This window comes from Phacochoerus africanus, chromosome 3 (genome assembly GCF_016906955.1).
Source record: "Phacochoerus africanus isolate WHEZ1 chromosome 3, ROS_Pafr_v1, whole genome shotgun sequence".
NCBI classification, from domain to species: Eukaryota; Metazoa; Chordata; class Mammalia; order Artiodactyla; family Suidae; genus Phacochoerus; species Phacochoerus africanus.
This window is the reverse complement of record NC_062546.1, coordinates 70,640,855-70,785,033: the sequence shown is the minus strand read 5'-3', so window position 1 is coordinate 70,785,033 and position 144,179 is coordinate 70,640,855.

The window sequence follows — 144,179 nt, the reverse complement described above, 5'->3', positions numbered from 1 at the left end:
CTCATTTACAATCTGAACAAAAGAAACCCAAGCCAAGAAAGCAGCTGGCACCATAAAAACAGTAAAAACTCTAGCTGGCATCACTGGTTGCCACTGACTAGCCAAATATCCATGGGGAATGGTGCCAATATAGATTTCTGGGACAAAACAACAAAATACATTTTTGTCAATAAACATTGATTTGACAAGTAGTCACACAAATCCATCCATACCGAGGGACACGGACATCCACTGAGTTCCAAACCAGTGAGTGCATTATGGACCAATTGAAATCATGCCTAAGCTGGATTCAGACATGGCACAAGCTCTCCAAGGTCTTCATCTGCCAAATATGGTTATATGTTAGGTGTCAATGTCTCTCTCTGATTCTGCTACCAGCTGACAACATAAACCATGAACAGGGACAAAGCAAACAACATACCATCACTCTGGGGCAGTGTTTTTCAAATTATTTTTACTGTGATGCAATGGAAGAAATACATTTTGCAGTACAGCTTAGCACATGCACAGACAAACAACAAATAAAATCTCAGGGAATAATGCTTATCCATACTGTGAATGATGTGCTCAGCATTATTCTTGCCTTTCAATTTTATTGTTACATTTTATTGTATATTTTCAACACTTTAAAAACTACTATTATGACCAGTGAAGCTAATTATAATCTATTACTAAGTCATGACAGTGGTTTTAAATATACTCTTTAGGATGTTATAAACTTTCTCGCCCTTTAGAATGTGCTCTCATTTCTTAATATGATTTTTGGGAAAAATATCTTTCCTTTTAACTTCTTTTCTAGTTACATAAAGACACATAGCTACTGCTTTAACAATCCCCAACTGATACCTGGCTCAAAAAATAATTCCATCAAATTTAACATGTATTGATTATCTACTATGTAAATGACCCTAGAATGAGCGTTCTAAGGGTTGCTAAAGACCAGCTCAGAAATTGCAGCTAATAGCACCCACTGCATCTAAATTATTTAAACTTATATTTAAGGAATTGCAATCAATTGTGCAGCTTTTTAAGGGTTCATTATTCATCTAGAGTAGACCTCCTCAGGGACTGTAAGAAAGATATTGGTGAGCAAGGTAGAAACATGCCAATGTCAAGTCAAATATATTTTTCTTCTTTTTAGGATGGAAATACCACTAAAGTGTCCCCTGAACTTAGAGATGCTGATGTAGTAAGGACTAGAGAGTCATCAGTTTCTCCATTAACAAAGGGATAAGCAGATTGCTGAGAAATACCAGTGTCCTTCTCTCAGTTTATGCATTCATATGAGATACTTTCACTACCAGGCCCCAGAAATAGGCATTTGAATCTGGCTCAGCCAATCAGGATACACCAAGGACCTGGCCATCATAATGAGCTCAAGATTAAGCACATAACCCAATCCAGCCAGCTGGAGTCACTACTGGGAATCCAGCCTAAACTAGCTGCCAAAAGCGAAACTTTTTCAACTTTCTTATAGGTTTTGTTACCTGTGAGACAACAGAAGCCTTGAACAAAATGTGACCCTGGTAAAACCTACCTAAAAGTAAACCCAGATGTTTGAAGGATAGTAATTAAGCCCTGGATCTGGTTGCTCTTCGACAATGAAATCATCTTGAGGACCATTCAGTTAGAAGAACCAACTCATTTCTTTAAAAAATAAATAAATAAACCAATTTTAATTTTGCTGCCAATAAAGTTAACAACCAAAAGGTCTAACACTCACCTGCTTTCAGACTTCTTTGAAGGTTCTAGTCACTTCACTCTGTTGAGTATTCCTTTAACAGTAATGGTTCTCTCATAAACACAATGGTTCTCCCATTGTATAATTTTGAGTAAGTCACCATAGCCCTCTACTTTCAGTACATTATGCATAATATAAAGGTGTTAAAATGCTTCTTTAAAAATTTTTAATCACAGCTGATTTACAGTCTTCCGTCAATTTCTGCTGTACAGCAAAGTGACCTAGTTATACATATATGTACATTCTTTTTCTCATATTATCTTCCACCATGTTCCATCACAAGTGATTAGATATAGTTCCCTGTGCTATACAGCAGGATCTCATTGCTTATCCACTCCAAATGCAATAGTTTGCATCTACTGATGCCAAACTGCCAGTCCATTTCACTCCCCTTCCCCTTGGCAACCACAAGTCTGTTCTCCATATCCATGAGTTTGTTTCTTTTCTATAAATAGATTCACTTGTGCCATATATTAGATTCCAGATATAAGTGATGTCATATGGTATTTGTATTTCTTTTTTTTCTTTTTTTTTTGTCTTTTTGTTGTTGTTGTTATTGTTGTTGTTGTTGCTATTTCTTGGGCCGCTCCCACAGCATATGGAGGTTCCCAGGCTAGGGGTTGAATCGGAGCTGTAGCCACCGGCCTACGCCAGAGCCACAGCAACGCAGGATCTGAGCCACGTCTGCAACCTACACCACAGCTCACGGCAACGCTGGATCGTTAACCCACTGAGCAAGGGCAGGGACCGAACCTGCAACCTCATGGTTCCTAGTCGGATTCGTTAACCACTGCGCCACGACGGGAACTCCAAGTATTTGTATTTCTTTTCCTGACTTCATTTATTATGAGAGACTCTAGTTCCATCTATGTTGCTGCAATGGAAATATTCTGTTTTTTTTATGGCTTAGTAGTATTTCATTGTGTATATGTACCACATCTTCTTAATCAATTAATTTGTCAGTGGACATTTATGTTGTTTCCATGTCTTGGCTATTGTGAATATTGCTGCAATGAACATAGGGGTTCATGTATCTATATGAATTATATAGTCTGGATATATGTCAAGGAGTGGGATTTCTGGATCATATGGTAGGTCTATATTTATTATACTTTTTTTTTTGTCTTTTTTCTCTTTAGGGCTGCACCATGGCATATGGAGGTTCCCAGACTAGGTGTCAAATCAGAGGTGCAGCTGCTGGCTTACACTACAGCCACAGCAGCATGGGATCTGAGCTGTGTCTGTGACCTACACCACACATGGCAATGCTGGATCCTTAACCCACTTAGGCCAGGGATTGAACCCACATCCTCATGGATGCTGGTCAGGTTCATTAACCACTGAGTCATGATGGGAACTCCAGGTAGTTCTGTATTTACTTTTCTGAGATACTGCCAAGACCAGCTCAGTAGGATGGGGCTGAAGCACGGGTGCTATAGAACTTAAGGAAAAAAAGTTAACATAAAGCAAGACACAGAGACATTTATCTTAAGTAAAGGTGGGAACCGGGGGACTCAAGGTCTCAGGGACCAAGAGCCCTGCCTCAAGAAACCACACTGCTTTTATTGTGCTCTTGAGGATTACATCAAGTGAGGAGGTGGTTGTAGGTGCAGGATATAGGGTTTTTTTTAATTATTTTATAAGTTCTTTTATTATTTTAAAAGTCACTTAGCTGGTAGATGGTTAAACTTTTACTCAAAACTTTAGGCATTTAAGAATCATTACTAAGGACTCAACCCCAAAACTCCTTGAACTGATTAATAAATTCAGCAAAGTAGCAGGATAGAAGATTAACATTCAGAAGTCAGTTGCATTTCTGTATACCAGCAATGAAATATTAGAAAAGGAATACAAAAATATAATACCTTTTAAAATTGCACCTCACAAAATCAAATACCTCGGAATACACCTGACCAAGGAGGTAAAGGACCTATATGCCGAGAACTATAAAACTTTAATCAAAGAAATCAAAGAAGATGTAAAGAAATGGAAAGATATTCCATGTTCCTGGATTGGGAAAATCAATATTGTAAACATGGCCATACTACCCAAAGCAATCTACAGAGTCGATGCAATCCCTATCAAATGACCCAGGACATTTTTCACAGAACTACAACAAACAAGCCAAACATTTATATGGAACCACAAAAGACCCAGAATCGCCAAAGCAATCCTGAGAAACAAAAACCAAGCAGGAGGCATAACTCTCCCAGACTTCAAGAAATACTACAAAGCCACAGTCATCAAAACAGTGTGGTACTGGTATCAAAAAAGACAGACAGACGAATGGAACAGAATAGTGAATCCGGAAACAAACCCTGACACCTATGGTCAATTAATCTTTGACAAGGCAGGCAAGAACATCAAATGGGAAAAGGAAAGTCTATTCAGCAAGCATTGCTGGGAAACCTGGACAGCTGCATGCAAAGCAATGAAACTAGAACACACCCTCACACCATGCGCAAAAATAAACTCAAAATGGCTGAAAGACTTAAATATAACAGGACACCATCAAACTCCTAGAAGAAAACATAGGCAAAACACTCTCTGACATCCACATCATGAATATTTTCTCAGGTCAGTCTCCCAAAGCAATCGAAATCAGAGCAAAAATAAACCCATGGGACCTCATCAAACTGAAAAGCTTTTGCACAGCAAAGGAAACCCAAAAGAAAACAAAAAGACAACTTTCAGAATGGGAGAAAATAGTTTCAAATGATGCAACCGACAAGGGCTTAATCTCTAGAATATATAAACAACTTATACAACCCAACAGCAAAAAAGCCAATCAATCAATGGAAAAATGGGCAAAAGACCTGAATAGACATTTCTCCAAAGAAGATGTACAGATGGCCAACAAACACATGAAAAAATGCTCCACATCGCTGATTATAAGAGAAATGCAAATCAAAACTAACATGAGATACCACCTCCCACCAGTCAGAATGGCCATCATTAATAAATCCACAAATAACAAGTGCTGGAGGGGCTGTGGAGAAAAGGGAACCCTCCTGCACTGCTGGTGGGAATGTAAACTGGTACAGCCACTATGGAGAACAGTTTGGAGATACCTTAGAAATCTCTACATAGAACTTCCATATGACCCCTCAATCCCACTCTTGGGCACATAACCGGACAAAACTCTACTTAAAAGAGACACATGCACCCGCATGTTCATTGCAGCACTATTCACAATAGCCAAGACATGGAAAAAACCCAAATGTCCATCGACAGAGGATTGGATTTGGAAGATGTGGTTTATATACACAATGGAATACTAATCAGCCATAAAAAAGAATGACATAATGCCATTTGCAGCAACATGAATGGAGCTAGAGTGAAATGAGCCAGAAAGACAAAGACAAATACCATATGATATCACTTATAACTGGAATCTAATATCCAGCACAAATGAACATCTCCTCAGAAAAGAAAATCATGGAGTTGGAGAAGAGACTTGTGGCTGCCTGATGGGAGGGGGAGGGAGTGGGAGGGATCAGGAGCTTGGGCTTATCAGACACAACTTAGAATAGATTTACAAGAAGATCCTGCTGAATAGCATTGAGAACTTTGTCTAGATACTCATGTTGCAACAGAAGAAAGGCTGGGGGAAAAATGTAATTGTAATGTATACATGTAAGGATAACCTGACCCCCTTGCTGTACAGTGGGAAAATAAAAAAAATAAAAAAAATAAAAGTTAGATTCCAATCACCAAAAAAAAAAAAAAAAGAATCATTAGCATTTAAGTTAGCTATCTATGCATAGCATTTCAGAAAATCCTCACTTGTGGCAATCCTGTTTGCCTAGGTTTGCACCTCGGTTCTCTTTTCTAATGCATATTCTGTTAACGACCACTCATAAACCACTTGGCCATGAGGTTCCTCTTTCTCTTATTCTTTAGAGGACATATCATGCTTGTGCAAATGGCATGCCAATCTGCACAGGTCCGTGGCCCAGACCATTGTATTATGTCCTCATTCAGCTAAACCCGTGAATAACCCATGCCTTTAGGTCTTTGTTCTTAAGCTTAAGTCATTTACCATCACCTTGACTGTTTCTCAAGCAGGAAGATGGGACAAAGCAAGGAAGGACAAGATGGAGTTTTCCACAAAGAGGCCAAGAAAATATTATAAAAACATGTCTCGCAACAAGATACCTCCATACTGTTTTCCATAGTGGTTGTACCAACTTACAATCCCACCAACAGTGTAGGAGGGCTCCCTTTTCTCCATACCCTCTCCAACATTTATTATTTATAGACTTATTAATTATATTAAGGATGCTTTTATTATATTGCCAATTTACTCATTTGACTAGAGCTTTCAGTTGATAAGTACAAACTCTAGACTTAAACAAAGTGCAACCTTATAAACTTCCCTCTCCTCCAGTCGCTACCTGCACTCCTATTTCTGATTCTTCTTTTCATACAAGATGAAAATTCACCCTAACAAGCCTGAAGATATCTGCCTTGGTGATTCAGTATAATCTCTTCCTATTACCCCAAAACAACCTCAATAAATGAGTATTTCTTATAATTCAATATTTTACTCTGGTCTCCCAAGTTATTTCTCATTTGGTTATTTAAGACCGTCTCTCATCTTTTTGATAATAGACATCCTAACAGGCATGAGATAATATTTCTTTGTGGTTTCTATTTGCATTTCCCTGATGGTTAGTGATGTTGGGCACCTTTACATGTGCCTGTTAGTAATTTGGATATTTTCTTTGGAAAAATATATATTCAGATCCTTTTTCTCAATTTTTATTTTTACTTTTCGGGTTTTAATTTGTTTTATGCTGTTGAGTTGCGTGAGTTCCTTGTGCATTTGGGTATTAACCCTTTATCAAACATATGGCTTGCAAATATTTTTTTCCCATTCCATAGGTTGCCTTTTCATTTTTCTTTTTGGAGTTTTGTTTGTTTGTTTGCTTTTTCAGCTGTGGCCATGGCATACAGAAGTTTCTGGGCCAGGGATTGAACTAGAGTCTCAGCAGTGACAATACCAAGTCCTTAACCATTAGGCCACCAGGGAATTCCTAAATTACTGATGGTTTCTTTTTCCTTTTTCTTTTTCTTTTTTTCTTTTTTTATTTTGTTGATGGTTTCTTTAGCGGTGTACAAGCTTTTGAGTTTAATATAGTACCATTTGTTTAGTTTTGGTTTTGATGCTTTTGCTCTTTTTTTAAAAAAAATCTAATAGCTTATTGCTAAGACTAATGTCAAAGAGGTCACTGTCTATGTTTTCATCTAGTAGTGTTATGATTTCAGATTTGATGTTCTATTTTTCATCCAGTTTGAGTTCATTTTTGTGTATGTTGTAAGATAGTTTCATTCTTTTGCATGTGGCTGTCCAATTTTCCCAACCTCATTTATTGAGGAGACTATCATTCCCCATTGCATATTCTTTGCTCTGTTGTTGTAAGTTAACTGAATACATATTTATATGTTTATTTCTCTGGTCTGTTTCATTAATTTGTGGTTCTCCTTTTATGGCAAAACCATACTGGTTTAATTACTATGCTTTGTAACATAGTTTGAAATCAGGAAGTGTGTTTTCTCCAGCTTCATTCTTTTTCAGGATTGCTTTGTGATTCCATACAAATTTTATGATCATTTGTTCTATTTATGTAAAAAAAAAAAATCCATTGGAATTTTGATAGAGATTGCACTGACATACAGATTGCTTTGAGTACTATGGTCATTTTAATAATATTAATTCTTTCAATCCATTAATGAAGGATAATTTGCAATTTATTTGTGTTCCTGTCAATTTCTTTCCTCAATTTCTTACAGATTTCAGCATATAGATTTTGTATCTCCATTGTTAAATTTACTCCTAAGTATTTATTATTTTTGATGCAATTATAGTGAGATCATTTTCTTTATTTCTCTTTCTGCTATTTCATTGGTATGTAGAAATGCAACTCTCAGAGTATCTATCAGTAAAAAGACAAGATATAACAAATGTTGGCAAGAATGTGGAGAAAAGTGAATACAAACTGGTATAGCTATGAAATAAAACAGTATTGAGGCTTCTCAAGAAATTAAAAATAGAACTACTCTATAATCCAGCAGTCCCACTTCTGGGTATATATCCAAAGGAAAGAAAGTTATTATGTCAAAGAAATAGCTTGAAATCCATGTTTATAGCACCATTATTCATGATAGCCAAGATATGGATACAGCCTAAGTGTCTGTGGACATATGAATGGAACAAGAAAAAAACTGTATGTGTATGTACACACACACACACACACACACACACACACACACACACACACACACGTGCACACACACACACACACACACACACAAACACACACGAACATATTCAGCCTTAAAAAAGGAGGAAGTCCTGTCTTTTTTGACAACAGGATGAACCTGAAGGGCATTCTGCAAGGTGATATAAGCCAGATGGAGAAAGAAAAACTGCATGGTATCATTTGCATGTAGAATCTTTAAAAAAAGAGTCAAACTCATACAAACAGAAAGCAGAAATGTGGTTACTGGGAACTAGAGGGTACAGAAAATAAGAACAGATTTATGAAAGAGTACACACTTTCAGATAAAGATAAAAAGATCTGATGGTCTAGTGTGTAACTTGATGGTTATAGTTAATAATACTGTATTGTTTAATTGAAATTTGCTAAAATACAACTTAAATGCTCTCACACACAAAGGTAAATACATGAGGTGATAGATGTGTTACTTATCTCAATGGGGGAATCCTTTCATAATGTGGTATGTATAGTAAATCATCACATTGTACACTTGAATATCTTACAATTTATTTGTCAAAAAACCTCAAATAAAAGCGGGGGTGGGGGGAGGCTTTCAAAGTCACCAAGGAAGATTTTTCTACTATATTCATTTTACACAGGAGGAAACGAAATAAAAATATTCAATTATTTGCCTAGACTCAAATATCAATGGTGCATAGTCCATATTGAGAGCAAAAAAATGTGTGGCAATGGGGAGAGATGCAGAAATGAGTAGGAGATGGCTGTAGCCAGTCACAAAGAGCATAAAGATCAGAACAACCTTAAGGGCTTGGGATATCATTATAACCCTTGGGCCAGGTTTATTACCAGGTACATGATTTATATGAGAACAAATAGACCACAGCTTAGTCAAATATTCTCCAAAGAAGGTTTATGGATAATATAATTATGTAAATGTGCATTTATTTGCATATAATATTATTTATTATATCAACAGCAGCCTCTGGCCTAGGTCTTACTTTCTTGGGCCATTTTGCCTACGATTTTTCTTGCTCAATCTAGGCATTGGCTCTTTTTCAGCTTTGTCCTTCAGCAGTCAGAGGAGTGAGGACCTCCCACGTTTATGATGGACAGACCTTTAGTTCATCTGTCATAGCAACCTGCTTGTTCACTGAATGTCTAGTCACTGAAGAAAAATGCCCTTCTGTTATTTCCCATCTATTTTCCTCTCAAAATTAGGAAGAAAGCTTTTCCTTTTCCACCCCAAAACAAACTTATGAGCAATAGAGTAGATTTTCAAAACTGAAGAGGAGAAAGCACAAAACGGTGAATTAGTCTGACATGCATTTTAGGGTAACATATACATAATTTTAGAAAGCTGAAATATATCTTGACCCTTTTATTTATTTTGTTACATTTTGTCATTTACCAGTGGAAATTATATTCCCTTTCTCTTTCCATTTTTAGTATGAACCCTCAATAAGAAAGGTGAGGCTCACATTCATTTCATAATTTAGACCACAAAAACTTATTACATATTGAAAATAAATTGTATGCAATAATAACTATACAAATTCTTTTGCCCAATATTTTTAGCCATCAAAAATGTATGTTATATAGCTCAATATTTAAGATAACAATTACTATTTTGGAAAAATAATTTTATTTCTCCAAGTTCATAAATTTTGCTTATTCACTGATTCAGCACAGATATTTCTAGAGCTCATAGAATATGGAAAATTTTGTAAAATATTAATTATTTTTAGTGGTCAAATAACTACTGTACTAAAACACTGTCATAAAGGGAAAATACACTGTCAGTGTAAATGTATTTTAAAAGCTGACAGGAAATAAATCACTTTTCATCACCATGTGCTTTTTTTTTCTGCTTTAACTAAGTATTAGACCTAGATTTGTCTTTAATTATTTGGCTTCTTAAGAGAAGTCATTTAATTTTGTAAGCCTATGTTTCCACATTTTTAAATAAATAAAACTGAATTAAATATATATAAAATTATGCTCATAAAATTATGTTATCCAAACTTCTCTTTTGTGAAATTTGCATTCCCATTCAGAGAGTTAAGATTCCTTAAAGACTGGGAGTGTCTTTGATTCTGCTGTATCCTCAAAACAATCAGACCAAGAAGCCCTCTACAAATACTTGTTGAGATTGACTTGAATTATTTTAAATCATTCTCAATTCTGAAAAGAGAATTGGAGTTTAAAGGAGTGAGTTGACTGTAATATTTTCTCTCTTCTTATGGCAGTTTATTCAGACTGATTTCAGCTAGACTGTGAGGATTCAGTGGGTCCAAGGCTGCAAGAACAGTTGAGTCAAGGAAAATTGTAAAACGCCATAAGTACCGTGCCACACCTATTGTGAAGAATCCACATGCTAATTTCCCCTCTCTCCCATGGGAAAGTTTTTTTAGGACATACTTAATATATCTTGTGTAGAATAAAATGTTTTTAGGTCATTAGTCTCTCTCAGTTGTGTTTGTATTTTAAGCCTCGCCTCTAATAGCTGAAAGTGTTACCTTTTTAATCAGCTCTAGGTGTGAGGGCGTGGTCTAGGGGAAGTCTGGAGGAGAAAGAATATTTGGGAAGGCTGTCTGCTTCCCTGAAGTCATATCAAGTTCAAGGCCAATTTTGTAGGCAGCCCAGAAATCCAAATTCAAGAGATTTGAGCAAGAAAAAGACTTCCTGACATTTATTCAACTTCTTGCAGACTTTGATGCCAGTTCTGCAGGTGCAAATCTTACTGGGAGAAAAAAAAAATCTACTTTATTCCATTTGTGCCAGTGTGGCAGAGGTTTCAATATATTCTAAATCAGACCCTGGTAATCTTGATGTCCTAGAAGAAGTTTATTTTATGTGGCTATCCTGGAATCAATTAGCTCCAACCACAATTTTCAAGAATGTGTATGGCACATTGTATAAATCATGGTGAGATTACAAAGTAGCAGACATTGTCCTTGCTCTCAGAAAGCTGACAATTTAATTATGTCTCAGTCCTGGTTATGACCTGGGGAAAGGTCAGACTTCCCAGGACTTGAGGTGCCTCAGTGAGTACATTTTTTAAACTATATTCACACTCTGTTTTAAAGAGAGGAGGTTTTTTCTTTGAGGAAGACACGGCTGTAGGAGAACCTATACAAAGTGTACTTAATTTACAGTAGAAAGGGCTTTAAAATGATGGAAGGAGAAAGTGGGATTTATACCTTTTAGAAGATGAGAGAGTCGTGGAGTTCCCGTCGTGGCTCAGTGGTTAATGAATCCGACTAGGAACCATGAGGTTGCGGGGTTGATCCCTGGCCTTGCTCAGTGGGTTAAGGATCTGGCTTTGCTGTGAGCTGTGGTGTAGGTTGCAGATGAGGCTTGGATACTGCGTTGCTGTGGCTCTGGCATAGGCCGGCGGCTACAGCTCCGATTCAACCCCTAGCCTGGGAACCTCCATATGCCACTGGAGCAGCCCAAGAAATGGCAAAAAGACACAAAAAAAGAAAAAAAAAATATGAGAGACTCCTCAAGGGCTCCTGACACTGTGGACCAGTTTAATGATAAATAACATCTTCAAAATGAATAATTTTGACTTATTTATTTTGCTCATGTCTCAATTATAGCTATTTAGAAATGCATAGTATTAACATTTTCTCATATCTTCCAGATTCCTTGGTACAATAGATATCTGCCTTTCTGTTGCTTGATTCTGTTAACAGTCTCAAAGATGGAGGGGCTTTATTCATTTCTGACATTTGGAAGAGCAAACGTTGTTTCTACGTAGGCAAGTCTGTGAATCTTTTGATAAATCAGCTATGGAATCACTAAAGGCAAACTGGGGCCATGGTCTTTGGCTTTATTGGTTTATATGTATTTCTCATTGTGTCAGTAAATCTCTCTGCTCCTTTTCTCAGCTTTCCCCATGTACCCCACTGGGGCCCTATCAAGGAATACTAATTATTATAAGATCTTCCATACTTTTGTGCAAAATAATCTTTCAGAAAGATATTAGACCTCCTACAATTATTTCACATTACATTGAAGTTGATCATTCTTTTTTACTTATAGATGTATGAGCTCAAGATATTTCAGAGTTAAGAGCAAGTGAAAGAAAACACTTATTAAAATTTCTGAATGTTGTATCCTGTGTAAATTATCTGTTGGAATCTCTTCATCTGTGTATCTATCTATCTTCTTATCAGTGTGATTGATAGTTACATTAGAGAAAATAATTTAGAAAGGTTCACAGAGCAAGCTGTAATCCCACAGCACCAGTATACTGGGCTCCAGTCATAATGGAAGTTGTGGGATTACACTAACAATTGTTTTTTCCTTGTCATATTTGTTCCACTAGTTGTGTTACAAAGGTGACTAATAAACAGAATGAGGAAAACACGAAGAGGATTTAAAGCAAAACAAAAGTGAAGAAATCTACACAAGAACAATTTACAAAAATAAAGAAAGGTTTAGGATCATATTTTCAGTTTTTCGTAGGTTGAGGAAGAGCACATTCAAGGATTTAAACAAACAAACAAAAAAGGTCATCTTAAAGTTCCTCATATACGACTCTTCTCTTGCTTTAGCTTAAGTTTTCTGTGTGAAGGATGGAACCCCCAATACATGTACATGGTCCTTAATTTTGAATAATCAGAAACATAAATGGTTTTCACTCCATTTCGTTCAATGCTGTTTTGTTCCCCACATGTTAACAAAGAAATTTTCCTACCAAAACATGCAAATCTGCAGTTTTAAAGATACTGCTTTATCTATTTTTTCATTTTTTAAACTAAAAAATTAGAAAAGAAACAGGTAATAGTCTAATTTGTTATTAAGAGTAATTATTTTCTCTTTTTTGTGCGTTACTTCTATAGAAGTTTTAAATAGAAAACCATTTAACATATGTTTATCTTTGTAAGCAGTTCTAAATAATCAGCAAATACCTTCTCAGCATTTAAAAGGAGCCATTTAAAACATTCTTGTTCTGATAAAAGAAAATTATAACCTATGAAACCATCAAAACTAAAGTAGTATTTAAGCTGTGATAGACACTATAAGGAGGAAAGACATATTTAGTCAGCACATTGTCTTTGTTCTCTTTTGATTATTAATAGATGCAGATTCTATTTTTGTGTGTTTTTGTGAACCTGTGTCCCAGTCAACTAATAAAAGAGAAAGGTAATCTGTAGGCTTCATGAAGCATTTGAATTAAAAATCATTTTGATTTCCTTTTATTTGAATTATTTATGGGCAAAAATAAAATCCTCGTAACTTAGAAGAATGTTCTGTTGTTTTTGTTAATAAAATATTATAATGTTATCTATATATTTTATTTTGGTTGATTCATCCATTCTTACTAAGCGAAGAGTATTTACTAAGTTTCTACTATATGCTAAGCACTATTCTAGTGCTTGGGGATATAGCAATGAGAGAAACAGACATAGTCACTGTTATTGTGAAATTTACATTTAAATAGATTGGCATTGTAAAAAACAGCCACCACATGTATATGCTTGATTGATTGGTTGGGTTTTAATAAATGCAGTGAAGAAAAATAAACCAGAATAAGAATAGGGAGTGCCAGGTTCAGGATGGGTGGTCATTGATTATTTTATAGGAATTATTAGTGAGGGCCTGAGAAGATGGCATTTGGACAAAGAACTATAAAAAAACAGTGAAGAAGGGAGCCAGGTAGATATTTATATATTCCAGAAGAAGGACCAACAGGTAAAAGGGCCTTGAAGTGAAGATTCCTGGACTTCTAAGGAAAGGCCTATATCCTTGGAATAGGATGCAAGTCATCATTGGCAGGTGAAGTTAGAGTATAACATAATTAAGTCATGTAGGACATTAATATGGCTTTGGCTTATTCTGTGAATAAGAAGCAAGTTATTGAAGTGTTTAAAACAGTGAGTAATGTCATCTCATTCATTCTCACCAGGATTACTGTGACTACCATGTTGAGACAAGGCTATTACAGGCAAAGTTTGCATGAGAGAGACCAATTGGAAAACCTTTTGCAAATATGCTGGCAAATTGACAGTGATGGCTTGGACCAAGATGGTAGTAGGCATAACAAACAATGGTTGAATTCTGAGTGTTTAAAGTTAAAGCCAATATGATTTGCTGGCAGATGAGGGGGAAAAAAGGATTAAGAAAGAGTATATGCATTTAGGTTTGAACAACTGGAAAAAAAATTGAATTGTCATTTACTGAGATGAAAACCACTACGGAAAAGGCAGGTTTGAGATAGGTGAACAGGGATAGGAATCAGGTTTTATGTATATTAGATTTGGTATGTCTCATCAACACCCAAAGAGACCTGTTAGAGAGCAAGTTGGATATATAAGACTGGAGTTGAGAGTAAATATAACTTGTTGAATTGTTACCATGTAAAGAATAGTTAAAACCATAAAATTATAAGGAATTTAATCACCTGAAAGATGATGAAGTCACTTAAAAAAAAAGAGTAAATGAAGCAAAAGCAAAAAAAAAATCAAACCTCTTAGTCTTGAAGCTTTCAGGCCTCAGATATCTATTTTGGGGGTTTGGGGGTAGATGAGAAAGAATTAGCAAAGGAAACTAAGAAGATGTAAACAGCGAGGCAAGGTGACTTTAAGGGGAAGTAGTGTTCTGGAATCTACATGCAGAGGGTGTTTTAAGATAAAGGTAGTGATCAAACATGTGTCAGGATATTTCTTACACTTCAAATAAGATGAAGACAGAATCATCATCTTACATAATATGGAAGGTCACAGTGACCTACACAAAAGTCTGTTTGCATGAACATTATCAAAAGTACAGGTTTACTTTATATACTTTATTCATAAATATCCTCATGCAGTCAAGCACATAGAACAATATATGTCACATAATAGATGCTCAATAAAAGTTTGTTGGGAAATTTTTTTAGTAAATGAGATTTTGGAGAGTTGCTCAAAGAAAATGGAGATAGGGAGAGGAGTATAATGTACCCCACCTGTGTTCTTTGGCCTAACAACATATTGGCTTTAACTAAATGGATGTCTTTTAAAGTATATCCTACTCTTCCTTTTAATTTTAATAAAAAGAAGTGATATTAAACAAAAAAAGAAAAATATATTACATAAGATGGCTTAGAATCCCAGAAATTAATATCACTACTCAAAATTCTTAAGTGCTTTTTTTTAGGCGTATGACAATGTTATTGTGTTTTATTAGTGATAAAAATGGACCCTGTCAATGAAAAGTTTAAACTTAATTTACTTAATAGTCTTCAGTCTTCAAATGTTAAGAAAAGGCTAAAAAGAGTAAAATGCTTTTTACCTTACTCAAGTTTTATAAAAAGGAAAAAAAAAAGCCAGAAACTACTACCTCAGTACTATGAACTCTTGGAAGAAATCAGGCGTATGCTTTATTTTTTTTTCCATTTTTTTATTACTCAAATGAATTTATCACATCTGTAGTTGTATAATGATCATAATAATCTGATTTCACAGGATTGTTATGATCATTATACAACTACAGATGTGATAAATTCATTAAGAGAATCCTCTTGTAAAAAGGAAGTAGATGTGTGATGGATTCTTGACAATGAGATGTAAGTAGAAGTCTCCTAGGTGTTCTAGAAAAATTTCCTGCCAGTCTCAGCTCCTTCCTTTGCTTCTTTTCCCCACTTCTTGCCAAGTCTGAATGGATGTGACATGTAGAGGTGAAGAAAACATCTTGTGACCATCAGGTGATCAGGATGAGGATGGAGGCCTGCAAGCTGGGGGATTAGTAAGTACACTTCTGGTTGGTGACATTGATCTGCACTACTTACTGTGGACTACCTATCCCCAGAATTCTGGCTTCATGTGAAAAATAAACCCTTGATCTGTGTTAGCCACCATTTATTGAATTTATGGCTTAACATACCTTATCCTCAATACTGTCACAGTGTAATAGAGGAAGAATGCAGGGGAATACACAATTATACTTCAAGGTTATAAGATTAACCAAAGAAGTCATCACAAACATGGGACAGCACAGGAGAAGAGATTAACTCTACCTGGTGGGCATTAAAAAAAAAAATTAACTGTAATTTAAGCCAAGTTTTGAAGCATGAGTAGTCATTAACCTGACAAAGGTAGGAAAGGACACTGCAGGCAGAGAAAACATCCTAACACAAAAGGATAGCCCTGTAAATAGCATGGCATATTATACAAATTATTCTGGTGGGGTTGGAGTAGAAGAAGATTAGTATTAAGTGTATCAAGCAGAAGCAAGGAGATGAAGAGTCCTGCGGCCTATGTTGTGGATGTTGTGTTTAAGTTTGAAGGCGGTGGGGATTTTAAGAAGGAACTGACATTATCAATTTGTGTTTTAGATAGAGCTGGCAGCAATGTGGAGTATTAAACATAAGTGCCATCTCCCTTCCTCCATATCAGCTGAAAAGATATTGAATAAAATCCAAACATGCGGAAACTAAGGGATAAATACTGTCGTCAAGTATATGAAACATTTATGAGAAGGATGCTCAGCAGTTGTTCTGTCTGTGACAGACCAAACACAAAGGCTTACACTAGCAGAAAAGCAATAGAGTTGACTTGGACCTTTAGCAAAAATCTCAATTGAGGGCTGCCCTGAATTCACCAGAATAGGCTGAAATGGGCAACTAGAAATTTCCTCTATTTAAATAGCTGGGAGAAATGAACAGAGCTATCAGTTCTAAATGATTTTTAAATATTCACTCCTTGATAGCAACAGGTATGATAAAGTATACTTGGAATGAACTTCAACTTCTTTGTTGTGTGATTTCTAAGGTCTAGAGGTGAATTATCCCATCTATCCCACATCACCAAAATAAAAGATAAACACAGTACTAATCATTTGCGTACAGAAATACTTACTAATATCTCTAGATTAAATGGTTATTTGCACTAATAGAAATCAACATTGAGATAAGTCACACAGAAACTTGGGATACATATTCTTCCTACATGACATCTTCTTATTTTACTTGGAAAAAAAAAGTTTTATGCTCTAAAAGATTTGTCAACTAGTGTTACAAAAGATTACGTAAATGTATTTTCTACAAAATATGTCAAAGGCTTGAAGAGGGCAATGTTTCTTTTAATAAGTTTAACCAAGTTATTTATTTATTTATTTATTTAGTCTTTTTGCCATTTCTTGGGCCGCTCCTGCAGCATATGGAGGTTCCCAGGCTAGGGGTTGAATCAGAGATGCAGCTGCTGGCCTCTGCCAGAGCCACACCAATGCGGTATCCAAGCTGTGTCTGCAACCTACAACACAGCTCATGGCAACTCCAAATCCTTAACCCACTGAGTAAGGCCAGGGATTGAACCCGCAACCTTATGGTTCCTAGTCGGATTCGTTAACCACTGAGCCACGATGGGAACTCCTATCCAAGTTTTTATCTGAGTGTTTCATTAAGCTCTGACTGCTTTAACAAAATACCATAGACTTTACTGAATGGATCAAAGGACAGACATTTATATCCCAGAGTTCTGATGGCTTGGGAGTCCAAGATCAAGGTGACAACAAAATCCTGGTTTGTAGGTAGCCACCTTCTCACTGCTCACATGGCCTTTCCTCTTTGCATGTCTCTCCTCTCTGACTGTAAGAGCACTAATTCGCTCATATGAAGCCATACTCATGACCCTATTTAAACCTAATTACCCACCAGAGGCCCAACCTCCAAATACCATTGCCTTGTGGAGTTAGAGCTTCAACATGGGAATTTGGGAGGAATACCATGTTCAGCTTATAACAAAGGGTTTGGTAGAATATGTTTTTATCCAAATTTATTTGATCATGAAATTCCATTTTTCAAATACAACTATAAGTAATTTAGAAATATAGGGTGTGTATTAAATGATTAAATTTCTGAATTTGGAAGAAATATTTGGTAATAGAAATTTTTATTATTTCAGTTATGAAAAGAAGACAGAAGACTACCATATGTTGGATACAGCTAGGTTCTAAACATTTTATATTTAATTTCTGATGTTGTAGAATAATATCATTAATGAGGAAGCTGAGGCTTGAGAGGTTATTTTCTCATTGTCCTCTAATAAGCAGTGATGGCAATATCTTTGCTATAAGAGTTTTTATATAATTTATCTTCCAACCTGAAGTACATTTCTGAGAAAAATGGCACAAAAGCTATAAAATAATATGCATGTTAGAGTATTAATTTATAGATGAATAAATTGGTTTTAATATTTGGTAGACTTATAAAGTGGTTCTATTTATAGCTATTTAGGGAATACTGCTTTCAAATACCAAACTAGATAGGATGCTGGTACAAAAAGCATCTCATGAGCAAGATGAAAAGTCTGGTCACCTTTATTCAAGACTTTTGACGACTGAGTCCATTCTTCCTCCTGCTTTACCTTCTATTGCTCTTCATATCCATTAAGCTGGATTCATTATGACCCCTACTAAGACCTCTGGCCTCCTCACTTTCATTAATGCCATTCTCTCTGCCTGAATTATTTCTTCTTTTAATCAAACAAAATCCCTCCAGTTCCTTAATGCAAAATGTTACCTTCTTGACATCTTTCCTTTCCCCACAGTTCCTGCAAACAATGATCTCTTCTGAAATTCCTTTATACTTACTTTTACCAACTAGGATGACATATCATATTGCCCTTTGTTGTAGCTATTTATGCAATTATCTTAACTTCTAAATTAAATCAAGGACAGCTGGAGCAAAGGAACTTTTTATGCATTTGGTATATCAAGACATTCTTATTACCCATATGGTATCTTGTATTCTAGGTGCTAAATATTTGATTTTTTAATGTATTGTAGATGAATAAATTGTTGAAGTCAAGACTTAAAATGAATATTAGAACCGAATTATGCCACATTATTGATTTCTGCTATTTTCAATCTTTAAGTGATAGCATAGGGCCAGAGGAAAGAATAGGCCAAATTAATAAAAAGTTTTTTAAGGAGGATAAACTGAATAATGGACATATGGAGTAGATCACTGCCATATTTGTATAGTACTAAATGGTCATGACTAAATTAATAATACAATCCACTGTCTGCATTTTGACATAATTTGAAGTGTTTGTCAAAAGATCTATTTATTTTCAATTTTTGTTTGTTTGCTTTTGAATTGTTGCTATTAAAGGAACAAAATCTAGAATTTAAAACCCAGTAGCATTCAGAAGAGCTACAGTTAGGGGATGTAGCCTGGTGGTTTCGCATTTATTCTTTTAACATGTATTTTCCAGTACTCTATGCCCACATGCAACTTTCAGACTAGCGGTGAAGATAGACATTAATCAGATTATCACAGGAATAAATGTAAGAAAGCTGTTGTGTTTAGAATAAGAATTTGTGTGGAAAAGTGAGAACATTTTATAAGATATTTGACCTGCAGAGGAAAATAAGTAAAGTTATCCTTAGAAATTTATGAGTATTTAGGATCTGAAGAAATAGAAAGAGTTATCTAGCAGAGATTAGAAAAAAGAATATTCTTTCTGAAGGACAAGCATGTTCTCTATGATTAGAGAATTTGGACTTTAAGAAACTGACAAGATCGAAATGAGGTGAAAAAGGTAGGTAAGGACCTTAGAAAGGTCTTTAGGACCACATTAGTTCTTTGGTCATAGGAGAAGTCAACCATTCATGTGTATAAAGGGGGTAAGCATAGGTTGCTGTTTCTAAAAGATCACATCTTTTGAAGGGTGAGGTTATGTGTCATCTCTCAGTCCAGTATGGTACCTTGAATATAAGAACTATTTTTGCAAATGTAAGAATGAAAAAATAAAATTGCAACTTTTTGCAGAAAATTAAGAATTGATTTTGGTCTTTTATCTCTGTGGAATGTCTGGTGGCTTTCAGGAATAGGAAAGAAATATTTGTAAAGTTTCTTGAATCTGGAAATCTTGTTTATCAGGAAATATATAATCAGCATCTTAGGTTTCGATTTCCATTGAACAAAAAATGTTTTCCTGATGAACTCTCAATAATTCATTCTCATTCACTCATTTCCACTCACTTTATTCACTCATGAAAACCTCAATAAGGTGATATCAAATATCCATCCAATTTAGTTTTCTGACAGAAGCTCTCAGATTGAGTTTAGAGAACTGTTTTAATTTGTTGTCTCTGCCATAGGCCAAGTAGTGTGCTAGGAGCCAGAGATATAGAAGGAAATATGACAGTTTCTCTGCTTTCATAGATCTTCCTTTGAAGATAGAAGAGATAGACCTTGAACAATAAAGCATCAGAAGATGCTTTCTTACTGTGGCTGTGGTGTAGGCCAGCAGCTGCAGCTCTGATTCAACCCCTAGACCAAGAATTTCCATATGTCGCAGGTGTGCCCTAAAAAGAAGGGAAAAACAAAAGGTTCTTTCTGAGTGAAAAATGATAGTAAGAGTTAAAAATATGATTAAAATGGAGACTACTGCATGGTAGATGTTAATTATAATGGTCAGGGTCAATAAACATGTGCAGTTTGAAAATAGCTTCTTCAAATGCTTCTGTTGAAAGATCACAGCCATAAACATGCATTTCAATGGTTCAGTGCAGATTTTTTATTCTTTTTATTTGATTTGAGTTTTCATGGTATCTAGACAGAATACATGAGAAGTATTAAATCCTCCAACATATAACTAAATACATTTCCTTACTAGAAATTTGATATGTTTTCCAGATGAGAAGCACATATTTTTAAAATGTTAACTTTAAGTTAGGTTATCAAGTTAGCTAATCAGCCCCACAGTACAGCTTTCAGGGTCACTTGGTCCTCTCATTATCCTGCAGTCTTTTTAAGGAGTTTTACTACTGCCATATGAACTTCACAGGATGGTTTAACCAGATCAGAGCCAGTAAGATTCATTCTGAATGCTAGCTACAATTGAAACACTTATCAGAAAGAGAGAAAGAGGAAAATAGAGGGAGAAAGGGAGAGAAAGGAGGGAGAGAAAAAAGTATGAGAGAAGAAATGAAAAAAGATCAATGAGAGTGTGTGTATATATATATATATATAGAGAGAGAGAGAGAGAGAGAGAGAATGTGTGTGTGTGTGTGTATATATATATATATATATATATATAGAGAGAGAGAGAGAGAGAGGGAGAAGGTGCAAATGAGAGCCACTGGTTCGTACAGAGCCTAGAAGGTAGACAGACACCTGCTGGGCTGGGCTACTGCCCATAGCAGGCAGGTGTTTCCTCTCCGCATGATTGCCCAAAGGTTTCAGGACCTTATTCTCTCTATTTCTATTGCCATTCTCCATGAAAAGTGGGAAAAAAAAAACTTTTTTGTTTGTTTAAAATTCAGACTAGTTTAACACTAAAACCATGTTTGAGGACAGGTTAAAGTCACAGTGTTCTTTATGGGATGTGCATTCAGTTCCCATTCTTTTAAATTACTGACTAAACTGAAGGCAAGGCCCATAAACAGCAACTATATTTACCTCCACATCTACTGCATTCCTAAAGAGAGAATATCAGTTGAAGGACAAGAGTTGGGAATTATTAGGATTTTACCTAAAATCTTATTTTGATTCTTTTTCTCTCCCCCTTTCAAAATTACCCCCGCCAAAACGTGCTTTATGATATGGTTGGACAAACAGCAAATTACTTCCCCTCTCTTTGAGAACATTATTTTTCTTCCTCTTTATGGAATCAATTTTACCTTAAGTTAGTTAGTTAAGATTAACTAACTTAACTCACTGGATCTTAATTTCTTCTACCACAAATGAGGATAATAAGAAAACCTACCTCTCATAGGATTGTTAGGAATATTAAATGAGATTATTTGTATAAAAAGATTATAGTACAGGAGTATTCAATGAATATTTGTCCCTAGAGTAAGTAGCAGTTGGGAGTGTAGAAAAACCTCACCAGGGTGATACTGAACCACTAGCTAGGTTAAGTAGGATTCCTCAAATAGAAAATTAAAATTTGTATTTTTTTGCATACCAAGTTTGGGAAATGTAACATGCTGTATATAGGAACCAAAAAGAGAATCAGGAAAGTGAAAATATTTAAAAGCTAGAGGAAGCAACAGTATTAATGGAGGCTGAGATGGGGCTGAAAGGTGAATTAATAATATCCAATGTTATTGTATAAGAACTAAAAGATGCCTCTTTGTTTTATCAACAAGAAGATCTTGATAATGTTGAAAGAAGTTATTGCAGTGGAGTGGGGAGGTGAATTGCTTTGGTTTTAGAAATGAATAGGAGAGAATGAATTGAAGATTGTAAATCAGCAAATATTTCAGAAGTTTGGCTATAAGGGGAATGAGAAAGGGAATATTGAGGAGAAATTTAAAACAATTGTGCAACTCCAGTGAAATGTGTTTTCTAAACCAGTGGTAGGTAGTATAACAGCCCTCCAAGGAGGCACACATCCTAGTTCCCAGCACCTGTAAATATGTTGCCTTCCATGACAAAAGCAATTTAGCAAACATGGTTAAGATAATAAACCTTGAAATTGGAGATCATCCTGGATTATCCATTTGGGCCCAATCTAATTCCATGAGTCCTTAATAGCTAGTAACCTTTCCTGGCTATTATCAGTGAGAGAAAGATCAGAGAGGTGCAGAGTTTCTCATTTTGAAGACGGAGAAATGGGGCCACAAGCCAAGAGATATATAACCTCTAGGAATTAGAAAAAGCAAGTTACTAGATTCTTACCCAGAGCCTCCAGAAATGAATGCAGCTCTGCTGACAGCTTGATTTTAGATTAATGAGACCCCGAGCTGAATCTGATGTATGGTGTAGTAAAATAGTAAGTTTATGATGTTTTAAGCAACTGCGTGGTCATTTTTTGTGGGAGTCATACAAAACTAGAACAAACCTATCTTTTCCTTTGGCTCACATCCTCCTCTGAGATTAGGTGGTTCCATGGGACTAAAATCCAGCTAATAGGATGTGTATGAAAATGATGTCAGTAGCTCATGAGATCCTTCCAGGTCTTTCTCTTTTTTGCTGTCCAGTCATAGAGGATCCAGTGGAGTTTTTCCTGTCCTTACATAGTGGAATAACCATAGGATGGAAAGATCCTTATGTAGAACTTTACTGGACTGAGTTTTGTCATGATTAGAAATAAACCTTTATAGTGTTAAGCACTCATATGATGAGATTTGGAGAGTTGTTTTTGTAATAGGTATCCCACTTTTTCCTCTAAATTAACAATTATTAACTAACAGTTGTTAATACTTTGGATTTTTTTAATGATTGTTTAGATTAAAGGTATTTGTATCCTCATGAAAAGAAGCAAGTTGACATGGTAATATTCAAGATAGGGATGGAAAGGTAGAAAGAGAAAGAGAAGAAAATAAAGCAGTAGAGCCAGAATGTAGAACACAAGTAATTGAACTAGACTTGGTGTGGGAGGGAAGGAAGCAGAGAAAAAAAATAAGGGTAAGTTTTGAAGTTATGGTGGAGAGTTCCCTTTGGGCACAGTGGAAGCAAATCCGACTAGTATCCATGAGGTTTCAGGTTTGATCTTGGCCTCTCTCAGTGGGTTAAGGATCCAGTGTTGCCTTGAGCTGTGGTATAGGTCACAAACTTGGCTTGGATCCCACGTTATCGTGTCTGTGGCATAGGCCAGCAGCTGTAGCTCTGATTCTCCCCCTAGCCTGGGAACTTCCATATGCCATGGGTGCAGCCCTAAAAAAACAACAAAAAAATTAAAGATATGGTGATAGAAAATAACTGATAACTTCTGTTTTCTCTATGAAAATGGTGGTAAAGTCATTTGTTGGAGAGATGGTGAATAGTTTGGTCAGAGATTGGATGAGGATGAGGAAGAATGACAGTTGTCACTGAGGAGAATAGGAAAGTATGTTGACTAGAGTTTCAGATAGCACTGAGTATCCAAATGTGATGGAAGATCATGATTTTATAAAGACATCAGCATTTCCACTTCTTAGTCTGTTTATGTAGTGATAACCAACACATACCTAGTATTGGATACTTAATCAATTGGATTAAAATGGTCTGGCAGTCTTTCTACATAGGTATGAATTATAAAATATAAAACTTGGCATCAGAATTACTGAGCTGATGGGCCATATGTCATTTAACTACCTGGGAGCTCTTTTCAGTCTTCTTGGCAATGCTTTCAGCCACAGGAGCCTGACTTTTATGGGCTGCATCGTACAGGCTCTGTAACTTTGACTTTAGTTTGCCAGAGGGAGGCACTACCAGGAGGTTTGAAGAGAGAGAGGATAGAGTACTTCCTCCTCTTGCTTTGCCTTGATTCTATCAGTGACTGAATTCTCCATAAGCCTTTTTGTCAAATGGTCCTTGGCACATGGCCTCAAACTCTCTCTGGACTCTAGCAACAATGTTTTATCCTATTTTCTCCTCAAATCTAAGATTGGTAGTGGCTTATCATTATTGTTATTCTCTGGATGTTTACTTCCATTACTAGTTTCCTTAACCCTACTTATGTCCCTGTGAATGTCCCCATTATTATACACTCTTCAGTTAAAGCACCTGTGTATACCATCAGCTTCTTCTAGGACCTTAACTAACATTGATTTGGAAGCTATTGTAAGGCCCTTGGTTTTGCCCTGATTGAGATGGGAAGTTCTTGGAATATTTTGAGCTCTCCAACTATTTAGAAGAAGTCACATAGCCTTTTTCCACTTTAATATAATCTATAAAATAATTACTGTATTGAATAATTTCAAGGATCCTTTGTGTTTTATAAAGTATTAATGTGTTAGTCATCTTTAGACTAATTACTCTGATTATTTATTTACTCAGTGAGTTAAGAATGTGGATCCGGGGGAGCTACCTTTCAATTTATTCCCCTTTTCTATCTCTTTTTAAATGTACTTCCATATATACCTATATATCTCACTATAGGTAAATATTTTTTTCATTGCTTTCAGTTTTTATATTTGAGAATTTCTGGATATTTACTATAAATTGTTTAGGTTTTTTTGTTTGTTTGTTTTGTGTGTGTGTGTGTGTGTATGTTTTGGTGGTTTTGTCTTTTTAGGGCTGCACCCATGGCATGTGGAGGTTCCCAGGCTAGGGGTCCAATTGGAGCTGTAGCTGCTGGCCTATTCCAGAGCCACAGCAACATGGGGATCTGAGCCACATCTGTGACCTACAACACAGCTCATGGCAATGCTGGATCCTTAACCCATTGAGCAAGGACAGGGATAGAACCCATGTCCTAATGGATGTTAGTCAGATTCACTAACCGCTGAGCCACGAGGGGAACTCCTAGTTTTGAAAGAAATTATTGAATTTGTGAAGATAGTGATACTAAAATTATTCCCTAAGTGCAGATTTTATATAGAATGAGCAGTAAACACAAAATTTAAAGAATTGTGATTGCATATTCATTGTAATGTGTATTTAAAGTGATGAATACAAGATGAAAAGACCAAAAAAAAAATTCTGATATACTCAAGCAAACCTATTCTGTATATTAAACATGCATAAAGTATTTATTATCCATGACATAGTCATTTTCAGCAATTGGAAATATATGGTTAATTTTAAATGTCCTTTTTCCATAATTTTGATCCATCAGAAATCACTAATTGAGTGCTCTCATTTATTGCTCAATACTTTTGCTCTTTATTTGGCTTATGAAATTGATTTCACAGGGTTACTTTCCAAAGAAAATGTATCATTCCTCTGAAAATTCTCTTAGCATTCTCATAACTGTGTTACAACTTATATTTTATTTTTCAGTCTTTAATATTTCCATGATTAACCTAGAAAGTACAGGTTTTTTTTTAATCATACTTGGTCCACTGTCATTCCCTACCTTCTCAACATTTTAATGAATTTATTTGAACTTCAGTAGTAGCATTAATAAGGGAAGAAAATCACAACAGATCACGTTCTGTTAATGAAATGACAGAAAATGTTAATGAATGAGGAATGGAACAGAAGCAGCTACTGTTTTCCTGTGATGCTAGGCGGGTTTTATGGGCTGATTTTAGAGGTTTTTAATGTGAATCATGTCATTTTTACCATCAATATGTAGAGTCTCCTATTACCTTATTGCTGAATCATGAACTATTTATTTGCCCTAGAATTTACATTCCCAGATGAAAAGATTCGTGGAAGTTATATTGATACTCCACATCATGTATGTGTGTATATGTATATATATACAGGTCTTAGACAGGTCTGTGCTAAGATATTCCTTTTATCATCACATAAACTAATCTAAGTAGTTGCCGTTTCATTTGTCTTATGCTCTACAAGATTGCATTTTGGAAGTAAGGATAAATTTATATTCACTGCTATATACTTTTTAAAAATCTCATCTACTATGATTATTAAAAGATATATCCAATAATTATGGATATATCTCTTCCTTCAAAGTATGAGAAAATGAGTGCCAAGAAATCCAATAATCTTTCAAAGTCTTGTAACTAGTTAGTAGTAAAGCAGGGCATAGAATCTAGGTGTCTTTAATTTCAGACTGATTTATCTATTTCCTGACACCACTTTCTTGGAACTTCTCTATGAACTTCCCTCATCCTACGTCTTGTCTCGAACTCACTTCAGTGAACAAACTCACTTTCTTTCTTTCTTTCTTTCTTTCTTTCTTTCTTTCTTTCTTTCTTTCTTTCTTTCTTTCTTTTCTTTTCTTTTCTTTTCTTTTCTTTCTTTTCTTTTCTTTCTTTCTTTCACTCTCTCTTTCTTCCTCCTTTCCTTCCTTCCTTCCTTCTTTTCCTGAACTTCAGTGGCAATTTTGGATCTCAAGAAAGTTTTTCTGGTTTTGTTGTCAGCAGAATGCATTCATGTTATGCCTTTTTATATTCTTGTTCAATCATTGTCTGAAGGATGAAATATTGGACTTGCAATGCTGCACATATGTTATGTAAATTATAGCAGGATATTGTATTGCTTTGACCTTTACAATACTCTATAATTTGATTGGCTGACTAGTCAAGTTTATAGTGTTTACAGCCTTGCCCTTACTTGGATGGATGCTCTAATCCAGCCAATCAAAATATAGAATATCAAAAAGGTCAAAGTAGTATAATGTTTTCTTAAACTATATAGTCTTCTTCCCTATTCTGGTCAAATAATGCATTCTTATAGAAAAGAAAGATATCCTGTGAAATAAAACATATCTGACATAAACTACTATATACAAAATAGATAAACAACAAGGTCCTTCTATATAGTACCGGGAAATATATTAAATATCCTGTAATAGGCCATAGTGGAAAAATATTTTAAAATATATATATACACACATATATATGTGCACAAATAAATCATCTTTCTGTACACCAGAAACTAACACAACATTGTAAATCAACTATATTTCAATAAAACAAGAAGAACAAAAAAACAAACAAAAACATATCCGAGAATACTACTTGTGAGGAGTATTTTTACCTGATTAGGTCGATGTCAACCTTCTTGTTTTCAAAATTGATTTTCTTAAGTGAACTGCTTGGTTTTTTTGTTAAAGCTATGTTGTCACTAACACTATGTATTTCACTATTTAAATCTCCAGCACATATACTAATGTTATATTATAGTAAAGTGCTATATATTTTATTTATATTTTATATATTATATATATATGTATGTATATATATAAATAAAATAGATGAATAAAATTTGCAAACTATAACAAAACTGCCTCATTCTTCTTGTTCCTAGGTATCACATTCCCTTGGTCTTCTTTGCAGGCTTCTTTTGTTCTTTTCGGGGTCTTTCAATGCTCTTTTCACTGTATTCTTTCTTCCTGGGAAATAGCATTCAGTAAAACATATTTCAATCATTATCCCTGTAATCTGAATATCTTTCATATGTGTATCTCTAGAACTCTCTTTTGAGTTATAGATCCTTGTATCTAATTGCCTACTTGAATTTCCCAATTGAATTTCAGGGGGAACTCAGTTTTACCATATCAAAAACCAAACCATGACCCTCCACAACAAACTTGTTTTTCTCCCAGTGCCCTTATCACAGTGAGTCGAATGGAATATTGGAGGTGGAAGGAAACTTATAGACAATAGACTCACCTCTTTTGTTTTAGAGAGGGTAACTGATGGCTCAGCAAACTGCCTTGTAGTTAATTAGCACAGAAATTGCCCTTGAACTCAGACTTCCTGTCATACCATCTGCTCAATTTCCCATGAACCTTGCATTACTTTGCCTCTGCTAGTTACTGCATTACTATTCAATAGAATCTCATATTTCTATGTACTTTAATAATAACACAGTATCAAGACATAGTATCATATTATCAGTATTAACCTCATGATAAATTCCAAGAGATTGGAACTCAGATAATATTCTGAACACCTTTTGATCCTATCTAGTAAGATGCTGGACAGGATAGAGACGGGATGGTACGTGATCAAAGGTACAAAAGTTAGGGGTTTGGGAGAATAAATAAAAATAGTAATGTTTCTATACCCCTGTAAATTTTAAATACTAAATTTATATCCTAGATGGAAAATCATGATAACTTTCTGTATTTGTACCATCTATTTTAAGTACCCTGGTAAGTACTGTTATTGAAGAAGAAAAAAAATGCTTTCTGATTAATCCAGTGTTAATTTTTTTTGTCTTTCTTTGGGGGGTTGTATTTTTTTATTAAAGCATAGTTGATTTACAATATTGTGCCAATTTCTGGTATATAGCAAAGTGACCCCGTAATACAGACATATACATTCTTTTTCTCATATCATCCCCATCATGTTCTATCCCAGGAGATTGGACACAATCCTCTGTGCTATACAGCTTATCCAGTTTTTTTTTTATCATTTATATATATATATATTTTGACTGTACAACATGGTGACCCAGTTACACATACATGTATACATTATTTTTTCTCACATTACATGTTCCATCATAAGTGACTAGACAGAGTTCCCAGTGCTACAGTGGGATTAGCAGGATACCATTGCTAATCCATCCTGAAGGCTACATTCTGCATCTGTTTACCCCAAGCTCCCAGTCCCTCCCACTCCCTCCCCCTCCCCCTTGACAATGACACGTCTATTCTCCAAGTCCATGATTTTCTTATCTTTGGAAAGGTTCCTTTGTGCCATATATTAGATTCCAAATATAAGTGGTATTTGTCTTTCTCTTTCTGACTTACTTCACTCAGGATGAGTCTCTAGTTCCATCTATATTGCTGCAAATGGCATTATCCCGTTTTAAATGCCTGTTTGCTTGAGGATGTATTAAGCAAACCATTATCACAATTAAATTTAAACAAAGATTTTGACCATTTACAAATATTTGATTTTTCTTTTCACAAAAAAATAATGAACGATATGTTTATATCATCCAAAATGAGGTGATCAACCACATAAAAAGAGATGGAGGGTGGTTTTACTGTAAGATGGATCAGAACCTAGGAAATTTCTTCATTGATAATTTTTCTAAATTCTATATGGGACTAAATATTATATATTCAGTAATTTAGTAAGAGGAGGGTTTCTCCCTCCCATTTACATTTACAAACATAGGTTCCTTGCTTTATAACCCTTGGAAACCTGCCCAAAGACTAGAGATGGAAAAGATTAAAATCTGGCCTATAGCTTCTAACAACGTATGGAGGGTCTTTTTAGGAATTGGTCAAAACAAGAGGTTTTTGATAATGGAGTGGCATTTCTATCAAGGGGATCTAAACAATTGTTTCCTCAGATTTAAAAACCACTCCCCCAACACGTGGTTATTCTCTAATTCCTTGGCTGAGTAAGTAACCATTTTAATTAGACTCTGAGGCAAGCAATATTGTGTCCATGGTAACAGGTATAAAAAGAACTTTAAAAAAAAAAAAACAAGAAAAAAAAATGTGATAACTGAAAATGTGTTTAAATCATGATAAAAGGATTTAAACAGATGTTATTTTTTTCAAAGTGTTATTTTAAAAAGGAATTTTAAAGGGCTCTTGATATGAGAAAAAATCATTTTTGGATGTGTCTGTAGGGAAGGTTTCTCACTCCTAAATGCTGTAGTTCATGATTGTCATGGGTGAATTGAGTGCCTGGGAAGGGTGCGAGAGAGGAGAAATCTGAAAGGAAAACCAAGGGGCCTTCAGTCAGACCCTTAACTCCAAGTGAGTTAAAGTGTCTTCAGTATTGTTTAATAGATTGTAAGTGTAATTGTCCTTCTTATTGAAGTTTGTGTTCAGAAAAGAGAAAGTGCTGGACATGAGTTTTGGAGATAGGACTGAGTGTGGATAAATCTAGACTTATTGCTTAGAGTGTGGAATGAAAGGCAAGAATGTAGAGCAGTAAGTTAGACATACTTATACACTTTAGGCAGTAACTACCATGTATCAAGTGATTTTTTCACACTCAGTATTTTCAGACTATAACACCTTCACTTATTGTATGTATTCCTACTTTAAAATCTACACACACACACATGCACACACACACACACTTATTTTTATATGAAAAGGGAGATGGGCAAGCAATTGTCCCTTCCCTAGCAATCCAAGTTTTTAGAATCATTCAGAAGCCATTAAGAACCAGAAGAAGTCTTATTTCTCTTGTGTTCAGTTTTTTTATTTTTATTTTTTATTTTTATTTTTGCTTTTCTGCCAACAATTGCCTTCTCTAGGTACAGTGATTCTGCCACTTTGTTTAAAATGAGTAGTAACTCCCTAAAGTTAAATGTCCCTCAGAGGGCCCAGGCACATTCCATGGAACTAAGTGAAAGGTAAAGTTATAAGAGGAAACCCAGAGAGAGTAGGAGGAAAGGAAACTTTGGACCTGGCAGAAGGATGGCTTATTTTGGCTGAACTCCTCCTGTAGTTTAAATACCTACTGACTGAAAGCAAATTGGACGTTAAAGACTAGAGTGCCCATGTAAAGGAAAATAAACAGGCAGTGACCCTAAGTTGGACTTAGAGGAAATCACATCTTGTGTTGCTTTGCCTCAAGTGTTGAAAGAGCCTAAATGTTGCTTTGTGTGCAACATGATTTTTAGTTCTTTGGTTTTTGATAAATAAACTGGTTATTTGAGAAAATGCCAACCAGTGGAGGTGAACTCTGAGGAGCAGGAAAGAGTATGGGAAGATAGAATAGAATTTAAGAATAGAATTTTTAAAACTTTATTTTAAATTTGTACTCAGATCTGATGTTTAAATTAGTAGGCTTTCTTGGAATTCCTGTCATGGCTTAGTGGTTAACAAACCTGACTATTATCCATGAGGACGTGGGTTTGATCCCTGGCCTTGCTCAGTGGGTTGAGGATCTGGCATTGCCATGAGTTGTGGTGTAGGTCACAGACATGGCTCGGATCTAGTGTGCTGTGGCTGTATAGGCCAGTGGCTACAGCTCTGGTTGGACCCCTAGCCTGGGAATCTCCATGTGCCACAAGTGTGGCCCTAAAAAGACAAAAGACAAAATAAATAAATAAATAAATTTGCAGGCTTTCTAAGATTTAGTAAGTCTATATTTCATATGGGATAAAGTGAACATAGTATAGCAATAATTATAATACATGTTATATTACACAAGGAATTTAATTTTGCCCATCATTTACAGGTAAATGCAGTAGTTACATAAAGACATTCCTAAATCTGTGTACATAAATACAAACTCACATACACATGTAAACACATACTCATACAAACACACACACATACTCATACCTGAATGCAAACAGGGAAAAAAAAGTGCTCAGTAGCTATACATGCAGTTTATATTATGAAAGGATTTCATTCTGCCCCTCCATCACAATGTGGGTATAAATGATATGTATATAATTAAATTCAAAAGCCTGAAGTTTCATTTTGCACATATCAGTTTGCCTACAAACAAAATTATATGTCTTGTTAAAATTTTAGTAATAGGCATTCCCTGGTGGCCTAGTGGTTAAAGGATCTGGAGTTGTCACTGCTATGGCACAAGTTCACTCCTTGGGCCAAGAACTTCCTCATGCCATAGGCATGGGAAAAAAATATTTAGTAATAATATAAAGATCTTTTCTAAAAGAGTTTTTTTTTTTTTTGGCTGTTACTTCCAGGATATTAATAGGTGTTCCATGAAGATAAGGGCTCCATATCCACATATGTTTATGGGAATGATGTGTTAAAGTCAGTTTTTTTTTTTTCATGAAGAACTTCTCAAGATTTTGAATCTGTTGATCATGATCTCTAAATGAAAATTCATTCTTCAGTATTGGCCAAACAGATTTGTTCATAGAGCCTTATTTTCATAGCCATTTTAAGAATAATATAACGTGGGATGGGGAATGCTAACAGAGGGAAAGATGCTTTGGTTCAAAAGGTTGCTGCTCCAACACTGCATCCTTTTAAAACAAATGTTAGTTACAGTTTTTGTTCACCGACTAGACCAAGCACTGTACAACAGCTTGTTTTATTCTTGGGACAACCTTGTGAAATACATATGAGTATCTTCGTTTAGTGGCTAAACAAGCTAAAATCCAGAGAGACTAAATATTTTCCCCAAGTCCATGCCGCTAACAGGAGATGAAGCTCACATTTGAAACGACTTTGTTTTTTGCAGGCTGTGTTCTACCAGGGATGATAAGCAGCCCACTGACTTATTTTTGATCTAAGATTTAATCAGGGTCCAGGCACGTAACAGGAAAGCAAGAATACATTTTTTAGAAAGCATAGTAAGTAATTCATATCATAATTTCAGAGAAGCCAGAAAATTCCCCCTCCTCAAAATACTTTCTTAAGACATCTACAGAATGCAAACCTTCTGAATAGAAATGCTCTGCTTAAAACATTTATTTTCCTCTTTGAAAAATGTAAATGGTCTTGCATATACTTCAAATGTGTCTCAATACTTTAAAAATAATCCCAAATCTGACTGAGCAGCGGCATTACTTAGAGAAAACTTAAAAAAGAAAATCAAAAACAAACAAATCCAGACACCTTAGAAACCACTAGACCTTTTAAAACATAGTATCTAAAACTGAAGTTCAGGAATTTTTATTAATCTTCTTAATGTTCCCCAAGTAATTTTAGGAATCACTACTTTAATGTTTATCAATATTTCCTTTCTCAGCATATATAGAGTAATTAGAGAGGCATTATGATGGCATAGAAAAAACAATAAATACCCTCACTGCTTAAATCCCCAAGACCTTTTTCTTCTTTTTTTAAGCTGTAAGACCTTGAAGTCAGTTATCTTATGTGGTTTAAATGTCCTCATTTGGTATTGGAGATACTAACATTCCTCAAAATATTAATTTTATTAATAAAAGATATCCTAGATGCAAAGAGGTATTTTGCAAGTGACTCATTTCTTCTTTCTGTGGGGTAGGTACAGGAATGTTCATTCATGGTGGCACATAGAGATAGTTAGACACTTTGTTCCCTTTGAGGGAAGACGGGAAGATACAAAGGGGGAAAAGGCAAAGAAGTACCTCTTGGACTTTCTTCTTTGTCCTTTTCATATTCATAATTCTTTCTTGGGTCTTTTTCATCAGGATAGGACTGGAAGAACCTTTTAGCTCCAGGTGTTTTTTTATCTCTTCTTAACTGATTCTGGATCAGGCTCAGGTTGTTTGAGCATTTCCTATTTACAACTAGTGCCTCTTAAAACAAGGTCCAATTTACCTAGCAGACCAGACCAGGCTCAAAGGTACATTTTCATTTTTGATTATATCTGGTATTTGGGTAGTCTACCTCCAGATCATGACTCTAATAAGGAAAGGGACTCATATGAACTATTTTGAGTTTAGGGAGTGATTATACAAAAGACTAAAAGTAATTTTTTTAATTCTAAAAATTCCTTGAAAGTGAATAATTCAAAATAACATTTGAATATAAAAATAGATATTTTTCATTTTTAGTTGAGTGGCCAGTTTATTCCTTGAATGGCTATAATGTAAACTAGGAAGTTAGATTCTTGTGGGGTTTTTGTTTGATTGTTTTGGTTGATTTCCTAGCCCCTTTTACTTGACTCAACCTATAAAATCCAATTATTTATAATTATTTATATAACATTAAGTGGCTACTTATGAAGATTCACATTCAGTGGATGTTTTTGAAGATACTTCTCTACTTGCACATGAAACATTTTCCAGTTTACAAGTGAAGTATCACTGTTTTTCATGTAATAGTGTAAGAAATTATCAAATGGTTATTAAAGGAAAGTGATGTGTTATCGCATAAAGTGGAAAGATCTAAATCACTGTAATTTTTTTTTGTTTGTTTGCTTTTTAGGGCTGCACCCATGGAAGTTCCCAGGCTAGGGGTTGAATCAGAGCTACAGCTGCTGGCCTACACCACAGCTCACAGCAACGCCAGATCCTTAATCTACTGAGCGAGGCCAGGGATCCAGCCCGCAACCTCATGGTTCATAGTCGGATTTGTTTCCGCTGTGCCACAATGAGAACTCCAAATCACTGTAATATTTTAAAATAATTCCTTTATGCTTGTACAATGGCAGAAACAGTTTTAAATTGTATCTAGACAAATTTATTGTTATCACAACTGTGATATTATAAGAATGACTGAAGATAATTATTTTCATATTTTTTGAATTTATCCTTTTTATTAGTTTATACTGTAGATCATACTGTATATACATATTAAAAGAAAATTTAAAAATAAGGTTTAATTGAACAAGGTTGACAATTAGTTTTGAGAAATCCTGGATAACGATATTTTTAGAAGGTACTATAACAACTCAAAAAGAAAATTATCATCAATATTCCATTTTACTCATTATCCAGTCCTTCCCTTTTAACAGAAAACACCACTCAGAAGTAAGTCGATCTATATGAAATTGCCAATATTGAACCATTTTTTATCTGCAAAAAAACCGGCAATTTCTTATGGTTCCATTAAATATTAAGTTAATTATGTAACAGCAGATAGTCAAGTTAATATTATCAAGTCTAATAAAAAGCACATCTTCTCAAAAAAAAAAAAAATCCCAAGGCACAGGCACATTCAAGTAGATAAGTAAATAATCTCTAGTTCAAATAATTTTCTTTTAATTCGATGAAACTATAGACCATCTTTTGTTTTAGAAGAGGTTAATGAGAATTAGCTTTACTAAATAATTTCCACCAATTTCCAATTTACTGCAATAGCTTCTTCCAAGTACCCCATTAAAATAGTGTGGGCACCATTTTTGTTGGTAAGGAGTCTTTTGAACACAGAGTACTGTACATAATTCTAATACTTACACTATAACTTTTATAGGACCATAGAATTTGTCTATTCTTTGAAAAATATATAAGAAAAAGAGGACTCGAATAAACTTCATATAAGCTGCTATAAAATAATAGACATGCTTTGATGGTCAGTAACATCAATATGATTCTTTGATTATATCAATAATTTTCAAATTTCTGAGATATGAGAAATTGAGACAATTCTAGGAGAATTTCTTCAAGACCTGAAATTCCAAAACTGAAACAAATATTTATCATTTGTGAAAACTGGCAGTCTCCCAGTGGAAGTGAAGTACAGTATTAAAAAAAGACCACACAGTAAGTTCAATATGTTGTTAAAGATATACTACCATTAGGTATATTGTTTGCTGAAGCAACTCACTCTGTTTGTTAATAATTCAAAAATGGGATGGGGGAAGGGGTACTCACTGAGATTTGAAAGACATGACCAGACTTCTTCATTCCCTTTTAAGCCTTCTTCTAACGAGTCAAACTGCTTCCCTCTGTGAATCATTGTTAAGCAGACTATATATCATATAATACTTCTGAGTAAAGATAGATTTTAATCCCCAGATTAAGTCCTGCAGAATGTCAAAATAAATATGTGAATAGGAACTTTTTAAAAAAAATCACAAGCCCTTGGTATTGTCTCACTTTCCACTTTCTTTTTCCTTTTGTTTTCTTTCATCCTTTATATAAAGTTGATGCTCCCTATGACATACCCTACTTGGCCTTAGTTCCTACTGGGATTTTATTGTTGGGGGGAGAGGGATAAGAGAGATCTTCAGTAAGCTGTATATTTTTCAAGTTATCAATCAATAGGAAACATTATTTTAGTAAATAAATTTCACTGGCAGCAAGCCTAAATTTAAAATAGTAACTTGGCCACATAGCTCTAAAAAATAGTAGTGTTCTCACCCTGAAGCTGCATAAAGGTATATAATTACACCAAAAAGGACAACAAAACAATCCTTGATCTCAGTGTATAAGACCAAGCACCTGTGTTGGGACTTTAATATATAGCTCTGCCCAGAAACTCTTCATTTCCATAGCCTGCCTGACTTGGAGGAAACACTTTGCAGAAAATCCACTAAATTACTTGAGAGATGCTGCCTTTTGTTTTGCTCTGTGTTCATCTTTGTGCCTCATGCTCTAACCAGGGATGCTGATCATATGAAACCTTAGACAACATTTTTTTGGAAAGATGTCTTTAATTACTAAACATACTTTCCCATGTGTTAGTAAGTTACCTGATAATTGGTTGTGCCAGAGATACTTGAGAGGCCTCTATGCCCTTATTAAGCCTAAATGATGTTTGGGTTTGGTTTTATTTTTATTTTATTTTATTTTACTTTTTTGTCTACTTGGGGCTGCATCTGTGGTATATAGAAGTTCCCATGCTAGGGGTCCAATAGGAGCTGTAGCCTCCAGCCTATGCCACAGCCACAACAATGTGGGATCCGAGCTGCATATGGGGCCTACACCACAGCTCATGGCAACATGGGATCCTTAACCCACTGAGCAAGGCCAGGGATCGAACCCGCCTCCTCGTGGATACTAGTGGGTTTCATTAACCACTGAGCCACAATGAGAACTTCTGTGTTTGTTTGTTTTTAATTGCAACATTTAGCGGGTTATATTTCTGTTCTGTTCTAAGAAAGAAATTTCCACTGCCACCTTTTATTGCTGGACATTTTGATTCTAAATAAAGTATAATATGAGTCCAGACCTTTGCAAAATCAAGAAAAACATCATGCTGCTTAAGATCTTAAAAATGCTGTTCTTCCTAGTTATAATACTCTGTGATAATGATTTTAAAATGTGAAGTTTCCATTTAATGTAACTCTGTGTTGCTCCTCTAAATGTAGGAAATTTTTACCCTTATTATTTTTTGGTTTATCTTCACACCAATGACAGGGAAGTTGAGATTTCCAGTCAAAGTTGCTCTTTCACAGTGATTCCAGTTAAAGTCTTGTTATATTCCTTGCTCATGTCAAACATCTTGTATCTAAACTTAAATGGAAGTCACATATGCAGCCTTGTGAGATCCAGAGTACCCTTTAAATGTTCCATGGGCCTCAGCCAAATGAATAATTGTCCATCAGCTTATGGTTCATTAGGGACCATAAATCAGTTGAGTGGGAGGTATTTCATAGGAAACTATTCAAACCTAAGTTTTGCTAGATTCCTGATGAATAGAACAGCCTAGGATAAAGAACTTTCATCTAAGAGCTCCAAGGTAGTTAAGCTGGTGATAGCTAAGGCCTATAAAGCTAATTGGGCAGATAAGAAAAAGGGGTAGCAATCTGGTCTGGGCATAGAAAGGAGACATTCGTCGGTGTTTATTGGTGAGTAGAAAACTTCACTGGAAGGGTGATCTATAAATGAAATTCACTAAAGAATTAAACTTCAACAAGCGTTCTCCATAGTGGAAAATATAGCAATAAACCTTGCAATTTTGATTTTTGTTTCTTTATAAGGGGAAGACTGTTTTTTGGTGTATGTAATTTTAAAATGTATTTTTATTAGCATTAGCTTACATTATAATTGATTATTTTTATAATTTTTTAAAATTCATTTTGACGAGAGTTATTTTTATATTATGTTCAATTAGACTACTGTTTTAAGGAGAAGAAAACTGTAGGCTAGCTCTAAATATATACAAATAGATTCCTCTTGTCTGCCTTTCCACCATTTTTGCCCTATACACATATGCTTAGAATCAGTTTATGAAGAGTTTTCTCTTTAGTCCCAGTGGAAAATAAATACATATTTCAGGTTTCAGAAATTCATGAAAGAAATAAGGTACCTCTGTTAAGGTCATATGATATTAAGAAAAGCTTTAAAGGGACTGAATCTTACTAAAACCAACACAAACAAAGCAAGACTTCTTGTAGCATTCCACAGAAGATTAGGGAGATGCAGAAATAGTCCACGAAGTTTTTCAGTTCCTAGTGACTTTGATACTTGAAAAGTGAAAGGGAACCCGTGAACTAATTCAAATGGTTAGCTGATCTTTTAGAATCTTACAGACATTCTGTATTGTTAATTAAAGTATACTTTGAATAGATTAATCAGGTAACTGTGAAACAAATCACCCAGTCTTGCTTTCTATGAGAATCGAGAAGGTCATTAACCCAGAGAAAAATAATGTCCTGCATTTCCTTTGGAAGAATTTTAAAAGGTACGTGTTACCTAGGAAGAAAAGGGTAGCTCGGAGACATCTGTTAAAACACAAGCTACTTAATGAAATGAGCTAAGAATAATTCTGGAGTCAAATAGGAAAGTGTCCCTAATGTCATGCAAAATGGGACAGAAAATTTCATGTGTGAAGGGGAGGGGTATGGAGCCATCAGCATTCCTTCTCAGTGGCTAATCTGGGCATGCATCAGAGGGAGTAGCAGCAAAGATGATGCAAATATTTCACAATTTTTCTTAGCAAAAGTCAGTCAGAAGAAACATGAAAGTCACAGTATCACATTGACTAGAAGGAAATGTAGCATTCCTTTATTTCCTTTTTCTTGAACAATTAGGGGAGCTTATTTACTGGCAAGAATTCAATTCTAAGTGAAATATACATTACACATTTACGTAACTAGGAGTTTTTATTATTATATGATTTTGGAATTGTTAAATATCTGTGTTGAGTAAATTAAATCAATTCTACATCTGAATCTAATTTTGTATACATAAAATTGACATATGAATTTTAGGCCTCTTATGTCATAAAAGCTTAAATGATTTTTAACCCAACTACTCTCCATCTCTCTTATTTCACATATCAGTATACTCATATGTAAAATTATTACAGTACATTAATACAAAATTTTTGTTGTAGATGAAAGCTCAGTGCATTATTAGAACTGCTTTCCCTTCTTACAAGTGCAGCCATTCAACTTTGAAAAACAGTATTTCATTGAGTTACATAGCAGAATTTTAAGTTATTGTTGAGAGTAATTGTTCACCTTGCCATCTTTGGCATAAAAATGTGTAGATCTCAGAATTTCTCCAAGAATTCACACATCTAGGAAGAAAAAAGCAAACTACACAGAACAGTTCTTCCACTGTGAAAAATAGCAAAATTCCACACCTATAACAAATTGAAAATTTTCACATATTTGCTCCAGGCAAACATTTGCAATTTTCACAGCAAATAAGGCTTTTGGCTCCAATATGCAATTTTTTTTGTATTCTCCCCCCTTAGAAAAAAATCACTTTCCCTATTTTCAGAAAACCAGAAAAACACGAGGCAAAATTACTGATAATATCATGCTTATTCTTAGTATTTTTATTTTGATATTTACCATTTAGACAAAAAATATTAGTTCAACATGACTGTATATGATTCAAGAATCAGTGAGTTTGGAATTCCCATTGTGGCTCAGTGTTGTCTCTGTGAGGATGTGGATTCTATCCTAGGCCTCGCTCAGTGGGTTAAGGATCTGATGTTTCCACAAGCTATGGCGTAGGTCGCAAATGTGCCTCAGATCCAGTGTTTTTCTTGTGTGGTGTAGACCAGCAGCTGCAGATCTGATCCGCCCTGGCTGTAGGGGAAAAAAAAAGAATCAGTGAGTTTGTACAGAGACTCTGCAAATGAAACTTAACTGTTACTGTGACCAGGGATACCACATTCCATTCTTATCAGAGGGATCACACTTAAATTAATGTTGCTTAGTGCTTTCAGGAAATAGGATTTTTTTTTTTCAGTGATCAAATAAAAAAGAGAAGTTGGGTTTCCCCTAAAATAATTACTTTTTAATTTTAGTACTATAAGGCAATAGTTCTCAGGCAAGGGACAACCAGCTATGAAGTGCAAAGAATATTTTTTCTGCTAATACTCACACAGACATTTTTTACATTAAAAATAAAGAACATAAACATCTAAAGACAATGCAAGTCTGTCATGATACTAATATGCTCCGATTTACTTGCTTTCTAATGTATTTTATGGAAGGAGAATGACAATTGTAGCTTTATTACAATAAGCACATTGGAAACTGTGCATAACCCCCTCATGGGAGAATCTTTTCCAGACAACATCACCCACAACTTTTTGTTCTGCTTTTTTAAAAAAAAAAAAAAAAAAAAAGGTGAGAAGTTGAGCATTGCCTTTATGTTATGGAGATAAAGTATGTCATTTAACCAATATTGGTATGGGTTTTCAAACTTAGAAATTCTGTTCTATGCCATTCATTTGGTTTACTTCAGAACCACATTATTTTTTCTAGTAATGTAGGGGTGTATGTGTGTATTGCATAAAACTTTCTGGGTTGCATAGCTATCCACTTTACTTTTAGCTTCTGTACAGAATTTGTAAGTTATTCTAAGAAAGTCATCTTCAAGGACAGAACAGAGCAGCTCCTGCTTCTCTTCAAACATGGCCTTTGACACAGAAAAAGGTCCAATCTCTTTAGTCTGTTTTTTAATTTAAAAAAAAAAAAAAGCAAGCACAATTGGATCTCAGTCTACATTACCTGGTTTTTCTTCCATATCTTTCTTCCGTCTGTCTCTTCTGTGCTACCAATATTTGAACATTCTGCCATATTTAATATTGCTTGGCTGTCTTTTCTTCTGCTAGTTTGATGTGTTCTTTCTCCATGCTGTTCCCTTGCTGGATTCCTCATCGGTTAAGTTTCAGGTAACATTCCATTTCTTTAGAAAAACTTTTCACCGTTTCCCTGTTTAGAACTCTTTCCTGTTTTCTGTACTCCTGTCTCTATGATATCATTAATTCAAATCATTAAGTCAAATCTTTATTAAGTTCCAAATATTGCCAGCATCTGACAAAGACAAATGCATAAGATATTAAGCATAGATTTTGCCTTTTAGAAGTTCACCATGAGGGACATTTTCCCACTCCAACTTTATAGGCAACCAGAAGGACAGGCTATCTCTTTATACTCACTGGTACTTTAAAATGGCAAGCACTTAATTTTATTGGATGAATTACTGTGCTTCACCATTTGAAGAATACACATAGTCATTTGTTCAATATTTGATTTATTAGAAAAGTAAGAGTGAAAAAAAAACAGAAAGTGGGGACTATTTATATAAATGTAGTTTTTAAAAGTGCAATTATCTGCTCTACAACTGAAAGTACAGTTAATTTACAGAAGGAAATACCCTGCTGGCATGTTTGCGAGCTTCTTCCTTATATCAGCTGTGCTTTGACAGTAGTTACTATGGCAGCTTCCTATTGTGAGTTACTTTGTCTTTCAGAACTAATAAGAAAGGATTTAACCCAGTAAAGATTAGATTTTTATATAATCCTGTTAATTTAGTGTACATCTTAGGTGTATCATATAAAATGTACATTTTCTTTTTTAACCTCTATTTTCTCTACCCTTTAAATTGTAGGCTAATTGCAATAAACATAGTTGTGCAAAAGCTTTCATATGCTGACACAACTATCTGGTGGAAAACACAATTATCTAAGTTGATTTTTTTTTCTTGCCTAGCTATGAGATAATTGTGTATCTATGTGTGTATATGTCACAGCAGCTACTCAGGGATCTGGCTGCCACTCTAGTCCCAGTAGATTATGTTTTTATTTGCAGAGGACAGAAGGTGAACTCAAAAGCTTAACCAGGTTGCCCTCTTCCTCTCCAAACTTATTCTTGACTAGACTCTGTTTCTCATTTATTATCACATTTTAAAGAATTGCTTCTCAATTCATTTCCACTGCATACATAGCCACACTTCTATGCCTGTGTTCTTACTGTATCTGCTGCTTGGAAAACCCTTCCTACCCACCATGGAAATAAAATAAATTTGCCATAACTTTAATTATTAGTTGGAAATTCAACATAATTGTTGTTTTTAAGAAGCTTCTCAAATCATAAGTAAAATGTCACCCTCCCCTGCCCTACTTGTCTGTCACTATGTGTAATTATTTTAGCATTTCTTTAATTTGTGTTAACTTTTTGTGTGTCCTTCTTTGACTAGATTGCATGCACTGGGAATAAAATGCTGCTTATTTTTCATCTCCAATGTCTACCACATTGCTTAGCATTTAAAATGCATTCAATAGCTGAATGCTCTTGTACCGAGATGAACTTTTGGATAAAGGAGGAGAAAGAGACTCATTCTGTTTAACTTATATACTTTGTCATATCAAACATAAAATGAGAGGTTGTTAAAATTCTGGTAGTTCTGAAACTAACTGGTAAGGCTACAGATACTTTCATCAACACTTGGGCAACTCTGTCTGGTTTGCCTCTTCTGTATATGATTTCATTTGATCCTCACAGTGAAAGTGTGGTGGGTATTATTATTATCTCCAGATTAGAGAAGAGAAAATTCAGATTTAGAGAACTTGAATAGCTTCCTTAAGATTACACTGCTAGACAGTAGCCAGAAAATTGAGATTAGGCCATCAGACTCTAAAACTCTTTCTGTAATACTTAACATTAAGGTTGTTACAAATGATTAAAAAAAAAAGCAGTTGATTTATTGAACCCTCCTAATGCATCAATGACACTCAACTGGTAAATGAGGTTTTTTTGGGGGAAGAGACGGTTATAGTATGTTTGGACCCTGTGCAATAGATGATAACCTTAATTTTGTCACTGATATATCAATAAAATTATTTCATAAAAGAAATACATGTTCAATAAAAGGTAATTATTATTTGCTAATTTTATTTCTATCATTTAATCTATAGAGTATATATATATATGTATATAAGTATATAAAGTATGGAAAATTTCACAGACATCTTCAACATAATTATCATGCTCTCCTTATAACTTTGTGTGAAGTGGGCTTTTAACTATAGTGTCCAGAAACTATAATATGATGTAAGTATTAACTTGTTCAATAAATAAATTCTGGTTTATTTCCTGCAGACATTTATTGAGTGTTTATTATGTTGGACCTAGCACAGATCTAGAATTGTGTTATTGATATAGTGGGGTAAACAAAGATGAAGAAACCGTATCCCTTTATATTTGTGTTCTGATGGTTTTGTAACTGAATAGAACTGGAGGTCATATTTGAAGGGTCTGTAAATTTTGGAAAACCAATTCAGATATTATTTGATAGACAGAATAAAGCAGAAAGGTGAAATTGTTACTCGTATCTCATTAAAACATCTTTGATACTAGCGTGTTAGAGAAAACCTAATGGTGCAAAGTCCCCAGAAGGTTGTTAAATATAAATATAAATATAAATATAAATATAAATATAAATATAAATATAAATATAAATATAAATATAAAGTTTGTGCATATGTATGTATGTGCAGTTTGGTCCCTGTTCAATGGATGTGGTAAGGATAACTCAGAGATTTAAAGACTACTAAGTAGAGAGATTGTAACACCAAAATTTTAGAGAAAAGGCAAGGAATAAAGATATTTTTAAGAGGGATTATTATTCAGTTTAAGACAGAATTTGAATGTGCCTTATGACTGACCAAAATTATTTAAAATTTGTCTACTGAAAATATGTTATCTCACTGATATACACACACCTTTGCTTATACACTCATATGTCCAAACCCCTCTGCCTCACCCGACGGCTAATATATCCGTACAATGAATATTTCTTATTTCATGATAAATAACTCCACTGTATTGGAATAAAAAAAAAACCTGATTTCTGCTCATGAGAATTAGTGTTAAAAATACATGGACTGCTGAAAATATGTGACTTGGATGGGTATACATGACTTTGTAGGACAAAGGGGGTGAAAACACTGTCTATGGGTAAAATGTTAGAATAAATTAAAATATTTTAAATGCAGATTTTAAAATAAATACTAAAAATTCACAAATACCCAAATTTTGTTATGTCTATGAATAAAAATAATCCATTTCACTTGTTTACTATTTTTATTTCCAAAACTTTTCAAATCTGAAGGATATTATTTTAATAAATGTCTGAAAAAGGTGCTTAAGTTTTTCTTAAGCAAAAACCCATGTGTCGTGGGGGGTTCAAATGCCAACATACAATTTTGGTGACATTCTTACTTGCATCTCCCAAGTTGGTAACTGAAAAGTCAATGCAACATTCTGTTTAATTATCTTTCTCCAGATACTGATTATAATACTGATATATTACTTCATCACTTCTGGGGAAATGTTTACTGAGCATTTCCTATGAGCAAAGAACTCAGGTAAGTATTGATGGCCATGTAAACAAGTGTTCTGGCTCAGATACTCCAGAATGACTTTTTTCTCAACTGAGTCCCTCCATACTTGCCCTCTACATTTCATCTAATTGCAATTTCCAATGTTTTATCTCTTGTGTATGCCTGACTTTGCTAATAGTTAATTTTTCTTAATTATTTCAAAAGCCTTGATGAAGCTACTGTATGTTAGTGTGCAGGGTAACATGTTTTTTATGGTCTGCTAGTTTGCAAATTTTATAGTGATTCAGTTTTCCTTAGGGGGGGTTGATGTCATAATAGTTACATGGTGATCAATAGGCAAGTGCTCACAATTCTGTGATAATGATACTAGTATTACCTAATGACAGTTAAGATTGTGGAATAACGCTTCAGAGCCAAGTGTTTGAAGCCATTGACATGAAGAACTAAGAAGCCTTAAGGTTTTATATAGTCACTCTTTAAGTTGTATTCATTAACTATTATTTTCTTATCAAGGTTTTTGAAAGGACTTGGCTATCAAACAATTTTGATGGCATGCCTTTTAGAATGTCTAGAATTTGAGTTTCCCTCTTTGTTAAAAAGGGCACATATCTATGATTCAGAAATCAGATAAGCTGGTGATTGAGTCGGGATTCTTTTGGCCATTCTGGGAAAAATGATTTTCATAAACTCCTCTACATTTACTATTCTGAGAGATCCATGGAAATGGCTAGCAGAATATCAAATGGAGGGGAATTTTCATCAGTGACCAATATTGGAAGTATGATAGTTTCATGCCCTCAACTTCAAAGGATTTTAATTAATAATCAGGAGGAAATGGTGAAGTGAGTAGGAATGTGGCTTCTGTCTAGACTCTTGACTCAATAGCTCCATGATCACAGGAGAAAATATAAAAAAATCTTACCCCTTAGTTTTTTCATATACAAAATGGAAAGTGGTCATATTTTGTAACTACCTTGTAGAGTTTCTGTGAATTTAAATAACAGGTTAAGTACTCACGCTGGTGCCTCATCCATGGGAAGCACTCAAAAGGTGCTATTTAGCAGTTCATTTCTTCCCCATCTTCCTCACCTTTGTTTTTCAAGAGAATTAGGATCAGATTTCTGACCCTCTCCCACCACCAAAATTTCCCCAAGGAACTGTGTGGCCAGGGTCTGAGTGGATAAAATGCTGAGAGAACACTGTTCACAGCCTCTGAGAGGGAAAAGGATAGGATGTGGTCTCAATGAATGTTTTAGAAACAGTGCGGCAGGGTTTCATCCCTCATTGGCAATCAGAACAAACAGAAAGTTTCTAACTGAGTATCAGACAAAAAAAACCCTATAAGTTCTATAAAAAGATGAATTATGTCAAAAAAAGGGGACATTCCTCAGGAATGAGGAGACTTAGAGGAATAATTTCATTGAAATACATATACTGTAAAAACAAAAGGGAGCCATATAAAAACCACACAACAGAATAAAAAAGAATGTAACACAATATTTGAAGCTTTCTGATTTATGATCTCCTTAAAATTCGAGAGAATGTTTTATCTGTTTACATAGAGGAAAGAAATATGAAATAGGAACAACCAGAAATCGGAAAACATTGCATGAGAAAAAAAAAATGTGATTGCTTAATTGAAACTGTGATGGGTTTCAAAAATAACAAATAAGATACAATAGAAAATTGATTTGTAGAAGTCAAGTTTAAGGAATTCAACCAGGACTCAGATGAAAACTGTGAAAAAGAAAATGAAAAAAATAAGAAAGGTAAAGTACAGATAGAGGAAATAAAATATAGAGCAAAATCCCAAACAAGAGCACAAATTAGTAGCAATAATCAAATAAATTATTTAAAAAAAAAACTTTATTGGGATAGCAGAAAATCCAGATTTACATGTTGATACTTCTCAACAAACATCGAGAGCAAGAAAACTGAAGAGTTCATTGCTTGAGTATATTTTGATGAAAATATTCAGTCTTAATAATTTAAAAATATCTTACTAGCAGTCAGGATGACAAGTAACCATAAGGCAATGATTAAGTTAGAGTGAATGAAGTAAATATTGTGAATAATAATTTAACAATTATCACCTAGATCAAAACCAGATTTTATCATAAGATCTTAGAATGATTTTAGCCAAGAGTAAGGAGATAAAAATGATGGTGAATTTCAAGACAATTTCAGTATTCTATCATTCAAAAATCATATGTTAAATGTAAGTGGCAGGCATTCTGTACTGAAATAGATTTATTGGAAATTTGCTTCCTCAAAATTTTACATTATTCCCCAAACCATCACATTGAAAATGTTATGAAAAGAAAATAAACTGAAAAAATTTCTAAAAAAGTAAAAATGAAGAGAAGCAAGGCAATTTAAAAACTTCATCTTCCTCTTTTTCTCCTTCTTCTTCTTTCCACCCAGAAGGAGGGACAGCTCCTCTTTTCATGGAGCTGGATCATAATCATTTCCAAAAGCAAGGCTTTCTTATTTTCACCCAGCCATCTCCCAAGGGCATGGGATCTAAGATTAGGTCTGGCAAAAGTGATGCCTTTCAAAACTTCCTCACATACCACCACCATTCTGAAGAAGATGGGAATTCTTCAGTTCTTATTTATCTCACACAAGGCTGCTGTAGTTGTTGGCACTATATCCCTGGCCAAGCTATTTCCCTTTCCTGGCTTCAATCCCTCCCACCCTGCCCCCCAAATAACAGTTGGAACTGGTCAAGGTGTGTTAGTGTTCTTTGTGTTTATAATTTTAAGATGGTTTATGAATTATGGAAGTGATATAAATCTTGAATAACATCGGAATAATGTGGCAAGATTTTGTTTTGTTTTGTTTTTAAAAAATACTGGTATCTGTTTCTCATCCTGAGATTCTAATTTAAATTATCTGGGGGTAAGGCCTGGCAATCAGAATTTTAAAAGCTGATAAGGTAGAGAACCATGGAACTAAATTAATTTATTGCACCCCAAGAAAGTGTATTCATGTAAAAACATTGAATAATGGTGAGAAGTTGGATTACAGTAGCCAAAACCTATTTGCCTTTTGTTGTTGTTGTTATTGTTGTTGGCAGGGAGGGGGGCGCATCTGCCAAGAAAAAAAGCAAATACCTCAAAAATTACAATATTTTACAAAATAATCTGGTTCCTTCAAAGAGGTCTTTTTGCCAAGGAAGGCAACTGTCCTGAGAGGATTCCCTCTGGCCATACCAATTACAGGGTCAAGAATCTTTTATTTAATGTGAAGTCCGAGCAATGATTTGGTAGAATAGAACAGGAAGAATAGGTGGGACGTGTAAACTAGCAAGCACTGGAAAACTTTGAAAAATTCTGTTTCAGCAGTACAAGACACTTGGCCTAGAATTCTCTTGCACCATATTGTCCACATGTCTCTCTCACTATATTTGGTCACTTCTAAGAGAGTGGGACATTCTCTGATCATTCTGCCTAAAACAGCATACTTTACCCTTTCTGTATTTTTCTGTATACTTTTTGCTATTTTATTTTTCTTTCTTCATAAGACTACCTGACTATTATATACTTAGCTGTTTATGTGTGTGTAGTAATATGGTTCCATGATTGAAGAGCTTCTGGTTTATAATTTGCAGTCAGTTAATACTCATTGACAATGTCAGCAAGATTGGAGTTCTCATAAAGAATCAATTTTAAAACTACCATAAGAATTGACCCACTTTTCCATCAAAAGTGTACTTTATAATCTTTATAGAAGATCTTGGTGGCATTTAACGTAAATATTATTCAAGAAAGTGTTAATAAGTGATTAGACCATGTCCTCAAAGGACATTTCTTATTAACATTCTGTCTGCTAAAAGACTCTCACCCAAACCTCTGGCTTATTTAGCTATATTTTTTAAAGGATATTAAAAATGAACAAACTGGATTGAATAATTTTGTATAAATCAAATAATGGTTGAAAATTACCTGTTAATCATACAGAAGACACTGTGAAGGAGCAAAGATATTATTGCTGTGGTTGATAATAAACTATGCTACTTTATATTGGCTGTAAGGATCATTATCTCAGAACTACTCACTTCAAGTTCTTGATATCCAAATGATATTATTAGTTATCATTATACATTATCTTTGTTTTACGTGGTATGCTACGTGTCCGTTTTACCCAAGCATCATAGAATAATAGTCAATAGTAAAATCCAACCTTGCTTGCATCTTGTGTCAAATATCGAAAACGAGAGACCCAAATCTGAAACTTGTTAAGAAGAATTATAGAGTCACACTGTACACTTTACTTTAGCAAAAAGGCCAAGAATTGTCACAACATTTGAGAGAGTAAGAAATCTAAAAATAACTTTGTAAACTATACTTTGAGCATACAGAAGGAAATGGTTTAAGTAAATATGGCAAAGAATAGTGCTCACTGTTAGAAAAAAATTAAATAATCTTTCAGTGTGTAATCTTTACCCATACTTTATATAAGTGAAAAAATATAGTGAGTTTTGATCAAATAAAATATTGCCAAAAAATAGAAGTATGTGGATATTCAGAATTAGGAAAACATTCCTGACTATGGAGCTGTTTTCAAAAATTTGCCTTGATGTACTCATCCCTCTATCGCACTCCTCTAAAATAATAATAATAAAAAATAATAATAATAATATACACTTAGTATTAGAATCAGAATTTGTGATCATTTGAAAACATGTTCACAATTATTTGACCCTCCTCCCTTTGAAAGGTAAGTTCATGCCTCCTACACTTTAATCAGGACCAATCTTAGTGATTTACTTGTGACAAGTAAAACATAACAGACGTGATCCCATGTAACTTCCAACTCTAGGTTTTAAGAGACCATGAAGCTTCCTCCATCTTAAGATGTTTGATCTGGGGAAGGCCAGCCCCTATATGAGAAATCTGATTACACTAACACTGCCATACTAAAAAGGCCATGTGTAAGTGTTTCAGGTACCAGCTCAGCTGAGCTCCCAGCCAACAGCCAGCATCAATTGCCAGCCATGTGAGTCAGCCATCTTGGATGTTCAACCCAGATGAGCCTTCACATGACTTCACTCTCAGCAGACACCTGACTACAATTACACAACTGATGCAAGCAAGTATTTATTGCCCAATGAGTATCTCCCAAATTTCTGACCCTTAAATACAAAAAAGATAACTAAAAATAAATCATTTTTTTAAACAACTACATTTGGGGAACATTCATTTCACTCATATATTAACTAGTACAAATTAAAGACCCATACTTCCACAACCTCTCTGCAAAATGGAAAAAAACAAAAACAAAAACTATGCCATACACAATTAATTTTTCAAATTGTTTGTGTATTCCAAACAGAAAGCATCTCAGAGGAGTATTTTAAGCTGACATTATTTCAGGTTTCAAGTTGCTTGTAGCTGACGTAAACTCTCATTTTATGATAACCCCTTTGGTATTCCACTTTATATGTCAGACATCTGTCAGCTGTGCCTTTTTTTGCCCCCCCTTTTTTTCTGACAATCTTTGTTGTACCCTAGGGAAGGTGTCCCTCAGATTTTATTCAAATAAAATTGGTTACATTTTATCTAATAAAATTTTCCAATGGATTTGTCTCTTAAACCATCATTTGTGTTAAATAATGACATTACTAAATTTGGCCAGCCAGTTTTCTTCTTGACTTCAGACAAATACCCCTTAGAGGAGTGAAAAATGCTTTGTCTGTAGGTAACTATATAGTTATTATTATAATCACAAATATGTATTTACCCAGGTGCAGGTAAAGTTTTGGCAATAACATCACCAGTCCTTTCCATTAGATATTCAGAAAAATTATGCTTGCTGTATAAACATATGAGGAACACAATGTTGTCAAATTGAGTCCAGACACAAAACATACATATAAATATAGACAAAAACATGTATATATATATATGTGTATATATATATATATATAGCATGAAACATGTATCATTAAACAAACTAAATATATCTAATTAGGATATGAATTAAGTAGGCATGGCACATTCCCATAAGAAGTGTAATAGAGTTTTAAGAATTAGTTTCTGGAGTCATGCTGTCCAATTTTTTCTTTCCTGTCTGCTTTTAAATTCAGCCTCAGTTCCTATGGTAGAGACAGCAGATCATTCACCAAAAATGTCTGTTTCCTTTTCCCCTGAGCATATTTCTCACCATCTCTTGATGTTAGGATGACCACATGCCTAAGGTTTTGAAATTAGACATGAGTAAAAGAGATGTGCCATATCTAGGTCTTTCCCACAGAGCCTCTCCTTCCCTTGTCTGTATGTCATCTTTTCAGATGATCTTGAAAAAACTGTTTTTTATTTGGCAGAACTTCTATCAGCCAAGTTCCATGAGTGATAGCATGGAAAAGAGCTTCCCCATCTTCAACTCAAACTCACCTTTGAGTAGGACTGCAATTGAATATTAAATGTGTATATATATATATATATCTATATATATATATGTATATATATATATCTTGGATTTAATGTTACTGTAGACACAGAATGCTAGAATAACAACTATTAGCTGTGTGACCTTGAGAAAAATTAAACTTTCAGTGTCTCAACATCCTTATGTATAAAATGGCCATGATAATACCTCCTTTTGGGGTTGTTGAAAGGATTACATTTAATAATATGTGTTGAGTACTCAGAATAAAACATGATTCATGGTAAATACTGGGAAGTCTTAGCCATTATCATCATCATTGTGAGGATTCAATATAGATAAGGTCTAATTGATAATTATCGTCTCACATTTCTAAAATAAACACTAAGGATTACTTTTAATGTTTGACCTATTAAGTTTTAAACGTGCTAATTCATATTTATTCTTACTCTGATGTATTAAATACCTACTTTTTATGAAGCATAACTAATGTTAAACATGACAGATACCTTTCTAGACCTCACAGAACAAGTCCTTTGATGGAAAAAAGAAGTTATTACTTCACAGTTGCAACACAGGAAGTCTCATATACAAAGTAGAGAAGAATGAAATTGAAGCAAATAATCAGAAATATCTATTTCTAGACAAATCAGTGCCTCTAAAATAAGACTTTAGTGTTAAGTGGGAATTACCTGGGGTTTATCTAGTTGAAGAAGTGGATTTGAAAGCTGGACATGGAGGAAAAGAGAGTTCCTGCAGAAAGAAAAGCATGTGCCAAGGTTAGGTGGTAAGAGAAAGCATGGTAGAATCTTAACATTAGCTAAAGCAATGTGAATATGTGAAGGAACAGAAGGTTATGGAGAAGGACAAGAGGGAAGAGCAGGGCCAGATCTTGAAGAAACTTAAAGAATGTGCTAAAGCCTTTGGGTGTATCTTAAAGGCTATAGGTTTCATGTAGAGGGATTACAAGAAAAGTTTAGGGTTTTAGAAATGTCACTCTGTCTGCAGTGTGAGAACAGATTGACAGAAACAAGTCCATTCACCCGAAGTATTCAGTGAACTATTGGGAGGCTCTTGGAGGTTGCAGATAATGGTAACCTGGGCTAGGATAACAGAAATGATTTAGAGCAATGCATAAATTAAGGACCTGTAGAGGCTGTGAATATATAGGACCGAGAGATTGTTATTTGTGAACAAAGAGAGGAAAAGTCGCAAATAATATTCTAGTTTATAATCAGGCTACAGAATGGCTGGCAGCATTTGAAGGGACTCCTGAAGAAAATTTTGTTGATTTTGAGTCTGCAGAATGTAGTGGATTCCGAAACAGAGATAATGAGTAGGCATTTGGGTTTTAATGTTCAGAAGTCACATCTGCATGTATTGTCAATGTATTTGCCTGAAAGAGTGGTGAGCAGGCAAAAAGGAGTCTTCTCTTGGTCTACTCAATAGTCCTGAGTTGACCTGAAACAAAGTTAAGGTCAAGAAACGTGACTAATGTAATGTTTGTATGTTTATCCAGCTGACAAGTCCATGTGGAGTAATGGGGATTTGAATGAATATTTATTGGGATGATTTAATAAAGGAGAAGATTCCTGAATTCTAAAATGTGTTTTAGAGATAATTCCATATTGGAAATTCTCTCCTTTACTCTCATCATCACTGCATAGAAATGGGAAGCTCTGAAAGGAATCCTTAATAAAACCATTCTTTAAAAGAAAGAAAATCAATGTAATTGATCTGAAGATAGAAAAGAGATCCTGTTCTCCTTGAAAGGACTTTATATTGCAACTTTATTAGATAGGTTCTTCAGATTTTTCTTCTTTATAAAATATTCATGATCAATTAATTTTTCTGATTATACAAGCAAAACTTTTTATGAAATTTGTAAACATTAAAAAGTTAATAGAAAATAAATATTTAAGTGAAGACACTGTTAATATTTTTGTATATTGCTTTCCACACTTTTAATATGAATATAAATTTTTTCTGCAAAATTAGCAATACAATTTTGTATCTTGTTCTTGTTTATTTGTTCTTTTAAAGTATACACTCGTCATTAAATATTCTTTGAAAATTTAAAGTACTTGAGCTTCTAGTACTTTAAATGTTTATCTGTTCCCCTGTTGTTGGATATAACATGGATTCTAATTTTTCTTCATTGAAGCTAACTCCAGTGATATTCTTTATACATGATGCAAGAATCATGTATTCCTAGAAGTAGAATTACTTGACTTAAAATTATGCCTAGAGGGGAGTTCCCTTTGTGGCTCAGTGGTAATGAATCTGCCTAGTATCCATGAGGATGCCATTTCGGTCCCTGGCCCTGCTCAGTGGGTTAAGGATATCGCATTTCCATGAGCTGTGGTATAGGTCACAGACGCAGCTCAGATCCCACGTTGCTGTGGCTGTGGTGTAGGCCGGCACTACAGCTCCGATATGAGCCCTAGCCTGGGAACTTCCATATGCCATGAGTGCCGTCCTGGAAAAAAAAAAAAAAGTATGCCTAAGGGGTTTTTAAGTCATTTCGTTATTGTTCGGTGTTGCCACTTGGAAATCATACCCCAGAACCTAAGCTAAGTGGGACGTTTCTACTACCTTCCTCTTCTATAGTGTTGGTTTTCTGTTTATAAGGCGTTGACTAATAACCAGTGATAGTTTAAGGAATATCATGGAGATGTTATCTGGTCAAATGATATATTTTCGCTAAAGTTTCCTCTGAGTACTGCTCTAAGGCATGTTTACCATTCTCTACAATGGTCCTATTTCTTTCCACACAATGCTCAGATGTACAAGGAAACTTTGAAGCCATAGCGTTCTCCATAGCTTTAATGTGTTTTATTCTGCATGACATTGAAAGGCAGTGTCAATTATGATGAATCGTGAAGCTCACAACTGATGATGCATTTAAACCCAATTCATTTATCTCTTTGATTATGTAAATGCATTGGCATACACCAAGCTTGCTGTGATAGGACATTCTAGCTACTTTGGAGTCATTTCATTGTTACTTATATATCAGTGCAGCTGCCACTAATGTTTACAGGTCCATGTGCTGCACATCTTCAAGATGTTTTGCAGAGGGTAGTGCTCATGCACAGTAGATATATTTATTATGCAGGCAGAAACAGACCCACAGGAGCCATTACAGCTCTTAAGAGATTAGTATCTATGATCACTCCCATTTTATCCTATTTCCTTCTTACTCTCTTTAGCTGGTGAGTTCTTTTTGTTTTTTAATTCTCCACCCATATTAAAACCATTTTGTTACACTAAAATAATAAAGTGTCTTATACTTGTAGATTGTAGATTTTAACCATTTATTGGCCTATAAACCAAACAGATTTATGGAACTGCTAGTATTGCTCTTTGTCTTTGAAGTTATATCCCTATTCTTGTTAATGCAACCTTGATAGGTCTCTAGATAATAGTCTATTATTATATAGGAAATATTTCACATCTTGCAAAGGTTTTGGCAGTTCTGCAATAGTAGGTGATATCAAGGCATAAGACGTTACTCCCTAGATCCAACACCTTGCAGCTTAACTTACAGAGGCTTTCTCTTCAAGAAAAATTCTCACTTGCAACTCATGTTTAGTCTGTTTTTCCTATCTTATCCCTAACAGCTGGGTTATATCTGCTTCCAGGGGAATGTGTTATGTATGTTTAATACCAATAGCTAAAAAGAACTTTGAAAACTGAAAATAGCCTTACATTTAAGTTTGAAGCAATCTGCCATATAATTTTTAAATTGATCACCAAATTGGCAATTATGACATTAATCATTAACAAAGGTTATAAGGACTTGAGGTTCAGCTGACAGAAATACAGAAAAGATAACCAAAGATAATTGCTTTGTTTCAATCATAATTTAATATCTACCATTTCTTTCTTTGTATCAGGAAGCTTTTGATCTAGGACCAATTTTCTTTAAGTAGAGATTGTATTTAATCCACAGTGTCTGAGGTTAGTGTGTGAAGATATGAGTTCCATTCCTCCCATGGCCTCGTTGAGTTTCACTCTGCTGAAAGGGCTTTGGTCTTGCCAGATCACGTGCTTGGAATTTACATGCTCAGCCAGGAAGGTTGTTGTGATATTAAATCAGCCTAATTCCCCCCAAACCACACCATTTTTGCTCAAATTGGAAAGACCGTTGGCCAATGGGGGCATTACTCACAGAATATTTGTCAGGCCAGATGTATTGGTGTTCATCATCTACCCATGAGGCAATGTCTCTGGATTTTGAGTCACAGGGGAGGGGTGAAAAACTTAAGGAAATATAAACCTGCAGATATTAACAAGGAAGGTTCCTTCATTCAGTCTATTCTTTTTTTTAAATTTTACATGAGAATTGTTTTTTTCTGACAAACGTTCTACCACTTAAAATGCATCTCATAGCTTCTACTAGACTAATTTTACACATTCAGACTCATCATAGAGCATTTTGTTATGAGGCTTTGTACCAATAAGGATAAAGTTATGGGTGAGTCCTGAGTTGTGTAAGTGTATTGAAAGATGGTGTATATAACTATTGCTCAACCCAGTGACCTCAATACTGAGTGGGAGTGTTAATGTGAAAATGGTTTTATCACCTTGATTTAGTGTTATCTATCAGTGGTGGGTAAACAAGGCTTCCTAACTCACCCTATCTGAAGAACCATGAGAGTCCCAATGGATTGTTTGGTTTCTCAGGCCACAGGAAATATTCGATCATAGCACTATCTAGGAAAACCCCAGAACTCACTTTATGTTACTTATTTATACAAAAGATATTTAAAAGGCCATTGGATTTATTAAATGTTCATTTGAGCTCTTTCTGTTAAGATATCTAGAGTAAATTCAATCAAAACTATAAATGGATTTGTAGCCAGAAAAATCTCTGAATATACTCTATATTAGTGTTTTTAAAGAAAATATCCTTATTTCTTTCATACTTTTATACTAAAATATGATAGAGCAATACCTGTGATATATTCAAACTCCACTGTTATTTAAAACCAACTTAAAAAACAAAATACCTATAAACTAGATTATATTTTGCAAAAATAATGCATCTATAATATTGAGACAATTTTGTCCATAAAAAGAATAGTTTCTTTCTAAAGACTAATCAGTTCTTTCTCTTAGCTCAAAGGAATATTATATAGGTAGCCGTGCCCTTAAAAATAAATGGCTTTTTCATATGCAGAGGATTTGGTACTATATGCTTTCTGTCTCATGAGGGAATCTTTTCATAAAGCATGATACTAAAAAAAGCACTGATTTTAGTGCTGAGTAGAGAAAACCTACTAGATACTATAGGAAGATTTTTAAAAATAGAATGATAATAAACCTAAGTTCATTGAGTGACAAAGGTAGATTTTCCTCTGGGGAAGCATTAGGAAGGTCCTCTGATATTACTAATCTAATTCCTGATGAGACGAGTAAATTAGTCATTTAAAAATGTAGTATCATTATTATACTTTGAGACATGATGGAAGGCTGAATTTTTGATGCTTGATGCCAGAAATTTATTTTCACATAATGTCTATGATGTAAGTGACCAAGACATATTTACTACCAAATAGAAAAAAATTCCATGTGAAAAAAAATTTCTTGGGCAATATGAAAAAGATTAGAGGCAATCAAATTATATTTGTTGTATGAGAATGAGCTACTTGATCTCATTTAAAAAAATATACAACTTTCAAACAGTTTCCAAATTGGGATCCTGCATCATTAAGCATTTGACATTTGTCCAGTTAAAACTATTGACTCATGCTTTCATTGCTTCCCCCTCAAATTACTACAGTGCCACAGCTGATCTGACTATATTTTCCATTTCTTATAAATAGCCACAAGAAAAGTATTAATTATCCTTGTACGATTTAATGCACCAACTGCCTTAACCTTTCAGGTTTTCTTAAACGCCAGCATAACAAGGCATATCCATGGCAGCAAATGTGATTTATGACAGGAATCTTTAATTTCTGTTTTTAAATATGTTACCCACCGATCTGCATACATTTAAATTCGCCTGCAACACTTTTCTCTGTCTTGAGGCTGTTGTTTAATATTCAAGGATGATTTTTGTCCACATACATTTTGGTCTATGTCACCTCAGATTAAATTATTACTGTTTGCAGCCTTTTCGGAGCAGGCCTCAGGCCCTTATTTACAAGAATCAATGAAACAGTAATGAAAATCCATTTTTCATACTATCAGCTCTGGCCTGCTTTTATTTAGTTAGCTGTTTCTAAGCAAGCAATTCATTTTGTGCAAATGTCATGTAGAGAAAAAAGGATGAGCCGTGAAAGGGTTAATCATGAAATAAGACTGGAGCATTCCCCCATATAAAAAGCATCCGTAATGTTAAAATTAAAAAAAAAAACCTCTTAATATATGCAAAGTAATGTATATTGACACATAAGCAAGGCTTTTCATGATGAATATTGAAATATATATGCAAAGCACAGGAAATGTGTAACATGTTATAGATCTTTCAGTGTACATTTAGAGGAAATGAACCATTTATATTCTACAATTTAGTGAATACCTACTGTTTATTGGTACAGAGCACATAGGAGTATATTTGTCTTAGTAATTTATTTAGGTAAATATATTTATTCTTCTAGGGGTTCTTGTGCTTTTCTTGGTTCTATAGTACTAGACATAAATATTTAACAATGCATTGTCTCAAATGTTATTCATGTAATTTATCAGAGAAAACAGTGGAGTTGTAATAACTTTTAAGCCTGCACCTTCCCTTAAACCTGAGATTGATTTAGAATACAGGCAACTGAGCTGGATTTTCTTCACATTACTGAGAATTATTTTACTGGATCTAACCAAGATAAGCTAAACTGGTCCAGCTACCAAAAGAACAAGGTTCATTTAGCCCTTTTTGAATCAGCTTTCTTAAGCAAATACTTTGACTATACAAGAAAGGGGGTTAGTGAAAAAAGAGAGCATTTAATTATTATGAATATATTTTCCTATGCTTGCTGACCTACCCACTTTCCTTAATACATATATGTATACACAGAAATATACATATATATTACCCTTTATGAGTATTACTCTTGGGAATTTCTTCTAAATTTTAATGCACTTGGCTATAAGGATGTCAGTTCAAATTATAGCGAGGGGCTTGTAAAAATGACTGTCCACTTTTTCACATCACAAAAGAAATGAATGGAGAGTGAAAGGATTTGGAGTTGTCTTCATCTTTGTTATAGACTTTCTTGGAAATGAATTTTATAGACACAAAACCTGGATTTTTCTATCTGTACATTTTTTCTTTTATATTTGGTTTTAAACAATCTGTTTCCTGTATTTGGTGATAGAATTTCTAATACAGCATAATGTGAAAATCTAAAAGCTAGCTGATTTGACAGTTTTAATTATATTTTAAAAGCTGAGCATAATTTTTTATAGAGCCAAAGCAGGAAATTCCTGCATCGTAGTCCAAAAGCTGCATCTAAACAGTGGATTTAATACTGCCTTTGCTCATATAGATCAAGGCAAGGCCTGGTAATTGAACAGGTCACTGTAAACCAGTCACACATGAAGCAAAAACATTTAGTCAACTTCACTTACCAAAGTGAGTTTACCTCCCAAGATCTATATCTATTACAATGCACACAGTGAATAGTTTCTATTTCAGTATTAAAGCCTTACATTTTGAGATTTTGAAGTATAGGAAGAGGACAACCTTGTGCATTATCAGAGTCTGAATTATTCTGGATAGTTTATCACTAAAACCTTTATTGTTGGGAGTTCCTTTCGTGGCGCAGTGGAAACAAATCCGACTAGGAACCATGAGGTGGTGGGTTCAATCCCTGGCCTCGCTCAGTGAATTAAGGATCTGGTGTTGCCGTGAACTGGGGTGTAGGTCACAGACATGGCTCGGATCCTGAGTTGCTGTGGCCGTGGCACAGGCTAGCAGCTATAGCTCCAATTAGACCCCTAGCCTGGGAACCTCCGCATGCTGACGGTGCAGCCCCAAAAGGCCAAAAATAAACAAACAAACAAACAAACAAATAAATAAATAAATAAATAAAATCTTGTACTGTTGAATGAACATCGCTAGCTCAATCTGATAAGAAAGACAATTGGCTGGTTAGTGATTGGAAGAAAATGTTACTCTTTTTCATGTCTTTTCCTCTAGAACCAAGCACACCATTAGCCTGACTTCATACTGACATTTATATAAGGTGACAAGGACTAAAAGGTTTCCTGACAGACATATAAATATGAAAAATAAAGTACTCTGTGTTCAAAAACTACTCTTAATTTCTCAAAATGTTCACACGAGAGAAAAAAAAGCAAAAATTTGCCTTTAAAGTTTGAAAGCAATCCATTTGGCTTTCATTTATTCCAGCAATCCACCCTGCTTGTCACTAAGTCAATCAAGTCCTGGCCTATACAGTTGAATAGATTTTGTTTATCTTGAGATGTAAACATTCTCACTTACATGTTTTTCAAATACATATAATTGCATTACAAATTCAACCTTACAGGACAAAGAGGTAAAAGTTGTTTGCAAGCCAGTCTTTGAATTGAAAACTCCTGTTTACAAATGGCTGGTAGATCTGTGACATGTCTGTTCCATTCTTTTCACTCAGAGAACATTTATTTTGTCTTTTACATTACATCTGTAAAAATCTGGTAACAACTTGGGGAGAACACTAATGTTATAAACTAAGTTTAAAGAGATAGATACCCAGTTGAGAGACTGCAATTAGTATCTATTTACAAACTATAATAAGAGATGAGGTGTTAAATAAAAGAATAGAAAAATTTAACATGATTTAAGATGACTTCTTTTTAAAATCTTTCTGTGCTTTTTATATTCAAAAATTATGAAATGAGTAGACACTTGATAACATTTCCATAACAGTAAGGATTTTTTTTTTAAAAAAGAAATGAAGAAGAAAGGCAACCTCTGTTAGATGGAGGAGGTTTTCAAAGGGGCTCAGAACCAAGAGCGCCTCTCTCACCCAAATGGGGTGTTATCTTTTCCTTCACTTTTCTTTTCAATGAAAATTATCCCCATAAGGTATTTATCTGAATTCAGAAAATTATCCCCATAAGGTATTTATCTGAAATTCAGATTTTACCTTTTAAAATCCCTCTGAGAAGATTTAGAAGAAACTAATATTTAGATAAAAAAAGTAATACTTGTTTTGTAAGACCTAGGTTAGATCAGCTATGTGAATAAATGAGTAGTTTGATAGTGGGTTTAACAAGAGGGGAGAGGGCTAGCATTGTGGAGGTAGACCTTGGTGTGCGGCCGCACTGGGATGGGATTTGGGATGGAATAAATATGCTTGGGACCCAACCCTGTCACTTTCTCATTGTGCAAAAAAAAAAAAAAAAAAAAAATCTCTGAATCTCCTTCTTTTATTTACACATCTGTAAAATTCTGATAATTTTAGTACACACATCACAGAGTTGTGGTTCCCATAAAATAATACCTATAAAGCATTTGAACTTACCCTTGGAATATAGCAAGAGCTTAAAAAAATGTTAGCTATAGATAGTATTTAAGTGTTTAGGAATCAGTAGAGTAGACTATTTTAAATTAGAGGTAGATGCAGAAAGTCTTAAAGGTGTAATTTTTTTTTTCTAATTGACTGTTCCTAAAAGTATTGAAACCGTTTTAAATCCAAGAAAAAGGGAGGATGGGGGGAGTAATTATCTTCATTATGCTTCTCAGTCTCCTCTTCCCTGAAGTAGCAGGGACCCTGCTGTCAACAACCATGGCTAGTATAATTGGCATTGATTAAACAGTATGATTTATATATGGGCCAGTCTGGGAATCTAACAGCTATATTCTATAGAAAAATATGTTACCAATTACAAACAGCCAATCTACAAATGCACATTTGGAATATACTCATTTTTAAATTGACCTTTATATTTCATATATTTATTTGCCATCTACTTAACAAATGCATTTAAAAATAGTATTGATATATATTCAACTGAGTGTCAATAAGGGATATAAAAACAAGAACCGGAGAATATAGTGTAAAAAGAATTTCTGAAATAGACTAAATATTGGTTAACAAAGTTCTTAATGAGCAAAGACCAGGATTTTTTTTGTTGTTGTTGTTAACCCTAGCTTAGAATTTAGAAAGTTAACTAAATTACAAATATGTTCTATTGCATTGTCATATCTCATATAAACCCCAAACTGGGAAGATACAGTAAAAAGGAATAACAAATAGTTATCTACTAGATACTTGAAAATGAACCCTTGTGACCAATGTACTTAGACAAAAAGCTAGACAAAACATTACAGCAGACGTATATAGTATATAGTAACTAAAGAGAGGGGGAAAAATAAGAGAAAAATATCAGCATCTGTATTTTTTTACAAATACCCTGTCACAGCACAGAATGTTACAAATATGGACAACAAAAGTAGCTATTCTTCTAAGAGAACCAGAGGATGAATCAATTCATCTTAAGCATATTCAGATTCCATCAATGATTTATGACCGTTTATAAAGAGAAAATATCAATTTCTAAATTTATATTTAATATTTACAAATATGTAAATGAGGCTGTCTCAGAAATGTGTAGCAGATGTCCCTATCTTCTTGGTGCTGATGGACTGCCTAGGTATTACTTTAAAATGATAGATTGGCAATGAGAATATTGTTTTCTACTCTATTTCATCATATTCATTTGGAAGCATTAATTCTTTTAAAGAAGATTATACATGCAATCCAATCTTGACAGCCTGCCTCTATGTAATGGGATGTTCTATTTAAATGTGAGGACATATTGATCTCATTCTGATGTATCTATGTAGTATCTATCAAGAGGATAAAGTTTGAACATTTTCCATGGTAGGTCCTGTTCCAAAATTTTTGAAATTGAATATGCTGTAAAGAAATAAAAAATAGTAACTTTTCAATTCTTGATTTGGAGACATTTTAAGCAAAGAAAAGAACATTGAAAGAAGTGTGATTTTTCTTTATACAGGGTATCCTTTAGTGGGAGGATAGACCACACACCTCAAGAGAAAAGTAAGCCAAAGGGTTTATTTAATTCTGTATTTTGAAAAATGGATTATTTTTCTCAGGGGCTCTGGGCTGTGAACTGTCACTGTCTCTACATGCTCTAATTATGGCAGTGTCCCTCCACATATACTCTTTCTGAGCACTTATGAAAATGATTGAACTAAGTATATCAGTTCACATTACGAACTTAGCTTTCTCTTGATTATTTAAAATTTGAGTGGAGAAAGTGTTCTCACTAAATTATTTTTATTATTCATATGTGCAAAAAATGGGAATCATTTCTTTAATATCCATTTAAGGGAGAGTGCATTAAACATGGAAAGAAAGAATATTTTAACAAAATAAAAATTGACCATAACCAATGACTGCAATCAAAAAGAACTGTCATTTGGAGGGGGTGTGTGTGCATGTATGTGTATATAAAATATATTACATATTACAACCCAAAAACTAAGAAAAATTTAGAATGGTGCCTAAAGCATAAATATATTGAATAACAAATGTTGTTTATTTAAATGTTCTACATTAAAATCTTTTAGCCTAGTAGAATTCTCCCAGTAAAGTTTGGATTACATTTTGCATATGAATATCGAGTGCAATAGTTGGTAATCATAACATATTACATTTGACTAATTGAAAATATTTTCATTTTAAAACAAAAACAATAATGACTAATACATACAGATTTTTCTATATTTTAACAGAAATGAATTAAATAAAATTTTGAGCTTTAATAATACATTAAGAATAATATCAAAAATAATTTTGGAAAACTTATTAGTAATTTTCTGTTTGGGCTTTTTAATGGTTGTATTAAAAAGTAATAATGTTCTTAAGAGTACAGGGAACTTACATTAGTTATCATCCAGACCCTGTATTAGTAAAAATACCATGATATCTGTGAAAAAATTCCCATTCTTTATAGGGCCTAGACTATCTGGCATAATAATTGTCAATACAATGGATTTTGAAGTATGAAAAACATGTATGTTATCATGAGATGTTTTTAGAGGTTCCACTCAATCCCTAATATAGAGTTATGATTGAAGTGTGAGAGCTAGAAATTATAATATACATTTTGATATAGAGATTTTATAGTTAATATTGACTATTACTAGTAAACATTTTAAATTAGAATGCTGTTATTCAAACTCCTGGAAACATGATGGATTTTCACAAAAAAGGTGAAAAGAAGACATTGTCTTAGAAATAAATGTATACCCATTTAATATTCACTGGATGTCAAATGATTTTCCTAAAAGATGTTCCCACTCATTTTTATATTAGTTTCTGTTATATATAAAATAAATTACCTTTTTGAGACAAACCTATGACTTTCTGCACGATACATTTTTCTCAAGAGGCATTCACTTATTTTCCTTCCAAGAAAAAGAGTAGTCTTTTTATTAATTAGTATCTAACTGGAACCAAAAAGGCAAAGTGATCTAATTACTAAATAACAGAAATTAGAAATAGGATAAATTTTCACTTATCTAGCTAAACAATGTTGAACAGATAGTTCAAAACATAGACAATAGTCATTTCTATTTGTATTTAGAATGCATTATTAAAATCAACTTGTATCACATAGCTGATGGCTGAAGGAGCTGGCCCAAATCCATTTTGAATGATGGTAAGAAATCAGCCTGGGAGTCAATTTGCAAAATATTCTCTCTCATTCAAATGAATGTTTCTGTAGAAAGGTTGAAAGCTCCAAAAGTTTCTTGGTGAATGGCTTTAAGCAATCAAAAGATCAAAATAAATTTGGAACCTCTTCTTCAAGGATCTATGGAAGGCAATCTGGAAATAAGTTAAAAATGACTCTTTTTTATGAGTTAGTGGCTATAGATATTTTCAAAATAGCCTCTTATAATAAAATATTCAAGAATTGTATCCTAAGTGACATCTTTTCTGTATATTTTGAAAACAAAATTCTAAAGAGGGTAGTCTCACATCCACTTCGATGTCCACCAATCTGTACTGCCTTCAAATCTTGGTTGCTCCTTCCTACTATATCTTGGTCTTAAGTCATTGTTGGCTTCGTGGCTGGTTACTTTCCAGAATTCCAGGATTCATAGTAATCTGGTTCATGGAAGGCCTTGCCATGCTGTCCTTAGTAGAAGCATCCTGCAGAAAGGCTATCCTCTTCATACTGAATCCTTCTTTCATTTTGGCCAGTATTATAAGACTGGAAAAATACTGTAGTAGACAAGACAAAGTAGAGAAAATGACAATATTGAAACCTTCCTGTTAGACTCAAGAACTAAAGAAAACACATTTCTCTCCTCTCTCTCTCTCTGTCCATCTGTCTCTCATACACAAACCACTCTCAAATACAGGTCTGTTCTCCACCTTGTTTATGTCCTGTTCCACTCCTCTGGGAAATTGGTGCTACAAGATACTTTTTCTTTGGCTGCTGGTTCACTATCCAATTTAGCCAATGAGAAATAGAGGAATCCACTTGGAAAATGGAATAAAAATGATGTTAATATATATATTCCACTGTCTCCCACTCCAGGTCATCCTTCTCCCAAAGGACCCAGATCTTGTTAAGTGGCCCACTCCACTGAATACCCCATAGTAATCCCACTACTTGCCCCTTCAATGTAGGAAGTGTTAATACTTTTTTTTTCTTGTTGGTCTTGAGTAAATGCAGCATTTGTTTTTGTTTGTTTTTCTTTTTCCCTTAGTATCCACCTACTACTTTAAAAATAATATTAATATTAAATGTGGCTCAACTGCAAGCTAGAAACCTGACCGAGTACTCTCTTTATTAGCAGACCCCTTTTCTTGACCTTGTTTTCCTCCTGGATCTTACCTTCTTTTAATTCTTATAAGGGAACTCTTTTCTTTAGACAAATACATCTCACTGCTCTCAGGCATGATGTTCCAAAAGACTCTCACCTCTTCCTGTACCAGGGTGATGTGTAGTACCAAGTATTTCTCAGCAGTATATTTCTGAAAGGCTGATTTATTTAGTTCAGAATATGTCCCCTCTTTGTACTTGCTGACTTCTAGAATCTCATGGAGAGTTTTCCAAACAGAACACACATATCTCCCAAGGTAAGAACACACACATCTTATCCAAGATAAGAAAATTAAAATTTCTGTAAGAAAACAATTTCTTAAAGGAAAGATATTTACAAAACTACTTGACTTTCAGGGTCATGGCTTTTCCATGTTGTTAGTTCTCCTTTTTTGATCTTTCGGTTTCCAGACAAGACCCAAGAGTCTATGGTACATAAGAAATGGGTTTCATAACAACCCTTTTCTAAACAACATGGTGTCCACCCTTGATTAAATTATTTTCCTTTCCTTGAGCAAAAGTAAATTCAAACTCCTGGGTGTCCATATGTAAAAGAAAACTGAATCTAGACACAGATTTTACCCACGTCACAAAAATTAATTCAAAATAGAATTATAATATAAAATGCAAAAATATAATAACTACTGAAAGACAATATATAAAATAGTCTAGATAAACATAGATATGAGGATGACTTTTAGATACAAGACCAAAAGTACTATCCATGAAAGAAATCATTGCTTTCAGGAATGAAGCTGGATTTCATCAAAATTTAAAAAAAAAAAAAAAAACTTCTGCTCTGAAAAAGACGTTGACAAGAGAATAAGAAGACAAGCCACAGACAGAAAATATTTGTGAAAGACTTGTCTAATAAAGGAGTATTGTCCAAATTATACAATGAATGCTTAAAGCTCAACAATAAGAAACAGCCTCATTAAAAGTTAGAAAAGACCTGGACAGACAACTCACCAAAGAAGATATACAGATGGCAAATAAGCATAAGAGAGATGCCCAACATCATATGTTATTAGTTGGAAATGCAAATTAGGGAGATATCATTATATACCTATTAGACTGTCCTAAATCCCAAACACTGACAACACCAAATGCTGACCCAATGTAGAACAGAAAATCACATTCATTGCCAGTAAAAGCACAAAATGATTCAACCACTTTAGAAGAGGGTTTGGCAGTTTCTTACAAAAAAACATATTCTTACCCTACAATCTAGGAATTGGACTTCTTGGTATTTACCCAAATGAGTTGAAAGTGTGTGTCCACTCAAAAACCTGCACAAGGATGTTTACAACAGTTTTACTTATAATTGCCTAAACTTGGAAGCAACCAAGTTGTCCTTCAGTAGGTAAATGGATAAATAGACAGTGGCACAACCAGAAAATGAGATATTATTCAGTGCTAAAAAAAAAAATGAGCTATTGAGCCATAAAAAGACACTGAAAAATATTTTCAAATGAAAATTTAAATGAAAGAAGCCAGTCTGAAAATTCTACCTATGATTACAACTATATGATGTTCTGGAAAAGGCAACACTATGGAGATAGTGGAACAATCTGTGATTTCTAGGGATTAAAGGGGAAGGAGGGATGAAAAGGTGGAGCACAGAAGCTGTTTAAACCACTGACATTGTTTTTATAATACTGCAGTGTTGGATACAAGTCATTATACATTTGTCAAATCCAACAGAGTGTACAATACCGAGCATTAACCATAATGTAAACTCTATGAAATGGAGGTGATAATGATGTATAAAATGTAGAGTAACAGATTGGAACCAGTTTACCTTTCTGGTGTGAGATTTTGATGGTAGAAGAAACTGAGCATGTGTTGGGGCAGAAAGTATATGGGAAATCTCTGTATGTTCTCAATTTTGCTGTAAACCTAAACTCTTCTGAACAATAAAGTCTATGTAAACAGCAACAAAAAAAAGTATATTTGTAGTCAGGGTTTTCAGTTCTATTCCCACCCTTATCCCCACCAAAACATACTAACTACAGGAAAGCACAATAGAGAAGTTATATTCTCCTTTGTATAGTGATCATGCCACCATGCACCGTATCACCCCTTATTAAAGAGTTGAGCATCATGGATTTATTTCGCTTAACTGAACTCATAGGCATGTAGAATAGTGGCAAATAATTCAGGGTTTATCCAGTAATTCACTGGGCCATAGCCTATAGGATGCTAATAAATAATGTCATCATTGTCTTACCATTGAAGGAACTAGGGCAACAACAAAAAATATTAAACCTGTCCAGGCTAAAATGGAAAATTAAAACTGCAGCAAAGACAAGTCTTTAGAATTTCATATATTTCAAAATATGTGAAAAAATATATCATTTTACTGAACCAAGTCATCCTTCTTTCAATTTCATTAAATAACGTATGGAAGCTAATTCTAGTGACACTATCCTCCAAGCTATTAACTTGAATAATTGGATCAATGCTTATCTTTCTAGGAGTTCCCATGGTGGCTCAGTGGTTAATGGACATGACTGGTATCCATGAAGACATGGGCTTGATCCCTGGCCTTTATCAGTGGATCTGGCATTGCTATGAGCTGTGTTGTAGGTCGCAGATGCAGCTGAGATCTGGTATTGCTGTGGCTGTGGTGTAGGGCATCAGCTACAGCTGATTCGATCCTTAGCCTAGGAACCTGCATATGCCGTGGGTGCGGCCCTAAAAAGACAAAAGACAAAAAAAAAAAAGCTTGTCTTTTTAGAGATTTTTACTTTGACTTTTCTGACTACAGGTTATTTTTTTATACAATTTAAAAATATGATTATATAATTTTATTTCATCTTTAAATTGGCAAACTGGAAATGACCATTGCTATTTTCTTACAACCTAGAGTTAGTCGGCATGGTCTGTTGATTTCTACCTGATAATGACTCTCAACTCTTTCCCTTCTCTTTTCTCCTTAATCAGTTTTCTATCACAGTCGCTTATTCCACCTGATACTAAATTTACCTCTGGAATTATAAATCTGTGGGTGTATGCGTGTATGTAATTTCTATGCTAAAAATGGGCAAAGGTGGATAACCCCTTTCCACAAGAAAAAAAAAATCCAAATTCCTCGGTATATTTGTTCAGAACCTTCAAAGTTTAGAATAACTTACCTTTCTAGTGACACTTCTTAATACTACCTCATTGTTTAACCCATAAAGTTTATTTTCCATACCACAGCCTTAAAAAAACATGTGTTTAATGTTTCTGTATCTTAAATCTGCTCTCCTTTCTTGATAAAATGCCCTCCCTCTTCCTCCTGGTAAAAGTATATTCATCATTAAAAACCTAGCTCATATTATTTGATCTGGAAATTCTTACCAACGTTGACATCCCTGGAGAGAATGGATAGCTCCAACTCTTGCAGGTCTTTATACATACCTATCAAATTTAAGTCAGTCTATTCCAGTAGACTGAAATTTCCTGGAGAAATATTCATTTATGCAAAGCACATGGTAGATACATAATAAATACTTTCTGAAAGAATGAAGGGATAAATGAATGGTTCTCCATCTTTCAAACTGGGGCTTAGAGAGGATAAAGTGACTGGATAACACAGTGAGAAAACGAATTAGTCAAGAAGATGACATGGCTGTTTCAGGATTTTACTATTCTTTCTACAAAAATCATCCAAGAAACTTATTCAAAATATAGATGCCATGTGTCAGGCCAGATCTAAAGCAGCAGAGTCTCTGAGCCATGCACCAGGATGTACAGGTTTCCAAGGCTGCTCAAGTGAATAGTGTCAGTAGGGAGTGCTGAGAATGACTTAATTGTGCCATGTCACACCCACACCTCATCATATCCACACTCACCTGCAGAAACACAGTTGTTGGCATCACAGATACTGCAAGCCTTGACTCAGTCTTCTGAGAATTCCAGACTCTGATTCTGAAAGAGGAAAGTGAGGAGCATGGGACTAGAGTGGTGAAAAGAGGAAAGAATACTACAGAAAAGAATTCTGCAAAAGAGAAGGCAAACTCCTCAGAAACCATGCTTGCCAGGGGAGGGAGTGTGTGGCCATTCAGCCTCTGCAGTGAAGTCAGGGATATTGTAAGACAGAGAAAATAAGTCAGACTGCTGTAAAGTTGCTGATATTAAGATATAGACACTTCAAGACAAATAAAAATTTGCCCAGAAGTTACATAAAAGAATCATTGTCATTTAATAAAACTGAGGTAACTTCTGAAACTTTCCCAACTAATCACTTTTTGAAATTGAAATATAGTTGATTTATAGTATTGTTAGTTTCAGTTACACATCACAGTGATTATATATATATATATAATTCATTTCCCTTACAGGTTATTACAAAATATTGAGTATAGTTTCCTGTGCTATACAGTAGGTCCTTCTGAACCCATTATTTTTTTTGAAAGGGCACATAATTTGAATAATCCAGGGGTATAAAAATCATCCAAAACTCATCTCCATTTCTTAAACTTTGCTGTACATCCCTTGAAAATGACATTCTGTACCTTCAGAATAGTGGGAGTATCATCATATTTAGAAAGAAAGGGCGAAAATTGATCTGTAAATAGCAAGTATATCTCCAAATATACACTTGATTTTCACTGTACGCAATGGGGTTTTTTGTTTGTTTCTCTTTATGCTTTTTGTTTGTTTGTTTTGTAAGTTTTACCACCAACTACCTAGTAATGACATTCGACAATTTCTTTGTGAATCAGTTCAAATCCCAACTCACTGTTTACTGATCCTTTTTCTGCTCTTATTGATTATATGAGTTCCTTAGAATCCTAAGCCACAAACAATTTGATTTTCTTTCTTCTGTTTTCTACCTGCTCACTGTTCTCTTTGCCCTGACCTACTAGGCACCATATTTTGTGTGTGTGCTGCCTGCTACCAGCATGTCCTTTACATGGATAGGCAATGTTTTGCCCCCTTTTGGCCTGCAGAAATGATCATCTCTGTGATCTTCTTGCTTTGTTCTGTTCCCCAGTTTTCTTCACCCTAGAGGCAATTGCTGGTAGTGGGCTAAGACCCCCAAATAGATTCAATAGCAGTGCTGCATGATTTTTTCATTATCTCAGGGTTGTCTTTTCAGATGCTCTGTTTCATTTCTATGTTGTTGAGAAGTTTGAAAGCTCCTGAGTCTAATGAGCATTAAAATCCTCGGGAGTAACTCTTCTCTTCCCATCAGCTATTTCTGTGTTCTTTCAGAGTTCACTTCCCCTTTAATCTTGGAGCCTCATTAGTTACTTTTATACTTGAATAAAGAATTGAATTGTACAGAATGGAAGCTCATGCTCTGAAAACACTGACATTTCCTCTGTCATCGTGACTGCATATGGTAGTTGCTGTTACTGACATTTGTTGAAAGATTTAATATCAAAGATAAACTTATTTTTCTTAGGTGCATCAAGCTGATCATTTTATTGCGTAAATATTCATGTAAAAGTTCAGAAGTCGGGAAGAACCTCGAATAATCACATTAGAGCTTGTGGGAATAATTAAATGGGAGGCAATAAACATTTTTTGCATATGTGTTACACATATATAGTGAGAGAAGGAGAGAGAGAGTCACAGAGTCACAGAGACAGAGATGGAGAAAGAATGAGTGTTAGGGCAACTCTCAAAGTTTATTTCATTTATCCACTGAAGAAACAGTACATTAGAATTTCAACAATGTATACAGAACCTTGTGTGAGACCTTTGGGAAGGATGCTTTAGAGGCACTAAAAGATTATCTCTGACATTGAAAATGCCTGGTCTCTTGTCCTTGCCTTTTAGACCTTCTGTCTTCAAAGGCGTTGCCTCTAGAAGGACTGACTGCAGTGATATGCTTATAGCTCCATTTGCAGACTTTCTTATAGGTTCATAAATGGAGACTAGAAGGAGGAGGGAAAGGAATAAAATTTAATAACTGAATAAAAATGTAAATAAAGATTTGCCTAAAATTACTTGTCCAAGAAATAATTCTCCCTCCCCCTTAAGCTAATACTTTGATAAGCTCAGTACAGTGATCCTGATTTGGAGCGTGACCTTTGAAAATGCTCTCCAGCTTGATTAAAGATGTATTAAATTTGTTTAAATAAACCTCGTTGTAATGGCACATCATTTGTAAGAAGCTATTAGGGGGCTGGAAACTGTGCTGCTGTATTTGCATGAAAATGTGCCCTGCTAGAATTGAGGATCTCTCCTGAATTAACTGCAAAGGGAAAGTGACACTTTCATAATTTTTTCTGACAAAAAAAAAAAAGGAAAGAAAGAAAAACTTTATGCAAATCTCTGCAAGAGAGGGAAGAACTGCATGTCAATAGCAGAGGCATACACTTGTCACTCTCTCAGTCCAACTGGCACTCTTTTTCTCAAGGTATTTGGTTAAAAACAATCAATAATATTTATCTGTCAATTACTTTGCTCCCAGAATGGCTTCATCTTGAGTCTGTGTGTGGGAGCACAAGAACTATCTGAGAGTAACCAGATCCACAAGGATGTTCAAAAGAAATCTGAATTAAATTCCAGCACAAGGAATTCCCTTCATGGTTCAGTGGTTAATGAAACTGACTAGGATTTCTTGAGAATGTGGGTTCAATCCCTGGCCTCACGAAGCGGGTTAAGGATCCAGCGTTGCCGTGAGCTGTGGTATAGGTCTCAGACGTGGCTGGGATCCCATGTTGCTGTGGCCTTGGCTTAGGCTGGCAGCTGCAGCTCAGAATTGACCCCTAGCCTGGGAACTTCCATATGCCTTGTACGTGGCCTTGAAAGGCAAAAAAATAAATAAAAATAAATCCGCACATGACTGGAATTATCTTCCTAGCTTCATTTGATGCCTTCTCTGCCAAAGCAATGCCCCCTGGCTTTGTGGAAATCCTTAAGCACCCAAATGTCCCTACCATCACGCCCTCAAAGTACATAATTGCCAGATGTACTACTGTACTTCACTGGTTGGTAGCAAATGAACTCCTACTCTGATGAAAAGGGGTCTCTCCTTTAAATAAAATATTAAATTAAACCTTTCACATCTTCTTGTAAGAGTCAGGGTTCTAGGTAGGGCACCTGTCAATTTTGCAGGAACCCTGGCCTCTTTCTAGTCACCACTTTCCAGTCTCATCAGGTACAGATAAGACTGTTCCAGGCATTGTGCTAAGGCTTTTCATGGTGGTTTTTTTTTTTTTTTTTGATTCTTAAAATAGCCTAATGATTAAATAATGTTCCCATAATTATAAGTTGATGGACTGAGGCTCAGTAACTGGCCTGAAATCACATAATTAGCAAGTAGTGAAACTGGGTTTTCAGCTTAAGTGTGTCTGACTCTAATGCCCATACCACTTTATTATACTTTGATTCAAATTTACCATCTGGAGATAAAGGACCCAGCTAAGAAACATGACCAGTAATATTGATTAAAAGTTCCAGATTCAGACACATATGAGTATGTCCCCAAGAAGATAAACTATTCATGTGAAGGACAGTTCTCTCCTGATCAATAATGTTTAAGGAAAAATAATTATTTGTTTGTTGGAAATCATTTAGAGACACCCCCCCCCCCCCAGTGCTCTCCCTCTCTCACTTGCACACATGCCTTTTTACAAAATTTTCTTTACGGATGCAGTACTTCCTATAAATAGTTTTAGAGAGCACATTTTCAATATTGAAACTTTATAAAGAATTTTTATAATAGCCTAATGCCATTTGAGAGTCAATATGATGATCAAATAGGGTTATAGTTAGGGCATGATGTGACTTCTAGGTAATAATGTTTTTCTGCTGTCTAAATTTCATGAAGGCAATTCCAAAAAGTTTAGAGCAATGGAATCATATTTGGAGTCAGTATAGTTTTCTTAAGTGACTCCTTTAAAGAGAATAATGCAAAAGGAAAGCAAAGGAATATAATTCAAGTTTTATCAGAAGACTAGAAAATGAACAAATGAACTTTCTTTGATTATATTTGAAAGGAAGTCAAATCAAGCTTGAGTTAATTCCCTTTTTTATTATTATTTTCCTACCAATATCTGAATAAAATTTTAAAATAAGTACATTTTTGAACTAGAAATTCTTTAGAAAATTGATTGTGAGTTTAACTTTCTTACCCAATAAAAATAATCAGATAAATTTAAAAAATGACTCTAAATTATGGAAAGGAAATTGATGACAACATGGTTAGTTAATGGCATAGTTATACAGTTTCCCAGCCTATACTTTTCTTTGTTTTCTTTCTTCTACATGATTCAGTCCCACTTTACTTCTTAGGCTTTTTCAAGCTACAAAGGCCTTTAGAGAAAAGTGTCATGTCAATCTTGTCATTGTGGAGGTATCATTTTCTTTTTCATGCAAATTCTAATTCAAATTTTTTTCCTCTAGATTTGATATAGAAAAAGGGACAGAATAGAGAATGCCCAGGAAAATCATGAAGTAATAAACCTATTGTTTCTGGAGACGGTTCTAGTTAGGTTTGTTATCTTTGGTTGAGATGACCTACTTGCTCCTGTTCACCATCTTCATCAATGTGAAGCCGTAAATAAACTCCACCTCCACACTATTTTTTAATATTTTCCTTAAGCAGCATTTAACATTAAGGTAGTGAATAAAAACACTTCTTTTTTACCTAAGTGTGGCTACAAGTACTACCTGTGCCCCCTGAGATTAGTGAAGGCCCACATAGGGTGACCTGCTATTTGCTAGAGATCTATTCATATGTTTGCTTGTTTTTCTGTAAACAAAGCAAAAGGGATCTCTCTCAGAAACTTTCACACAGGGACCCAGAATTCAAATGGATGATCCTGCCTTCTAAAGCTTTTTTCCTCCACATTTCCTTTTAGTTTTTAATTTACCATTCCCAGCTGAGATACTTGAGCAGATAGAAGCAACCCAGCTCCAGGCTAATTGGTTCATCATGCACTTTATGATAATTTTCATTCTGGATTTTGATTAGGTCAGTATGCAGACTGCTTTGGTCAAAGCTTGTAATGATCTGCCTATTAACTCTGAAATAGGGTCTTTGACTGTACTCATCTTATTAGATATCTCAGCTGCCTTTAACTCTGCTAACCATGAAGTATTACTGAACTATCCTAATATCCTATACTGGACTCTGATATTTTCCATATTCATTTTAGCCAAACTGTTCAACTCAGTTTGTTACATTCATTGGAAGTTGTAAGTGTTGCTGATGGGCAGATGACATACTCTTTACCCTTACAAATCTTTTATAGGATCAGCTCTTCACATATATGTAGTTCATTGAAGTGTGTCACTGTTTTTCTGAGTCAGCCAGACATGGTTGCATTCGCAGCTCCACCACTTACTAGATTCTCTACTGGTGACTAAATCATATATCCTCTTTTTGCCTCTCCTTCTCCAGTGTGGTGCTGAAAAATAGTTGATATGATATTGATAATGCATAGCACAGTGGTTTGCATTGTGGAAAACTTCAGGTAATGCTGCTAGTATTACTACCATTTTAGGGTTATCATAGCAGATTTAAAATATATTTCATGGAAATATTGATTTAGGCAGGTTATTGCATGGAAAAAATGGAAAATCTTCAGGATTCAAACTAAGAAACTTTGCTTCAGTTTTCTTGATTTTTATGCAGTGATGATTAGGGAAGTAGAAGTATTTGGACAGTTGTTTCAATTCTCACTTTCATTTTCTATGCCTGCCATTCTATTAGGTTTTGGTTAATTCTATCCTTGCCTTGTTTTTAATAAATTTCTATGTAATAACATTACAGAATAGTAACCCTTTCTTTTTTCATATTCTATTAAGATGCCTTTATAATTTATTTTTTAGCAGTTTTGAGCCCAGTCTGCATTGTAAATTTAGTAATCCATGTCCAACTACTACTTCCACTCTAAGTTCTTATTTTCTTTCTTTTTAATAAATTACTTTAATCATTTGGAAACTTGTTTTTTAAGTCCTGATGTAATGCATTTTGTTATCTCTGATATTGTTTCCCATTTACTTTCTACAATTTAAAGTTTAGACATGATTTAATTTTATTCTCAAAAGGCTAAAAAATGCTGAGAAGAGCTTTTATATAACCAAAGTGAAATTTTGAAATATGGTCTTTCAAAAATGGATATTTACAGGGAAAAAAAACACATCTTAATTTATCTGAATCAATAATCAATATCTCAAGAAAAAAGCCACTGGTTTTCATATGTATATATAATTTTCATATATTTATTTTATTTTCATTCCAACTCATCTTTCTATATAGTACCTTATTATGTTTTACCTTTAACTAATTGGTTTCTAATTTTATTTATTTATACTTTTTTTGTGTTTATTCGTTTACTTTTCGTCAAAAAAAAGTAAAGATTTTCAGCTGCATATTATTGTCACAAGTAAGGATTTTATTGTATTTAACAATACATTATATTTAAAAAACAATATATTTATTGTTTTTAATTGAGAACAAATTAAATTTTGATCGCATTTATTGAGATTTATCAGCTACTTAATGAGCTACTTCTGTAGTTGCTAGGTCATTTTTACATTAAGTTTAAGTAGAAAACAATCCAAAAGCAGCTGTCAACCTCCAACAACATCTAAGCCAGAAATTGTCGAACTGGATATTATTATTTTCTTTCCAAAGCCATTTACTTAAGAAAATATGACCTTGACTAATTTTTGTAATTTAGAAAGATCAGACTACAAATCAGCTACTTTTTATTCCCACATCTGGAGAACCGGAACCGTTCGCTTCTGAATTGTGGAAAGTAGTATTTTATAGACTCTTTTAAAGAGGATTTTTCCAAAATTATTTTTGATATTTTATTTAGAAATCACTTAGTTACAAAAGATAATTTTAATGTTCTGATTGTAAGAGATCATAAGCACCTGTGAATGGAGTGTCCAGGTGCTGCCATCCGAGGGAGCTGGGATGCCATCCAAGGGAGCTCTCTGGATGCAGTTTGAGGAGGGCGTTGTGGAGCCCTGGGAAAAAACTCACTTTTGGGCAAGTTCTTATAGATGGGGTCAGCATATTTGAGGATGTTGTTCTTGGTGTGATAGGCTTGGAAACCTGAGGTAATTTACTTCGGTGGGCTGGCTAACTAACCTCAGCCAAGTAGTATAGAAATCAGGCTCCAAATGTATTCATTTACAATGTGAGCTAATTCTTTTCCTGGGGCTAGAACACTCGTGTTTACTCCCAGGAACAGCTCTTTTTTCAGAGCAATCCAGAAACCAAATTGGTAACCAGAAAGTTATTCTTGCATCTAGAAAAAGGAACACTGAAAAGGCAAGGATTTTGAACCCTTTTCTTGGAAGATGTGTCCTAGTTCCATCTCTTTTGTGTGGGGTTAAATAATAGTGAACCAGCCTAAACTTCCTTAAAATATATATATATATTTTTGAATTAAAAATTAAATCTAATGTAGTACATCAATTTTTCCAAGATTACTAAATCTCACAGCTCTAAGTCACACCATTACTGTAACCTAGCATGGATTAGTAAAATTTCAATTTCAGAGATTTAAAAAAAAAGAAGTTATTCTAAGAATTAATGAAACACAGGTAATAATGTTGGTTAGTGTCTTTGTCCATTCAAGCTGCTATAACAAAGTACCATAGACTCAATGGTTTATAAACAGAAGTTTCACAGTCCTGGAGGCTGGGAAGCCCAAGATCAAGGCTATAGCAGATTTGATATCTGGTGAAAACCAGCTTCCTGGTTCATAGACAGCTTCTTTCTGTATCTTCCTAGGATGGTGAGAAAGAAGGAGGAGGTGTCTTTTTTATAAAGGTATTAATCCCATCCAAAGGGCTCCATTCTCATGGCCTAATAAGAACTCCATCTCTAAATACCATCATATTAGAGATTAGGTATCAGGATATCAATTGGGCGGGGAGGGAGATGAAAACATGCATGCAGTCTATAGCAATTAAGTAAGAATATTTTCTCGCACTGACAACTTTTAAATACACGTGGAAGCTGACTACTGCTTTAACTTGAGAAAACAACTTTTTCCCCCTTTTCTTTCTTTTCTTTAATATGCCTTTGGTAAGTATCCAAACTCAATTATTATAAATTGACCTTAAAAAACAGGTATCCCCACCAACCTACCACAGGCCTGAAATTTTCTTACATTATTGCCTTTCATGTTTTTCTTAGTGGAAGCAGTATAAATTAAACCATGGCTCCTATTTAAACATTATGTTAGTGGCTTAATTCTTTGATAAACCATTATCAGAGAACTGGAAAAATAATTATATAGGGTCCAAGGTTTGAATTTTGGTTTTACCATAAACTACGTTAAAATTAATTTCTTTTTCAATGCAGATCATAGTAGCACTAATGCATATTGTCATGTAGATTTAAAAAGATGGTACGTATACAATGGCTAGTAAAATACCTGATGGTGATCAACATCCAATATATTTCTATTCCAGCTCTATTTAAACCCCACCTCAGTTCTCTTCTATCTCCTCCCTTTCAAAGATGATTTTAAGACAATTCAAGGCAAAGTAAAACTTGTTTTAAAAATTGTTCTTAAAATCTTAAAATCAGGAGTATATTAAGATTTCCCATTCATTTCTGATCTTTGTCCCAGGAGTATTATTGAAATTACCTTCCCTTTCTACTCTGATATAGTTGTTTGCTGTCTCCTGTTTGTAAGTGCATTTGTGTTCCTGCTCATGTCTCTCTTCTTCTTCCTGCTCATTACCTCTCCAGTCTTCTAAATTTTTCAGTGTCAAAATGTCATTATCAGTCAAACCCACTTCTCTGTTTTCATTTACAGTTAAGCTTTGTAACAACAGGTTTTTTTTTTTTCTTATATGTCTTCCACTTCTTTCCTGTCCTTTCTTTCCTTAGCCCCATTGTCGCATGATTTCCTACAAAACACTCCCCTGCAATTGGTATTATCAAAGCTATTGCCCAAAGGACTCCTTTCTTGAACTTCTTTGACTTTTTCAATTGCATTAGCCATTGCTGTTATGAGAACATACCCTCTCTTGGCTTTGATGTCTCCATTCTCTCCTAAAATAGTTTTAATGTCCTCTTTTGTTCCTTGTTCAGTTCTTGATAGTCACCAGTGCTCTATCTGCAGGTCTTTTTTCTTTATATACTCTTCATAGTATTCTAAGGCAGGTTATTTTCATAGTTGCATTGTATATATCCTGTAGAAACTTCCACTGATCTCAGTAGTATACCCATTTCCCATCTCCTCCCAGAAATCTTGAATATATGAGTAGATATACCTGATACTCCAGGCATTTAAAACTGACCTCATCACCTTTCTCTTTAAACCCATTACTCATTTATTTTGTATCTGAGAGTGCATGATTACTGAAAACAGAAATCAAAAGGTTTTGCAGGATTTCCCCCATAACCTTATAGTCTCTTGGCATTGACTCTTAAACATTAGAAGTACTTAATATTTTTGAATTCCCTTCTTTTACCTCCCCCTTGCCAGATTACTTTATTCTCTCATAATTTCTCAGCAGCCTATATAACCAATGCAATCAGTGGGCAATAGTTGGTTGACTCTCTTGAAGCCTTTTCCCATTTTCCAACAGCTGCTTTTTTTTTTTTTTTTTTTAAAGAATATACTGCTTCCCACCCAGTTCTGTGATGTCCATCTAGTATGCCAACCAGGTTTCAGGAATGAAGCTAGTAATTTGGTTCTAAGCCAATTGATACTATCCTGCTAAGCAAGTCCAAAAAGGGCAATGCCTAGACTCTTATAGGAAAAACAAGGAAAAAAGACTCCCTCTACCTACCGGGCTTAACCTTGGAAGAGGTAGGACTGGAATGTAGTGGCCATTGGGTCTAGAAGAACCTAAGAATAAAACCAGCTTAGGGAAAGAAAAACTAAGAGAAGAAAACTATTTCTTGCTATCATTAAAATTTTCAGTTAAAAAGACCAATACATTGGAGTTCTCATCGTGGCTCAGTGGTTAACAAATCCGACTAGGAACCATGAGGTTGTGGGTTCGATCCCTGGCCTTGCTCAGTGGGTTAAGGATCCGGCATTGCCATGAGCTGTGGTGTAGGTTGCAGACGCGGCTCAGATCCCCTGTTGCTGTGGCTCTGGAGTAGGCTGGCGGCTACGGCTCCGATTAGAAACCTAGCCTGGGAACCTCCATATGCAGGAGCGGCCCAAGAAATTGCAAAAAGATTAAAAAAAAAAAAAGACCAATACATTTACTTTTTTATTAGGTAATTTTGGATGATTTATTATGAATTATTATTAGTAGTCTTAGTAGCAGTAGTACCTAAAATGTACTTAAATGAAGTCTTTCTTAACTTCTGGTGTGGTCAGAGCGGTGCTATTCACATTGCATAGGGCAAGAATTTGTATGCAGGCTCACAAACATTATGTCTAAGTTTTTAAAAATTTTAAGTCTAGCTAAAAACTGTTAAATGAAAATACCCCCATTTTAGTCAAACATGCATTTATAAGGACAAAATTGAAAACATTATGATGTTCTATTTTTTAAATGACTGAAATTCAGTAAGATATTATAGAATTTAATTATTGTTTTTGAATTTCCAGTTCTGTGATGGACTAGTAAAGTTTGTATGGTTAATAAAATAAAGACATAAGAATTAATATTTTATTAATTACTCAATATAATTTATATTTATTTATTTCAGCTAAATTAATGTTATTATTGTAATAATTATAATTCTAATTCAATGTTTATGTAAAGGATAAAAAATAAAATACCATTATTCACTGTGTACTAAATTGTATATAATTTCATAAAATTCTTGAAAAGGAAAAAAAGTTGTTAGATTTTCCATATTTTCAAAAATATTTCATCCCAAGAGTCAAATCATCTATTAAAATAAAAATACAAATATAAATGATAATGACTAAATATAATATCAATTATCTAAGTAAAATGAAAAAAGGAATTTAAATTTTAAAATTTTATCAACTCATTAAATACTTTTACAAAAATAAAAATGCTACAGTTCTGTTCTATGCTCACCTAAGCTGGTTGTAAAGAAGCAGACCATATTACATCTAGGCCTATATATAAAAAATGTTAGTTTTAACAATGAAAAATATTTTTCAGCTATAAAGTAATTATAGCAAAGATTGCACTAATTCATGAAATCTCTCCAGAACTTCAAATTAGAGCATTGAAAAAAATTATGAAGATGATGCATGATATTCCTGGGAAATGATACTTCATATAAAAATGTATTGCACACATGCTCTCTGAAAGGAAGAATTTGACAAGTTAATTAATGGGTCTTTCCTCTTATCCAGTGCTTCCACTGCTCATGTGCTCTACTCTGAAACACTGTCCTTCTTTGGTATCAGCAGAAGCAAACTCCTCATATCTTTAAGACATTTGGTTGTATTTGTCTTTTATTTAATTTGTAATTAAATAGCATTTATTTGTTTTGTGTTTCTGATATGTCAAGTTATCTAAAGTGTGGAGCTCCTTATGTCCAGGCTTAAGGATATCACCTGCCTTTGTCTTAATGGACTGTATTCCCTACAAGACAACCTCTCCCATTAATGATTCCCCACTGTCTACTGGAAAAGGATCTTTAAATAATATTCAAAGGTATGCCCCAAATAATGCCTGCTTCTTTAGATTAATTTATTACCACTTCCAGACCCTGCATTGATTCCTCTTGCTAATTTCTTCCTTATTCCATAATGTTTCCTCTTTCTATTTGTTGTAGAGTCAAGACTTATACACAGAATCTAAATTCAGGACCTGTGTTCTTATCCATCGAGTTCCACTATCTTCTATCACTCAGTTGTCCATTCTGCTATTATGCATCTATTTATTCACTTTCCTTCGTAAGAGCATTTAGTAATTCCTACCGCCTAAGGACAAATGTCTATATACAATTATATGGTACCACCTATTGAATCTTATCTTAAATGCTTACTAAAGTTAATTGTTCCCTCTCTTTTCATATTAGAGCATATTTGTCACTAACTAGATTACTCACTCTTGAAGGCAGAAATTATGCCTTATGCTTCTTGATATACCCCTTATTGCTAAAGATAATCACTAGAATAATATTTAATAGTTATGATCTTAATAAGTCCATTTTAATTGAAATCTTACCTATCATTGAGAGATGCTTTGTGTAAAATAAGTCATGGTGTTACTTGCTTTCCCTCTTCAATTAATTTGGTGAAATTTCCAGCTAGAACACCATGTCTGTATAATTTATCATAGGGCAATCCCTCTTTTCCACTGGGAACACCTTCTCCTTGGTCTACATCTGTGTGTGCTTGGGATAGACACCTGGTGGAAGGTCTGTTCACACCCATGCAGATGGGTGCTGGGAGCACACCGCCCCCTCGTGAAAACCGGCTTGCTACTGAGAGAAATACCTTATGTCCTCTAATCCAAAACCATTCTTCATGTTTTCCTCACCAGGATTTAAAGAACATACTCTGTTCCCATCCAAATGTGAGAAGTTTAATTTCAAAATAAAATGTGTCACAATAGCAGAGAAACAAAAGTGGAAAGATACCTTATGCCATCATCGATTGACATGTCTTACTTTTATTGAGTATGTACATGGTACAAATACTTTAAAATACTCTTAATAAAATGATTAAAAAACTCTTTATTTCTATGAATCTGAATAATTTAGGGAGAGATGTCAAAGATATTTTCTTCACACTGCCCAGTCTGAACATGATAGTTTAAGAACTACTCACTTCACTTCTCAAAAATGTATAAATTCTCTTTCCTTCTGCCATAATTTTTTTCTTACTCTAATCCATTACTGATGACCCTATAGATGAGACAATGGCACAACCTGCTACAATGAATCTAAGGAACTTACGATTTCTATTGTGATTGTCTTTTTCTAATAGAATGCATCCATTAATTCATTAAAAGCAAACAAACAAAATTGAGCAGCAGCTAAGAACCAGGGATTTTGTCCAGTGGTTATGCAAACAAGCATCAGATAAATTCCTTACCATGCAGTAGAATTGATAGTCCCTGTTAAAATGCAAATGTTATCTAAATAAGCTAGTACATCAAACCACTTAACCACAAATGGTTTGTGGAATTACTAGTCAGTCACCCAGCAGGACACTGACCTGATGGAATGGAACTTGATGAGATGAGGGTGTGTGAGAAAACAGAAATGAGACATTTGCACAAGGGATGATGTCTAAATGAAATTTTCAGACCATTTGGTAGATCATATGGGTTTGTCAAAGAGGTTAGGTAAATAGAAAAGTAAATTCATAAGTTTTAAAGGCGCAGTTGTTTCAATTTGGATTTTTCTTGTGACCAACCCTGGATAATGCAGACATCTAAATTCTTATGGGAGTAATATTTTTCTTCCAGTAAGGTAGATCTGGTCAAAATGACTTTTGGCCACATGCTTCATGTACATAAGAATATGGATTAAATAATTTTTAAAAGAGAAGGCACAGTTTCCCATTGCTTTTCACAGAAAAAAAAAAAGAATAAGAAAATGTATTGGTGTGACAGGTTAGGGTAAAAGGGAGGACTGCCAGTGTCCCAAGGCAATTGGCCTCAGGGACTTCAGCAGACCCTGTCCTATGAAGCTTCTTTAATGGATGGGGGGATACTTCCTATATCTGCCTCTTATTTGGGACACATGAATATCTTCAGGCACATTCAGTAAGCTTTCAGTGGAATCTGAAACAGTCCTTATAGAATGACTCAATGTTATCCCAATATGATTATCTATAATTATTTATATTTCTGATTTTAAAAAATCAAAATGACAAATGATTACAGATTGTAGGATCAATTCAGCAAAATTATCCTCTTTTTTTTTTTTTTTTTGGCCTTTTGTCTTTTTAGGCCCGCACCCACAGCATATGGAGGTTCCCAGGCTAGGGGTCTAATTGGAGCTGTAGCCACTGGCCTACGCCAAGGCCACAGCCACTTGGTATCCAAGCCGTGTCTGCGACCTACACCACAGCTCAAGGCAATGCCGGATCCTTAACCCACTGAGCAAGGCGAGGGATTGAACCCGCAACCTCATGGTTCCTAGTTGGATTTGTTTCCATTGTGCCACAAGGGGAATTCCAAAATTATCCCTTTTTTGACAAATAAAGACTTTGCCTCTTCCAGAATCTTTGAATGCTTTATTTTGAAACAATTGTAAAATACGGAATGTATTTCTTTCTTATTTTGCTCTATAGTCCAGGCAATAGAATATTCAAATTAATACATTGAATAATGTTAATAAATAGCAAATATCTTCTCCCTGAATTTACAATAAAAAAAATCATCCATGCAAGTTTTATATTACTAGATCATTTAGTGACGTATATATATAGGTCATGATATGATGTTATATGAAATGACATCAATTCACAGTATTATAATATAGGAAAGGGAAAATACACACTCTTAAAGAAAAGAGAATATGCTATTTATATTACAGAAATTGTTATTTCAAAGGAAAAAAAATCTGACCATTGGGAGTTACAGAGGTTTAGATATAGAAACCATATTATTTCAAAATGAGGGGGAGGGATGGGATAGACTGGTAATCTGGGATTATTAGAGGCAAACTATTGCATTTGGAATGGGTAAGCAATGAGATCCTGCTGTATAGCACTGGGAACCATATATAGTCACTTGTGAAGGAGGATGATGGAGGATAATGTGAAAAAAAGAATGTATATATGTATGTGTGACTGGGTCACTTTGCTGTACAATAGAAAATTGACAGAACACTTTAAACCAAGTATAATGGAAAAAAAGAAAAATCATTAAAAAAATACGAGTAGCATTATAATAAAAGTAATATTCAAATGAGTGAAAATTAATATACAAAAATGAATATAACTTTTTATCTTTTTTGTACTTTTCTTGACTTTCTATATTTGCTGTAGTAACAACATACTGCTTTTGTTATTAAAGAAGATTATTTTGATTAGATAATGTGTAAAGAATGTGTCATTGGGAATAACTTGGTTGAGCCCTTCCAGTTTCCCCTGATGGTATATAACTGTGTTCAAAGAACCTGAGGTGTGTAATCTCACTGCTCAATGTAATTACCATGCAGTAAGAGATCCTTTAAATATAAATTCAATGCATATTTAGGAGCTAAACACACTTAATTGAAAGTGCTACCAGTTGTCTATTCTAATGAGCTGCTAGCTAAATGGGAAAAAAAAAAATCACTGGATTGTCTGTCCTTTACTTTGAAACCTTTAAATAACTTGGAGAAAGAGAAGTGGAAGTAGGACTCGAGAAACAATTGAGCAATATCACAGTTGTGAGTTTTACCTCCTGTCTCAGCAAAGCTTTTCCTGTCATTTCAGTAGCATAGCTTTTCACAGGCTTGATGTTTGTTCTGATGAGAACAGTATTGTTATCAAAATCTGCCAAAACTCTTTCATTGAACATGCTATTATTTGAGAATTTAGTTCCCACAACATTTCTATTTTTGCTTTTTGTTTCAAACTTATTTCTAGAAACATATAACATTGACTTTTTTGAATTTGTGATAGGTTGCCTTGAGATATATTATGAGGTGGCAAATAAAGCAAATTTGATTGTAATCAAATGTAAATAATAATTTTAAGGATGATATTGATTAATTTTAGGTTCTATTTCCTGCATTTCAAATGCTTATTATTTTTTCCAACTCCTGTGACCACAAAGAGCTGATTCTACTTTAAAAAAAAATGGAAGATTCGTACCTATTTCCTACCAATTATCCTGAATATTGAAGTCTCTCTTTATTTTGAAAGTTAAAATCATATGACTAAAATTGTTACATGCAAATTGTCTTTCTTGTCTGAGAAGAGCTCAGACCTTTGCTAAATTTTTCATCAGTATCTTCTGGGGATGAGTTATTCTTCTCCCAAATTGAGAAAAAATCCGAGTGAAAATAATAGCCAACCAGAAACCTTGGGAATTATTTTGACACATGATTTTGATATTTGATTATAAGACTAGAATAAGACAAAGAAATATAGATGTATCACTGTTGGGATTTTTTGAATATTTAAGAAAATATAGGAATATCTTCAACTGAATATGTTTAGACATATGGACACCATAAAAATAAACCATGGACTTAAGATGGTGGGTGGGAAAATAGTAATTTGTACCTAGAGCAAATAGTAGTGTCTCTTTATTCAGTTTAAAAAAAAAAAAAGAAAAAACTTCCTTGAGACAGAAGGAAATTAATCTTCTCCTCTACCCATTTTCTCTCCTCCATATTAATTCTTAAAATGAGATTGTAGTGAATTTAGTTCAGATGAGATAGTGCCTTAGCTCAGGCTGTGAAGACAAAATACCATAGATTAGGTAGCTATTTAGGTAGTAGATATTTGTTTCTCACAGTGCTGAAAGCGGGAAAGTCCAAGATCAAGGTACTGACAAAGTAGGTTTTATTCTGAGGCATCATCTGATTTTTAGGCAGCCACCACCCCCGTTTGCTCAAATGACCTTTTCTTTGCATGCATACAGGGACAGAGACCATCTCTCTGATGTATTTTCTTATAAGGACACTAATTCCATTATGAGGACCTCTTTCTGATGACCTCATCTAATCCTAATTATCTCCCAAAAGCCCTGTCTCCCAATGTCACCACATTTGAGAGTTAGGGCTTCAACATATATGACTTTGGGGAGGGGGAATATGCCTTCAGTCTACAGCAAATGGTGAGATACCTTTTTGAAAAAAAAAATAATAATTTTTAAACTTTAAAACTTATAGGATCCAGAGAGAGTGCTATGTCTTGAGATGATGCTTGTGATTTTCGTTAAGTTCCTTTGTATGTAATGGGAGAACACTGGCCTGACAGTTTGTAACAATTGAGTTTAAATCCTGGTTGTTTAATTTTCTAATTGTGTGTGACTTTGAATGTTAGTCTCTAAACATTCATGGGTAAATATTTTGCCCTCTTTGTTGTGTTATAAAGTATCATAAAAGTAGTAGACCTGAATATGATTAGAATGTAGTAAATATTTAATATATGTTTCTAAAATGCTTTGTAAATAAACCTGATCATGTATCTTATTATACAAAAGGAAAAAAAAAAGAAAAAAACACCACCATGCAACAAAGAGGCCATTAATCAAATAACTACAATTGGCCATAGACCCCATAGTCAATATGCAAGAAAGGGTATATCCTGTCTTTTGATCTTTCCCTAATTCTACTGTATTGCAAAGTGACCATATTAATTATGACCAGAATGTTAGTGGAGAAAAAAAGTTATCTAAAGGAATTATCATGTATTTTAAGTTACATATCAAGTTGAGTCAGTAGTTTTATGACTATTAAGAAGGATTTTTTCTAAAGAAAATTATCTGCAAATATGACCTATAGGATTATCACATGACCTTTTAAGGGAAATCATTTTTCTTGAGATGTCTAATATTTTTGCTTTCATTGGTGGTGACAGTGGTTATTTCAAGTTTTTGACATTCCTGAGTGGGTATCTCTCACACTCATTGCAAATTTTCTTTAGCATTTAATAAAGGAATTTGAAAAATATATGAAAAATACTGTGATACAGAACATGTCTTCAGTTTCAGCAGACCTATCATCTGGGCAGATGTGAATCTTTGTATTTTTGTCTAGACCTCTGTTCGATATAAAGATAATAGCTTCAGCTCATGGAGTATTTTGCCACATTTATCTCTTACTTTATTAATGATAATTCCCAGAAGAAAACTGCATGACTGGGTATTAATGAGTCATTTCCAGTCACATCACTGACTAGAGTAACTAAGATAAGATTTTGGAAATGAGTACTACCTAGAAGGAAGGTAGGCTATGAAAATAGTTTTGGTTGAAACTTGGGTGAGTCATTTTAGCTGTATCTATGAACTTAGCAAAATACAACTTAAGAAATAGTGAATGTCTTCAACTATAAATGACCTTTCAAAGTCCAATTACAAAGTGTTGTTTTCTGTCTTCTATTAATTTGCTTTATGTTTAAGGTGCTTTTCTATACTACAATTACTTACTTGTTTCTTGAGTAAAATAAGATGTAGATTCTGAAGAAGAGGATGACAGATGAGTGTGGGAATGTTGTCTAAACAGAGAAATGGGTGTGTCAGCTCCCATCTCAATTGTGACTTCCACCATCATGTAGCAGAGAATCACTGGAGACATAAGCTATTCAGCTAACTGACAAAAGAGGTTTCAGGTTTTGGACCCAAGGTGTAGTGACACCAAGGCAATACAACCTGTCTCATGGTGTTTTACATTATGTCATGATGATATCACAAAACATAGGGAAAGCTCTTCAAATGATTTGCTACATCATCTCACACCATGGGTTCACAAATAACATACATAGCTGCTGATCAATTTTGATTAGTATAATGGCTACCAGACAGTTGCAAATAGAAACAGTAGTGTACTCAAACAGTCCTTAGTTAGATACAGTAGGACAGAGAGATAGAACCAAAATTAATTATGACACTAAAAATTCTGGGTTAAGAATGTGGGACAACAGTCTACCTTGCACTTGACTTAAATTAGATTTGAGTAGATTAGGTGGTACTAATAGGCTTGTGGCACAAATTCATGTTGAACGATTCTAGAAGAAGATCACAAAATACATATGAGCAGACAAGGGGATCATCCTAGGCTTCTATACTGTGGGAATAATATCACTAACAAGCTTATTAGAATCTAATATTACTCATTTGTTTGACTTCCTTTAACTTTCTTTTATTCAGAGAGGTTTTGAAATGGAATGCATACCTCAACCAAAATTATGCGTCCATGATCGAATAGTTAAACTAGTGTTTTCAGACATGATCAATAAAAATAATAAATGAAACTTCGGGGGCCACCATACTGCCTAACTCCAGAGGGACTCTTATTGTGTTGTATTATCTATTGTAAATAAGAAACACACTTATGCTGCATTTTATCTAAAAAATAAAAGTCAGGACTTATTGTTGCATTGTATGCACACAGTCTATTGTGCAATCATGTGCCTCTGCAGGATTTTAAACACGGATTGATCACATAGTACTTATTGTTAAGATGGCTTATATCTTTATGGGGGAGTAAGGTGAATGGGTGTTGTTAATGGAAGGAAAAACAAAAGCTCTTTTGTAAGCTATCTCATTAACTATCTTATTTAAGTGTATAATCTCTCTCAGAAGCAAGGAAGTATTTTTTTTTTTGTTTATTACTTATATAACTGGCCACTACAGTTTCAATTAAATACCATGTTCTTATTACTCTTCTCTTTATTTCTTCTTTCCATCTTTATTGTTAGGTGTCATAACCACCTCAGTCCTCTGAGAAATGGAGAAGACATAACCCCTGAAATATGCTGAGAAAGAGGAGACCTTAAGAAAACTGTGACTTGAAGGATGTGAGGGCTGTCATCATGCTTTCACCAGTCCCTGTACAAAGACTTCTTGGCAGGAGAAAGTCAAGGAGAGAAAAAAAAAAATCATAAACTACAGATGTTTAGCTTTTCAGATTTTTGTCATTGGTGACTCCAAAGTAGCTCTGTGAAACTACCCTATTCCCCACAACCCTGGAGAGAGCCAGTAAAGTTGGGCTCAATATTTCTTGTTCCCATTCCAATAGTACTATCTTGGGAAGAGAATATTTCCAAGAAAGTATGTTCAATTCTGGAAATGCTAATGGGTTGGCCACATTCCCCTAAATCTTTCTAGCCTGAGGGAAGGAATGAGGGCAGAGTGCAGCAAGTTTCTGAGAGTACTTGCATTTCCTAACTTCTCCAAATTGCTTACCTACTAATCCCTAGGCTTTGCTTTCCTGTGAAATAAATCCCATTCCTGGGAATTTGCATTTGCTCTAAGGGATAAGGGTAGTGCTTGGGACAGGCTATTACCTGTGTTTGTGTGTGTAAAACTCGCACACGCTCTCACCCCAAATCAAACATTTGTTTTCCAACCAGAAAAGAGGAAGTAGATTCAGATTCAAGTTTCTTTAGGGACGAGATCATGCTGAGAGGCAAATGAATGGCCACTGTGGGGAATTTATTTCTCCTGCTGAAAAAGCAAAGGCTAATAATAATTGAGGTTGATTTGCAAAATGCACAGCTTTACAATGATCATATGATACCTAGTAATTTTGAAATTGAGGTGAAAAAAAAGGAAGCACTTCAGAGCCGGAATTATGAAAATCAAGAAGTTGCTTAAAATATTTGAGAGTGTGCTTAGAGAATCAAATGCCATATGCTTTATTTGCTTCTGAAAAGAAATTCTGTTTTCTGTTGGAACAAATTACATACACAGGTGTTTGATACAGGGTTTATAAGCTATCAAGAGGAGCCAGAATGTTTGGGGTTGAGGTAGGAGGTGTTAATTTGGGGAAGGTAGTATAGGGGGAGGATGGAAAGAACAGAACAAAATGAATAGGAAAAAAAAAGAGGTTTCTTAGCCATATTTGCAAACTGGGTGGAGTTGTTAGAATTAGAATTTACCACCTGAGTGCAAACCAACCTTGATTTTTGCAGTCAAATTAGGATTCTACTTCTCAACTACTTTGCTTATGAGTTTCTGGTATAAGAAAAATTAGAGAAATAATAAAATTAACATATATGTGCTTGCTTGTTCTATATCTATTTCTGCCTATTTTATGAGAAATAAACATAAAGCTAGCATATTTCCCACTCAGAGGTCCCAGTGGAATTAAACATCACCCATTTAACTGGTGAGAAAACTGAGACAGACTGTAATTGACTACAGAATGTATGTAGTATGTGTGACTGCAGTAACACACATTGCTTCTCACAGTGACAGATGCTTACACAGAAGGTCATCCATGTCAGACACATAAAGCCTTAATACAGTAATATCTCTCTGAAGAAATATGCAGTACTGTTTTTGAGCTGAAGTTTCTGATGAAACATATCAATGTAAATTGACTCAGGTTCATAAAATAAGATAGGCAGTTTGACATTTCAAAGTCCTGGCTCTAGGATAACAAAAAACAAAAACTGTTAGGTGGAGAGAATGGGGCCCACTCCACAGGTTTTATTATACTACATTGGCTTTTCTTACTAATATGTAAACTATCATGGATTGCTCTATGTAATATCAAAACATCAGATGGAAAGAGTAAATTTAGCCACATTTAATAATGTACCTTCTATAAGTCGGTTATTTAAAATCATCGGAATAATTCTTTGGGGGAAAGACTCTTACAACTGGTTTGTGTAAAAAAAGTCTGTGTTTCCCTTTAATCTCCTTTTAACGTCTCTTCCACTAAGGAATCCCGCAGAAACAAACAAACAAAAAAGGTATTTCAAACAAAATATATAATTTTAAAAGCTCTGAAAGCATATTTAAAAAATACATTCCAAGCAGTTGAATATGATAGGAATTATCTAAAAAAAAAAAATAACCAGAAAATCAGCCATTCTAATTCTCACAGTTATTCTAATTATGACAAATTTTCTTAATTCTAAAGCAAACTTGTTTATTATCCATGAATGTAGAATGTTTAAATATTTATTATTTCCATCTGATTAAATATTAGGTTGATTTCCCTTTCTCTTTATTTTCTGAAACTAAGTACAAAAGCTCATATTTTGTGTTCCTTTAAAGATAATTTTTTTAAAAGTAAGCAATAATAATTGAGTATTTGAAAATTCCTTAAGAGTTTCTGATAGAAATTAACCAATGGCAAAAATAATAGGATGTTAAAATCCTAAGACAGTCATTTCTGCTGTTGATAATTGTACTAAAGCCAATGTCCTAGAAGTTCAATATGAAAATATCTTTCTTCTCAGTGTATTCAATAATAAACCCATTGGTGGTTTTTGAAAGGAAGCAGTCATAATTGGTTTGAATAATCTGAAAATGCTGTGTTTGGTACAATAATTTGACTTACCTTCTATCCATTTTTGATAGAATGTTACAAATCTGGAAATCAGATGAATTGAAAAGCATTAAGTACAGTATGCTATTTTGGACCTGGGTTATTAGTGATATTTGAATTTTGAAGGAACCCAAATCTCTGTAACATTTATTTTTTGTTCTGATTATAACTACTTGAAAATATGTGTGGAGGTAGAGCAGGGGGGTTGAACTGTAGTGACTTGTTACTGGTAAAATCCCAAACTAGATGACTCAATAGCATAACCACCCATCTGTACCAATTTTGCAAACATAAGGGCTGCTGATAATTATGGCATATATAGCTCAATCATGAAAAGAGATATTTTTGAACAATAATTTTATCTTCCCTGTGTAATTCCTTATTTTTGCTATCTTCCAAAGATTTATTTACTCCAGTGCAAATGGATAGAATTTCTTTACCTTTTATCAGACTTGTGACTTCATAGGATTTTAAAACAAAGTTTAGAAGATAAGGGTAAAATTGCTTAATCTGGACAATTTGGCAATGTTGTATAGTAACAGAATAAGAAGCATTTAAAATATTTGGGCTTTTTTTTTTTCTTAGATCCTCTGTCTGAGGATGATTGATCTAAGGTCATAATTGTTTGTTACCCTGTTCATCTTATGTTTTACTAAGGATTAACTCCAATGCGGCAGAGGGGAGTTGGGGAAGATTTTCTCTTTAAGATATTTCTCTTAGATAGCCAAACAACAAAATAGGCAGAAATTTCTTTATTAGTGTTGGTTACTTCTTTTTTATTTTAATTATTACTAATGGAAGTCTTAAATGTGTACCTTTAGGATATTAAATAACTTCTTTAAATTTTAATGTGAGCTATGTTTAATACTGAGTCGGATTGTCTACTGTCTTTTTAATGATTTGTATTTGTTTTTGTTTGCTTTGTTTTTTGTCCTTTTTTTTAGGGCTGCACCCACAGCTTATGGAGATTCCCAGGCTAGGGGTCTAATCCGAGTTGTTGCAGCTGGCTTAAGCTAGAGCCACAGCAATGCCAGATCCGAGCTGCGTCTGCGACCTACACCACAGTTTATAGCAATGCCGGATCCTTAACCCACTGTTTCTGCTATGCCATGACAGGAACTCCGATTTGTTTTTGTTTTTTAAAAGAAAATCGGGAGTTCCCGTCGTGGCTCAGTGGTTAATGAATCTGACGAGGAACCATGAAGTTGCAGGTTCGATCCCTGACCTCCCTCAGTGAGTTAAGGATCCGGCATTGCTGTGAGCTGTGGTGTAGGTCACAGACGTGGCTTGGATCCCGCGTTGCTGTGGCTGTGGCGTAGGCTGACAGATGTAGCTCCGATTCGACCCCTAGCCTGGGAACTCCATATGCCACAGGTGCAGCCCTAGAAAAGACAAAAAAATAACTAAAAAATAAATAAGAGAAAATCATCTAGTGACCTTCAAAGGTATAGTGTTTGACAATTTAGCTCAAGTTCATAAGAGCCTTATTTGCTACTTAAAATTAAATTTCAAACCTAAAGTGTACCATTACAACTATATTTCCAAGAGGCAGATAAGATTTTCACTAAATGATTTTTTTAAAACTAAAAATATGGCATGAAAAATGCATTTAGTATTTTCTTCAACAGCTTTGTTCTAATAAAAATAAATATGGGTATATAATTAAAATTAAAATGTTCAGTAATTACTTTCATCTCCATAGGCTCTTTTCTCCAGTTATCTTCAGTGAGGTTTATGAAATACTCATTGTATTTCACAATCTAGAATTATCTAGTTGGATTTTCGTTTTCTTTCATTGGTTAAAATAATTTGAAATTTAGTAATAATTAATGTTTTTCTTTTCTCCCTCTGCCTTTACTGTAAGCAGATTAGCTGGCAAGAGATTAACTATACAAAGAAAGTTTACATACAGATTACATACTGAAAAAGTTATAAGTGGAATTTTTAGCCCTGATACTTACTTTAAGAAGATAAAACTTAAAGCGTTCCATTTGAGATAAAGTCATATAATTTTCAGTGAATATTCAGGTGACATTTTCAGAGAGTGACTTATAATTAAAATAACTATAACTGAAGGCATTAATCATTTCAAAAAGAATGCCAATTCCAGTCGGTGTGGATTTCAGCCAGAAGAATAGAAACCAGACCAGTATGGGGCGACATTTGGCTGACTCAGTATAACAACACTGAGATGTGATGGTGTTGGCATAATGACATCACCACTCTCTTGGGACCAATCATTTGGAATGCAGGTGGCAGAACTATACTGATCTCATCAGAAAATAGTTAACCCATACAAACTAATTTTTTCAGGGTCTACCATTGCATTTTCTGTCCATCCTCATCACTACAATAAAGGATCTATACAAGTAGCATTACAATATTAAGTTTAAGATGTTATAGGTAATCTAGGACCAAATCTCTTACTTGCCAATGAAAGCATCAATTAAAGACATTAAATAAAACTTTACATACCCGTTGGACCAAGGTCTTGTAGAAAAATCTAACAGTCAGTAGGTGTAGATTACCATTGCTTTTCTGTCATTTGTGCAATAGAACAGTTTCTTTTCTCCTCCCTCCCTCCCTTCATTCGTTCTTTCGTTCCTTCCTATGGACTATGTAGTATCAAAATTTTATAGTATCAACTGCTGGATGTGGAAGGAGTTGGGTAAACTGAATTAGAATAATTTCCTTCTATGTGACTTCACACTTTTGGGTAGATATATCAGAATTATTAAGATAGAGATGTTCAACTTAATTTTTTAATTTAATTTAATTTTTAAAATATATATCCAAAAATAAAATCACCAAAGTTGAAAATTGTCTTTAAGATCCAGTCTGTATTTTTGGTTCACAATTTGGATGGTGCCACATAATTGTCATTAAAATCCAAACCTTATGCAAACCCCTTAAGGCATGCCCAACCAATAGTGTTTTATCCCTTCAAGCTATCTGATTCCTTGATGTCTCTACATTTGCATTTATTCTAAATATCTATGGATGCTCAATGCATCAAGACAGAAAACCTTGGAATGTAAGAGGAAGAATACATTATGTTAACTGATTAATAATAATTGTTGTTTGCTTAGTCAGTATCCCCAAGTTTTCAAGGAAATGTTGCTATTATTCTTACATAGTGAAAATACACATAGACAATCTTTTGCTATGACAGCACCCATATGAATTTTATTTTATAAAGTAGAGAGCTAAACAATGTATGGAAAAGGCAATAATTCATTTACTGGAAGATGGAGGGTATTTTCTTTAGGAAATTAGTTTGTCCTGAGTTAGTTATCAAAGAGCGAAGAAAGTTGACAATCTATTTGTAGCTACCATTTAAAATTCATATCATTTCCTTCTCAACAGTCACTCGTTACAAAAAACACTACTCACTATATAAGGTTCTCAAGTAAAAGTTCTTCCGTTTGGATGGCCTTAAGAGAGCCTTGCCATGACAGATGGTTTGGGTAATTACAAAATTAAACTTTATGCTATTGAGACATAATTTCAGTGAATAATATTTTCCAGACAGAGTTTAATAAGTAGCTTGTGGTTGAGTAGCCTTTTGCCCAAAAAAGGGAACCAGGTCTCTGTGACTACCTTCTACATTCAGCGAGCATGAGAGCAGAGGATGTTAACTTGACCACCCTAGGAACTGAGTTCCAGTAACCTTATCAGAGCCTAGCAGAGTGACCCCGCCCTAAGTGTTGTGAAAGAAGGACTGTTGAAATAGCACCTGGCATTTCACCCTGAACTCTTATAACACTTGCTGATTCACTGACCACAGTGAAGGGAAAGTACACTGGATGTTCAGCTGGCCTTCCTGGGTGAGTCCTGCTGGTAAACATGGACTCATCCGAGAAATCACAGGTTTTAACATTCACATAGCAGAAACCTTGATTTATTTTTGAAATGTGGCAGGGCAAATCATTTTTGAAAAGGTTGAAATTTACAAAGTCAAAATCTAGAAACCTAAATGTTTTTCAAAGGCAATGTCTTTTACAATTGTGGATCCTGTTATTGTTGCTATTTGTGTATTTTCTTAATGAAAAGTAGTTGGAATGATTAGTACCTGGTGTGACCAGAAGTCTACTGTTTGGTGAACATATTTTCTCCAGATGATTTTGGAGGACTAAGCTTTACTATACTTGACTAACTTGAATGAGTTAATGGGAAGAAATTTCATACTGAGGCCACTGGTTTTAACATTCTTAGTTTTAGAAATAGTATCTGATCTGAGTAGAATCAAGCAAGATTTACCTGAATATGTAAGAATTTAAAACATTGCTAATATATGCAATGACCTAGAAGATATAATTTTAAATTTTTTCATGTACATTTTGGAAAATAACAGTACCATTAAATACTAGACATACAGAGGAGCCAGCCTGCACGTGTTGCTTGTTCTTCATGAAACAGACAAAAAGAAATTAAACTGATTTTCTCTCCAGTAAATTACTGACTGCTTTACTAAATCAAAAGCATAGAAAAATTCAGAAGTAACTAAATTAACTGCCACCAGAAAATATTCAAATGATTATCCTATCATGAAAATTATCCTGTTTAATTCTCTTAATCATACTTCAGTAGTTTTATTGGAAATGTTAGTTACATGATGGTGTAATCATGTTTTTTTAATCTATATATTACCACAGAAATTTTTCAGCATTTAGCACATTTTGAATGGAAAATGTTTAAATCAATAAACGACTGACTCAGACTTAGAATATGACTATCAAAATTTAAATCAATTCAATAATTGTTACATCTATAAAATATTGTTTAATTAATAAGATCAATGTATTGTTTATATGCTCCTTGAACTTTAAAAAAATACTCTGTTTTTAATGGTGATAACAAACTGTGGTCTAATGGCCTAGGGGAAGAGTTGTGATAAATGCCTTATAAAATGTATCAGAAAATCATCATAAAAGGAACAGAAACCACAATCTCTATGATTAGAATAGCTAGTGGAAGATGAGATGAGAAAAGTGAATCAACATATATTGTGTCCCTAATAAATGTGCTGTATGTTACTACATTTTATCTTTATGAAATGGTAAAAACTTCCAAAATTAAGGCTCAGGGCAATTGTTAAAAGTGTTTAGTACAAACAGAATGACACTAGCCTTACCAATTTGTAAATAATATCTTGGTGTAGTTTAATTTTTAAAATCGCATACATTGATTGCATAGTATACATTCAATAAAATGTACCCATTTTAAGCATATCGAAAAAATGTGCAGATAGGTAACTACCACCACAATTAATACAGAATCTTTTCATCACCTCAGAAAGTTTCTTTCTGTCCCAAGCTAATCAACCCCTTCCTCCCAATCAACCCCAGGAAACCACAAATCTGCTTTCTGTCACCATGTACTTCACTTCATCAATAATTTTGCATCAGTGGTTTCATACACTATATTCTCTTTGGTGTCTGGCTAATTTCAGTAAGTTTAGTGGTTTTGAAATTCATCCATGTTGTATCATGTATAAGTAGTTCTCTTCCCTCCTCCCCATCTTTCTTCCCGCCCCAGCAGCAATAAATTACATTGTATTCCATTGTATGAGTTTACCACAATTTGTTTATCCCCTCATCTGTTGATGGACACTTGGGTTGTACTCAGTTTTTACTATTATGAATAAATCTTCTTTATTTCCTTGCAAGGTTTTTTTGATGTGTGTGGACATATGTTTTCATTTGTGTTAGGTAAATACCCAGAAGTGGAACAGCTAAGTCATGTGAAAAGTATAAGTTTAATTTTATAAGAAATGAGAAATCAGGGAAAGTCCAAAATAAATGAACTTTTGGTGCATCCATTTTTCCATCAGAAATGCATGAGATTTCCAGTTGCTCCACATCTTACCTATTACTTTATTGTTAGGAATTCATTTTTTTGTTTTGTTTTATTTGCTTGTTAGTCTTTAGCATTCTTTTAGGCATGTAGTGCTATCTCTTTTGGTTTTAATTTGATGACTAATGATGGTAAGCTCATTTCTATGTGTTTATTGGCTATTTTTATTTCTTCCTTTGTGAAGTGTTAATTCTCATACTTTGTCCATTTAATAGTGTCCTTGTATTTTTTTTAAATTTATTGTGAATGCAAAATTTTGTTAGATATACACACTGTCGATATTTTTCCCAGGCAGGGGCTTTCCTTTCCATTTTCTCTTTTTTTAATGATTTTTTTTTCCATTATAGTTGGTTTACAGAGTTCCGTCAGTTTTCTGCTGTACGGAAAAGTGAACCAGTCACACATGTATATATACATTCCTTTTCTCACATAAACCTCCATCATGTTCCATCACAAGGGACTAGATATAGTTCCCTGTGCTATAGAGCAGGATCTCCCTGCTTATGCACTCCAGATGCAATAGCTTGCATCTATTAACTCCAGGCTCCCAGGCCATCCAGCTCCCTCCCACTGCCCCTTGGCAACCACAAGTCTGTTCTCTACATCCATGAGTTTCTTTTCTGTGGAAAGGTTCATTTGTGCTATATATTAGATTCCAGATATAAGTTATATGGTATTTACTTCACTTAGTATGAGAGTCTCTAGTTCCATCCATGTTGCAGCAAGTGGCATTATTTTGTTCTTTTTTATGGCTGAGAAGTATTCCTTTGTGTATATATACCACATCTTCTTAATCTGTTCATCTGTTGATGGACATTTAGGTTGTTTCCATGTCTTGGCTATTGTGAATAGTGCTGCAGTGAACATGTGTCTTTTTCAAGGAAAGTTTTGTCTGGATATATGCCAAGAGTGGGATTTCTGGGTAATATGGTAGTTTATATTTAATTTTCTGAAGTACTTCTATAGTGTTTTCAATAGTGGTTGTACCAATTTACATTCCCAACAACAGTGTAAGAGGGTAAACTTTTCTCCACACACTCTCCAGCATTTGTTATTTGTTGACTTCTTAATGATGGCCATTCTGTTAATGTTGATATTTTGAACTTTTCTCATGAATCAATTGTTCTTAATGGTATCTAGAAGGGTGAATCCTTTCCAGAAGGCTTTACAGTTTATTTTGTCCAGATTCATCAAGGAATGAGTATTTTAGGCCCAGCCATAGCTTTGTGAAATATGTTTTTCTTTCTTTCTTTCTTTCTCTCTTTCTTTCTTTTTCTTTCTTTCTTTCTTTCTTTCTTTCTTTCTTTCTTTCTTTCTTTCTTTCTTTCTTTTTCTTTCTTTCTTCCTTTCTTTCCTTCCTTCCTTTCCTTCTTTCTTTCTTTCTCCCTTCCTTCCTTCCTGTTCCTCCTTCCTTCCTTCCTTCCTTCCTTCCTTCCTTCCTTCCTTCCTTCCTTCCTTCCTTCTTTCTTCTTTCTTTCTTTCTTTCTTTCTTTCTTTCTTTCTTTCTTTCTTTCTTTCTTTCTTTCCTTCTCTTTCTTTTTTTGTATTTCAGGGCCACACTCATTGCATATGGAGGTTCCCAGTCTAGGGTCAAATCAGAGCTGCAACTGCCAGTCTGTGCTACAGCTATAGCAAATCCAGATCTGAGCCGTGTCTGAGACCTATGCCACAGCTCATGGCAACACCAGATCCTTATTCCTCTGAGAGAGGCCAAGGAACAAACCTGCATCCTCATGGATGCTAGTTAGATTTGTTTCCACTGAGCTAGGAAGGGAACTCCATATTTCTTGGATATCAAGACTTGAAAATCAAAACTACTCCTTGATCTATGGCCTGCAGAATGAATGTTGTGGAGGCATGGGAACAACATGAATCTTGTACATCTCCATCAGAGCTCTAGCCTGACCATTGCATTGTCAATGAGTAGTAATATTTTGAAAGGATTTTTTTTTTTTCTGAACAGAAGTTCTCAAAAATGGGCTTAAAATATTCAGTAAACCAGGTTGTCAACAGATATGCTGTCATCCAAGCTTTGTTGTTCCGTTTATAAAGCACAGACAAAATAGATTTATGCCCTAGAATTCTTAAGGGCCCTAAGATTTTCAAAATGGTAAATGAGCATTTTAAAGTCATCAGCTGCATTAGCGTCTAACAAGAGAGTCAGTCTTTGTAAGCTTTGAAGCCAAGCATTGACTTCTCCTCTCTGGCTATGAAAGTCTTAGATAGCATCTTCTTTCAATAGAAGGCCATTTGTCTAATGAAAAATCTGTTGTTTAGCATTGCCAACTTCCTTAATTATCTTAGCTAGATCTTTTGGATGGTTGCTACAGCTTATACATCAGCACTTGCTCCTTCACTTTGTGCTATTATGTTACAAAGATGGCTTCCTTCCTTAAACTTCCTGAACCAACCTCTCTACCTTAAAACTTTTCTTCTGCAACTTCCTCATCACTTTTAGCCTTCATAAAATTGAAGAGAGTTTGAGTCTTGCTCTAATTAGGCTTTGGTTTAAGGAAATGTGATTGATTTGATTTTCTACCCAGACCACTAAAACTTTACATCAGCAATAAGTCTGTTTAGCTTTCATATCATCTTTCATTCATTAGAGTATCACTTTAAATTGATTTCCTTCAAGGGCTTTCTTTTTGCATTCACAACATGGCTAAATGTTGGGTGCAAGAGGCCTAGTTTTCAGCCTTTTTTGACTTTCAACAAGCCTTTCTCACTAACCTTACAATATTGCTACGACTCATGGAAGAGGGAGACACAAGGAGAGGGGGAGAGATGGGAAATGGCCAGTGGATGGCCTAGTCAGACCATATACAACATTTATCAATTAAGTTCACCATGGACATGGTTCCTTGTGCCCCAAAACAATTATAGATAACCATAACAAATATAAAAATAATGAAAAAGTTTAAAATATTGTGAGAATTAGCAAAATGTAATACAGACACAGGAAATGAGCAAATTGTGTTAGAAAAATGAAGCTGATAAAATTCCTTGGCAGATGGTTGCCACAAATCATCAATTTGTAAAGAAAACAATATCTGTGAAGCACAATAAAGCAAAGTGCAAAAGACAAAGTATGTCTATAGTCCTTCTATACTCTTTCTCTGTATAAAAAAAATCGTATGAAGTGTATTGGTTTATGGTCTACAGTACAGGCTATCTTGGTGAATATTGCAAGTGTATCCAAAAAAGAATATGCATTCTGGTGTTGATGGTAAGGTTGGTGGTGTTCTATAAATGTCAGTTGAGTCAGGTTTTCTTTTAATATCATTCATATTTTCTTTTTTTGTAACTATTTTTTTGTCTACTCAAACTATTAATTTCTGAGATAGGAGTATAGAAATTTCCAAACATAATTGATTACATTTCTTCTTTCACTTATATCAGTTGTTGCATCATTTATTTTGAAGCTGTTAATAGGTACATATATACATTCATCAGTGTAATCAATATTTTTATCTCTGGTATGGTTCTTGTCCTCAAATCTACTCTACATGATATTAAAAGTCACTTCACCGTTCATCTAGAGAAAGGTTGAGTAGTATATCTTTTTTCATTTAATCCATATATGTTGTAATGATTAAAATATATGTATTATAAATAAAATATAAACAGTTCTTGACTTTTTTCTAGTGTTATAACCTCTGTCTTTAATTACAGTATTTAGATCATTCCATTTAATGCAATTATTGATATACTTAGGTTCAAACTTATCATCCTGCTACTTATTTCTAGTTGACCAATCTATGTATTAGTCTAATTTTCTTCTTTTTCCTTTATTTTGGGTTAGTTGGGTATTCTTTATGACTCTGTTTTATCCACACTGTTGGCTTCTAAACTTTACTTCTTTCTTTTAGTTCCCTAGTAATTTCTCTAGAGACACAAAACACATCTTAAACCTATCACAGTCCATCTGTGAATAATATTATGACACTTCATGTAGAAGAATATTTTAAGCATGTATGTCCATCTCTTATTAGTTGTTTTCTTGATTTTATACATTTTTATTTTATTTTGTGAATCCCATGATATATTATTATTTTACTTTATTTTTGAAAGCATATTCAATTTTCAATTTTTTTCTTAATTTTCAAAACTTGTCCTATAGGTTTGATGAGAATGTCTTTGATGCAATATTTGATATATAACCAATCAGTTAAGAATGGAATGGTGTTAAAACTCTTACTTCTTTTATTGTCTTTTGGATATATCAGCGTAATATGTTTGACAGTGATATATTTAAATTTTCTAATATAAGGTAAGTTGTCTATTTTACTTGTAATTTTGTCCATTGTTTAAATTGTTTTGAGCATGTACATGCTCATTTCTTGGTGAATTTAATTTGATATTAATACAGCTATAACTGTTTTTTAGTAGTTAATGTTATGCAAGTACATTATTTGTAGCACTGTTACCTATAGTCTTTTTATGCTTTTACTTTAATACATATTGCACAAAGCTTTTTAAACAAAATTCCAACTGATAAAATTGATCTTTTAAAATTGATGTGGTTATGAGAATGTGGAGAAAAGGAAACCCTCCTACACTGTTGATGAAATGCAAACTGGTGCAGCCACTATGGAAAATACTGTGGAGGTTCTTCAAAAAATTAAAAATAGAACTACCATTTGATAGAGAAGTTCCACTTCTTGGTAGTTTTCCAAAGGAAAATAAATAATAATTCAAAAAAAATATGTACCCTTAATTTAATTGCATCATTATTCACAGTAGCCAAGGTATGAAAGCAATATAAGAGCCCATAAATAGATGAATAGATAAGGAATATATGGTATTTGTATAAAATGGAATGCTACTCAGCCATAAAAAGGAATAAAATCTTGCCATTTTTGACAACATGGATAGATATAGATGAAAATGAGACAGGTCAGACAGAGAAGACAAATATTATATAACCTCACTTATATGTGGAATCTAAAAAACTAAAAAATGAACATAAAATAGAAACAAAGTCATAGATACAGAGAACAAACAGGTATTTGCTGGGGGTGGGGGATTATGAGTGAAATAGGTGAGGGAAATTAAGAGATACAAACATATGAACTCCAATTACAAAATAAATACACTAGTCAGGAATGTAATGTACAGCATGGGGAATATAATCAATAATAATGTAATATTATTGTTTGAGGACACTCAGTAACTAGACTTACTGTGGTGATCATTTTGTAATGTATAGAAGTAGCTATACAATTATTATATCTATATAATTACATTTTGTAATGTAATTAAATATCTATATAATATGTCATACACCATAACTAACATAGTATTGTAGGTCAGTTACACTTCAAAAAACAGAAAAGCAAGCCAACAAACATATAGAAAAAGAGATCAGATTTGTGGTTACCAGAGGCAGGGTTAAGGGAAGAGGGAATTAAATGAAATTGGTCAAAAGATACAAAACTCCAGCATAAGATAAATTAAGTAGTAAGGGTGTAATGTACATGATTAATGTAATTAACACTGCTATATGTTATAAGTGAAAGTGGCTAAGAGAGTAAATCCTAAGAGTTCTCATCACAAGAAAGTTTTATTTTCTGTCTATGTGAAACGATGGAGGTTCATTAAACTTATTCTGTTAATCATTTCACAATAAATGTAAACCAAATTTTTATGTTGTACACCTTAAACTTATATAAAGTGCTGTATGTCAATTAAATAAATAAAACTGAAAGAAAAAATAAAATAAAAATAAAATTGATGTGCTTACAAGATATTTGGATTTCTATTTAATTTAGAACTTCCTAAAGTTTTACATTTTGCTAGCTTTATTGTTTTTTTTTGCTTTTATCTTTTGCATTTATTAATATTCCTCTCACAACTTTCTCATTCCTTTTTTTTTTGCTTTTTAGGCCCACCTGCAGCACGTGGAAGTTCCCAGGCTAGGGGTCAAATCAGAGCTACAGCTGACCACAACAGGCACAACACCACTAGATCAGAGCCGTGCCTGCAACATGCACCACAGCTTGCAGCAACACGGGATCCTTAACCCACTGAGCAGAGCTGGGGATCAAACCCGCATCCTCATGGATATTAGTCAGGTTCCTTTCTGCTTAGCCACAGTGGGAAATCCCCATTCTTTTTTCTACCCTATTATTTTGGAAATTATATTTTCCTTTTTCCAGAAAATCTCAATATATGACTTCAGCTAAACAAGCGTTAAAGCTAATATTTTTACCTTCATCTCAAATAATTTAGTTTCTTTAGAACTGTTCTTTAATCCAAACATACCCTTAGTGGCTTTTATAGTATTGTGATCCAGCATTTTAATTTTATCTTTGTTTTTCTCTGTAGGAAGAAAAAAAGCTTTGATGTTGTTTTATGCAGTCAATGTCTGTTTAGAGACATAAATTTATCATATTTTTAGCTCATAGTTTGCTACTTCTCTCACAGTCTTTCAGTAGTCTTTTTTTTTTTTTCATTTTAGGTGTATTTTGTTATAAAACCTCTCAGAGTTAATTTGTCCATCAATTCCTAAAATGTAAGTTTTCTGGGTATGTAAGCTCCTCAAGGATACTTTAGCAAAGTACCACAAACTAGTTGGCTAGAAAGAACGGAAATTTATTATTTCATAGTTTGGGTATCTAAAAATCTGATATTAAGGTATTGGCAGAGCCACGCTCTTTCTGAAACCTGTAAGAATGAATTCACTTTTATTCTTTCTCGCTTCTGGTGGCTTACCTATAACTGCTGGCATTTCTTATCTTGTAGCTACTGCAGTCTCTTCCAGCATTGCCCTATGAACCACTTGTATGTCTTTGTTTCTTCTCCACTCTTTATAAAACACCGGTTTCATTGGATTAAGGACCCACCTAAAACCAATATGACCACATCTTATCTTTAGTAATCCTACTGCCAAGGACTCTATTTCCAAATGAGGTCACATTCTGAGGTACTGGGTGATAGGACTTTAGCATATATTTGGGAGGAAAATAATTCAACCCCTAACACAAGAGTAGAGAGTTCTGATGAAGTTATTTTTCACCAAACTTTGAAAATAAAATCCACTGCTTTCTTGCTTCTATTGTTACTATTTCAAAAGTTGACTAATTTTTCTTGTCATTCATTTCTAGTTCATCTGTGTTATTTTTCTCCATCTCCATTTTAGATTATTTTTTCATTGTTACTTTTCTGCAGTTTGCCAGTGATTTGCACAGATCAACTCAGTATGGGATTGGCTCCCTGAGCCCAAGCATGGTTAAATTGTATTAATTCAGGAAAATTCTCATCACATAGTGTTTTGGATAATTCCTTCCCAATGTTCGCTTGCTCCAAGCCATCAAAGATTGTCATGTATTCCCAGAGTAATTTTATTTTTTTGCTAAGGATATGCATTTTCTTAATTACTTTTGGCCTATAACAAATACCCTTAATTTTCTACTAGTGTATGTATAAAAATCTACAATATTTTTAATCTGCTGATTTAGTGGGGCTGTATGGTAGGACTTTCTATAGACATTTACCTCGTCACATTGCAGAAAATAGAATTTTCGGATTCAAAAAAAATGTGTTTAATATAAAGGACAGTTTATTATAAAGAAATTAATAATTTTTACTCCAACATAGATAGGAGACATCTGTAATCTAAATGATGACAAATATAAATTATTTTTCAACATGATCTAAAAGTGTAGTACACAAAATACAATGATGAGAATGAATCAGATTTATTATTTTCATCAATAAGAAAGAACTTTGATATAAAATATCTTTACATGGCAAAAGTGAAAAATTCTGGATACAGACTACTGTTGAAATATTTATCCAAGCCAAACATAAAATCATCTTCATATCCTGTTTATTTCCTGAAATTAGTTTCTGACTATTTCAATATATTATTTGCTCTTTTTTCCAATTGGCAAGTATTCTCTCTCTCTCTTTTTTTTTTTTTTTGCTGAATTGTTGAAAACTACATGCAAGTACCCATATATGTATTAAATTTACCAATAGTAGCTTTGTTTACAACTCTCCATGAAATATTGTCAAAGGTCATTGCATTTAAAATCCTCTTATATTTTGACTTCTAGCCTTGCTCTTTGATTTTTCCTTTCTACTCTAATTGACTTAAAAATAGATTCTAGGAGTTCCCGTCCCCTGGCTCAGTGGTTAACGAACCCAGCTAGCGTCCATGAGGACGTGGGGTTCAATCCCCAGCCTCACCAGTGGGTTAAGGACCTGGGGTTGCAATGAGCTATGGTGTAGGTCTCAGATGCAGCTCAGATCCTGGTTGCTCTGGGGTAGGCCAGCAGCTATAGCTCCAATTCGACCCTAGCTTGGGAACCTCCATATGCTGCCAGTGTGGCCCTAAAAGACAAAAAAGCCAAAAAAAAAATTCTATAAAGTATGGGAAAGTGGGACAGATTTTTCCACAGCATACTCTAAGTGGCAGTGGTACGGGAGAAGACATTTCTTTCATTTTTCATTGTCAATAAGATTAGATAAGACTATGAATTGATCATGTTATAAAATCGTTAACTTGATTTTTATGTTAAGTATTATCTAGGCTTTGGAATTATCAACTTCTGGCAAAAAATAGATATTTATTGGCTTTTTTACAAAATAAAATTGTTCTGTGATTTGTTTTAAATCTACACATTCAGAGAAATACTTTGAAAAATCTAGCATACTTTTTAAGTAGTTGAGAGCTGCTTAGAGACTCTGAGTTTGTGTCAGAAAAATAAAATTTTCAGAAGTTGGTATTATCTTTTTCATGTCATGTTTGGTATAATTACAAAGTACTTCTGTATAACATATTACCAGTTGAGACTCTTTTACAGACAGTACAAAGTTAGGAGAAAGCTTAAAGGCACATATGTCACAATTATTAATAACTGATATATAAAGTATATACTTTTTATCTTTTGGTTGAATTACTAACATTAGTTTTTGGAAGAGTAAGAAATACAAAATTTTTCTTAGTGTTTCTAATATCTACTCTAATAATTCTAAAAGTAATTGGTATTATTAAATATGATTATTAAACTAATATATTTAGGGCAGAGTAGTCAGTTTACATAAAACAGCTGAATAATTCATCTGCATTCAGAACTGTATTTTTATTACTGATATATATAACTTTTGATTTTTCCTAAAATGTTTTGTTATGATTTTATTCATACCATTCAATAGAAGTTTGATTGAAAATGTCTTCTAAAACTTTTTTTGGATGCAAATAATTAGTGAATTTAAGCAATATATACATAGAGAATCTGAAGTATTTTTTTTGTCAATTGTTAGATCAGCAGTAAACAAAGCACTCAATTTATTTTGATGAATTTCACTGCTTTCTTTTAGAGTAATGCAAGTAATTTTCTTTTATTTTTAAAAATAACATTTTGTTATTACAGAAGTCACAAATGTGTGTTGTATAAATTAATGATATTTATAGAAGTAAATATAAAGTCTAACAAAACATTATATTCTCACGGCCCACAAATTGTGTTTTCTGATATTTTAGTGTATATTTTTTATGTATATTCACATGTAAGCCACACAGAGACACAACAAATATGTATATATTCTATTTGATTTGTAATTAAAATTGTACTTTATAATAGTTTTAGATTATAGAAAAGTTGCAAAGATACTATATCTGCATTTTAACCTTGATTTTTCAATCCTGAACCTTTTTTTTTTAGGGATGCACCGGTGGCATACGGAGGTTCTCAGGCTAGGGGTCAAATCAGAGCTATAGCCCCCAGCTTATGCCACAGCCACACCAACGCCAGATCCAAGCTGCGTCTGTGACCTACGCCACAGCTCACAAGCAACTCAGCATCCTATGAGCAGGAAGCCAGGAATTGAAACTGCATCCTCGTGGATGCTAGTCGGATTAGTTTCTGATGAGCCACAACGGGAACTCCTTCTTCTTTTCAATTTCAGTAAATTATTTCATCTAGTATATAGTCTATATTAACATTTCCTGAAATTCTGTATAAAGTTTCAGATCAGGCTCTCCCTCTGATTGTTGTTCCCTCAAATAACATATGATCTAATAAAACCCCTTTTTCATGAGGAGACTAGACCAGCCAGCTTTCTACAGAATGTTCAACCTTCTTGTTTGTCTGCTTGCTTATTTTGCTTTCTTTTGTTCAATTCCAGTTGATTCATTTTTCTTTGACATTTTGTGGTATATAGCATGGATAGAATGCTTGTTGTAGAGTCAGAGAAACTGAGTTTTTCTTCCACTTTCTTGACAATAATGTGACATTTAGTCACTTAACTTTTCTGTACCTCATTATATTCACTTATTTAAAAAAATGTTATTGAATTAGAAGGTCATTTCCAAATTTTATGACTTTAAAATTACATTGTTATACAGAAATAACTCAATCTGTGCATATATTATAAACAGTTTTAGAGTTACTTATTTAACAGAAACATTTTTATCAGGGTGATTAAATGCAGCTGACATTTTGGATATAATAAAAATGGGTGTTGATCACTGTGATTGAATTAATCAGTTAAAAATTTATGATAATCATTAAGTTATTACCACAAAATTACTTCTGATGACATATTTTACATGAGTTTGTCTTATTTATTTATTAAATGTTCCTTTGAATAATTTTTAAAATACTTAAAATGAAAATCAAGAAGAAGCCCAGCCAACAAGCAAGGGTCTTTCACTAGTGTCAATTAGGAATGAATCCTAAATAAATATACTGACACAAGTGAAATTTTATGTTTTAAAATACTTAAATGATGAAATATTTTTTAGTAAAATTTACTCTTTAAGATTCAATCTTTCATATTCTCATAAAATTTTGTTATTAGACCATATATACCATAATTAATACTTTAGTAGCCAAATAATAAGACAAACTTGCATGCTAGGCAGCATATGGACAAAACAAGAATGCATTTAACTCAAGGGGCCTTATGAAAAGACTTTATTTTAATTTAAATCAATTTTTTAAAATTTTATCGAAATAATTTTAGATTAAGAAGAGATGTAAATATAGTACAGAGAGTTGTCATATCATTCTGCTTTCTCTAGTATTAATATCTTACATGACCAGTATACATTTACAAAAACTTAGATGTTAACATTGGTTAAATTCTACTAGTTAAATTAAAAATGCTATTCAGATTTCCAGTTTTTACATAGTATACTTTTCTCTCCCAGCTTCCAAAACAAGGTAAAGTTTTCATGTCTCCCTAGTCCTTCTAATCTGTGAAAGTTTGCTGCTTTTTCTTCATCTTTTACAGTCTTATCATTTTATAGAGTAATCATTAAGTATTTTGTAGACTGTACCTTAAACTTGGAATTGCCTGATATTTTTGCATCATTAGGCTGAGGTTAGGTCCATTGGAAAAGAATTACATCATGTCAGATTCTACATAATATCAATATGGCATATTATTAGTGACATTATACTTGTTCATTTGGTTTAAGGTCGTATCTGTTAGGATTCTTCATTGCAGAATTATTAGTTTTCACTTTCAGTAGATGAGATACTTTTAGAATCTAACAGTTTTGATATTGAGATACTGTTGGACTCAAAATGAGATAAGAATAAGAAGTGTTACATTCTTTTTTTATTTTCTGCAAAAGGTTGTATAGAATGTGTATTTTTTCTTCATTAAATGGTAGAGTTTACCAATAATATCATGTGGGTCTGGAACTTCATTTTTTTGGGGAACATTTTAAAATGTAATTCAGTTTTTAAAAAGATATAAGACTCTTCATATTATCTGTTCTTTGAGTGAGTTTCAACAGTTTTTGTCTTTCAGGGAACTGGTCAATTCCACCTGTTTTTGAATTTATGACATGAAATTTTTCATAGTATTTCCTTATTTCACTTTAAATATTTTGGGTTAGTATTGACACCTCCTCTTTAATTCCCAGTAGTGGCAATTTCTGTTTTCTTTCATCAGTTTTTTGGGTATTTATCAAGTTCATAGGTATTTTCAAAGAACAATCTTTTAAATTTATTAATTGTTGTTTTTCTGTTTACAACTCCATTGAATCTTACTCTGCTACTTTACTTCCTTCTCTCCACTTGCCTTGGGTTCAGTTTCCTCATGTTCTTATTTCTTAATGATAAGTTTTGGGTTATTAATATTGATCTTTCCTCGTTTCCAATAATAATATTTAATGATATAAACTTTCTTTAAACTTATAGCTTGACTCTTCAAATTTTGATACATTTTATTTTCATTCTGTTCAAAATATTTTAAATTTATTTTGAGACTCATTTTTTGTATGTGTATTATTCAGAAATATGATTAATTTCTAAATTTAAATGCTATTTAGATGGATTTCTATTATTGGATTCTGAGTCAATTCCATCATGATCTGAAAGCATACGTTATATAACTTCTATCTTTTAATTATATTCAGGTATGTTTTATTGTCCACAATATGCTCTACTTTGGTAAATGTTCCTTCTACATTTTTAAAGAAAGTGTATTTTTCTGTTATTAAGTAGAGTTTTTAATAAATATATTTAGACTATTTTATGGCATTGTTTAATTTATTATACCTTTACTGATTTGTTGTACCATCATTTACTACTTATTATATTAATTATTGATAGAGTGTTGACCTCCAACTATAATTGTGAATTTGTCTGTTTCTCTTTTAGTCCCATCAGTTTTTGCTTTCTGTATTTTGAAGTTCTGTTGGTAGGAGAATTAACATTTAGGATTATAGGTCTTGGAGAATTTCCCCTTTGTTCATCACATAATATTCCTCCCTCTACCTGATGATCTTCCCTGTTCTGAACTTATCTTTTTCTGAAACTAATATTGTTATCTGAGCTGTCTTTTTGTTAATGTTTGCATGTTGTATCTGTTTACATCCTTTTATTTTTAACCTATCTTCTGTGTCTTTCTATTTAAAGTAGATTTTTTAAAGACAGTGTATAGTTAGGTCTTGCTTTTTCTTCACGCTAAAAATATCCCTCTCTAGCCTTGTGTGTTAAAATCATTCATATTGGGAATTCCTGTTGTGGCTCAGTGGTAACGAGCCCAACTAGTATCCATAAGGATGCAAGTTCAATCCCTGGCCTTGCTCATTGTGTCGGGGACACGGTGTTGCTGTGAGCTGTGGTGTAGGTCACACATGTGGCTCAGATTCCCTATTGCTGTGGCTGTGGCTGTAGCTCCTATTAGACCCCTAGCCTGGAAACTTCCATATGCCATGGAGACAGTGCTAAAAAGACAAAAAAGAAAAAAAAAGAAAGAAAGGAAAGAAGTCATTCATATTTAATAAGATTATAGATATGGTTAAACTGAAATATCCCATATTGTTAACTGTTTTAAATTTATTCATCTTTTCTTTGTGTCCTTACCAACTCTTCTGCCTTCCTTTGTGTCAATTTAAGATCGCTTTATGATTTCATTTTCATTTATTGACTTTTTATTCTTTTTTTTTTTGCATTTTTCTAGTGGTTTCCCTAAAGGTATATAGCATACATCTTTAATTAATCAGTCTACCTCATAATAACATTACACCTTATATATGATATAAAGTTCTCAGAATCATATATTCCTCCTCTACCCTCCCATCCTTTGTGATATTTTTGTTATACTTTCTGTATTAAGATCTACAAACATCAATGAATTGCTATTATTTTTCCTTTGCACAGTGATACATACTTTGGAGCAACTAAAAACAAGAAAAAGTAAATTTAATTTTACCTTCATTTATTCTATTTTCAGTGATTTTTTACTTTCTTGTGTAGATCCATGTTTTCAGCCTCATAATAGTTCAGTCTGAAAAATTTCTTTAGTTTTTATATGGTAATTTTGCTGTCATTGAACTCCTTCAGCTTTGTCTATGAAAGTATTATTTCTTCAGTTTTGAAAGAAAATTTTTTCAGAGTATGGAGTTCTTTTTTTCGCACTTTAAATTGTCTTCTGGTTTCTATGGTTGAAAGAGAAGACTACTGTAATTATTTTCTTTTTCTCCTCTATATGTAATGCTTTTTTCCCCTCCTCCACTGGCTGTCTTAGATTATTTCTATTTGTCTTTCATATTCAGCAGTTTGAATAAATCATGTCAAAGGATGGTTATATTTTGGAATTATCCAGACAGGTATTTTCTGGATTTCTTAGATCTGTGGTTTTTTGTCTGTCATTAAATTTGTAAAATTCCACTCCATTTTGTCTTCAAATATTTTTTTTATGTCTGTTCCCTCTTTATTCTCCTTCTGGGATAAATTGCCCATGTATTACAATGCTTGATATTGTCTCATGGAGCTTATGTATTCTGTTCAGGTATTCTTTGTTCTATTCTTTTTTCTTTTTTTATTTATTAGTTCTTTGAAGATATTATAATCTCTCTTGGTATGTGTTTATTTATAGCGTTTTCAACTAATTCTCTCCCATAATTTTTGTTCCATCTGATTTTACATTTGTCAGACCTTCTTTTAGATTCTTAATATATTAATCACAATTATTTTAAATTTACTTGGTGATAACTTGTGAATAATATAATTTGGGAAGACAATTAGATGACCATTGATAAACATAATATGCAAATTTTAAAAATTAAATTTATAAAGCTGCCTAAACACAGTAGTATGCATTGTTTTTAACCTAATTTTAAAATCAATAATATGCCTAAAAATAGCATGAAGGAAAAATAGATAAGAAATGAAAAGAATATAATAAGTGATGCAATAGAAATGGTGTTTGACAAAGAAAAGATGAGCATTTACTTGGACTCTAGTTTAGTTAGCTGAGCAGTAAATTAATTTAGAGTTTTAACCCTGACTACTTCACTAGTCTCCTATAATGCTTTGAAACGTGCAATAAATTCCAAAGCTGTGTGAGGCAAATTGAATAGAGCATAGTTTATATACACCCTAATACTTTGTGGAAAGTTTCCAGGTACTGAGAATCTTAAAATTAACTTCTCTATCTCTACTATTTTCTTAAACATCCATCTTATTTCTTTCCATATCACTAATTTATTGAAAAAAAATAGGCTACATTTAGTTCATCCCTATGCAATTTCTTTACATTTCAAAAATATCTGCTTAGCATATAAAACACATACACATACATAAACACGCATATTTTCTGGACATAGTTTTAAGCACTATATTGATATAAGACAGTATATAGTTCTGCCACCATGCTGTTTATAATCGGGAAATGTACAGAAACAAATAACAAAGTTTGGTTTGCTGTGGATAAAGATTACATTAAATAGATGTGGGTATGTCTGCCTCTTCTCTTATAATCTGGCTCTGGCCCATCCACTCAGGAAAAACTCTTTTTTAGTAGTTTACCAATGATCTCTCTCTCTGAAAACCAATGTATATATATTTTTTAAACCTTGATTTCATTTTTGCGTTTAAAATACTCAATGATCTTCACCATCTTTTCCTTGTATTTGAATGTCTTCTGTAATCTCTAGAATTGTATTGGTTTATGATTAAAACACCTGCAGTGCATATAGTAAAAATACCCAAACAATATAATCATGCATATATTTGCATTGTGTGAACATGCATATGCTTTCTAATTAATTTTGCTATGCTGTTAATATTGGCAATGAAGAAAGCGTAGAAGTCATGCCTCTCTTTCACAACTGCTTTCATTGCTAACAAATGCTTTCAGGGAGATATGGCGTGGAATGACTGAGAAACCTTCCTATATTTAAAACACTGCATATGTGTACATGCTTAAACATTGCCTATTAGATGCTTTCTTAGGAATCTTAGATCCTTTCATCTATAACTTTTTAGTATATTTTGACTTTAAATATTTCCTTTGCAAGAAGATTGTGCAAGTAATTTCACAACTTCGTTATTATTTATTTTTCAGTGTATTAGGTTGACACATTGTGATAGGCATTTATACTTGTAGATACATGGACATGATTTAGAAGATTGGTCACAAAAGTATCATTTGTCATTGTATTGGGGCAAAATAAGACTTGACTTGTCTATAACAATGTTTTCCAAACTTTTTTTTTCACTACGTCCCCCTGAGGAACCTTTAGAAATATTTTTCCTAATCTGTCATCCTATAAAATGTTAATGTCATCAAATACTGTGTATCTGTTTATGTTTATGTAATGTACTTCCTTTAGAGGGCTACAAAGCATTGTTATATCTAAGGTTTCTATTCCCCAGGATCCAAATTTTTCCCCCTTGAGGATGATATTTTCCCTGTCTAGAATGTGTGGTCTGTAATATCAATTTATAATTGTGGCTTTACTATATCTTTTATTCTGTTTCATTTCAATTAATAAAACTTTATATACAATTTTTTAAAAATATTTTAAATTCTAAATACTTATATTCTAAGTTTTGTTGTTATGTTATATTCTTTCTATTGTCACAATGATTTAGTTATATAGCCAAAATTTTGCGGTGGTAGAAATACAAAGAGAATTCAACTAAAATACATATAGTTTACTTCTTTCCTTACAAAGTAGTTTAAGGTTTCATCTGTAGACATAAAATTTCTGTGAAGAAATCAGTGACATCACACAGAGACAGATTATGCAAAAAAGATAAACTTCACATAAATGGAAGTGGAGGTGTTATTCAATGTCATGAAAAGCACTAAAATGCGAGTTAGGGCAACATAGTAACTTCAAGAATAATCCTGGCATTGACACTCAATGATAAACTCATTTTGCTGAAATGATTACAGTGCATTTGGGAAAAGGTATTTCTTGATATAATCTTAAAATTGTAATCATATGATCAGTACATCTGGAAAATAACAGTCAAAATTAAACTGAACTTCGTCTGGATACTGCAATTTTTACGTGGCTCTGTCAAATGTCAGGCTTCCCTCTCCCTCACCAATTTCAAAAATGTTTCACCATGATTTCAAACAGTGAATCATCCCATCCTGTGCCAACCATCTGTTTTGTCTGCCCCCTCATTGACTCAAATTAGATGATGGAGGGCAGGGCAGGTTCTCAAGAGCAGCCATTAACACTAAAGGAAGGAAGGTTTTGGCAGCAGACTGTCCATTGGAAATTATGGACTATTAAAACAGGCAAAAGAAACTTACAGACAGAGCACTGAACAATAAAATAAAACCATAAGCCAAAAATATTAAAAGATAAAAAGATCAGCTAATCGATGTAAAATTAAGTCATAAAACAAAGTTGAGAAACTGCTATATAGCAAGAAGAAAAAAAGGGTGAAAACTTCATCTGAAAAAAAATTTAAGAACAATGAGAAAGAATCTATGTATGACAGATTATTGTATATCTTTATGAAAAATATTGCTGTTTTTCATAATGTGTTCTTCTGACTAGGATTTATATTTGTGAAAAGTTGAGTAATAAAAAGTAATTCATTATCAATTTTGTATTAGACCATGTTTGAAGGAAAAGAGAGAACAATCCAATGATTTATTGACATGAGATAATGGACATGCTTTAAGAAAATCCTTCCAGGAGTTCCCATTGTGGCTTAGTGGAAATGAACCCCACTAGTATCCATGAGGACGTGGGTTCAGTCCCTGGCCCCGCTCAGTGGATTAAGGATCCGGCATTGCCACGAGTTGTGGTGTAGGTCACAGATGAGGCTCATATCTGGTGTTGCTGTGGTTGTGATGTAGGCCAGCAGCTGTAGCTCCAGTTCAACCCTCAGCCTGGGAATTTCTACATACCACATCTAGGGCCCTTAAAAAAAAAAAAAAAAAGAAAGAAAGAAAGAAAGAAAGGAAAAAGAAAAAAAAATCCTTCCAGATACCATGAAAAAAGGAAATTTAGCAGATTGTGGTAACAATTCATTTTGCTGGGGGAAAAAAAAAAATCCACATTCATTTTGTCTGAAGAAATAAGCATTCTTAAATCCAAACAGTGAGGAGTTCCCTTCATGGCTCAGTGGTTAATGATCCCGACTAGGATCCATGAGGATGCAGGTTGGATCCCTGGCCTCGCTCAGTGGCTTAAGGATGTGGTATTGCCATGAGCTGTGGTATAGGTCACAGCCATGGCTTGGATACCACTTTGCTGTGGCTGTGGTGTAGGCCAGAAGCTGCAGCTCCAACTCGACCCCTAGCTTGGGAACTTCCAAATGCCGTGGTGTGGCCCTAAAAAGAAAAAAAAAAAATCCACTCAGTGTGAAACAGCTAGTGACAGATAGTACTCTTTATTTATTTTTGGTTTTGTATACAATGATTATTAATTGAATTGATTTATTTAAAATTTATCAAATGTAGATAATTTTAGCATTAGATTTTCTAAGTAACATAAAATCAATTTCAAATATAAAACCTTATAATATAATAATATATAACATTACATATAAATGTAAATAATCTATTTACATTTTATAATGTAAAATCCACTATAAAGTGGTAGGATTGTCCATTCTTTAAGATGTTTTCATAACTGATTTGCAAGATCACTTTATATTCAACTAATGTGTTAATGCTTCATTAATTTTTTAAAAGTCAGGGTATACTATATTTACTTTATTTTACTGTACTTAGAAGTATACTGATAAAGAAAATCGGAGATCTATTATCTCATACTCTATAATCAACCTATTATAATGTCATGGAATCTCCTCAAAAATAAATCCTGACCCTTCTTACCATTGTTACTATCATCCCAGCCCTATCAACTCCTCTGAAATACCAAAATATCTCTTAACTTGTTTTCCTTATTTCCTCTCTTATTCCTTATAAAATATTCTTTACACAGATGTCAGAGTTACCTTTTAAAACTATAGAGTAATTCATGACTCTCCACTGATCACACTTCTCCAACGTCACCTCTTTAAATGTAGATAAAAATCCAAAGTCTTTCCTCTCTATGGTCTATCAAGTCCATGGGCTCTGTGCCCTACCTGCCTCTACAACCTTTCTTCTTGCTCACCTGATCCTTCACTTTGCTTTAACCACACTGGCCTCTCTTCCCTTCCTACCTCAGTACCTTTGCTTGTCTTCTAACTTCTGCTTAGAAATCTCTTTTCTTGGAGTGTTTCTAGAGCTAACTCTCTCAATTTTGTTAGACATAGCCCAGATCTCCTTCATAAAAAAGCTTTATGTTCCTGTCAAAAGATACCAGTTTTTTCCAATTAATTTCTTTCATAAAATTCATCAATACTGTAAACTATATTATGTACTAGTTTTGCTGGGTTAATTTTAATTTTTCTTGCCAGAATTTAAGTTTCGTAAAGACAGGTGATTTTACTATGACTATTAGCCCACATTTCTAGCAGTGCTTGACACAGAGTAATTAGATGCTAAATACTTTGGAATCAATGAATGAAGAAATGAATGAATGAATTAATTTTGAATCTTATTCTAAATTCTCTAAGTACATTTTCTCCAAACACAAATGCTCAATATGTTAATTTTAAACTACTCTCATCTATCATTTTGTTCTCTCATTTTTTTAAACCTTTTAATTTTGTTTGTTTATTATTGGAGTCCCAGATTTCTCCCTAGGACTGGCTTTTTCTCTTGTGCTTGTGAAGTTATACATTTGTTCAGAAAACTGCATTTATTAAGCTTTGGCACTGCTTATAAGAGGTAAGAGAGAAGATGTGTCAAATAATGTAAAAAGGTCAACTATTGCTAAGAAACTCATGCTCTAGTAGAATGATATATTAAATTGTAAAAATATAGCTCCTTCTTAAACAAATATGTGGTATTAGAGACATAAAGGACATTTTCAAGTGTGATCATTCAGGGTGTTTTCATACAGGAAGTGGCACTTGATATGGGGCTTGAAGAATTCTTTGATTTAAGATGAGGGAAGAGGGGGATTATGAAAGGTATCATGGCTCAGCATGTTCCTAGTAAATGGCAAGCATTTTGGTATGAATGGAAGCAAAGATTCTTAAGAGGGAATTGTGGTTCTAAAGCCTGAGAAATAATTAAGAGTTATATTTTGAAGGAAGCTTTAAACTATGCAAAGGAACCTGGATTCATCAATGATGAAAAAATGAAGCAGGAGAACAATCTCACTGCATGTACATTAATCCTTAGAGCATTATGCAAAGTATAGTAGAAACACATGAGGCTACAATGAAGGATAGCTTTCAGAGACAACTCATTTAGTGTCTCATAGTGTAAGGATGATCTAGATAGTAACAGTAGAAAGGATGCAACAGAGAAAGATGTGACCTTCATGTTTTCATGTGTTTTGGGAAGCTGATCCTGAACCCTGTCCTTTATATAGCCACTTCTGTAAAACTATCCAGACAACATCTCACCGTGTAAAGAGCGGCCGTGAGCAGCCATGTGATGTGGGGATGACCCCAGTCTCTCTGACTAGAGCTGGTTGAACCAAGTAGGCATCTGACCCGGGACAGACTTTCTCCAGATGTGGCATGATTATGTGAGAGGTATGAGGTGGTTTGACTTGAAGGATGTATACAAATAGGTGTACAGATGGTCCTTAATTGGACAAATCATGTTTTATCTCAGAGCAGTCTGAATCCAAGTTACATATGGAAAGAACCTGAAAGGATACACTCAGAAACCACAAGAGATCATGAAGCTTTAGTAAGCCAGAGCTTAGTAAACAGAAGCAATAGGTAAGCAGAAGCTAGGGTAGTAAGAAAAAAATAACAGACATTTGGTGGTTGCAGAAGCAGGGGTACCAACACATTAATAATTTAAATTGATATCAGAGAATCCAAATGCTCAAGGGAAATGAGGTAACCTAATTCACATTCAAACCAAATTCTAGGGAACTGTAAGAACTGTTATGTAAGTTTTATTCTTCTCACGAGACCCCTTCTGTTTATTTTTCCAGATTCCCTTGAGAGCTAGAACTAGCTAAGTGAGTGAGATTCCTGTCTTTCCCTCTCTCCCTCCTCCCTCCCTACCTCTTTTCCTTACTTGCTTTTTTTTCCCCCACCTTTGTTTTTCTTCTTCATTTTTTTGTGTAAACATCTACTCTTTTTTAGTGTGTAGTAATATAAAAAAACCTAAAGCAACACATACAAGTTTAAGGAAATGTATTTTAAGTGTATATATACATATGCACACACATAAATATACATAAAGAATAGGTAAAATAATAGACTCTAATAAATATTGACTGACTATCATCATGCTAAGTATTTTTCCATTAGTTTGTTCTTGCAGTTTATAAAATGATATTCTTTCAGTAAGTATTTTTTATACATTTCTTTAGTGATTCTTATGAGCACTGATTGACCTGGGAAATATCCTCTCAGTGTGATAGCCTGGATGGTATTTCTTGTATTTCTTCAATTTTCTAGTCTGTAATAAGCTTAGTGGAGAAAAGGAACAATTATCATCCATGATCCATTTTCTCACACATCAGAGGTCAGCTGTGCTCAGCAAGCAGCAAGGCTGTTTCTTGCTGAATGTCTTGTGGGTTTTCAGTCAGTGGTGGCTAGGGTTGGAGTCTTCTTTGAGATTTGTACAGTTGAGTGTCTGAAACCTGGGATAGGGAGACTCAAAGGTTTTGAGATGGAATAGATGGGGCTCTGAAGGTACCTCCAGCATGGAATTTAAGAGGAATTGGACTTCTTACATGGTATCCTGGGACTCCAAAGTCTTATGCCCCAACCTAGAAAACCAGGTAGAAGGGATCTATATTGTCTTGTTTTCTAAACTCAGAAACCATTAAGCAAGGAATTAAGGTCAGCTCATATGCAAGGTTAGGGGATTTAGACTCTACCTCTTGATAGGAGAAATATCAAAGCACTTATAGACATGTTTTCATGATAATCACATTTTATTTTATTTTATTTTATTTTATTTTATTTTATTTTATTTTATTTTATTTTATTTTATTTTATTTTATTTTATTTTTATCTTTTTGCCATTTTCTTGGGCCGCTCCCGCGGCACATGGAGGTTCCCAGGCTAGGGGTCCAATCGGAGCTGTAGCTGCCAGCCTACGCCAGAGCTAGAGCCACGCAGGATCTGAGCCATGTCTGTGACCTACACCACAGCTCACGGCAACACCGGATCCTTAACCCACTGAGCGAGGCCAGGGATCGAATCCGCAACCCCATGGTTCCTAGTCGGATTCGTTAACCACTGTGCCAAGACGAGAACTCCCGATAATCACATTTTAAAAAATTCAAATTATATAATAGATCTCAAACTTGGCCAAAGAGTTTCCAGTATGTCTAGAACTCGGGAGTTTTCTGGGATGCAGAACTTTTAGTACTAAAACTGGGAAAGTCTTGGATGAACTCAGAAGAGTTTACCACCTGAAATTATTTTACAAAAAAGAAAATGGGAAAGTGAGGTAGAGAGCTATTAAATAAAATCCTTGGAGTTCTCGTCATGGCTCAGCAGTTAAAGAACCAGAAGAGTATCCATGAGGATGCAGATTCAATCCCTGGCCTCCCTCAGTGGGTTAAGGGTCCGGCGTTGCCATGAGCTCTGTGTAGGTCTCAGACACAGCTTGGATCCCACATTGCTGTGGCTCTGGAGAAGGCCAGTGGCTACAGCTCCGATTGGACCCCTAGCCTGGGAACTTCCATATGCTGCAGGTGCAGCTCTAAAAAGACTAAATAAATAAATAAATAAATAAATAAATAAATATAAAAATAAAAAAGACAATTAATTAATTAATTAATTAATAAAATCCTCACTCTGCAAATTCATGTTAGATCTACCAAAATATGCCTTACGGAAAACTACAAAGAAAAAGCTTTGTGAAAGAGTGATCCCTGGCCAAATAAAAATTGACAGTCTTTAATAACATTGTCTCCTGCTTAGAGACCTAGATAATTTATCCCAGTATCACAAAGTTATCTTTGATCACCAAATAATTTTTCAGATAAAACTTGTTATATGGATAACATTTTAAAAATGATGAACTGAATACATGGAAACAATGCCATAAAATGTTTGTTTGTGTAGATACGAACATTAATATGGAGGCACCTCTAAGGATCAGAAAATGTTAGAGATTAAAGAGCATGGTAGAGAGGAAATGCATGCTTTGTGTGTACCCTACCTGACTCATTTGATCTTAGGTATTTGAAAATAACATTAGTTCAGGTAAAGTTTGAAGTACAGGGTTAAGACATGGATTTCCAGAAGTAAAGCCAATTTTGTTTTGAATAAAATAAATAACAGACACCCAAGCTGAAATTATCTGGCTGAATGTCTGAGTGGAAAAGTTCTCACATCCTCCTCACTCTCTGCTTCACTCTAATCATAACCATTAATCTTCTCATTCTTTTGAATATTAAATTCACCTGTGGTAGAGAAATATAGGAACATTCAAGTTTCTATTGTAAAAACACAAAATACTCTCTGAAAATCATACATTAGCTGTCTTAAAAGCCATTTTATTCATTAATAACAAAGTCAAAGTCAGATTTGATAATTATCCAGATACATTTTTAAAAATTGGTTAAAGATGTTTAAAAATCATTTTTATTTACAATATGATGCCAAATTTTGAAGGAAACTAGTAGAAATAATCCTTAATTTTCCTTTCTTTTTAATGCAGAGGAATTGTGGCCTTAAAGTCCTTAAATGAACCAAAACCTGTGAGTTAGTAATTCTGAAATCGGAAGGCAATATGTTGTCCTAAAAAGCATCCAAGAGTGGGGAGCTAGACACCTGATTTTTGGATCTAGTTCTGCAGCTACTGCGGTATGTAATATGAGGAAACATAAGTCTCTCAGAACCTCAGATTTCTCATCTATAAAATAAAGGATGATTCCTTTCATGCCAACTCTTGAAGTTGGTATATGAATAAAATGAGGTACTATGTGTGAAGGGATATTTTAAAAATAAAGTCTGATTTATGTTAATGCTATGATCAGAGATCAATTTGTATTGAGAGAGCACCACTCCTTCTGATAATAGCTCTTACCATTTACGAAGTACTTTGTCATTGCCTGATTTTGTTCTGGTTGTTCCATTATTTAATTCTAATACCATTTTGTTGAGAGGGATTTCATTTTAATTTTGCAGATGATAAAATTAAGGATCAGTTAGAAAGTCATTCTCCAAGATCACACATCTGATATTGGAAAAGTTAGGAGGTGGCAAATGTGCCTGTTCTCTTTCCACTGGTTCAGGGCACCCCAGGCTACATGGTGATTAGAGTTGCCCTTGATCTAAAGAACTTCTTGAAGATCCAGTGTACTATACCCTTTTTCAACACTGGTAGCTATTTACATTAGATCATAATGAATTTACTGAGAAAGATTTTCTTTTAAATAAACATAACTCATTGTCAGGCTTTATGTTGGACATTATTCAAACACTATTGCATTTATTTTACTTAACAATGCAGCCAATGAGATAAGACTCTCATTTTACACATGAGGAGACTGAGACTCAGCTTGAATGAACAACTGTCTATAGAAGTGGTAACGATTTAGTTTTGGAACTAGAGGTTAAACTCAAGGCTTTCTGTCTTCTAATCCCATGTGTTTGATTTTAAGATACACTTTCTTCTACCTTCCACATAGCATTTATGGTACATGTTTCAAATGGATTATCGAAATTCTTATAAAAGTTCTTTAGGTGCACTGAGCTAAAAATATATATATATTGACTGAGCAAATTTTGTGAGTATGATACCTGGGAAAGCTAAACATTCCTTTAGTGCTTTCTTAGTAGATCACAACAAGCCCATCAGGGGTTGTCAATCAGTAATTTCCCAATAAAATCAATAGAGATTTTTTTTCCACATTCGAAACAGTTGTGTCATATTTCCACACCTCCACTTGTTCCTAGGATTCATTTTGCCTAATAATTTTATTCAGCAACTTCTATTTTATCCTCTATCAACACACTACTTGGAGCAAAGAGTCCCCTTAATAAAATGAATGAGGTAATGAGTTTCATACTGCATTATTTCAGATTTTCCATTTTATTGGCCTTCCTAAAAATTAACTTTTGCTCATTCACATTGCTCTTTTGTTATGGCTTGGTGGACCAATACATTTTATATAAGAATAAATATTAATCAAATAAACTGAAAGAATACTGATTAACCCATTCATACACATTTATTGGAATACACAATTTTGGTTGATATTAAGATGAGTTACAAATGGAAAAGATGTTTTCCAAGAAGAAAAAAAAAAAGAAGGAAAGAGAAAAAAATAGTGTTTATGTTAAACAATTCCCATGCCTTGAATGATGCCCATTTAATCATAATGTGACACAGCTAGTCACTGTGCCTACTATTACATTTTACAGAGAAACTATGTAGCTTGCTGTTTTTCACCAGAGCAGAGCCTTCAAGAATATAATCCATGGAATATGAGAAAGAAATGTCCATGCAGAGGAAATATCGGGGTAGGAGGTAGCAAGGAAATGAAGGTTCCATTTTTCTAGTTCATACATTTTTGTGCCCTTTTTTCCTTCTTTCCAAAAAAGATAAGAACCAATACTACTATCCATTGAAAACCTTCTATATTCCAGGGAATTTCTATTTCAGTTAATTTAGTTACAACAGCAACAACTCTGAGTTAGGCAGTGTTATTTAATTGTGCCAGTTTTACAGAAGAAAATTTAAAGTTCAAAAAAATTAAGGAATCCTACCAAGGTTGCACTGCTATAATATTAATTCTGGGACTTCTTAGAATGCTTTAACTGCATGTATCCAAGCAGATAGGACATGTGTGTGTGTGACCTATTCTTTTTGTATATATTAAGGAGCAGAAGAAACCTGTATTTTTCTTCCATGGAATCATGGTTTCATAGGCATGGGGAGTATGTGCTCCATTTTACATGCTGAGATTTTGGGAGCATTGATGAATATGAAAATGGGCCCTGAGTGAAGGTACTAAGCTCTCTGCTACTTTGTTGTACTTACTAGAGTTTTCTGCAATTTGAATACACATCTCAATAAAGTAATTCAAGGGATAAAATTTATATTACAAACCCATTTACAGAGAGATATCTGTGACTTGGTCACAGAAAATTCCATGGAGTGAAAAGTTCCTGGAAATAATTTTCATATAGGACTAAAACAGAAGTCTTCCTATATCAGTTTCAAGTGAAGTTTGTTGATAGAGTTTGTTCCTGACTCTCATGATGCTTCTTTTACACAGACTCTTGCTCTTGGAGTCCTATGACATTCCTTGGAAGAACTTAAAATGACTCTAGTACAGCAGTCCCTCTGCATGGCATGCATTTAGTTGACCAGATATATGCATATATCACTTCCCCCAGTAATCTCTGGGATCCAAGCATATTGTAAAGTAGTCATCCCTCTCCTGTTGTCAAAGACTCAACTGCCCATTTAGGAAGGAATGTAGAAACTCATAGAATGACAAGGACTTTAAGAAGAGATATCTTCTTGTAAACATATTTTTAACATTCTGTTCCAACAGAAAGTCCTAAAAACTGTGGAATCAGGTCCTTTTTTTCCTTTATATTTTTTTCCCCTGTGGCAATTTCCTCACCTTAACTTTTGTTTTTGTGTTAATATATATTTTATGTCCTTGAATATGAGGCTTTAGTTTTTTGATTTTTGTACTTTGTTACACAATAGAACATACTTTTAAGTGACCAACACAGCTTGTAAAATGTTCACGAAATATTTAGTCTACTAGAATCTTTCCAATAAATTCAAGGCACCTGGTCTCTCACAGGTATAACAGGTATATTTTACAATTGGAAGACACCAAAATCATTTCACAAGAACTTTATTTCCAGAGTATCATAATTGTTCATCTCTAAATATATTTTTATTCACTGTTCTGTAAGCTCTTTGAGGACAAGGACTATATATGTGTATTTTTTAAATGTCTGTATCACCTGGCTCGGCATTGTACCTATCATATGGTGAGTACAACAAATAATTATTGGAAGGCAGTTCAAGATGGTGGCAAAGGAAAAGCCTGAAGTGCCTTTTCTAATGAGCATAACAAATATGCACCTACACATGAACCAGTTCTCTCTGAAAAGATCTAAGAACTAGCTGAACACCTGCTCCACAACAAAGTATCAAAAGAACAACCAGACAAATAAAAGAGGCAGAGAAGTGCTCCTAAAAAATTCACCCCTGGTGTGATGACACACAGTGGAGAGTAATCTACCAGATGAGTGCTTATCCAGTTGGCACCCCTGCCCCTGAGATCTGCATTGGAGAGTTGAGCTCCCAAAATACCTGGCTTTAAAAAAAAAATCAATGGAGTTGATGGCCAAGGGTCCTGAAATTCACTGGGAAACTGAGACTCTCAAAGGTTCATGTGCAGTCTCACTCACCCCTATACTCAGCGAATTAAAAACTATTTGTTTGATACATGCTGAGTTCTGAGACTATAAGAGAAGGAGAGTCATTTGCAAATCTAAAAGCATCAGTTGGAGGAGAAGAGGAAGGTGGAAATGCTTGCCTGAGACAGAGGTGCTGGCAGACACCATTGTTGCACTCCCCACTTAACTTGCTACACAGTCAAGTGAGCTCAGACATGACAGTGAGTGGTCAAGGCACTATCATGCTGTATTGCTGAAGCCAAAGAACTCTTCCTTACCTGTGGCAGTAGTGGGTGGGTGTTAATGGCCACAGGCACTCTCCTGCTCCCTAACTAAAGTCCATAAATGCCAGTGGCTCTGACAGTCCCCACCCTCTGGCTGGGGCTGGCGAGTGCAAGTAGTCAGGGTATTCTCCCACTCCAGGCCTAAAGCCGTTGGTTACATAGACCAGGCACTTTCAGGCTGCATTTCTAAAGCCTATAGTTGCCTACAGTTAAGTTATTTTCCTGCTGCCTTCTTGGAGCATGAGACAAAGCATCACCCCGAACTCTCCAGCTACTGAGATAAAGCCAGTGAACTCCATACAGGGGATACCCCCTTGAAATCCTGGACCTGGTGGCCAAGAGGTCTGGTGTTTCTGAGTTCCATGGGACTGTAAAAATTATAAAGACAATTCTTGGAAGGCCACTACCTCCAGAGCATTATTCAGACAACAAACAAAAACAAAATATCAGTTTTCCTATGAAAAAGACCTATTTACATAGCCTGGGGCTTCACTCTGAGGAACTACAAAAACAATCAGAAAATAATTTGAAAAATTGCAATAAAAACATACCTAGCAATAATTACTTTAAATGTAAATGTACCAAGTTATGGAATCAAAAGACATAGGGTAGCTAAATGGATTAAAAAACAAGCCTCAATAAATTTAAGATTGAAATCATAGCGAGTATCTTTTCTGACCACAACAGTATGAAAACAGAAATCAAATACAAGAAAAAAAAACTGCAAAAAACAGAAACACATAGATGCTAAACAATAGCTAAAAGGATTATGCACAATGATCAAGTGGGATTTATCCCAGGGATGCAAGGATGATTAATATCCACAAATTGATCAATGTGATATACTACATTAACAAATTTAAGAATAAAAAAATCATATGATCATCTCAGTAGATTCAGAAAAATCTTTTGATGAAAAAGTTTAATAAAATGTATGATAAAAAATCTCAAGAAAATGAATATAGAGGTAACATATATCAACATAATAAAGGCCATATATCACAAACCTAAAGCCAACCTTATACTTACTGGTGAAAAGATGAAAGTATTTACTCTAAGGTCAGAAAGAAGACAAGAGTGCTCATTCTAACTATTTTTATGCAACGTAGTATTGGAAATCCCAGCCACAGCAATCAGAAAAGAAAAAGAAATAAATGGAATTCAAATTGGAAAGGAAGAAGCAAATCTATCACTGCAGGTGACATGATACTATATATAAAAAATCCTAAAGGCACCATCGAAAAACTATTAGAACAAACACATTCAGTAAAATTACAGGATAAAAAATGAATATATAGAAATCTGTTGTATTTATTTTTTTTCTTTCTTTATTATTCTCTTTTTTTCAGGCCACACCTATGGCCTTTGTAAGTTCCCAGGCTAGGGGTCTAATTGGAGCTATCGCTGCCAGCCTATGCCACAGCCACAGCAACACCAGATCTGAGCAGCATCTATGACCTACACCACAGCTTATGGCAACTCCGAAATCTTAAAACACTGAGCAGGGCCAGGGATTGAACCCTCATCCTCATGGATACTAGTCAGGTTCATTACCACTGAGCCACAATGGGAACTCCCAGAAGTCTGTTGCACTTCTATACACTAATACCAGAAAGAGAAATTAAGAAAACAACCCTATCTACACTTGCAACAACAAAAACAAAACACCTTGGAATAAATCTAACTGAGGAAGTAAAAGACTCAGAAAAGTATAAAAAACACAGGAAAGAAATTGAAGATGACCTAGACAAATGGAAAGTGACACTGTGATCATGGATTGGAAAAATTAATATAGTTAAAATAACCATACTACCCAAGGCAATCTAAAGATTCAGTACAATCCCTTTCAAAATACCAATGCAGTTTTCATAGAACTAAAACAAATAATTTTAAAATTCATGTAAATATAAATGCTCTAGTAGCCAAAACAGTGATAAAAAAAGAATAAAATGGAGGTATCTTACATCTTGATTTAAAATAATACTAAAGCTATAGTAATCAAAATGGTATGGAATTGGCACAAAAAATCAGACATAAAGATAAATGCTGCAGATTAGAGAGCACAGGAGTGAACCTGCACTTACAAAGTGAACTAATCTATGACAAATGAGGCAAGAATATACAATGAGGGAAAGACAGGCTTTTTAATAAATGGTGCTAGGAAAACTGGGCAGTTCCATGTAAAAGAATTAAACTGGACTGTCTTCTCACATCACATATAAAAATAAATTCAAAATGGATTGAAGACCTTACTTAAGGGCTGGAACCATACATGTTCTAGGAGAAAACATAGACAGTATACCTGTTGACACTGGTCTTAGCAATACTTTTTGATACTGTCTCCCCAGGAAAGGGAAGCAAAACAAAGATAGACAAATTGGACCATATCAAACTGAAAAGCTTTTGCACAGCAAAGAAAACAATCAACAAAATGAAAATGAAAAGGTTAACTACTGAATGGAAGAAAATATTTGCAAATGATACATCCAATAAAGAGTTAATATCTAAAGTATACCAAGAGCTAATACAACCTACATCAAAAAAAAAAAATCAAACAGGCTATTCAAAAAATGGGCAGAGGGCCCGAATAGATATTTTTCCAAAGAAGACATACAGATGGTCAATAGGCACATGGAAAGAGGCTCAACATCGTTAATCATCAGGGAACTGCAAAGCAAAATCACAGTAAGGTATCACCTCACAACTGTCAGTATAGCTTTTATCAAAAGGCTTTAAATAACAGGTATTGGCTAGGATGTGGAGATAAGGAAACCCTTCTTCACTGGTAGTGGGAATGTAAATTGTATAGCCACTGTGGAAAATAGTACGGAGGTTCCTCCAAAAATTAAAAAAAGAACTAAAATATGACCCAGAAATTCCACTCCTGGGTATTTCTTCAAAGAAAATAAAAATGCTAATTGAAATGATGCTCTATTTCATTGCAGCATTATTCACAGTAATTAAGATATGGAAACAACCTAAGTACCCACTGTTAGATGAATGGATAAAGAAGATGTTTTATAGTGAAAACATAAATGGACCTAGAGGGTATTATTAAGCTAAGTGAAATAAGGAAGACAGAGAAAAACAAATACTATATGATTTCATTTATATGTGGAATCTAAAAACAACAAAACAAATGAATAAACATAACAGAACAGAAATAGGCTTGTAGATGTAGAAAACAAACAGTGGTTGCAGGGACAGGGTGGGAAATGTAAGGATGAGTGAAATAGATGAGGAAAATTAAGAGGTACAAACTTACAGTTAAAAAATAGGTGTGTCATGGGATAAAATGTATAGCATGGGGAATATAGTTAATTATAACATAATATCTGTGTATGGTAACAGATGGTAACTAGACTTATTGTGATCATTTTGCAATGTGTAGAAATATCAAATCACAATGCTGTACACCAGGAAGTAGCATACGTTGTAGGTCAATTATACTTCAGCAAACACACAGACAGACAAACTCATGGAAAAAGAGATCAGATTTGTGGTTACCAAAGGCAGGGGTTGGGATGGGATAAATTGATGAAGGCGGTCAAAAAATACAAACTTCTATCGCATGATTAATATAATTAACACTTCTTTGTGTTATATATGTAAGTTGTTACAGTAAACCTTAAGAGTTATTTTACAAGGAAAAAAATACTTTCTACATTTTAAAAATTTTGTGTCTATGTGAGATGATGGATGTTCACTAAAATGACTGCAATCATTTCATGATATATGTAAGTCAAGTCATTATGGTGTACACCTTAAACTTATGCAGTGCTCTATATCAATTATATTTCAATGAAAGTGGAAGAAAAAGGAATACAGGGAAATCTGTCAGATTCTTATTTTAAGTTCCTTTCAAGACATCTGTTAATGTATGATACAGGGAATAGGACCAAAACAAAAGCACTTTGGCTTACAAGAGCTGGGCTAAAGATGGGAGGAAAAAAAAGATTTATTTTAGAATTATAAAAATTTAGTTTTGCATTAAAATTAAAAATTGAGAAATAAGAGTTTAAACTACAAACTATAGATGAAAAGGAAAATACGTAAGTTTATAAGAGGATATTTCTGGAGAGTGTAGAAGGAAATGAAAATTTGACCAGATGGCAGGGGAGGAAAAATTGGAGAGGGTACATGTAGGAATGAACAGAGGCTGTGTCTGAGAAGGAACACAGCTCTCACCCTTCCGGGCCAAGTCTTGGAGGTCTGTGCCAGGAAGCCCTGGTGGATTTAGAGGATACCAGAGAAGCAGGAGTGTGTATACTGGCTTCCCAGGTTAAATCCTAGGAAGCTTGATGCTTGTAAAGGCACAATGATGAGGAGATCTCTGGGTCTGTGACCATTGAGGGCAACTTATCAGGGTCCCACATACTTTAATGTGGTGTGATGAAAGTACAATCTTTGAATCCATAGAGAGTCAGGAAGGAGATGCAGAGAGGGACAGGACTCTGACAGTTCAGACATGGAGGACTCTGTAGTTCCTGGAAGGAGGTGGTACTAATTAGTGAGATCTGGAAGAACTTCCACTAACTCAATAGTTACAGTGTAAGCAGAAGTTTATGTGCAAAGAATGTGAGACAACCAGCTTATTTGGTAGAGGCCTGATAAGGTACCCCTTTGCAATATCAGGGTGATAGATACCTCAATCTTCCTGGAACCTGGATCACTCTGGGTAGAAAGGGAGAAACAGCAGATGGGAAAGAGAGAGAATCCTCAAAGAAGTGGGCATTTCAGTCTTACACTCGAAATTACTCAGTTCTGGAATTAAGTTTTATGTTACGACTAGTTCTAAAATACAAAGCTAATTGCCAAAGAAAAAAATAAATGCATTTACACCTGCATTTTGTAGACTGCTAAAGATATGAAATTACATTGTCCGTTGTGCTAGTTATGACAATTTTTGCAAACCCTAGGCTTCTGTTTCTATATAATTGGATGAGGATATAATTAGGTGACCATGCATACCTGGATAATTGTTAATAATTTTACTCTTTCACTCTCCAAAGTTTACCAGTTATGGTCATCTTATAACAGCAATAAAACAACTTATAGAATTGCTTTTACCTGAAACAGTGCAGACAGGCCCTTAGCACAGTTTTTGGTATTTTCTAAGCACTAAATAAATTATTATTATTCTTTTTAAGTAGCATCTCAAGCTAAAGAAAAAGGTTTTTTAAAAAATGTAGAATTTCTTCAACTCTAATAAAATCTTGATAACTTAGGTGAATTCTGTGCAACATGGTTTGCCTTCATGGAATTGGTTCTAGTGCATGGTCCACTTCTGCACTAACTTAAATTACTGTTAGATAACTAACAGAAGACCCAGAAAATCCCAACTTTAGCATTTGAGAATATTTCTCTATAGCTTTCTCATGATGTGAGCAATAAGTTTACTGCTTAAGCACCAATATGAGGAAATGTAGTAATTAATAGATACTTTAAACTCAAAATATATTTGAATGGATTTCAGGTGGGGTGTCATGTTAAAAATGTATCTTGATTACGTAATAAGGATTAGGGAGGAAATCTTACCCCATCTTCACAAGCTTTCTCATCTAGATCCCCTTCCCAGCAGAAGACCCTGTTCTTTACTGAGTGAAAATGGGTCCAGGGCAAAGGCTCTTTCAGTTAAGGGTAGGGCTTTATGAATCAGAAAACTATATAAAGGAAATAATGCTAACTCCCCAAGAGCCCAAATAATCTTAAGAAACAATTGTATATTTTCTTCTCTCTTATGGCAGGAGGGTGTCGGGATATTAGGCAGATAGGTATCTAACTGACCATCAATAAATCCTGGTGCTAAAGCACCAGCCACAGATAAAACCTAGGCTCAGTGCCCATCTCCATCCACTTCACAGAACAAAAACAGCTCTATTTCTGTTGTCTGCAGTGGCTAACATGTGCGGATTTCATCCTTGAAGTCCTCTTCTCTATTCTAGCCCTTGGCAATCTCATCTAGTCCCAGCTTCAATTATCACCTCTGTGGGGGTGACTCCTGCTGCTACCCAATCATTGTTCCTTTGTATTTATTTAAAATCTTGAGTTCTTTTGAAGATCCCTCCCTCCAGCTATGCCACTGTCTCCATCTTTTTGTTTTTGTCATCTAAATGCCTTCTGGGTCTCCTTGAGGATATTATTAGTCAGGTCACAGTTTTTATCTCTAACCTGACTCCTGGGATTATTTTATGTGTCTTCATTGCCCAGTGTCACATTGTTTAAAGACATTCACCTCTTAGTTAATCCAGTCTTTAAAACAGGTCCACCATTTGGAATAATTCCAAGTCCCACTCTCAAACTACCACCTTTAAGATTACTGAAAGCAGGGTGTCTAAATCTTCTTTGTAGTCTTCAAACACTTTTACGGGACCTTACATTTAGCATGAAACACCTCCTTCACCTTCAAGCTGCACATATCTTTTCTTTATTTTTATCTCCCTATACATACTGTAGTGTTCTCTTTTCACGTTCTTTCCCTTGGCATCTTTCACACTGATTTCTGAAATGTTCTACTCTAAGTGTCTCATTCAAACTTCCGCTTCTATTTAGTTTGTCTTAATTCTAGGCCATGTATTCAGTTCTGGGACTTTTAATTCAGTTGTTTCTGTTTTATAAGAGTATGCCCATAATGATAGCATCATCTTTGGGCATTATGTACCTGTGTATTTAATATGAGTTTGGAGAAAGAGTCATCCTTACTGCACATCCTTGCATATCATAAGGGAAGGTGACACTTGGCAAAAGCCCACTTTGCCCAAAATTATTTTATGCACATTTATTATGTTTAGTCCTCATGAAAATCTTCCAAGACTGATTCGTTAAACCCATTTTAAAGAAGTGGAAACTGAGAAGTTAGTGATTTTCCCACAACTACAGAATCAGTAAATGGTAAAACTAGAGTTTGATCCATACTGCCTTAACAGTTCTGCACCCACAAAATAAAATAACTGATCTGGTGCTCCTGGAAAACCACAGCCTGGCTGTAAGCCTAGTTATAGTGAGTGCTTTCCATCCATTTTGGAACATCATTAAAAAGGAAGTACAACCATTCCTATTTCACAAGTTAAGAAACTGAGGCACAGAGAGGCTAAGTAACCTGCATGCAAAGCCTTACAGTCAAGTACATGCTCCAGTATGCTTATACTCATTTATTCAAGTTAAGCCACCTAAGTGAAATATATCAAATCACATAAACAAGCAAATCATAGAATGTAAAAGCTGTGATTTTTGGTTCCCTGGATTTACTGAGTAAAATCTCACAGGTATATTAAATAGGTTTCTATGGACTATTGCCTATTGAGAGGGTTCTATTCATTGAAATTCCCCAACAGACTAACTCCATGTGAACAAAAACTCTGGGCTTCATGCTGTCTCAGATTCATTTTGATATTATTTATTTAGGACATTCAATGTTGTCTTTTCTCCTTGGAGAGATCTGGCTTCAGATTGTAAAAGACCCAGCAGCCCTCCCCCTAGGCAGAGTCAAGACATCTGTCTGATGCGCCTTAAAGCACTATACACAAGAGATGTAACTTCAGAAATGTGATTTTAAGAGACTAGATCATCATCCAGTGGAGCAAACAAACAAAAAATCATCATCAGAATTTCTTAACAATTCTACTAAAGGATAAATACTCTTGTTTCACAATTGTGTCAGTTTTCAAAAGTAAATGCACCTAAACAAGGAACACATTTCTAGATTTTATCTGTACTACTTAAGAAAGTTGAAACACAGTGTTAATCCCTGATTTAACATAGGATAGAAAATTAGGAGGCATGGAAGAAGAGCTAATAGTACCAAAGATTGAACCTGTTCACTTTATGATTTTTTCTGAAAACAGGTCCAATTCCAAGGTACTAAAAATAATCTTAGTAAGTCCCCTTTCTTCTGAAAAACTGACTTAAGTCAACAAAAAATTATCAGGGCCTAAAAGACACCAGAGAGGAAATTTTGTAGATTATCCTTTTGGTCTATACTATCAGCTTTTACTCTACCAAGTTTATAAGGGGTATGTGTGTGGGGCAGAGTGGAGGGTGTTTTTCCATAACGGTAGTAATCTTCTTTGGAGAATTTACTTAGACAGTAGAGGAGTAATCGAAAGAAGGACAGGCTTTAGAAGAGATGTGAAATCATTGATAAACGTGGCAATATCAAATGCACATTTTTGTGTCTTGAGGATTCAAAAAGTTCATGAATACATATTGATTCTGAGTGTCTTGCTGATAATAAAAATGAATGAATGAGAAATAGTAGAACAATGTGGGTATGTGGTAAAATAAGAATTCACAGTTTATTCCAGAAAACTTTTAAAACTGAATATATTTACCACTTTGTTTAAACAGGAGGAAAAGGCTTAAGTATGTTGTAATACACCAAACACTTCAGGGAGATGGAAAATACCATATCAAACAAGGGGACATAGGTGATTTTTTTCCTCTGGTGAGCTGTAGCCCTTGAAAGCTCATTTATATTATCACTAAGGTAAAAACTAGGTTTTAGAGAATTGTAAATATCTAGGTATGTGTAGCACATATCCTATCAGAAAAAAGATCTGGTCCGTGTGTACGATATGAATTATACTGATGTCTGTTATAAATCCCTAACATAGCTCATGAGATCAATTAAGATGTTCAAGCAGCTACAAAAAGGATGATTGAGGCAAATGGTAACATCAGGATGACCATATGGTAAGGGGAAACTAGAACTGTTTGGATGTAAAATGAGAGCCATTGGAATTCCAGTTACAATCATACACTACACAGCGAGGAGATAGCAGAATGAGGCAGCCAAGAAAAATACTAGATGAGGAACAGTTTGGGCAGTGATAAAGACAAACAAGCTTGTGTTTCCAAGTCAATAAACAGGTGGTAGGACTAGAGGATGACATCATCTGTGTCTACTCTCCTTCCCTCTCCTCAACTAAGAGCCTCCTGCTTTATTGTATGGTCAGGTATTTGTCAAAGAAGTAGCCCTTGGATTTTATAAGCAATGAAAGAGGCTTTGGGGGGAGTATTTCACCAAGGGGGAAAATGTTTCTTAAATGAAACCATCAAAGGTTGTATTCCCCTGCTTTTCCCAGGAACAAGCACATTAATTTTGTTGCTCCATACATGATCTAGGACAATTTCTCTCAAGGCTGCCCAGTGGGCTGTGCAACTACAAGCCATCATCACTACAGGACACAACGGCCTTTGGAAAACTTAGCTCACCTAGAAATGCATTATCAGGTGATAACAGCCTTGCCAGTTCATGTCACCCCAGTAGTAAAGTCTAAAAAGCTTTTATTTTTCAAGTTTCCTTCAAACCACTAAGCTGATTGGCAATTTAGCCTAACTTTTCACAGCAGTCCTAAATCTATATTTACTAATGATTCCATCATGTGTTGAAAGGAATATACTTTGAAAAATTTCATCAATTAAAGATATTGAAACATAAGAGCTTAACCCAGCCCTCTTGATGGAATATGCCTTTTGGAAAATCCACTGATCTTTTTATTCACAAATAATAAAGGCACTCTGAATATATTTCAGCTCTCTGAAGTTAAATGGATGTTTCAGAGTGGGAAACACTTCATAATCAACTAAGAAGAAAGTTATCTTCAATAGTTCCAAATGCAGGAAAGCATTGTGTTTAATAACATGAGTTTTGAAGCAAGATCTGGAACTTACTCTATATGTGATATTGGACAAATAATGTAACCTCTCTATACCTGGATTCCCATATCCTCAAAATTGATGTAATGATTGAATCTATCTCATAGTTTCTTTGTAAGAAGTAAGTGGTACAAAAACACTATGTGCTTAATGCAATATTTGGTATAAGGAAATGTTCAATTTGGTGTAAGTTAATATTGACATTATTATGAAAATTACATAAGTGGAAAGAGAAAGGGGTGTCTTGTTTATAGTAAGTGGAAAATACAAGAAACTCGACTATCAGTGCCCATAAGCATCACCAAGGAGAATATTAAGAATACTGATTTCTGTCCCTTAGCTCCAGTCTTTATGTTGTTATTATTTATATCACTCCCTTTGGTTACTTTGACACAGGTTGTCCACCAAGTATAGTTTGAGAAACATTGGAGTAAGACATTCCTTTTCAGATTGCTAACAAATCCAGTAACTCTAATCACGAATACCTAGTTTGAAAATACCTGCTTCCACCTAATGGCAGGTATGCTTTCTCTGATGCTCTTCAATATAAGCAGCAGTTTAGATTGATTTCTAATGTTGTAATTTTCACCATAGAGTAAAATCAGTAGAATTTCTTCATATATTTTCTTAAAACCATTTTCTATAATTGTTCTATTCAATTATTTTTATCAGAGTTTATCAGGTACTTCCCCATACACTGTCCTAGGCTATGTAGTTATCCTGATAAAGGCATATTACCCTGGTCCGTAAGGAGCTTGCAGTATAAAAGAAAATTGAGTAAATGAAAAAATTAAAATATAATATTATGAGTACTGTATAAGTGTAAGCAAAGCATTGTGTGAAAAAAGAGAGAGAGAGATACCTAATCAGAAAACCTTATGAAGATGAGAGATACTGGAGAAAATAGAGAAAGTTAAGACCATAAAAATTATAAGAGGTATACCAAACAGTTTTTATAGGTCCACATTTCAATTCCATAAGCATTTGATAAGTTCCATTTAAAAAAATATGCTCAAACAATAATGGAAATTAAAGAGTATGACTCAATCCTTTTTATAAATGTCACTTATATTTTAGTAAATGATTTTAGTATAAGTAATTATTATTGAAAAGGAATATAACAAGTATTCTAGTAAATAAAATGTTTCTCAACTTCAGTACTTTTTACATTTTATTGTGGGGAGCTGACCCTTGCTTCATGGGATGTTTAGCGACATCTCTGGCCTCTGCTCTCTAAGTTGCCAGAAGTATTCCTTTGTCCACTTCTTTCTGAAACATGACAATCACAAAGTATTTCCAGACATTAAGAAATGTTCCCAGGGGGGCCAAATTTTTCCTTGAGAATTAGTGCATTAGAGATACAAAGTGAAACATAAAATGAGAAAGGACAAGGTAGATTTCAATCGCATTGTGTCAAGGAAGGCTTTATGGGGTGAGACCAGGTGGAGTAGGACCTTTGAAAGGCAGACAATATGAAAAAAGATAAATCAAACAGAAAAGCCAGTGACTAGAACATTGGCTGCATGAGAAAGATGCAGACATAAAAATGCAGCCTGGGAATTGTGGCTGAGGGGTAATGAACGCTACTAGTATCCATGAGGACACATGTTCAATCCCTGGTCTCGCTCTCTGTGGGTTAAGGATCCGGTGTTGCCCTGAGCTGTGGTGTAGGTTGCAGATGCAGCTCAAATCTGGAGTTGCTGTGGCTGTGGCATAGGTCAGCTCCAATTCGACCCCTAGCCTGGGAACTTCCATAGCTGCGGGGGGATGCAGCCCAAAAAAGAAAAAAAAGAAAGAAAGAAAAAAAAGAAAGAAATGCAGCCTGTAGGATTGTTGGGATTCTTATTTGCCAAGGTAAGAACTTTAAACTTCATTCTGAGAACATGAGTGATACTTGAATGTTTTGGAGCAAAGATTAATTAACCTGTATTAGAAAGCTAGCTCTGATTATAGTGTAGAGAACACACTGGGAGAGACTGTAACAGAAATAGGAAAAACAGTTCAGAGACTATTGCACTAATATAGGCAAAACATGATGTGGGCTAAATGTGGATATTCATTAAAAAAAAAAAACAGATAAGAGATGGATCAAACAAACACTATGGCAAACTAAGTGATTCTAATGAGAAGGAAGTAGGAGTAATACGTTTTTGGCCTGGAAGATGGTATAAGTTGATATAATAAATAAAACAGGAGATACCCAATGGAGAAGAATTGTCAGTGTGAGGTAGGAATGAAAGTGACAGTTAATCATCTTTGGATGTCCTTTGCACATGTAAGCAAAAGTATGCAATGGACAATAAAAAGTACAAATCAGAAGCTCAAGAGATAAAGAGTTCTCAAGCTTCAAAATATAGATTTGGCTCTTGGATGTCAAACCAGAAGGAGAGAAAAACACACACATAAGAGTTCCAAGCATAGGATTTGAGTAATTAAGACAAGTATGGGAAGAGAACTAAGACTGAGAGATGAGCAATCAGAAGATACCATAATAATAATCAGGAGAAGACAAAGCCATAAAAGCCATGGAGGAATTTCATGCAGGATGTTTGAGGAGAAAGATGTCAGAAAAGAAGTTTTTATGTTTGGATATTAGTAATGAAACTTTACCAATAAGAAGGTAAAATGTATAATATTGATTAACTTCCACATACAATACCAATTTTCCATTTTAATTAAAATAAGGAAGACTTTTTGAGAAATGAAGAAATAATTTATCACTGTCGCATTTGTAAGTTACAACCTATTAGAAAATTCCTTCAATATCTAGTTCTGCATTATACCATTTAAATACTGTTTTCTTGCTTTCAGTTTTCATAATCATTGTATATACCAAGCACACACACAAAAAAAGGGTAAACATTAAGAAAAAAAAGGGTAAACATTAAGAAATGAGAGAAGCTGAGTTAATGGAGGGAGAACTGAAACAAGGCATAGGGATACAAATTTCCTCACTTGATATATTGGGTAATTTGGGAGATGGCATCTACGATTTCAAAAACTGTTTAAATGAATCACATTGTTAAAGGGCAGTTTCTAATTCAAAAGGATGGAACAGATATGTTTGCTACTCATCCTTTAAACCAACTCCAATGAAATGTAAGTACTAAAGTGCAAAAATAGGGTAACCCCGTAACTGTAAAGAGAAAGGTAAGAAGTATTTATAAGTAGATGAGAGTTTTCAATTTATTCTTAGACAAGTTAGAATGTGTAGGTCAATCAGAGGAAATCGCAACCTGGAACATACTCTAACAAGTTTACATTTCTGTCAGAACCCCAGAAGAGCTTTAGGCACTGAGTTTGTAGATATGATGAAGAACAGGAGTGAAAAGTGGAGCTGAAAAGGGAACAGTTTAAGATTTACATATGGAAAAATTACCTGCCCTCTTACCTCTATGCACAGAAGGAAGCAGGTTGGTTCCAGCATCCATGTAGACCATGAAACAGTAAATATATAAGTAAATCAATCATTTTAGTATAGGTTCTATTTCCCCAAGTGCAAAGCCTTCTTTGAATTGAAGTATAGAGGTTTGAGTCTGAAAGCCAGCTCATTGATTACCCAACTCCAAGCAAAGCCTGAGAATAATACTCCATTGCAGGCATACTTCCCACTCATGGAAGATGCATATTACAGAATTTATTTACCTACCAAATGGTAGAGGGAACTCACATGAGCTGCCCACTCCTTAAATCTTAAATACCCAAATATACTGCCAAGAATTTCCAGGTATATGGGGAAATTCCACAAAATGGAAAAGAATACAAAGACAAATATGCAGAAAAAAAGGAGCTTGGAAGAATAAAAGCTTATTCTGGAAACAAAAGAACTTTTGAAACAACTTTTGTGACTATGTTAAGACAATTTTAAGATGTTCTAATAATCATAGAGCAAAAAGAGTACCACACATTGAACAGAAGGAGCTCTTTCCAAGAGCTAAAGGACACTGTTCCAATTTGGAAATGTCTACCACATGCCCACTGATATAAAAGAAAGGATCCACTCCTGGGCATCTATCCAAAGAAAACCATAACTCAAAAAGATACATGTACTCCAATGTTCATTGAAATACTATATGCAATAGAAAACACATGGAAGCAACCTAAATGTCCATTTATAGAGGAATGGATAAAGAAGATGTGGAACATATATACAATGGAATATTACTCAGCCATTAAAAGGAAAGAAATAATGGTATTTGCAGCAACATGCATGGACCTAGAAATTATCATGCTAAGTGAAATCAGTCAGATGGTGAGACACCAACATCCAATGCTATCACTTACATGTGGAATCTAAAAAAAGGACGCAATGAATTTCTTTGCAGAACAGATACTGACTCACAGACTTTGAAAAGCTTATGTTTTCCAAATGAGACAGGTTGGGGGTAGAGGGATACGCTGGTGGTTTGGGATGGAAATGCTATAAAATTGGGTTGTGATGATCATTGTACAACTATAAACATAATAAAATTCATTGAGTAATACAAAAAAGAAAGGATCCATGTTTGGAGTTATTGTCTTATTGAAGAGAAAAAACTTTAAGTTCAAGAAAAAATAATCAGAAACAGCACAAGCTTTTTGCTTACAACTTTGGGTTGTAAGCAAATTTTCTAAAATTTTAAAGTAAAATGAATTTGAATGTAGCATTTGATACCCAGCAAAAATATCATATTTTTTTAAAAGAACAATCAGGATATTTTTAGACAAGTAAAGACTTTCTTTTCATTTTTTTTTTTTTGTCTTTTCTAGGGTGGCACCCATGGCATATGGATGTTCCCAGGCTAGGGGTCTAATCAGATCTGTTGCCACCGGCCTATGCCAGAGCCACAGACAGCAACTTGGGCTCAGAGCTGTGTCGGCAACCTACACCACAACTCACGACAAGGTGAATCCTTAACCCACTGAGCAAGGCCAGGGGTTGAACGCGCAACCTCATGGTTCCTAGTCAGATTTGTTAACCACTGAGCCACGACAGGAACTCCTCTTTTCAAGTAATTTTAAATGTTTATTGAAACTGTAATTCATCAAAAAGAGGAGACATATGGAGACATAGGAATATATGTAGTTTAAGAAACAGTACATGTCGAGTGCATGGCAAGCCTAGAGAGAAAAAAAACAAACAAACAAGAAAACTGAAAAATTAGGGGGAAAATTCTAGATTTAAAAAGTATATAAAAATACAGAATAATTAATAAATTTTAAATTTACAAAGATAAACCTAAAGACAAAATTTATGGTAAAAGTTACTGTCCTCCTTTTAGGAAATAAATAGAAATGTTAAAGGAAAAGTCTATGTAAGAAAAAAAATCCTGGTTCACATATAAGGCAAAATAATAAATGGTACAAATTTTTAGTCATTAATAAAGCATAAAAAAGGGAACTCACTTGATTTAGTTATCCTAATACCATTTGCATTCTTCTTGGAGGGAAAAACTGACCTATAGAAAGAGATGTATTTCTTCCTATTTCACCCAACAAGGTACAGGATATACACAGTATCAAAATAATCTTAGTACTGCTTTGTGGATTAAAATTTTGATCAACCTTCACACAAAGCACAAATGACTTGGTTGTGTTCTGTGTTACAAAACTTAAATGTTGGAATGCTTAAAGATGTGTCCAGTTGACAGGAAAGTGATACAAGTGAAATACCTGGTTTAACTTTAAACATTTTGGAGTTCCAAAACGTTTGATTGTAATAGAAATACAAATCGTATCTGAACCCTACCATTCTTACTTATTTCAAAAGCAAGCCAAATAAAACTGTAAGTAAGTGACTTTGATTCCGGATGTCTTCAAGGCATAAAGATCAAATAAGCAGTTAATGTTTTCATTTCCAAATATATTCATGTACAATGATGGGATAGAATAGATTTTACATGTGAGAACATATACTTTTCTACACACATATAATATATATGTATGTATATATATGTATACATACATATATGTATGTATACACACACACACACACACACACGTACCGTGCCACTAATGTTACCTTATGTTCTTTATATTTTAAAAAGGGAAACAAGATGTAACATAATTCACATAGGACTTGGAATAAAATAAAACTAAGTAAAAGTCCTGATTCCACAGCCATCAGGCTGTATGGACTTAATGTTACTTCCTAGCTTTGATTTCCTCATCTGTAAAATAAGGATGATAGCATCTATGTTGAAAGGTCATTGTAAAAATTAGAGAAAATACATGCAAATTGCCTAGCATATAATAGTCATTCTCTAAATGGTGCCTATTGTTGCTTTTGTTATTAACACTGCATATTTACCAATATTCTCTGGCATCATGAATATACAGTGAAGATTATGTTGTTAATGGTTTTACTTTTAATTTTTTAATATTAATGTTAGTCTGAAATGGACATAAATCATATGAATAATACATTTAGTAAAATTATCACTCAGGAGTCTTAATTTTGTAATTGGAACATACCTACAATGTACAAAATCCCAGAATTTTAATAAGCTTATTAAACGAGGGCCTTTTAAGACCACTACAAGTTGTGACCACAAAAAACTCAGAAGCAAAGAGAGAGGTCTTGATAATAAACTAGTGTTGCCTCCAACTAGCAATAAGAATTGAAGGTCAAGCAAAACCTGAGAATTGTTGTTAATACTGAGCAATAGTTTCCTATGAGTATAATATTATTGAAATGTCAGACATCCAGAGATTACCACATTCATTTCTACTACATTCTGCACCTGTTACTTAAAACAAAACGAAATGAAATTTGTCTTCTACTGCCATCTAATTTAAGATACAGAGTGGAAGTTTTACAAATGAGTTATTGCTCCCTAATTTCTTATCAACAATTGCCAGTCCCAAGAGATTGGCCAAGTTGAGGACCCCCTAATTCTCCAGCAATGTGAAGCTCTATTCTCCCCATAGAGTGCTTGGGAAGACAGCATATGAATCATGTAGGTGGCAGCATCACTAGAGGCTCTCATAGTGGTGTAGATCTGAAAACTGTGAATCATTAACATTGTTGTAAATGTCAATTGTCAGACTCTCAGTGTCATCTGAGGCTCTACTCCTTTTTTTACTACATCTGCCATTGCCACAGGGGTTGTAGGCATTGCATTGTTTAAGTATTCATCACAGGGGTCGTGATGCTTTCATGATGTTGGAAAGAAAATGTGGTCAATGTATCTCAGTGCAAACCTCTTGGTATGTAGAGTGGGTAGTACTGTAGGAACCAAATAGTTCTGGTGCATGCCTCAGTGCCAGGATAAGAACACAACAATAACATGTAGTTCATATCTGTTATTCTTTATTTGTTATTCTTCATTTTACCTCAATTGTAGACTTTGACATTAAAAATTCTTTTGTACACTAAAATTTTATGCCAAGGAATGGGAAAGAAATTGATTTTGTGGAGCACAGAATTATTTAGATGTAAAGTACTTTAGCAGCCATCTTATAGACTGCCTTCATTCATTTTATCTTGTTACTAGAAAGGATGCTGAACTTTTTCCAAATAATAAGTGACAAATTTTTGTAAATGATATTGAATAAACTAATGACTACGCTTCATTTTCTATTTATAGATAATAAAATAATGACAGTTCGGTGTATAAGACAAGTCACCAAAACCCCTCGTCATTATTCTTTACAATTTTAATCATACTTAAGGCAACACCCACTAAAATATTTGATATATAGTCATTGCTCAGTAAATATTGGAGGAGAAATCATTCTCATCTATGTATGTGTGTATGTTTTTTATCCTTCTATGTATGTAAATATATCCTTCTGTATATATATACACACATCCTTCTATATATAATATAACTATATATGATAGGTGTCAAGAAGTTATTTAAAGGTTTTCCCCTCCAATATCAATCTTTCAAAGCAAAAGGTAATCACAAAAATAACAATAGTGTTCAGTTATGAAGGGTTTATAAATCCCCATGCATTTATCTAAATCATTAGTAACTTGAATATAAAGAATCTGTTTAGCTGATTTTTCCCATTTCTATCTGCACTACTTATAGTATTGGAAAGACCACGGTGGATATGAAGTTACCCAAATTAAAAAGAAGGTGAAATTCATCTTAGATGGTTCCTATAATTGTAGCATCCTCTTTTTTTAATGCATCTTTTTTTCTTTTCCTGATGGCATCTCTTCTATCCCGAATTCCAAATGCTCTAATGCAGTCCTGAATGACACGGAATCTGTTTTATCTGATGTAATAATGTCTCTGAACTACATATTTGGTAATATATGTTAAAGGAGGAGATTTGGCACTTGAATAGCTAGACATATCTGAACCCAAGGAACAAATCCAATGATGGAGATACATTGTAATAGAAGGTAGAGACAAATATTGCCACTCTTCAGGTGATATGGACATTGTAATTATGTCTTCCCATGAAATAGAATTATTCCAATAGTATAGATGAAAAATGACAGATCAAACTTGTCACAAAATTACTCCTAATTTGTCCCTTGTAGAGCTGAAATTTAAAACCCTACTTTTTAAAATTTTATCTTTCCACTATCTACAACTACCTCTAACCTATTCTAGAATTCATTCTGACTAAACCTTACACCTAAACAGGACTATATTACACTGTGACTTAATGTTCCTATTAGTTATATGATATTTGTCTATAAAAATATGAAACACTTAACAGGTGTCTCAAAAGAAGCAAACAAAATATGAGGGTAATTTTTCATTTGTTTGCCTACTCCAAAAGCTATAGGGAGTTGAAAAAAAGTCTCTAAATCAATATTGATTCTGTGAAATACTTTAATAATTTATTTTAATCCAAATATTGTTCAATTGACATTCTCATAATCATTAATCCTCAAACTTGAAGCCTGATCATCAAATTATTTCATCAATTCATCAATTTCATAATTAAAAAAATTGTTATTGAGGCATAAATATGAATTCATATATAAAGTTACCATTTGATAAATTATGACATATGTATATGGCCATGAAACCATGACAACAATCAAGATAATGAATATTTATATCGTTCCTGAAAGTTTCTTCAAACCTCTTTGCAATTGAGGGGAGCAAAATGTGTCACCCCGAATTGTGTCTTTTTGGCATGAGGATTATTGTAGACTTTTTAAATTTTTTAAAAAGAGACTACAGAAAAATTTTTTCCACTTAACTGCCTAAAAGAATTTAGGTAAAGGGCCTGTTCCTAGAATATAGCTGTCCCCAGAGAGAGCTGCAAAGAATATAGTCAACTTTGTGTTCCATTGTCTCTTCAGAGCCCAACAAACATCTGTTTACCAAACATTTACTTTTCCATCTCCATGTGAATTGTCTTCCTCCCCTTTGAAGTCTCAAACCACTATCCCAGTGTCTTATTTTGTTTTTTAGCTGAGGATGATGATTTATACCATTTTGGTAACATTCTTCCTGGGTGAGTTACTCATTCTCTTCCATGTATACATGTTATTAAACTTTTGTTTGATTTTCTCCTGTTAATCTGAATTAAGTTAATTTAATAATTCTTGGACCAGTCAGAGGAGCCTATCTAGAAGGGTAAGGGAAAATTTTTCCTCTTCAACACAATCCACTTTTTCCTCCAATTGTGTCCTGGTTTCTGTCACTGTAGTTTTGTTTTCATATTCAGAGTCTTTACATAGGTAGAAATATACATTATATACCTCTTTTTTGCATAACTTCCTACATGCAACATAAAGATTTTGAAATCATTGAGTGGGTGATGTTTATCAATAGGGGTTTTTTTCCTTTTTATTGCAGAGTAGTATTCTATTGAACAGATATAATTTGTTTATTCATTTACTAGTTGGTACATATTAGGGTTGTTTCCAGCTTTTGACAATTACAAATAAAGCTGCTGTAAAGAATACCAGACTTTGTATTTTTGTTTGTTTTTGATTCTCTTGGACAAATACTAAAAAGTGGAGTTGTCAGTCAATATGGTACATATATGGTTAATTTTTTATGAAATTGCCAAATTGTTTTACAAAGGAGTTGTAACATGTTATATGCTTACCAGCATTGTACAAGAACTCTGATTACTTCATTTTCTCACACATAGTTCTTATAGAGAGAATATTTAACTTTAGCTATCTAACATGTGCCATTTTATCACATTGTGATTTATATCTGTCTTTCCCCAGTGACTATTTATGCCAAACATCTTTTTATGGGCTTAGTGCTTATTGGTAAATTATCCTTTATCCAGTATCCTTTCAAATATTTTCGTCCATTTTCTTATTTAATTATCTTCTTAAAATTAGGCTTTAATTGTTCTTTATATTTTATAGACACAAGTCCTTTGTTTGAAAAATGTGTTACCAATATTTTCTCTGAGTCTATGATTTGCCTTTTTATTTTCTTAATAGTATCTCTGAAGAGCAAATTTTTATTTATTTATTTTTTTTTGTAAAATCAATGGCAAAACATCAGGAAAGATGTAATTTAAATGAATTATCTAATTTCTGGTCTACTTGCTATCACTTGCTGAGAGCTAAGTTGTAATATCATCCTGCAGAGGCACATGGACCACCTCACCCTCAGGCAAAATTTGGATATCAACACTGATGATGCCATATGTACATTGCATGGGTATAAACCAGTTTATTATTTACACAGTTGAGGTCTCTGAGCTATCAGAACATGTGTCTCAAGCAGATTTAAAATATTTTGAGAGAGCAAGGAAAAGATCTGGACTTTTATTATGGTCACCGGTAGAACTGAGGTAAGAGTGATTACAGGTGAGCCAGAACTGGAGGGACTTGAGTCTCCCCCTGGTGTTAGAGGAGGGAGTAGTCAAACTTTCTTTCTTTTTTTAATTTTTTTTGTTGTTGTTGTTGTTATTTCCCCAATACAATTTTTATGAGTTTGCCCAAAGGTGGGACACAAGGGGAAGAGGGAGAGGTTAGGCTTAAATCTATCATCAAACGAACAAAAAAAATGGTGTCAGATTTATCATTACACGGGTGTTAAAATTGTCATTTATGATTGTTCAACTGACTATTTCCCCGCTAAATTCTCTCCATTTTTGCTTGATATATTTTGAGTCTCAATTTTTAGGTATGTAATAATTCATAATTTTTATTGTCTTCTTGAATATGAAATGAGCTGGAAACAAATGGCATATGACCTAC